The sequence below is a fragment of the Protomyctophum bolini genome (genome assembly GCF_963924005.1).
Source record: "Protomyctophum bolini genome assembly, chromosome: 8".
Lineage (NCBI taxonomy): Eukaryota > Metazoa > Chordata > Actinopteri > Myctophiformes > Myctophidae > Protomyctophum > Protomyctophum bolini.
Genome location: NC_137869.1, coordinates 28,055,216 through 28,196,382, shown reverse-complemented (window position 1 = coordinate 28,196,382; position 141,167 = coordinate 28,055,216). Strand labels below are relative to the sequence as shown.

Genomic DNA, 141,167 nt, shown 5'->3' with positions numbered 1-141,167 from the left:
ACTGGGTGCTCTGAGCTGCAGCGGAGTAGAAAGCTTTCAGGACCTCCTCTGAGACCTTGAATTGACCTTGAACTGTCTGTGTCTCTGAATATGTCCTCCCTCTCCACTGGTTCCCCGCTGAGCGGGAGGGGCGTGTATTATGTCACAGCAATTATTTTAAACCCATACTTGGTTCAGTGTGTCTGAGCATAATGTGAGCATAATGTGATAGTGTTTGTGTATAAAGTAAGAAAATGGGGGGGGGGGGGGGGCAATGTCTCCAGGACTATTTTTGTGCTGTTTTCATTTTTGACTAATGAAGTATTTAATCAATCAATTGAGAGAGAGAGAGAGAGAGAGAGAGAGAGAGAGAGAGAGAGAGAGAGAGAGAGAGCGCGCAGAGGAAGGGGGAGATGTGAGATTGTATTGAATATTCACTTTCATCATATATTGGAGAACAAAAAGAATCATGTGAGCCTCAGCCAAGACATTGTCTGGCTCTCTAAGACAGGAACATAGCTAAAACGAAACAACACATTCTGACATGACTGCAGCTGAGGTAATCCATCAAATGAAAGCTTGTAGCTGTGAACTAGCTGAGGCAGCAAATTAAGATGCGGCTGAAAATCAGTCATGGACATGCGCGCCAATAAGGCTGAGGTTGGCAGAAAGGAGAACAGAGCCGGGGTGGGGGGGGGGGGGTTGTAGGGCATGTGAGATGAAACAAATGAAGACACGGAAAGGTTAAGACCGTGGATGCTCAACTACAAACAGCCTCTCTGCTGCTCTTTGCCAAATCACTGTGTAGCCTGGGTTGGCTTGATGATGCAGTGCAATAACAGATCGTTCAACACAGATTCAGACTAGCCTCTTTAGTGAGTTGTCATCGCCATCATCGCCCCTCTGCTGCTGTCATCCTTTCATCTCAAGGCTTAACCACACATGAACTTGGCTAGACCAGCCAACCAGTAAAGCCCCTATTAATAGGGACAGAACCCAAGAGGGATTCTCCACTCTGTCTGTTCCTCAAATTCCCATTTCCCATAACGAACGCGCGCACATGTGCGCGCGCGCGCGTGCACACACACACACACACACACACACACACACACACACACACACACACACACAGTTGTAGTGACTGTCTGAGAGGACAGTGATTTAATATTTACATACCAGGGATGGCAATATGGCTGTCTGCATAACATCTGCACAGTGCTATTATGAAAGGCTTTAAGCCCTGTAAACTTCAGCTTGTATATCTGCGATAGAGAAAGAAAATTAAAATTAAAAAACTGATTTTGAATATGACGCCATAGGTTGCAAGCGGTTAAATACTTAAAATGCCCAGTAGACTCATTTTTGTCAGCAGTAAATAAAGGTGCACTGGGCACAATTTGAAATGAACGACACATTCAATGAAAGAGACAGAACATTTGAATCCCTGTAATCTAATGGGAACACAAAGTTATGTGGCTGCTTGGTACAAAACAAAGTATGACACATAGGATTGTGTGCAGCAGAAATAATTAAAAATGCAGATTAGATTAAAATGAGCAACAGTCTCCAGAAATCACCTATAATTACTTGTTTCTCCATTTGATATGCAAATTAGGCAACAAATGTATGACAGAATGATTATTTGGCCTGCAGCAGTACAAAAGATGATTAAAGCAAACAAGCTTGACATTCAAGTCAATGAGACTGGCTGCAATTCAGCCTCAGTCTCTCACCACCCACAGTTCCACAACAATAGTTCATTAACACTTCTATAAAGGCCTGCTAGGAATGTGTCCACATATTGTGTGTGTGTGTGTGTGTGTGTGTGTGTGTGTGTGTGTGTGTGTGTGTGTGTGTGTGTGTGTGTGTGTGCGTGTGTGTGTGCGTGTGTGCATGCGTGCGTGCGTGCGTGCACCTACAGTAGCTGGTAACGGAACTAGGCATGCCAATCGACACAAATTATTCCATTAAAAAGTTGGCAAGTGCTGCGAGTGTATGAGAGCTGTGTTTCAAACCCACAACCCACCATGACACGATTTAATTAAGGACTACAGATTTATTGTCACCTACTTAGCGGCGTTGCCTTTTCACCAAGACACCAACATATAAATCCCACTTGATATGTTCCACCCATAACGATTGAGAAACTTTCTCAATCAAACTTTTGAAAATCCTTTCATGTCTGTGCAACGTTTGAGAATCTCGAGCCGTGTCGTTTCCTCCATCTGCTCTGCATCCAACCAAACAGCGTGAACGGTCCAATCACAGAGCTTTAACAATGACGCTGGAACACCTGCGCCCTCTGACACAGTATCGAGACAAATTAATTATGTGTAGTCGCATGTGACTACACAGACTTTCACAAAATGAAATAGAGAATGCTTTAAGCCCAACTCCATTCCTACCACAGACAGATGCTGCTGAGCTTCTCGGCTCGACGAGGGCAGGGAAAAGGAGACAACCCTCTGGGTGGCTGAGTTTTCCTTCTTGCCACACTAATGAGGAGTGTGAAGCCTTTCCAAGGGCTCTGCTGCACACAACATCATGGAACAAGCCTGGATGTCCCAGTGTCCCAGTCCATGTACAGACTAGTGCATGGAACAGTGTGTGTGTGTGTGTGTGTGTGTGTGTGTGTGTGTGTGTGTGCGCGTGTGCGTGTGCGCGCGTGTGTGTGTGTGTGTGTGTGTGTGTGTGTGTGTGTGTGTGTGTGTGTGTGTGTGTGTGTGCGTGCGTATGTGTGAGCGTGCATGCAGGGAGGAGAGGAGCAGGAATGTGTCTAAATTTGCAATGGGTCGCAAAAAGATAATTTGCAAAACGTCCATGCATCACTTCATGTACTTAAATCAGCAGCACATTCCTTCCTCAGTCTCCTACTGCAGAATATCTACACCTTTATTCACTGCAAACACTTATTCAAACCTGAACAAAGAGAGGAGACAGAAAAAAAGAATGAGCTAGAGAGAGAGAGAGAGAAAGAGACAGAGGTGTCCAAACAAACAGCACATATTCAATCACCAGGCAGACGGTAGTGGCTGCCCCCTCTCCTTATCTGTCTGTAATGACAGAAGTGCCTGTAGCCGTCACCCAGAGAAATACACTGGAGGTGATTAATCCACCTCCCCTCCACTGTGTTCATCTAATCCAATCTCAAATCCACCAACTCTGTAGTCTTCAATCTTAACAAATGGACTGCTCCATACACACACACAGAGAGAGAGAGAGAGAGAGAGAGAGAGAGAGAGAGAGAGAGAGAGAGAGAGCGAGAGAGAAATCTCTCAAAAAAACAAGGAGCTATCAGGGTCAACTATTGATAAAGCCCTCAAGGCAGCTGGCAAGGCTTGGTGAGAGAGGAAGAGAGAGAAAGAAGATACATTTAAACCTTTGTGTGTGTGTGTGTGTGTGTGTGTGTGTGTGTGTGTGTGTGTGTGTGTGTGTGTGTGTGTGTGTGTGCGTGCGTGCGTGCGTGCGTGCGTGCGTGCGTGCGTGCGTGCGTTTGAGGAGGGGTAGGTGGAAAATGTGATCACAGTTTAAATTTTAAGCTGTCAGAAGTAAATAAGCAGTATGTTGGCTGGAGGGAGGGCTGGATTAGTGAACCCCACTTTCTACCACCAGGCAGGCAGCTCATTGCCACCATCAAAGAGGTACAGAAAAAGAGATAGAGAACGATAGAATGAGAGCAAAACAGGCTTTAGACTGCTGAAAGGGTTATAGAGCAGGAAGATGAGCTCCGCGAGAAGCAAACGCGTGGGGAAAAAAAATACATTTTTCAAGGCAAACATGCAGAGTGATTAAAAACTCATGAGCTGTGACTGGATTAAGATCGAGAACACAGTGTCTAGTGAGGGCCGTGAACTTCCTCTTCCTCTACCTCGGCTCTCACAACTACAGAGGAGCTCGCTGATTAATAAAGCATCGCATATAGCACCCAGCTTCTGAGTAGTCATTCCCTAGAGCCTCTCGGCTAAGAAGTCCTAAAAAATATGTGTCACAGAGGATTATATGCGAACTCGGTTACAGTGATTAGGAAGAACTGCAGGAAGGTAAGAAATCATACCGGAGCTTAGTGATGAGTGGAGGTTACAGAGAAAGTATGGAGTGCAGAAGGGAACAGGATTTATTGGTGAAGACTGGATAACATTTCCTTCCCATTTCTATTTAATTTGTTTGTTTCTTCCTTTTCAAAATGTCACTGCAGGTCAAGCGTAAGTTACCCGTCACACGCACACACACAAATGCACATACTGTACACACGCAGCTGGAGGGAAAGAGAGAGACCATTGCTCATACAGTCCCCTTGCATGCTCTTTAGTCTTTAGTCTTACGGAGATAAGCAATAAGCATGCAGAACAACCCCCGCCCACTCTAAAGAAAGAAAGAATTACATCAAACTACTCTACGTTTTAAATCAGCTTCGACCCCTCAGCAAGGTTTTCTTCACAAAGCAGAACACAAGCATTTTGTATCCATGTGTTATTCAACTAAATCCACACTGGAATACTGTAGACTGCAATGGCAGCAAACCATTCATTCATTTTAGTAAGACAATCCACACTAGTCACATCACATCCCATACTGTCTCATGTTTGTGAATATTTTAGCCCTCGTCTGTGAACTATCATTGTTGATGAGTGTTCCTAGTGAAATTAAACATCTTCTCTTATGGGGGTCTGCGGGCTAATTAGTGTCAATTTGGGGGTCCTTGACATGAAAAGGTTTGGGAACCACTGCTTTATGCATTGCAAACTATTTGTTTCTAGGCTATAATAGCTGCTGCTGTGTAGTAGAAGAAATATAAAGCAGGGGGAGGCTCGGAGCTGCGTTGCCCATCAAATCTCTCTCTTTTTCTTTTCTTCATTTTTTCCCCTGTTTTTTTTAATCACATGGAGCTCCATACGACAAAAGTCAAAGAACATCACTCCATTCTCGACTCCATACACTGCATAAAAACTAAACAGTAGGTTATGCACAAAGAACAGAGCCTGACTTCCACTTCCAAAATTGCACTACGCAATGATCAGCGTTCGTTGATCACCCTTCAACACACAACCGGCCCCGGGGGTGACAGACACACAATCCCCCTCGCTTGGATCATGTCACGTCAATAAAACACTAACAGTTTGCGATACCATAGTAATTTACTAATGTTCTGTATTTTATCAGCAGACAGAAAAGAAAAGTCATGACATGTCATCATCATCACACGTAGCCTACTGCCCGACCGTCGCAAATCAGGCTGTCACTGCAGTCTGCACGGCGTAAAAGTTTTTCTTTTGCTAACTCTCATTCCATAAGAAAAATATAAAACATATATATACTAAGCTATAGTCTACCTGTCCTGAGTGATGCTGTGTACTTTAACTGTTGGTCCAGCCATACAGAACACAAAAATAGGGAGGTGGATGGATAGGGAGAAAAAGAAACCTTCCATGATAAGACACCGGTTGATCTCACTAGTTACACCTAGAGAACACCATTGAGCACTGGGCTAGCTGATCTGCCGTGGCCCGCTGGCTGAAACAGTGTGGATGTGGAACCTCAATGCCACTCCAATGTTGTCAAAATAACAAACAAACTGCTCCCAGAATGTATTAAATAATTTATGTTTTAGGTTGGTGTCAACCAAACCCATTTAAGTTAAAACGTGTTGCAACTTCTTTTTTCATGGGCATACAATATTACAAGACTGATGCTTTAGTGGAGGCAGTCCAGGGCCTGGCATGTCTTCCCTAAAACGAAATAGAAATAAGTGTCCAATAATAATAATAATAATAAAATAATATTTAACATGGCTATTCACATTGACAAGATCAGATCAGTGAGTCCACTCCACACAATTGCCGCCTACGCCATATGCAGATGGAGGCAGAGGAGAGGGCAGTGGGCGGATTAGACGATGCTGGAGTTATCTTTATATTTTCTCTTCACTGTGGTTTCCACCAGGATTTAACATGGCTAAATCTAAATCATTGTGTATGATACTGCCAGCAGAACCAGAGGGAGACAAATGCAAACCAATTAGATGGACACAAAAGACGACATTCCCCATGATATGCCTTTACTGAATGAAGATTGTTATCATTGGGTGTATATTTCAGCAATTGGATTTTTAAAATTGCTTTAAGGCAAAGTTATGTAGATGAGACTGCCAGTGCGGAGAAGCGATCATGTCATCTCATTGGTCTCTGCCGCTTTGCTGATAACAACCCAGACATCCCATGTGTGTGGTTTTACAGTAGATGAGATGTGTCCTATACAGTAACTGGAGGGCATCCTGGATACATCTTTATATTATGGTAGAGTAGACAGTTTATTTTATTGCATGTGTTTAACAGGCAGCCTCGTTATGTTAAACCCACCGTGCGCGGTCGGAGTTGAGGTGCCCTCAGGATCTTTTTATTATTATTATTTTGTCTCTACCACTGGTAATTCCATTAACACTATACTTTTGCATGTGTTACGGTGCAAAAGTGCACAAACCTGTGACATAGTCACAGGTTTGCGGGGCTTACACTGCGGTTACACACCATTAATGCTGTACATTCAAATGAATTCAAATCATTTGAGATATCATTGCAAAACCAACAGAAGACACACTGTACCACACAGGGCATTTAGGTCATAGACACACACTATTTAGACAATTGTAATTTTTGTATTTATCAGTGTTGTTGAATGTTGACCAACTAATAACTGTGCAACACGTCTGCAGTCTGCCAGTATAGGCTACAAAGCACAGATTGTTCACAACCGCAACAGTGTCAGTGTGCCCAATTGGCACACAGACATGTCATTTTGCAATCTGCTTCAAATGAGCAATATCTATTGTCAATAGTTATAGCTGATTTAGCATGATTAGAAAACTTGGCACAGCAGTTTGGTAGTTCGGTACGGAATAAGCTACTATTTGGCACTTGACGAACCTTATACGCTCTGCCAAGTCATCGACCAACTTCTTGATTATATCATCATCATTTTACCACGGCCAATAGATCTATCCATATAATCTAATAATCTATTCATTATTGTCCCATGAGTTTTTAATTCATTTCAATTTGGAGAATGAGTGCTCGCTCTTGCAATGATGGGATGTAAAATAATATATAGAAACACTGTCCAAATTTTTAAGTAAACAACAAAATATGTCACACTGGCACGTGCATGCAGTTGTGGAAGAAGTAGTCAGATTTCTTACGTAAATTTGGCAAAAATAACACAATGTAGAAATATTCTGTTACAAATAAAATGCATTGAAAATGATCAAATACTTACAACAGTACTGGCATCAAAATATACTAACAGTACCAAAAGTATTGGTACTGTTAGTACCAATACTCTATTGGTACTAGTAACCAATAGTCTATTGTTTGTTTTTTACAGTACTAGTAAATGTACTTAGTTACTTTCCACTACTGCTTGCATTGCAACAAAGCCCATACCCAAAGCCATGGTCAATACACTGTACCACTATTTGGATATGCAGCATATCCAAAATAACCCTGACTGGCTGGTTTGGTCTCATTTGGGTGAGTGTGCCACTGCTTCCTTTTGCTTTAAGCTTGTTAAAGCTCTATCCCAAGCAGGAGAGCCGATTAGGATGGCTAGAGGTAAGCTGAGGACTGCCAATGCTCGTAGTTTACTCAAAATCTCTACAAATATCAGAGAGAGTGAGGGCAGGTGGTAACACAAAGGAGTGAAAGGAGAAAAATCTAAAGTTGAGTTGAGTGGTTATGCAATCACCAAAGGTATTAAAGAGGTTAGGTTTCTTTATTGATTATGATTTACCCAATTGAACTTGGTTATTTGAGTTAAAATTGTGCAGGAAGTGCATGCCAATTGTTTCATTTATGCCGGAGAACTATACATGATTTGGTGTCAGGTAGATGGATTAAGTGGTTACATTTCCGGTGATTTGTTTGACAGCGTGGCGCGGGACCCAAGGTGTGTGTTTGTTAGTTGTATCATTGAATATCTTGAGACAAAGAACTAATTTCCTTTGGTTCAAATGCTGCAGCCAGTGAGGTGTGCTTGATGTATTATTATACAATGTTTAAGGTAAGGAAAACGAGATGCTGCATCTTAAGGGGCTTATCATCTAGTAGTGAAGAAATGTAAAAATAAAAATAAAAGTGAATAATGTTTGTTTATTTATGCTTATTTATGTTTTTTAACAGTTCACCGTTGGATAGTTTGTGCCAGTAAGTGTGCAAAATAAATCCACCAGTGAGAAGGAACTTTGACAGAAGGGAGTGACATGTACAAAATTACTTTGGTTTGGGTGTAAACTATTTTAGGCGACTACAGCACAACATAAAGGATGACGCTTGGTCTCATAATATATCTCCGAGAGGGAAGAGGGAACAATAGACGCAAAAATAGGTATTCCCATTGTACCCTCACACCCCCTTACAGCAGTGTCATTGTTCCCAGATCTCTTATTTTTAGAGCTATCAAATGGCCTCGGCACATCAAGGTGCCAGAGGACTGTTTGATACCCAACAGTTCATGTGTCTGTCTGTGCTTACATTCTAATGCTGCAAAGCCAGTCTGACGCTAGTGCTCTCCCGCACGCACGCACACGCGCACACACACACACACCGCACACGCGCGCACACACACACACACACACACACACACAATGTGGACGCACAGGAGAACGCAGGCTAATACTCTTCATAGAATCTCACAGCTTAAATCAATCACATCAATCACTGTGTCGACCGAAAGGCCATAAATTCTGCTTTGAACGACTGGAGGCATAAAGGCTGCGTGTCCAATAAACAGGAGCTGGCCAGACAAGGTGAGAAGAAATGAAAAGCTATTGAACGCTGACGTCTCAAGACAGTAAATTAACTAAATAAATATGTCATCAAGATGCCAAAGCTGTGAGAAAATATGATTTTCTTTGACCGTAAGGCCATTTTAGTTTTCTTCTGCTGGCAGTCATGGGTGTGAAGCGTCATGTTATACTTTCGTCTCACAGAGACCCTGGTTTAATTTCCTGTTGGCACACCAATCACAAATTCCATCGACAGGCGGGATCGGCCTGAATGAGTGTTGGAGGAGAAGGTTATTGAAACATTAATATAGCACTCCAGTCGATAACGCACACATGCACGTGCACGCACCCACACACACACCAACCACATATACAACAAGACACATACCACCCTATGAAACACACACACACACACACACACACACACACACACACACACACACACACACACACACACACACACACACACACACACACACACCAATTTGCACACATACCATCCCATGTGCTCATTCTTCTCAAAATCATTGCCATTCTTCTCCTCTAAAAAGAATGTCATTGTGTAGTCTGGAGCCATGGTGGAAATTCAGATTTCTAATGTACTGAAACATTCATGGGATGGCTTCAAGCGAACAATAGTAGCCAGGGAGCATCCACATTTAAGCTGCAGTGATTCTCTCTGAAAAGATGACAAATATCAATATTGCCAGTGGGTACATCCAAAAGGTATGTGTACTGTATTGCGAAGTGTTGTCCTCTTTGTGACACAAAGGAATGTAAAAAATGTCTTTGAATATAACCTGGCACATGCTAAGAAAGTGCTGGCCAACGTGGAAATGCAGGGAGGTAATGATGTATACAACTGCAGCAGACAAAGAGAACTACAGATCTCTCAAATCATGCTAAAAACAAGTTTGCCAGCCACAGATCCAGGAGATGTTGAGCACAAATCTGTCACATTTTAGTACAGTATACACCCAGCTATCACACAGCACAACAGCCTCTATTCACATGTAAATAGACAGAAATGCTAGAGCTCCGGTAAAATAGGAAGCGGCAGTATGTGGCACAGTCTCATTCTACTGAAGCCAGCATCTTAACACACCAAATCCCTCATCCTCTGTGCCCTATATTCTTCCAACCAGCACCATCCAAAACTTTGTAAAAATATAAAGATCGGATCGGGAAAGATCGGTAGTCACACTCAGAGGTGAAAGTGTGACTACCGAGGTCTCAAAATCAAAAGATAGGAGCAAAGAAATGTGATCAGGACATCCCTGGCTACAGCCCTTGGTCTTTTCGTTTTATTTTAGTTAACCATAAAAACACTGAAGGGTTAATAACCCTGCAAGATTATTATAGTCAACTAAAACAAAAATAATAAAAACCAGAGTTAAAAAACATTTTAATAACCTGAAATAAAACAAGGTTTAAAATAAAATAAAATATATTTCATACAAGCCTAATATTATAATATAGCCTAACATTTTCTAAAATCTTTTTGAATCTGGCCTGTATTAAACTAAACTAAAATTAGGACTTTTTATGAAATAAAACTTTAACAAAACTAGCAAGCCCACTTTAAAAACGATTTCAAACTTAACTAAAATTGAAAACAAAAAGTCAAAAATAAATAAATTACAAATGCTAAACTATAATAACCTTGTTGCTGCTAGTACAGACACATTCTCTACTATGAAAAAGCAAGTAAAACTACAAGCTAATTGGACAGTTGGCAAATGGAGTGTAATATTCTCTTTGATGCCATTAGGAACAAGAGAGTGAGGGGTTTTGTTGTCTTCTAAAGCTAATGAGTAAAATGAAGCAGAATGCATGGGAAGTGGAATGGAAATAATGATGTGGGAGTTCATGTCAAATTTTCTGCTTTAATAATGGGAGAATCACAAACAATCAAGAGTAATTTTGATAATGAATCTAGAAGCCATTAAACAAGAAAACGGTCATTGTCTGCACTGAACTGACTCCAACATGATTAAGTACAGTATGTTCTTTCCAGGTAATCCAAAGGTACCATACTGAACTGACATTTATTAATTACAACGGGTCATGTACAGGATGCCCTTTTGCAACCGGGCAGAGGCCAGATGGTCTAAGCCTGGATGCTGCTTGCAACTATCAATGGTAAAGCTGACAAATCTAATTATAAATTCTCAACTTTTAAATGTGCCCTAGTAGTTCACTTTTCCCCACTCGCAGTGCACATTTTGTGTTACTCATCTGCAGGAGTTCCCGGTGTAAAGGATATTACAGTTTCCCCTCGTATATTTTATCCCAACAAGAAAACACGACAGAACCCCTACACATGTGCAATAAAGTAAGTTTATTATTATTTAATTTGGCACTTTTGAGAAAGACAAACTGATTATTTTGATGCCATTGGGTTGAAGTTCCAGATGGCATAATTACAGTATATTCAAGATTCAAAGGGGTTTATTTGTCACGTCACTTTGACATGTAGGCGTGACATGCTCCGCAGATTGTGCCAACATTAACAATAAAAGGTATAACGAGATATAATACTGGGCATAAAATATTATACATTTTAAGAAAATACATATTGTAGCTGCAATGGAGAGGTTACAGAACATGGAGTAAGAATAAATTAGCAGCTGGGATATAGGCCTACAGAAGAGGTTCCCAACCACTGGTACTAGACTAGTAGTACTGGTGGTACTTAAGCCCCCCCTCTGGTGGTACACAGAGGAGTCGCCAAAAAAGGAGAAAAAAGACAAAAGTGGAATGAAACATGTACTACAGGTAGTTCAGGTAGTTCTTCTGACCGAGCAATTGGTTGAAATAGGCTATCCAGATGTGCAGAAATGAGCATGACACAACACCTAGCCGTTAATATAAGATTTGAGAACGGATTAATCACATTAGAAATATCAGTTGTGCTGATTAGTGATTAGACTAGAGTTTTGTCAGAGCAGCAGCATTATTGGCTTAGGAATGAAACAAAAATGGCAGGTATACGCACCTGTACTTTAACATCAGTTATTATCGTGGTACTTGGAGAGAGGTGGTACTTCAGTATAAAAAGGTTGGGAACCAATGGCCTACAGAATATGCAGTACAAATAGCATTGCGTAAGAAAAAAAATTGCTATCTCGCACCTCAGCCTAAATCCCTAAAACACCTCCCCAATCGGTTACATTATGCATTAGGGCATTAACCAAACGTGATTTTTGATAGTCGACTCGACTACCATCGATTTATAGTCGATTAGTCGGCGACACACTTTGATCTCACCGCAAAGCGGGACCTATGGGAAGGGCTATAGTTCCAAACATTGGAACTATCCCATTGAGATAGAATGAGCACTTCCGCATTCCATTGTTACAGTGGGAGTCAACGCTAGTGTCGCCACTCTCTTACTAGATTACGCTGAATGCCACTCTGATTGGCCGAAATTAGCTCAGCTGTTTCAAGTCAAAGTTGCAAGTCCACAATGACTCACGGATGGACCCGTTGTGAGCTTGTGAGATCGTTATGATCGTGCGGCATAGCTGTTTGTTTTTAATAATGCCACACACCTGCACTTTTGTTGGATAAGCATGAAGAAACATGAACTCACGGCAAGAGCTACTGTAGTTTGACTGTCACCAAACTGGATAATATTGGGCAGAGTGAGGAGGAACTCCTGCTGTTGTCCGGTACTTTACTGTACCGGACGACACGTCTCCAATCTAACTTGTTGAACAAACTACAGTAATAAACTCACCAATAGTAAAAGTATTTACACACTGTAGTTGTCCCCATTGAGCGTATGAGCCTATGGGCTGTATTTTGCGTGTCTTAAGTACCAGGTCTTATTACCTAACTTGAGTAAATTAAAGACCTGGAGGCGTGATCAATGCCATTTGGCTATTCTGAGTGGCCAAAGAGCATTGATCACGCCTCCAGGTCTTTAGTTTACTCAAGTTAGGTAATAAGACCTGGTACTTAAGACATGCAAAATACAGCCCTATGAGGCATATCGCATATGCATTTCCCAAAGAAAATCTGTCTTGAATGCTGCTAGTGCCACCGCCACTCCGCCGCACCTACACGAGTGAGGGTGACGGCAAAACCCACGTACAGTAGGCTAATATGATATGAAAACAATCAGCCAGGAATGGATTAGTACTGAAGTTGGCGAACTACCAACAAAACAACAGAGCTCACAGCTGCATGTCTGCTGTAGAAAAGCAAAAAAAGAAATCATAAAAAAATCATAAAAATAATTAAAAATAATATTAACGATTACTCGATTTTTGATTTACAGTGTCGACTACCGACTAGTCGAATAATCGATTCTTATGTTAATGCCCTATTATGCATAGGTGTGGTTTGAGGGCGTCAAAATAAAGAAACCAATCACCGTGCCACATGCCATTCTCTTTAAGAGAAGACTGCGCAATCCATTACTCATTATCCTCAATGATATCTTGCCTTACACTATATGGCCCATGGAAGAGCAACACGCGTCGCTGCCTTGGAATACATTTATATTTGATACAGAGGGTTGATTTGTGTGTCCAGTAGCTCCTCTATCTATCAATTCTATCATCCACGATTCCACTCCGCGACCAACACAGTCTCACTCGCAATAAAGCAGGGACTTTGTCATACACCTGTGTGGGCAAGATTACAATTGTAAGGAAAGCGCATCAACACGCCCACGGGCACACCTCCACAAATAAAGGAGCTGGCCGCAATGTTTACGGATAGTGGAAGTTTCTAAACCCGCTAAAGCTAAAAAAAAATGCCTCTGGTGATAAACCTGCCCCATATTTAAATACTGATTGGTTCCTGATTGGTCCTTAACTACTTCAGGGGAGTGAAATCCAATCACGGAGCGGTGCCACGGCCGCCCCATGATAGCTTGAGAGAAAAAAACTGATCACTATCTCGTATTTGTCTTTCAAATCCTTTTCTGTCTGATTAAACAAGGTGGAAGGTTCAAGTTTATTTAATGTCCCAAAGTGCAAATTGGGTTGCAGCATAGACAGTACATCAAACAACAATACAAATAAAAACATAAACAGTACACATAGCAGATACCAAAAGTACAGTAGCCTAAAGTGCACGTTGGCCATAGAAAGTGCGTGTGCAACTGTGCATAGATACGAGACCAATAAAGTGCTCATAAGGTTATCTCTTTGACCTACCCACAGCAGCATTCAATGTGCAAAGACAGACGGGGACAAAGGAATATTTGTGCCTGTTTTTTGTGGCACAGGGGGCTCGCAAGCAAAGGCCTGCTGGGAGGAGTTTGTACTCTCCATTTAATGGGTGAGCAGCATCAGAGCAAATCAATACACAGAGCTTTGTTGAGCACCTGTTTCTTAAAGATATGTTCTAGGCAGCGGCTATTGTATAAATCCTATGGGCACTGCAGTGCGCTCGGACAGACCACATCACCTTCCACAAGGCTTGCCATTTCTGGGAGAAGCTATTCCCATACCAGGCTACTGTCAGGATGCTCTGAGTGGTAGCAGAGTATAAGGATTTTAAGGGACACTTCACCCCTTTTGCAACCAGATCTCATTTTAATGATGTTTGGGAGACAAGAAACACTTTCCTGGGGTTTTTATGTGGGTAATATGTGTTTTTAGACATTTTAGTATTCGTGTCCATGATGTCATGGACACTGGGCTCACTTACTTCCTGGACTACATGTTGTCTCAGTAAGACAGCCCTCCCCCTATCCACAAGGAGGAGCAGTGCACCAAAGCATTACAGTGAGACCAGTGTCCATAACATTTACCATAACATCATTGACACTTTTAAATACTAAAATATTTAAAAACACAGTTAGTTATTACCCACATACATCTGTGTACAGCTAATCTCAGGCACCATTGGCCCAGTCGATGCCACACACACCCTGGATGCCCCACATTTTCCAGAACGGCCTGTTATAGCGCCACCATGAGGCAGAGTTTTGCAAAACACATTTCTTTAAATTACTCGTACACATTTTGTCCATACATCACGTGAATTGGTACACACTATCTCTATAGTCATGTGATCAACACGGATCTGTCTGATTTCTCATATTCCATCCCAATTGGCTAATACTGCTTTTCAAAGTTTGCAGCATGCTCTGCGTTCAAATCATGAACGCAGAGTGCAATTTCTGTGAAATCTTGCATGCACATTGCTACTATAGGCCGAGGAATAAATCGCACCCTTTTCAGACAGATTTTACATGGCTGTAATGCAGCTGGATTTATCGGTCAGAAAAATTTAATATAATTTCAACTGAAAAATATTTCAATACATTATCCTTAACTCTATAGGCTCTCTCTGTGTACTTCATATTCCTCCTGCCTGCTATTCCTTCCAAGATGATGGATGGTGTTGAATATCCACTAGGACAGCTGGTCATTAGCCTAGAGGGTGTGTTTATGTGTACTGTATGTGTACAACATGTGTACGAGTCAGTCTGTCTGCCTGCCTTTCTGTCTTTGTAAAGCCATATTTAAACATTGTCGTACGATGGTGTTGCATGCAAAACAACAACCAAATTAAAAGCTCCGTATGACAGAATGTATGATAGAATGTATTTGAGGCATATGCCATATGTTTACCTCACAGACGAGAGGGCAGAACAAAAGACATGCCGAGATCAGTGAGCTTGTTGTGAGGACTTTTGTAGGTTGACATTACAGTGACATTGTAATGCATCAGATAATAGGCCTAGGGAGCAGGCAACACCTGCTGTCATTCACTCAAGATCATTAAACAATATGGCCATGTCCAAATGGCAGTGACAGTGACAGTATTTGTGAACAATAATTATGAATCCGTCTTAAACTGTGGAAGTACTCGTTTGTACATTGTAGTAGGCACATTATAAAACTCATGGGGCGTAGGGGCCCATTTTCCTTAATTTGGGGATTTAGTATTGTGTGAGAGGTGTGGCCCCGTAAAATTTGCTATCTTGTGCCACAGCCTAAGGGCTCCATTTTCGTCGCCACAGTTACCCGCAACGAAGGCTATGAAGCAATATAGCACTGGGCATAACGGGCAACGGATAAGGGATCTCTTAAAGGCAATGGCATGTGGCACGGTAATTTCAGGGATTTAGACAGGTAACCAAAATACCAACTTTAGTGGGGGAACAAGCCTTCCCCACTGCTAAATCCCCAAATAGTGAATTTAGAATGCCGAAAATGGAGCCCTGTGTCCTCCATTACCCCATACATTATGCATAGGTGTGGTTTGGGCGTTACAATGATTAAAGCAATCACTGTGCCACCTGCCATTGCCTTTAAGAGATCCATTATCCATTTAACATTATGTCCAGATATTTACACTATGGCCCATGGCCATGGAAGAGCAACACACGTTGCTGCCTTGAAATATAGCCTATTTATATTTGATACAGAGGCCGGGTTGTTTTGTGTCCAGTAGCTCCAACACAGCCTCACTCGTGCTGCCGCATGTTTATTACTTGCGGATAAAGCATGGCATAAGATGGAGCCCATGATATCCTAAACCCACTGCTGTCACATAATCACACCGAATGTAAGTTGATTACCTCAACTAATCGCTCTGCATGCCCACCCCCTTACAGAACAATAAGCCCACAACAAAAGCAAAGGATTTACTGCATGAGTCAGGTAGTCTTTGTTCCATTGCACAGCAAGAGCTTTATACGAATGTTATGCCCCTTCCTGTTTTCACTTCACAGTTTAAAGGCAAAGGAAAGCTGTCTACAAAGACTGGGCAGAGTGAGGCTCTTTATTGTTCCCTAAACCAAGTATACCCTTCAAACGCCAAGGCACAGCCCATGGAACCCCAGGAGTGCATCAATCTCTTTAATATGGAGCTCTCACTCTCTCCCTGCAGACAGACACACACACACACATACAGGTACATACAAAATATAGCCAGCTTTTAATTCCTTCCAGTGTGCTCTGAGTCTACTCCAATACGGTGACACCTGCCTCTGTAACTAGAAGGTGAAATGCACCTGAAAAATGGAAGTAAAAAAAGGTCATCACCTTGAATCTTGTTTTTGAGTGGTGCAACCACTCCAAGGAACAGCAATGTCCGTATTAACCTATGTGGCTATGTGTTAACCTATGTGACTATGTATGTGTTAACCTATGTGACTATGAGTACCAGTAGGGGCGCTGTTGTGCCATGAGAGAGAGAGAGAGAGAGAGAGAGGGGAGAGAGAGGAGTTGCACCACTCAGTCTATAAATGGTGCATTTATATAGCGCCTTTATCAAGGCGCTTTACAGAGATTGTGCATTACATTCACCCATTCACACACACATTCATACACCGATGGCGACGGAAACCATGCAAGGCACAAACCAGCACATCAGGAGCAATTAGGGGTTCAGTGTCTTGCTCAAGGACACATCGACAGTAACTCTGGGGGAGCCCGGGTTCGAGCTGGCAACCTTGTGGTTACCAGTGCCACCCAGCCACTCTACCCCTGAGCCACCGCCGCCCCCTCTATCTTTGTGCAAATTGTCCTTTTACAGTTGCAGTGCCAGGGGTCACATAAAGACCTTTGTGAACATATAGTCATAGTCCATTTAAATTTGTCCAGCCGGTCACAGGTTCGAGTCCCGATCCCAACAGCTTGTGTCAGTCCCTATCTCTCTCTCCCCGTCTAACTTCACTCCACTATCAGTAAAGGCATAAAAAGACCAAAAAATAATATTTTAAAAATGATGTTGTCTTATTGGGTTCTATATTCAGTTAATTTGTCCCATTTGTCAATGAATAGTCTCTTGTAATCTCAAAGCATTGAGTTAGGGCCGATTCATACTCCTACTTTAGAGCCGAATAAAAGTCGGTTCGGCGCTGTAGAGCCTACAATGTGACGTCATTTGAGGTTCGGGGGGGGGGGCGGGTACCGTCCTAAAGTCGCCTCTTCGGTGCTACTGACGAGCCGAAATCATTTCGGCACTACAGCGCCGAAACAGCGTTAAAATAGGAGCATGAATCGGCCCTTAGTTTCTCCATTACAAATATCTCTTCCACAATGCTCAGCCACTGCTCATGTCTCAGAGGATCCAAGCCAATCTACATCGACATGTTGTGAGCTTGTAGATTGGCTATTTGAACTTGAGTTGTTCAAAAAAGCAAAAAATGAATTAAAACAATTTGATGACAGTCATAATTACCAGCTGCTGCCTTATAAATTTGTCAATTTATGTTATCTTTTAAACAACAAATTAAAAAAAAACTAATCTTTTCACCATGAGCATGTAAGATGACAACTGAATTCATACAGTGTATATTAGTGGTGGGCATAGATGAATTATTTTAATCTCGATTAATCTCACTGCAATCCTGGAGTAAATCTCAATTAATCTCGATTAAAATGGCTCATTTGAACTCTGCCGAAGGCATTCAAAATACGTGCGCTACCTAAATAATGACCAGAAGTAAGTCCTTGTGAACAGGTTTAGACCAGGAGCACTAATTATGGATACAACTAGCCTATTAATACCTTATATTTCATATTGTGAGTTTGTAGAACTGTTCACAGTCATTATAAGCTACTTTGGACTACTATCTGTAAAGTTTCTTTAAAATATTGGTGGTCCTTGACATGAAAATGCTTGAGAACCACTACTCTAAAACAATATTGGACAATGATGTTTGACAGTCAGCACTATAGTTGCTTATTTTAGATTTATTTTATGACTTGATCTGGCCTATTAACATTTTCATAGACCTGGTTGCTTGTTTCTGTCTCAGTCACGAAATGTGGCAACCCTGGTCAAAGCCGTGTATGTTGTGATCATATTGTGATGCAACAGGCTGCTGCCTGGATATGGAATATGGATATGGCTCCATCGTTGCCTCTTTCTTTTCTAGTAAGTATAACTTTTTGTTGGTGTTGCTGTTTACCGTCTCTCTCACAGACTACACAGGGAGTCAGGGACGAGTGCACTGACTCCGTCTCCGCGCAGTCTCCATGCTCCGCCTCCGTGGGCACATTCGGAAATGCCACACCGGAGCGCACTCGCCTATTAGTTTGCATTGCACAGTGGGCTCAGTGGGCTATTTCCGAACGCGCCCACAGTCACACACACATGTGTGTGCGCACACACACAGCCCGCCTCCTGGCCGCTGCAGACCCAGCTCCCAGACCCAATTTTGAGAATAGATTATAAAAAATGTATCGCACAATAAGAGTCTCGCGTTAACGCAGCACGTTAACACCTATAACGGCGCAGCAGTAATATATAAGCCCCGGGCTGAATTAAAACAGTTGCACTGTGTTTAGAAAAGCCGATTTGCTCGTCCACATATGACGTAAATCCTCCATTCATTGTCAATGGCATTTAATGTTTGTGTTAGGACAAAACAGCCGATTTGCTCGTCTACATATATTTTCCTTTCATTGTCAATAGCATTTAATGTTTGTTTCCACAAAAAGCCGATTTATTCAGACACATATGACGTAAATTCTCCTTTCATTGTAAATGGCAAATGTGACAAGAGTTCAGGACAAAAAAGCGCCCCTCAAAAACAGGATGTGTGAGAGTAAAGAAAAATCACACTTGAGTAAAGTGAGGGGCACCCACTGTGGCTGCCACATAACATCACTGCTTAACGCAAACAATAAAAGTCTATAGACTTGGCTGCCACATGATATCAGGAGTGAGTCTTGTTTTTACGTGGGACATTAATAGTCCATAGACTTGTCATTTCTGAAAGCCAGACGTTGGAGGGGCTAGTACTACTCAAAAATGGCTATTTGATTTTGGTTAGAGCAACAGCTCGTCTCTCTGTGTTCTGAAACAAGGCTCGGATCAGGCTCTTCATCTCTGAACTGGAGAACTCCAAAGCTAAAGGCCCTTTGCCTTCTGCCCACCTGTTGACAATCTCCTGGAGGCTGGCCCTCAGCACGATAACCAGCTCCTTGAAGGTAATCCATTTCTTGACATAAATGAGCACTTCCTCCTGGTATTTCTTGTTCCTGATCTCCTCAGCCAGTGGTATGAAGACCAGGGGACCTTCCTCAATGATGGTTTGACACAGTGTATGGAGGTGCTTTCCATCTTCGGATGAAATATCCTCTAGCATCGTAATTTTAGCGATGACTTCTGAGATGGCAGTGTTGAGGAGACTACCTATAGCTTTACAGTAGATATTGGGAGGTAGGACATCTTGCCACACTGTGCCCAGTTGTTTCAATTGATGAATAACCTGTCTGACTGCCTTGCTGGCTGCTGTGTAATTGCCCTCGTCATCCACATTGGAGAAGTTACGAGCAGTAGATAGTCTCTCTAGGATCTCGGCCTTTTGGACATTGATCTGGGCTAGGAAGCTGTGGGCACCCAGTTTCCGGAAACTGGGTACCATGTAGACAAAGGTGACAACCCCTTCACTGAGTGGATGCAGATGGGGCCTGAACTGATGGCCCAGTGTGAGCAAGTGGTGGGCTAGGTACATGCAGTTGTTGTACTGGATGGCTGCCAGGTAGGGGAACTTGAGGAAGTTTTCTTTATGATATGTTGGAACAATGTCGTAGAACAGCTGGAATATGTTTCTCACTGTGATAAAGAGTTGTGTGGCACAAGGTGGAGAGCTTTCCACAGCTTCACACAGAGTGGTCAGGGCCAACTCCATTATTTGCTGGACAGATTCGCTGATGTAACAGGCAGGCAGACACATGGTTTGGGCTGCCAGTTGCGTATCATTGTCCAGGCTCATCTCATCCTTGGGAGGGATCTTCTCCTTGTTTCTGGTGCCTGAACCTGGATTTGGTAGGTTGGGAAGGGCCAGCTTTGAATCTGGTGTGATTCTGATAGTGTTGTGCATGTTGGAGATCATGAGTTTACGCGCAGCCACAATGACGTCCTTGCACTTCTTGCTGGCATAGTGACAGTTGACATCTCTTGCATACTTAAGCAGTTCTGTGGATTCACCATGCAGGTACTGCATCTCTCTAAGAGACTTCTCAAACTCCTCCGTCTCCTTGATCACCGTATTGTATTTTTCCAACTGGCTGCTGTTGGTAGGGATGGAGTAAAGGAGACACTCGTGGATGATACAGTGGGACACTTCCTCCCAGATCAGATCACCCAAGATTCCTGACAGCTTCTTCTCACTAACTGATACATTTAGCAGGTGTGAGTGTAGTGTTCTGAGCACTATCAGGAGCTTAGTGTAGACTTGCGAAGGACTTGGGTGCTCCATATAGCTTTCCTCTAAACTTTGTACTGACAAGATAGTGCCTTCACCCTGTTGCTCCATTACATTCACCAACAGGGTGGGGTACATTATCAGTGGCTTCAGCATGTTCTTCAACAGAATTTGAGTGAAACGTTTCATCTTGTGATGAAGTACTCCCTGGATTGCAAGAGCTTGAACAAGAGAGCAGAGCAGAGCGGGAGGACTCTGCTCTTCATCCTTACTGCATCCCAGAGTCAGATGTAGCTCTGTCCTCACAAAAGACTTAATTTCCATCGACTCCTGTGAGGATGGAAGTTTCCACATGGCTAATCTCTTCCACTCCTCCCCCATCTGGTAGATGAAATTCTCTCTCTGGACATTTAACTCTGAGATAAGTGATCGCAGCAGGGGAAGTTCTGAACTCTTCTCTTCAAGAGAATCCACATTGCCACTTGCCCTTTCTAACTGTTTGGCTGCTTTCACATAGTTCTTCTCCAATAGGGCTTTGCCAAAATCTTCCATTGCATGGTGAAACTCTTTTAGATGTCCCAGCATTGTGATAATGACAGTGTTTCTCTGCAACTGTTGCTTGAGCTTCTCATACTCAGCCATGTTCACATGGATGTTCTGCAGCACCTCAGTCTCGATGCAATCTTTAAGAACATCAATTTCTTGGGAAACATGATTGACTTGCCCCAAGAGCTCCTCAGCCCCTTGTAGACTAGGAAGGAATTCAGTATATCTCTTGTTTATCATGTCACATATGTCTTCCTTTGTATCCACCACCTTACAAGACAATTTGGTTATTTTAGTGGATAGGTCTTCTTTCTCTATTTTCCCAGAGCTAGTCAGAACTTCTGTAATGAATGACGCCATGTCCTGTCCAAACTATTAGAGAACACAGAACCCCCAAACTGATGGTGTGTCCCCTAACATCTCATTTGTGAAGGTCAATTTATGCTATGCGCGACAAGTGTTGAACGTGTTGACAATAGTGACGTAAAAATGACGAAATGGGTCTTGGAGGACCTTCGCAAAGGGGGTCACATGCCTCTGGAAACAGCAATAGTCACAACTCCCGCTACAGCTTAGACGGGCACCCCCTGTCGACATCTTTAAAGCACAGCTCAAGACCCACCTCTTCACTCTTGTTTTTAGTTGATCTTTTGTGTTCTTATGCTGTGTTCACAGGGGAAGATGAAACGATGCAGACTACCAATGACATGACGTTGCAAAGAGAAAGACGGAATGATGCATGTACTCACTGACATCCTTGTCCTTGCACTTCCTTACACTTCTTGCTGGCATAGTGACAGTTGACATCTCTTGCATACTTAAGCAGTTCTGTGGAGATGACCGACATCATAGTACTGAGGTAATCATCTATAATAGTCCAACATCCACTTTTAGATTAGATGCCATTATTGCGCCCGCCGATCGCAGTTAACTATGATGTCAGTCAGTCACGCCCCATATATGGTCATGCCTCATGACATCACGTGATGTCATCAATATTAAGCACATATATGGATATCCCTGATGTCATCAATATTGGCCAGCAACTCTACATCTCACCTCAAACCCTTAGATCTCCATATATGGAGATCTGACATTCCATATGTTGATCCTTCCACATCCAGCCTTCCTCTTCGATGTCTCCCTTTTGACTGACCTCGTCACCTGTCCATTTAAACTCTAGACGGACCTGCCCCAAAGTTATTAGTGCAGCCGCGCCCGGCAGCCGGCGAAAACCAGTTCTCAACAGGCCTGAAAATTAAGGCCCGGCCCTACGTGGGCCCTTATCAAACCCTATACAATCAAGACACTGCCCCCACTGCCACCCTTAGATTTCCATACTGTATATGGAGCTGACCTGTTCTGACATTCCATATGTTGATCTGACCTCATCAAACTCTGTACACTCAAGACATGGCCAGTACATAGTTAATTCCATTGGCATGGACATTTATATGTCCATGCCAAAGCGCCAGCACTCGCCCAGCAGTCTGCTGTCACCCACACGGATACGTACGTGCATGCGACCTCGCCTGGTTGCATTAGAGGGTAATAAAGCATGTGTGCTTTACTGTAATTAATGACACGCCTGCGTTGATGCAGGAACGAGCCGATAGGCGGGTTCCGTAGGTAGCGCAGAAGTGTGTAAACAATCGCAATTATCTCGGCCATCATCAATGGCTATCGTTATTATCAATAACATCATCCATCGACACAAACCTATTGTCCATTGTAGAACATCAGAGGTAGACAAAGCAGAACATATAACAGAGGTAGAGGCAGCTACAGTAGACCTCTGTACAGTAGGTAGTACAGGAGGTACATGCCTGTATGTACATGAAAGAGGATTGCCTGGTTTATATGTAGCTGCGCATAGGTGTCGCACACCGGAAATAGCAGACCTACAAGTGCTCTTGTTAGGCCGATAGTACAGAGGCTGATGTGGGCAGGGAGCACCAGAGGTAGAATTAGGATCAGGAAATATACCTGTAGTATTTTGACATTTTCCCTTTAACTCAAGATTTATATGATTCCAACCTGTTTAATTGTATTTAATCTAAACTGTCATGGTGCTGCCAGATATTATTATACCTTATTTATAGCTTGTATGTTTAAACTGCCACAAAATGAAAATTTCAGGATTCAAGTGATTCAAAATATTTTAAAGCAACCAGTAGGTGGCAATGGTGTGCAGTATGCACGTTCTCTCCCTTTCCAGACACCATGCCTAGCCACAGTCTTCTCTGGCACTGTCCAGGGTGCTGAACCTCCTCTCCCCACCATTCCACAAAAGGCAGTACATGTATGCAATTTTGCAACAGCACACAACAGCACTGGGTATCAGCTTCTTTCCCCAGCATTTGCTTAGCTGGAATGTCCCACAGATATGTCTGTTAACATAGCAATAACCAATGCAACTCATAATGGCCTGTCAGAGACAGAGAGTAGGAATGAATGTATTTCTGTGCTCACTGCTGAATTCAAAGCAGAATCTTTATTTTATTTCCTGCAGCTTTCTGAGTCAAGGTATGCCTTGGCTCTCTAATCACCCGTCTGGAGATGTGGGTACTGTATATAGCCTTCTATATTTTGCCAAAGTATTTCAAGGTGGACAATGACCGTAAAGGAACAGCTGCCAATACATATTTCTATTGTATCTCATATTGCCAGACCAATAAGACCTGAGGTCGATTCTACAAATGCCTTCTAAATCAATAGTTCTCAACTTTTTCGTGTCAAGAACCCCCAAATTTATATATTTGGCCACGGACGAAAATGTTTTGTGCCAGGGACCCCCAGAAGATGAGACGCGCTGCAAGCTTGTACATCTGCTGTTTTTGAGAACCACTGTTCTAATTCCTAATGTTGTCTGAAAAACCTACAGTATGTTGCTACTGTATATACCTGTATAGCTAAAATATGAAATGACACAGATGCTTTGCCGGTTTTTAATTAGTTAAGGTGATACTTTACTGAACTTTACTGAACAAATGATGGACCAGAACTGTTCACAGACCTCTGTTGCAGTCACAGTAATCTTGCTTCATAATGGTATAACTGGAGGGACAGAGCTATTTACTTTATTTTAACCCTAAAATTCTGAATAACCAACCAAGCAGAAGTAGTTTGGCCACTGTTGACATAATCATAATTATTTTATTGGGCGTTTTTTTAGAATGGAACATTAGGCATTCCGGCACATGCAATAACCTACACCACATTATACAGTATACCTGTATGTGCTCTGCCTTGTGAAATCTATAAAATAAATGTCTAAATTAAATTAAATATTTAATACAATGTTGAATGATACCACTGAGAAAAGCAACATAAATTGGGGGCATAAGAAAATTGGTTTTTTGAGGGGCTCCTATGTCCAGCTTTGAGGGTCTGTGTAAACACAAACATTGAAGACAAAAGTGTGTAAACGCAAATATTGATTAAATACAAAAGTGAGGACGCAAATTGTGATTGGCCAGAATGAGATGATTTATGATGACGTATGATGATAAGAGCGCCCCTCACTTCACACAGGTGTGGCGTAAATTTGTGGCAACAAACATTAAATTCCATTGACAATGAAGGGAAATTTTACGTCATACGTAGCGGCTAACCAATCACATGAATTCAGTTGTTCATGAGATGATGTATAATGGTAAGAGCACCCCTCACTTCACACAGGTGTGATTTTTTATAAAAAGATTAACTTAATTACTTACCATGTTTAATATAATCTCTCATGAAAACTGTATTTTATAGCTGTCTTGAGGTACAGTATGGTGATTAGGATTAAACTTAAAGCAAAATAAAATCTCACAACAAGGTTTTGCATGACCAAGTCCTAATGTGCAGGTACTACCTGTGAGTGGGGAGTCAAAAAACGCTTTGTTTGAAATAGACACTCATGCTTTCCAAGGTGTGATTTGGGCTGGGAGGAGTAGGACTAAGACCCTATACGTCCTCTCTCATTTGTGAAAGGAGCCCCATCACAATAACGCCATTTCCGAAACAATTACACAATGTGTAAAATTATATTTTAGTTATATTTATATTGTTCCTGCTGTTCTACATATGCCAACCAGGTGAAAAAATAACAGATTGAGCCTTAATCTTTGCTTTTATGTGAAATATCCAAGACTATTAAGCAAGATGCTTCTGAACATGTTGCTAGTTTGACCACTTCAAAGGTTCAAATACTCGGATATTGAAATAAGAACCGAAAATAGCCTCTGAGAGGCTCTCTGGGAGTTTGTACTGTATGCTATTTCCGCTGCGCAACATGCTTCCATAGAATACATCAGTCAGGCTTCTATGACTGATGTGATTATCTACTTTGATTCCCAATGGGGTATTCACATCAGCACATCCAAACAGGGTTATAAAAAGAATAGATTAAATAGGCTTCCCTGTTGTTTAATAATGTACAACAATAACACAGCAACAAATGTGCTACATGTTGTTAGCAGCACTAACATATATTGCTACTTGCTAGTGCTCTGTACTAGTATTGCTTTCATACTGTATATGGACTTGTCGGTATCTCCTGCCTTTTTGTGTTCATTTGCCTAGAATACGACACATTTCCACACAGCAGTTCCAAGTGGGCAACGTGTGTGTGTGTGTGTGTGTGTGTGTGTGCGCGCGTGCGTGCGTGCGTGCGTGCGTGCGTGCGTGCGTGCGTGCGTGTGTGTCGTGTGCTGCTGTCGGAATGAGGAAAATGCAGATTGTTTTCTTGACTTTTCCACCAGGCAAAGACAAGATGAGTTATTGGAGAATGTGTAGCTTGTATTGATTGTTTTTCAGTCAGAGGGATTACCAGCACTCACAGAAATGTCCTTCAGACACTTATTTAGTTGGCATGGGGATTACAGAACAATTTCATTTCAGAACAAAGCCTTCTTCAGTGTTATACCATTATGTTACAACGTTAAAACCATGTGCTGGGCTGCTGGCAATCCTTCTGGATAAAAGAAGACCTTGCAGCTGTAATTCACCTTCACTTAAATGTTGCTTTTGTTGAGATAGCATCAGTTATGAATGTCTCTGAACATATGCAGTGTTGCTGCCTGTCCCTCTGTCTATCTGTGTTGCCAGGTCACTCGCATGCATGTCATAACATAGGCAATCCTTCATATTGTACTGTGGAGGGACGGTAGGTATGTGATAATGCATTCACATAAACAGTCATTGACAGATTGGAAAGATATTCAGGGAGTGTCTTCATTGGCAGTGTGCACGAAATGGTTGCAGCAACCTTCATGGATCCAAGACAATGACCTGTAGTACTGATATTGTTCAGCCAGTGGCATTTCCTCTAGCACCGCCATTAGGTCAAAGCTTCTACTTGCACACATGATATCTCAAAGTCTAAAGGGTGGATTGCCATGAAACTTATTGCACTCAGCAAGGATGAAGTTCAAAGTGTCCAAATGTTGCTTAGGTGCTTCCTTCTATAAATTACACAATTTAATCTTTGCTTCAATACCAAAGAAGGAAGGTTGTCTAACAACAAGACCCAGACATTAATGCTGTCACAAAAGTCAGGCCCCAGGAAGCCATCACTTGGCTGCCCATCCCACCTGACCATGCCAGAGAAATCTGACTGTGGATGCAGTTCCACTCGAGTGGACACAGCTGGTGGCCAAGGAGAGGGACACAGAGTAGTTGGAAAAATAGGAGAAGGCACTGAAAGATTGGGGAGAAAGTCTAGATGAGTGGGAGGTGGAAACAAACATCTCACTTACATCATGTACAGTGCATTGGTTGTTTGCCCACCTGCTCATTTGATACATATGGACCTGAACAACACATGAAGCCTGAACCTGAAGCCAAATTAGCCAATAAAGAAATGTGGTTCCCAATGTGAAAGTCAGACAAATGTGTTAATCCACTGAAGGGGATCACAAAATCTATATCCATTATATATGCAAGTGCTGCATACTGCAAGTAAAACCTACAGTAGTGTCAACCAAATCAACATTTTATACACTTCACTGGCATCTGCAGTGGTATGTTACAGAGGCTGTGCAATAGATCTACTGGAGACAGCAGGGAGTTTCTGTACAACAGCTTCAGTGTAAATAAAGTTAGTTTCTCACAAGAGCGTGTACCAGTACCTCCAGTGACTGCTTCTCCTTGCCATCGACGCCCTCCTGTTTGTCCTTGTTTTTAACCGTCAGGACAGAGTAGCACAGCCTTCTTCAGCTCATTGTGTCCAAAGCTGTGAACACTTCCAACACACCACCTGGAAGAGCAGTGTGAAACAGACAACAGCAATTAAAGGAATATTTCAATTAATCAATTACTCATCCACTTTTTGTTTTTGTCACTCACATGCCACACAACATATGGTCATAACATAAAACACTTCTCAGGATTCACATCCATGGTAATGACACTGCTGAAAAATGACGACCTTCAATGATATACACTTACACAGCCTATCAATTGGTAAACCTAGTAAAATATGAATGATGCATTGAAAGTCAGTCAAGTCAAATTCGTAAACATGTTTATCAGCATAGTATGAATGACTGCATTGCATTAAAATGATTACAATATATGCATTGCTCTATCATTCATGTTTCAAACAAGCTAAAAATGTCTGATCTCCCCCATCAGTACTCTCATGATCGTCTCATCTAACAACTTGAAATGTGACGTTTAGCAGTGACTGATCGCTTAATTTTAGAAATGCCATACATGGGTTTTCATTTCTGGAGCAAGAAATGGTTGGATGGCTGATCTCATTTTTTCACTAGCGTATTCTTTTAACGATTAATTGATTACAACTGTAATATATACCCTCAAATGTACAGTAGTTACTGCTAAAAAGGCCAAGAATGATTAATTTGCTGACACATCCCTATTGTATCCTATAGTAAAGGAAAAAGCGTTCTAGTATTTTGTGACGTGAAAACAGCGAGAAGGGCTGGAGCGGTGGCGTAGTTTGCTCTTCACTGCGGCTCGTGACTTCATGTTGTAGTTCGGTGGTCACCCCACCATCGAAAATCCAGACCATGTATGAGCCTTTGGTCTATAGCCTGTAGGCTACCATAATAAATTTGGTATTTACTTGCAAACATAATTGAATTCACATATCAGTAAACTCAAGAGTAAAGCTTGACACCTCATCTCAGTCTGCACTATTCCACTGTTAAGTGGTTGTCATCCACATCTAGTGCTGCCAATGGCTAGGGAACAGTTGGTCGAGCTTTTTTTCCTGACAGATGGCAGGTTCACTACATCTAGCAAGTTTCCACTAGTACTGTGAAGTAGGCCATTGTGTGGACTGTGGGTGCATGCCCCCTTTTGAGGTAGCACCTAGGAAAAGTTGATTAATTTACAGCTGGAATTGCACATGTGATGTCCCATGTCATTTCAGCATCAATGTCTAGCCCAGTCATATGCTAGAGTGACTGAGACCAGGTTCACCTGGAAGGCTAAGTCAAGTCTACACACCATTTCTAGTCTTGTGTAATGGAAACCACCTAGAAATGAGTAGCAAACATGCTTGGGCCATCAGCAAATTGAATAGCATCATGACCGCAACACATTCAAATTGTAGATGGATACATTTTATGTCTAATGGGTAATTAATATCATTGACAGTATAGCACTGAACTAGCCGTTACAGCCATCTAGTGGCAAGGAAGTAAATAGCAAGGCAAAAGAAAGGTAGAAAACTTTATTCTTTATTATTGAAAAATACTAAGTTACATCAATATAAGACATGGCAGAAGCACAACTGTAACAAGACATCAGTTTCATTGGATGGGCCTGACCTCCTGTAAAATACAAAGAAATCCATGTCATTTGAAGTAAATGCATTTGTAAGCCCAAATCGTTCCACCATGCCATGGCTTACCGTTTTGAGGTCTTCAAGCAAGTCGTTTATTTGAGTAGACTCAATGTCACTGTCAGTGGTGTTGCCAGTGGTGTTTTTCGTGTCGTACTCCTCGGACTCTGTCTCCTGGGTGGATGGCTAGGAAGTAGACGGTAGAGAAGAAATGCGTCGTTTTAGCGGCAAGAAAAATAAACGTAACTGTTCAAACCAGGAAAGCAAAGTAATTTTAGAATTGTGTTGGCCAGTCAATTTTTTTTTAAATTCAAAAGTCTTGAAGTATTCAAACTACTGATTTAGAAGGCATTTGTAGAATTGGCCTCGGTCTGAAAAGGTTAAGCACCAACCTCATAGTTGGAGTCTTCCTCCGTCCCTACATCATCAGCCAGAGGCTTCTGAGAGAGGAACTCCACCCATGTATGGTGGTCATGGTCCTGCTCCTCCTCATCCTCCAAGTCATCCTGCTTCCTCTTATTGCCCTTTCCATAAGGTTTGGTAGGAGACACTCCAATTTCTGAAACCAGTCAATTCATTTTCAGCCCATTGGTCCACTTCAGAATATATATATATAAATATAGTTGAAGCCGTTATAAGCAATAATATGTCCACATTTTGAAACACTCCCACAAAATATTTAGTCACTGTGACACATCTAGGGGCCACAATCTGCATTCAAAGATTTTCCTAGAAGCTTTGTCATTGGTCGATTTGCCTGTCTACTTCCTGATTAGTTAGTAATTTCGACTGGGTTTTTGCGACCAATGACAATGCTTCTAGGAACATCTTTGAATGCAGACCCTAGATGTGAGAGACTAAATTATTTTTGTGTGAGTTTCTCATTGCTGGCTGTCTGAAAACCAAAAAAGAAATGACATTATTGTTAGCAGCTGCTCATGGAACCTCTGTACAGAAAGTTATTCAACTTGGTATGGATGTGCATGACAGGCTCACTCAAAATTACTATAGGACATAAAAGGCAGTTAGGCTTTATTGCTACCTAGTCTAGACCAAGTTTTCCTGGGGTTTTGAAACTTAACTCAATAAATGCATAAGCTGCCCCATAATGTAGGGGCTTTTAGTTTTAGACATGCTTCACTATACAACCAAGAGTGATGTCAGTTTTCACAAGAGTTTAGACTATTTGGGGAAAATCACAGGACCTCAGAGGCTCAGTCAGTCAAGATTCTTTTGAAATTTTGCTAATTATTGCTCAAGCCAAATAAATGCCTGACATCAATTAATTAAATTTGCATAAACTCAAGCTGATAACTACACAGCAGGCCCAATATCGTCCTATATTCGATTTCGAATTAAAAGCTGACGGAACAGCTTGAGACAACATCATCCAGTGACCCGTACCTGGAGAAAGAGAGCAGCCGATGCTGCTGGACACCGGGTATCCCAGGGCTCTCTGCATACGGCGGGGCAGAATGGACAGCAGCACGCGGGTGAAGGGGTTCAGACGCTTGCGGCCGGGGAGGCTGTGGCGTCCTGGAGTGCGAGTGTGTATAGGAGAGAATCCGAACAACCGCCACACCCCACGAATACCACGTACCTGTTACCATAAAAATGTTAACTTGTTTTTTTTCTTGGGGGGGTGGACACTGGGCAATTAAATATGTTAAGTCAATAAACTTACCATTAAACTGAAAGGCCAGTACTGTGAGAGGCGATAAAAGTAATTAACTTTGACAGCAACATCTTCCTCCTGCAGAAGAAATAGAGGCCGGTTAAACAGAGGCCAGAAAAGAACCACATGCGTGGTTGTGAAGCAGCCATAAACAAACCAAAATGTTTCTGAATGTAGTCCTTAAACAGGGTAAAAACAAAGTGGCAGATCTCAACGCTCAAATGTAAATTCACCATTTGCCAAACAGGCTTTAGCGAGCAAACGTTGTGCATGGCTAGCGGTTAGCCTGCCAGTTTAGCCAAGTTTAGAAGTTTAGTTTAGTCAGTTTAGTCCTGATGACTGAGCTAGGCTAGCTTGTTGTGGCTTGGGGTTGGAGGAGCAAGCGCCAAGCAACCGCTATTGAAAGTAAACTTAATATGTACATGCCTAGTACGACAAACAAACAATACCTCAGCATGTTCAACTTCGACCTGGTCCTCGACCTCCTGCACGATGGTGTGACTGCTGCTCTCAGATGAGGCCATGCTGCTGCAGTGAGGGAGCTGGTATTGGTAGGAATGGATGGGATGAGACGCACACAGCTGATGACGACGCAGTGAGTGGTGTGTAGCCTACAGGTGGCCGTGGAGCTAATAAGAACACTTTGGAAGCAAACACGTGATCGGTGCTGGCCAATAAACGAGCTCTGCCAATTAACACTACAGGCTGCAGTAAACTAGTAAAAGTTTATTTAGGCTTCAATTTCAAGCATTCAAAGGTAGTATTAGGCTAAGCACTGCAGTACGCTACATTTTCAGAATTCTTCAGAAATAGCAGATGTACAATAGAGAGCTTGTATATATCCACTATTTTTACAAAAAAATGTAATGGGCTTTAACATTTTTATCCCAATAATCCCTTCCTAGAAATGTAGTGGGGTCCGAGTCAAGTTATATCCTAATAAGTAAAGTTAAGTAATCACTAACCAGCTTGCCAAAACCAAAAAACAAATTTACTTAAGTAGGCCTACAGTACTCAAGTAAAGGCTATTCATAGTCTGGATTTTCGGTGGTGAGGTGACCACCGCTCCGGTGGTGAGCTGACCACAGGAGCTGAAATAACGTTGAGCGGTGGTGAGTAAAAACAGAGCCCCTCAAAAATATGAGATCTACAAGCTCATAGCACAAAGTGACACAATATGAGGTTGTATATCTGCTATTTTTTTAATAGCCAACTAATGTCCTACACCAGGGGTTTTCAACATCTGGTCCGTGGACCACTGGTGGTCCATGGAGGTATTGCATGTGGTCCCTGACTATGCTTTTTGAGTGGTGCAACCATAGGGTGCAGCCACTCCAATGCCCAGCTTTGTCCGTCCCTGTGTCCCTATGTATGTTGAGGGTACCAACAGGGAGCTGTTGCACCACTCACTTCAGACAGGTCTGATTTTTAAGGGGCGCTAGCCCCTTCTATATACAGCTTTTGTTCCCACACGTCTCAAGATTTGCCACGGTAAGAGAATTCCGGTCAAATATCCGCTAAAGTTTGTCCCCGCCCGTCTCAAGTTTTGTACAGAAGATCGACAATGTTTTTGTGAGAGACACCATGCAAAACAAAGTATAAATCAGACTTTATAAAAGGGCTTGTCCCCCACACACTGTTTTTCAAAGTCATAAATAAAGTGTTTTCTACACAATAAACTGAGTGTTAATTTAACTCTGAGGGTATACACTCTGACTTCAACTAACAAATCAGGATGTGCTATACCAGAGAAGGAGCCATTCCATTTTATTTAGGAGAGTTTATTCTTTATTGAGAGGGAAATTCAAGAGGGAGACAGAAGCACAGGAGAGACAGTTGAAGCAGAGGTTATAAATGCTACACTATCTTTGGGCATGTTAGTACATTTTCTATATTGTACTGGAGGTTTAAACAAAGCAGAAAAGCCCAGCTAAATCAAAAGAGTGACGCAAAGAGTGACGCAACTACCAAGGTAACTGAGAGGCGCAGGGACCCAGCACATCTCTCTGCTCCTTAGCATATGAACAGGCTCAAGAGAGAAGCCATAATTATACTTAGGCCTACGTACTTCACAGGAGCCCAAATTAGTAAGCACTTCCGCCACATTTACGCATATCTCTGTGTACTGTGGGGCAGAAAAGGAGGGGTTAGGGACACTAAAGAGATATAAAAAGGCCTGTGTTTTTCACTTGTATGAGTCTAATCTAACCCAGATGTACAGAGAGGAAAACAGAATGGACATCAACAGTGCAGTCACACGAACATTCAGCGCTGGATTAATTTGTAACAGCACCAAAACCATCTGTTCCGATGATTTCTCAACAGCACGCAGGCACAGTTGCACAGGGATCCGTGCACTGTTATGGGCAGCTAATAGCGCAAGGTCTTTTGGGAGTTCTCTCGGATCAGAGTCTCAAAGTGGTCGGGACACCATTTTCCCAAATATTCTGACACCGGACAGCATTCCACAGTTCACTATACCAAATCTGTCAGTAAAGACTGGCTTGAAATCCTCTGACATTATCAGAAACAGACAGAGAGTAGAGGATAATTCAGAGAATGAACAGCTAGGGAGTTCAGGGATTAATTTGACTACTTCTGCATTATCTTGCCCTGGGCTATCATCATCATCGTCATCACCTGCCAGCTCAGCTTTGAACTCATCTCTCCTAGACCGCAGAGCTCAGCGGAGCATCTCTGACCCCTCAACGCAGCAGTCTCGCCTTTACAGAGACCATTCCTTCCCATGCCCCTACACAGAGGCCCAGCACTGCTTGGATCCGGACAGCAGAGCTGCCCTCTCCTTGCCACACATGGCCAAAGTCACCACCCCATATGGCTTTGTCACATTGAGCCAGAGCCCTCAAATGGCCAGTGAGGAAACACTGCTCTGCCATGCAGAGCGGCTACGGCGCTCAAACAAGAACAAGGACAATCCTTGCTTTTACAACAAAACCCCAGTGACAAGAAAAGCAGCCATCAACATCAAAGATAACCTGTCCCAAGCAAGACCGGGGCTGTCTAAAGATGATGCTGAATCCAAAACTGGAATAAGAGCATCAGAGGATGACATACAGACACTCAAAGTCAAAGGCACCACTGTATCGTCTTCTTCTTCAACCAAAGCAGCCACTTATGGCAAGGTTAAACAGCGGCTTCATGGGATTATAAGAAAACACTTCATTAGGAGTGGTTGTGGTTCCCCAGCCCTGTGACTGATCTAATCAATCAGGAAGTTTGTGTGAAAGTGATACAGACAGCAATGCTGAGATCAGCCACTCACTACTACAGTTTGCCATTGTTTTGATTATGCACTCCTAATTATAAGAGGCCTAATTGTCAAAGGATACAATATATGTATACAGTAGAATCAGAATCAGAATCAATCTTTATTGTCACATCAGTAGGGTGGGTGAAACAGTGGTTGTGCAGGCTCATCATTGCTGTTAAAAAGGATAGAGAGAAGAGCATAAAGTGCATAATATACCTAATCTGCATGATACATTGTGGGTGCATATAGGTCATGAATGTACATGTATAAATACTAGAATTTCGCCGGCCTTCGGCCGGCGAATCCTAGTTACATTGCAGCGCAATATGGGAAGAAGGAAATTCTCAGTAGTGTGCCCTGCACATATGTAGTAACGGATGGGTTATAAAGTATTAATAATAACAGAAAGTGTTTTTTATTTCTCATAAATACGCAAACATGGTGAAACAACTACAGTCACAGAGAGCAGTGCCAAGGTAGCTGCTGCCTGCTAACGATGCAAACAACAGCCTTGCCTGTCGTGTGTGTGTGTGTGTGTGTGTGTGTGTGTGTGTGTGGGGGGGGGGGGGGATAGCACTAATTTTCGACATTTTACTGTGTCATAAATATTTACATCTGTAGCCTATATTGTGATTACATTTGACCGTACATTTGACTCTTGTGTTATATTCTTGTGAAATATTCAGTAAAGTATTGTGGTGAAATATTCACCCCAAGTTGATAAGATATGCAGAGAATATAATACCAAGAACCCCCAGTTTGAAATGCATTAGGCCACAGACCCCCATTTGATACCATTTGCTCTCTGGGAAAATCAGGGTCCATTTGGTTCCATTTGTATGCTCTTGGAGTATGATGACTGCTAACAGTATTATCATAAAATATGTCTCAGTTTGAAGATTCAAAAAAACATATTTCATATGTGTGAGCTTGTAAAGTAGAACGTTCAACCTAGAGACAGTGTTGCCAAGTCTGATCATTATAAGCTACTTTGGACTTGTTTATCTATTGGTAGTCCTTGACATGGAAATGTTTGAGTTCCACTGCTCTGAAACAACATTAGACAACAAAGTTTGACAGTCAACACTATAATTGATTATTTTAAGACTAATTTCCGGACCATTTCTGATTTACCTACTTTGAACTGGCCTATTAACATTTTTATAGACCTGGTTGCTTGTTTCACTCTCACATCCACGATATGTGGCAACCCTGGTTTGTTTTGGTTTGCGTGTGGATGTTTTTTTGTGTTGCTTTAGCATCTTTATCACAGTAGCTATCAGAGGTTGCAGCAGCTGCTGCTGTCATGAAAACGCAAGTTTCTGTCCCAGAAGCTCACGTTAGGTCTGCGCACACTGTATGTTGCTATGGCAACCTGTCATCAAATGCTGCTAACGTTGTGGTCAGCACTGTTAGCATGTGTGCTATCAGGCAAAAGCTGAGATAGATATAAAACTACTGGCCAAAATGTCATACAAAACACAACAACTAAAATCGGAATGTAATTGTGACCTACAGACCATCATGATTTGCTTGCTGGACCTATAATTAATTTATTTGCATTAAATTGCCACTCGCCCATATAAATAAAAAGCAATAGCCTGCATGTGTGTGTGTGTGTGTGTGTGTATGTGTGTGTGCGCGTGTGCGCAAGACAGACGTGCGTGTGTGTGCAGGCTGAGAGCTGGTGACTGTGATTGACGTGTGAGCTGGATAAATCAGTGAGAGTTGGAAAAAGCGCCCGCAGAGCCAACTCGCAGGCAGTGCCTCAGGCCAGATGCCCGAGAATCGGTACAGGAATCTCTGGGTCACCAGTTTTGGTGTGACACACACGGCTTCCACATTTAGCTTCATACTGGGTGAAAGTGGCGTTCCAAAAATTATTTTTCCCCTCGGAATTCTTATTCACAATGAGATGGAGTTGAGGTGTTTGTGTTTGCTTGCTGGAGCTATAATTAATGTATTTGCATTAAATGTCCACTCGCGCATCGAAGTAAAAAGCAAGATGGCTGCCGATTGCGAGCTGAGAGACGGAGAAAATAGTGACGTGTGAGCCAGGGGCGGGCCTCTGACAACAGCATGAACACAGGGCAGTGTTGCCAGGTTTGCGAATTGTAAGCGAGTTGTAGTGTGTGTAAATAGCGTGGTTGTGGCCTTGTTTCTGCCCGTTTCTGCCCCTGTTGGGGCAACAGAACATGTCGACCAGTTTCTGTCAACCGCTTTTGGTCAGGTGACCAACTCCACAAATGTTAAATTAGATAAAAAGGAGTCCCAATTAACAGTAGGCCTACCAATACAGTGTCTTGTGATGTATGTATGTATTGCATGCAATGTCTAAACAAATAAAATGGCTTAAAAAGAAAAGTGTTTTACAGAACAGTGTTCATTACTTTTTCTATCATGTACTGTACCACATTAACATAACATCTTCAAATCGTTTGTGGGTGTGTGTTTAAGCTCTGATGCAAATGTATCCATTGTTGAGTTATCTATCATATTGGATCATTTTAACCACACTAACACTTGAATTCAATGGCTGAAAAAGAACCCACTTGTCACAGCAGCAGGCATTCCCAATAATATGCTGAATCCTATTCTCTTGGGTACAGAGTAAAAGGTTACTCAATTCTGTTGTTTACACCATCTCAAATTTTCTCTGTATGGATTCAATAGCAAGCACACGTGGTATATGTGCAATGGCATTGATGCAGCCATCAGGCTATAGAAGCAGGGAGACCTAGCATCTTTCCTGGGTCCTTAGCATAATGAAGTGGCAGACTTGAATGATGTTCGCCCACTGCCACCCTGCACCCTTCATATCCCTTTGCTCCTGTGTAGATTACCATCATTATTGTGCTTATGTGAAGTGTAATAAAAACAACAAACATCATCCCTGATGTTTGTTGATCCCTGATACTTTTCAAAGTATTTGGAAAACTGTGCTGACATGTACTGTATGCCTACATGTGAGGACAGGGAGTGAATTTCAATGATTAATAATAATAATTGCTCAATTTTAAATGAAAGATTATATGCTACAATGGATAGCTTGATTTGTAAGCCTAAGATTTTATTGCACAGCACAACAATATGCAGCCTTAAACATCCCTCAGTAATGCCAAATTGCAGCCTTTTGTGATATGGATAATTGGATAGATATTAGCCATATTGTAATTTTGACATTTGCACTTTATGCACTATACTATGGAAATGGAATACCAAGTTCAATGCTTTAAAAGTAAATCTATCCCCAAAACTAGCGTAATTTGTATTATTGACCTATTTAAAAAATATTAGCGCAACTTACGTTCAACTTTGACCTCTCTATCACATGGAACTATTTTTTGGGCTCAGTGATATGGACACAAAAAACAGAAAGAGGTGTCAAAAATGAACGAAAGGTGCACTATATGGTTCTGGAATTAAAATTCTAAAATTACCGATTTCCTCAGACACATACAGTATGATCCGTCCGTCCGTCCGTCTGTCTGTCTGTAATCCATGTAACTCGAGAACGCGTTACACCCCACGACAGGGGGTGCAGTGCCTGGTGTCGAGTCAGTCGGACCCACGGTTGTCCAGAACCGCCCCAAAAAGGCCTCTGCCCGGTTTCTGGAGTCTGGACAGGGCCCCTGCCCAGTGTCCATATATGTAGCTGCACTGTTCTGACATCATTCTGACGTCTGCATAGACTCCATATTTGGGCACGACTGACAAAGAACTCCATATATGGGCTTAAAAGGGCCACAGACATAATATCTGGGTCGGGCATGCATCGTTCCATGTAGGCCAGTGCCCAACAGGCTCCAACGGGCACCGCTCTAGTATGATGTCAATTCTCCATTCATTGTCAATGGCATTAAATGTTTGTGTCAGGACAAAAATAGATTTGCTCGGACACATATGACGTAAATTCTCCATTCATTGTCAATGGCATTTAATGTTTGTGTCAGGACAAGAATCTATACACTATAGCTGAATATAGGAGGGGCTAGCGCCCCTCAAGAATCACACCCTTGTGAAGTGAGGGGCGCTCTTATCATCATACATCATCTCATTCCGGCCAATCACAATTTGCCATACATTTTTGTATTTACACAAACACTCAAAACTTGCCATTCATTGTCAATGGCATTTCATGTTTGTGTTAGGACACGCACATTAAACATTACACGCTAGCACCCCTCAAAAATATAACTGGACTGATAGGCCTACTGAAAAGCAGAGAGACAATAGCCCTTTGCTTAGGGGCTGTGACTCATTCTGAGATGGCACTTGCAGTATAAGGGGCACTTACTCAGAAATATGCTCTCTAGGCAACACGTCAGCATTCATTTCAGAGTGTACATAGAAACAGACAGACCTGCGTAGGAGCCCACTGAAGGTACAACTCATACATTTTCATTATGCCCATTACAGAGTCCAAAATTGGTCAAAGCCGGAAATTACTCACCCTCAAACCGCATATAAACAATGGTACTGTTACTGCAAAGGATATAGATTGTTGAATCGATGCGTAACAGCAGTAAATTATGAACTATTGATACATTTGTGATATCTAAACCATATTTAAACAGGAAAATAAGAAAAAAGAGATAAAAATAGAAGCTCATTAAGATTATGAAGCAGCTACTTTATATACCTGTATATGAATTAACTTGTACATTTTCCTATATAGCATGAAGCCCCCAACAACTATATCAGAAATGCTTCTGAATGCATGTTTCTTGTCACATAACACATATATGAAGAGGGGGAGAGGTGGTGGAGTTGGCTGATTTATAGCAGACAGTTTGAGGGTCCAATGGAGCTAAGAGGTTTTGTCAGAAGCGCTTTTTAATACGATTCATTGGTTAATTTTTTTTAACCAACACACAAAAACCTACAAAAAAAAAAAAGTTAGGTAGTTTCAACTACTTTGCCCAAGCAAATAGAGCAACAAATTGAGGGTAGTGCTATGGTGGCATATGGAGAATATAATGTAGGTCTACTGTAACCAAAGGAAAAAAGGGAAGAAAAAGAAAAACATAACCATGGTAACAGTTTTTACGCAAAACTGCATTTCCTCATTTCGTCAAGTTGAGGAGCAGAGAGAACATATCTGCCCTCAGATAACCAGACACTACTTTTCCGGTACATGCTTTCAAACTCTGCATTTCAAACCTTGACAGAACAAGACACAGAAGGACAGGGAAGGCACAAAGAAACACAGACAGAGTTGAGAAATTGAGAAAAGGTGAAACAGGGCTGTTTCTTTGGTGGTATCCAGTAAAGACACCAGGTTACCTACCAGCTTGACTGATGCAGAGGGACAGTGTGAGTGGACGGTGGTGTACTAGACTTGTTTGATGGAGCCAGGTGCTACAAGTAGAGTGGATGCATCGACTGGCCCACCGGCACTGCCTGTCAAACAGCGCAGGTAAGATCACACTCGTGTGTGTGTGTGTGTGTGTGTGTGTGTGTGTGTGTGTGTGTGTGCGCGCGTGTGTGTGTGTGTGTGTGTGTGTGTGTGTGTGTGTGTGTGTGTGTGTGTGTGTGTGTGTGTGTGTGTGAACTGAAGCTAATGTATGTAAATAGTACTCTTATGACACTATTTAGATTACTTCGTTTAATATTGATAACATAATTTCAATGGACAAACTTACATGATAAAAAAACACAGGCCATAGAAAAATACCTGCTTTGTTTACAGTTAAAATAAAGCACATGATCACTGTACTACGATAACTTGTTTTTCAGTTTCAGTTTCACAATGGATGTTTATCGCCCTTCATACTACAATGGGTATTTTATTTTTTACAATGCAGTAGTGCCCATTTGAAAGATAAACGGAAAGTCTATACTTGAGATGGTTATGCATTGATGGATACTAGTGTATGTGGCCGTGCCGTGGTGAATATGAGTATTTGTCTACACAGGAGTCAACACTCCAGGAGCTCCCGGAGCTCAAGTGTAGACCTGGGGTGTGATCGTGGTGTGTTGAGCCCTCTTGGTCCCCATCACCAAAACAATACGTGCAGTAGGGATGTGTTTATCGGGACCACTGACTGCCATGAGGCCCAGTGCCCCATACACTATGGTAAGTTACACTTGTTTTCAACACTGGGGTGATCGAACAAAATGAAGTAAATAATAATGGCCATATTCTGGCCATGGCTTACACATGCAACCTACTTAATGCTTGGTAACCTAGTTCTAAAAAGTACATAAACTGATATTTAATGTTAAGTGTTATGTAACTGTCATTGGTTGTCCATTCAATAGATTCCCATTTCTCATGAGAACTGAAAGTGAGGAAGTAACACCTACTGAAACCAACTGTTTACTACCTCAGCCGACACAAATTGTGTTTCACATTGGCTATGCTATTTTGTGATAAGAGGACTTTGACCTGTGACGTTCCAATGCAGTGATCATGTGGAAGTGTGAATGTAGATGCATTCTCTCTTCCATTATTCTAAACATTTTGTCCCCAACACATTAGGCATATTGTATATTGTTTATGTTCAGTGTTTTGTGAGTTAATGGTGTGAATCTTGTCTGACACTGAAATGTCCCTGCTGTATTATCCAGACCCTCCTCACCAGGAGAGATATTTCTCTGATGACACCCCACCGCCTGTCCCTAGGAAGAGGATGGCTCGCACCCTTTCCCTCCCCTGTGGCAGCATAACCCCACCATCTCCTCTGCTTCCTATGTCTCCCCTGTCCCCCATATTCTATGGTCACCCTCACAGCTTTGACAATCCCGTCTACATGCTTGCAGCCATCCCTGGTCCTCATGTCCATGACAAGAGAGACCAATTAAAACCAGTCATAAACAGTCTGGTACCGGCACCGTTACTGTCCCTCTCCCAACTGTCCTTTGACACACCTGATGAACATTTTCCATACCTCTTCAGCGGTTTCGGTGATCCAGGGGTGGTCGCTCAGGGAATTCAGCATCGCCACCTACTCTTTCTTAGGAGTATGGCACAGAGATTGGAGGCAGGGATTCTCTTGCGGCGAGAGGCAAATGATATGGATGATTGCACATATCAACCCCAGGACTTCCTACTGTGTGAAGGTTACAAGCCCAAGCAGTTAGGAGATTCACTTTACTATAGCCTGTTTAGTCCCAAGTTTCCAAAGAGGGCACTTAGTGGAAGAGTAAGCTCATCTTCATATTATTATCCATTCTTTTTCTACATAGAAGTATTGTACACAGTCAAATATGAACAGTCAAATCAGTCTATGTGCACACATAGAAGCCAACCAGCTTGTGCAACATACAGTACATTGCTTTAACTGTGTGTGTACACTTTTGATTCTGTTTTTTCATTTTGCATGTGTAGTTAATCTAGTTATGTGGTGGGGGTAAACTACTGTAGGCCACCTGCCATCAAGTCTGTGTGCAGTGCACAGCCCTGGCCTGAATATAGCATCATATACAGTGTGCATTCATAATGTAGGATAATGTATTCTGTTGTCATATAAAGCCTGCAGCTACTAGCAAGCAGAAGCAGCTGCTCGTGTACTGCACACATAGGCAACAGAATCTGACAAGAGACTATCTTAACTTAACATCTCTTAGAAGCTCTCAGATTACCTCAAACCACCCAAACCAACTTCCCCCAAACTGCCATCAGGTGTTGCAATGACACTGCAACAGCAAGGCAGACAGATCTGATTAACTGATATACTGTCAATTACAATTTTGTTTTGGAAATCATTGAATATGGCAGAGTAACAATGTTTACTGGATCATAAATGTATTATTTTTGTTTCATGAAGCACCAATTTAATCTCTCTTTCCAGGTGCACCGATGGACTAAATTGGATCTCATGGCACACAGCAGTCTGCTGTCACATGTCAATCTCCAGGAGGTCATTGTTCAATTCCCACCTGATGATAGTACCCTGAAGAACAAATCGAACACAATACAAAGTCATGATCCAGTGGCGACTCTCCCTTCTCAGTCAGACTGCATTGGTGCAAATCCACCATCTGGGGGCAGCATTAAGTGTAGCAAAAACCACCAGTGTGATTTGTCCACAGTTATGTCTTCACTCCAGCAGGGATACTCGGTGAGTATTGAAAGAGACTTGCCACAAGTCACCCTGGAAGACTTTATTCTGGAGAGCTGGATGCTGCAAAGATCCGAACCTTTGCTCTATGAAAGACAGCTGTGTCTTTTGTTGTTACAGCTCGTGATGGCGCTGCAGCATCTGTGCAGCCATGCAGTCACTTATATTGAGCTCAGGCCCCAAGATATTTTTCTGGTGTGGCCAAAAAGAGAGATCAGGGAACAAACTGATAAAGAAGAAAAGGGCGCGAACGTAGAAAATTCAGAGTTCGGAATCAGCATGACTCAAGCAGAAAAGAGCAGAGTACAAGAAGAAATAGAATGGGAGAAAAGAAAATGGGAAAAACTAAGCGTTCAGATGTTGTGGAGAACATGGGGTTGCCCTCGTGTAGTCTTTGACCATAAGCCTTCTGATCATTTTCAATCTCACCTGCCATCTTCCATAAACACCCAGATTGGAGCTTTGCTTCAGCACTGTCTACAGACCCAAGACAGCTTTACTTCTCTCACACAGGTCTCATCTGTAACCTTTCCAAACACTCCGTATAAAGCAGGATTGCTTGATCTAGTCTCTCGGCTCAAGGATGAGACCAGTGAGCTCCATATAGCAGATACTGTAGTTATCCTTCAGGCCCTTCTCTGGGGCCCCCGCACCGAGCTCTTCAAGTTAAACAGCTCCACAATCACCACTGTGCACAACTGGCTGTTGATTAAACGGGCCTTACTGGTGATGAAACTGGCAGAGAGGGGTCTGATCCAGGATCAGCCACCTCTGCATTGGGAGGACAGCCTCTGCCTGCAATACCTAGCATTTTCTGACTCTGAAACACTGATGAAGGCAATTGGATGGATGGGGTTCAATATCAAGATGGAATGAGTCTATTCCCAATCCAAGTAGGCTACTCCTATTATGAGTACCCCCCCCCCCCCCCATACATACATACACAGCAAAAATCAAGTGAAATTAAGTTCAATCAAGCAGGAACATCACAGGGAGCAAATTCCATTACAATTTGTTTATCTCAGTAGTTTGAAAACGTGTCCCTTTTCAGGCTACCCTACCTAAATAATTCTCCTTTCATCAGAGGTATAGTAGATAGGAAAAGTCACCTAGAGTATATATATATATATATATATATACACATCTTTATTTATGGCTAAGTCGGGTGTCAACTGTCAAGCACCCCTTTGCTGGCATTCCACCCATATAATATATAATAAGCATATTATGCTAGGGTGAGATGGTTCCAATTGGTTCCTAGATTTGACTTGATTGTCAAGTCCATGATCACATCAAAGTAATGTTACATTATGTCTGTTTTTGTATGTTTGTAGTGTTATTAAGCATACCTTGTAAATACTCCATTATGCTTGTTTATAATGCCTCTAGCCCGGTGTATTGTCAGCACTGCCCAAACCGAATAAAAAACGAATAAGCCTACCTTAAGATTTCCTTATGTTTTGTACTTTTCAGTAAGCCATCCAATACATAATTTGTCGGGGTGCGCACGCTTTTCCGACACACCGAAGATCCGAAGCGGGGGGACATGCGATGCGAAAAAGCGATGGTCCGACATGCACTGCTCCCGTGCTTGCGGTTAGGGTTAGGTTAGGATTGAGGTTTCGGATCAATGTCGGAACTAAAGCCTGCACCCAATTTGTCCACGTCTCTACAATAACACACTGCTAAACTTTTTTTTAAGGTGAGCACTTTTATTTAGCACAGTTACAACATGCAGATTTCTGTCAAGTGAATCAAAGCAACAAATCAAACTCCATGCACACATCAAAAAAGAAAAGAAAAAATCAATGAACATGAATCAACTGAAAAGGATGATAGAAACACATCTAATTACATGAATAAGATGAATGTACATTTCTTTGAATCATAAATATTACATCATAGAGATGATCATTGGGGTTTAAGGGAAGGGTGAATAGGAAATCAGCACTATGCATGGAAAGGAATACATTGGTGAGGATGCATTTGCCCAGATTTTATGTGGGTGCTTACATAACATACCTGGCCTATAAAATCTGACACCAGTGCAAATATTGAAACACATAAAATGGTATGCAAAATGAAGCACAAGTAAAAGCAACAATGCTTGTGTAATTGCTCAGGGTAATTTAATCATCATCAGAGGAGTCTCGCTCGATGCTGTAAGCCATGAAGAAAGCATCGGGGCGGGTAGGGACAAGGGGATGTCCCGGTCTCACAATCTCAAAGCCCAGGAAACTGAACGTACGCAGTAGGGATGCTGAGGATGGAAGATATATGGATACATAAATATTAACTGCCTACACATACACCTTAATTTGTGTTCAATTTGATTCATGCTGACCCATGTGGCTGTCTATTAGCTTTAGGATCATCCTGTATTGCCAGTTTGACACCCCTACACTAGTGCATTGTGGCAGATGTTCCAGGAGGCACCCTGTGTACAGCTGTCAAACTATGATTCAGTTCCATATTTGCATGCTAATTGAACCGTAAAGGATAAATCACATTCAATTGTGAAAATTTACATTTGGCACTTCCAATGTTGAAAACAGGTTGCTACATAAATATATTTTTACTTTGTTGACACTGCCATCTATAATTCACAGCGGATTGAAAATAAAAATAAATAGAAGGGCAGGCCTATTCTTTCATGTTGCAATAACGCAGAGATCAGCCAGCTCGACCACAGAGATTAAAACTAAGGAAATAAAAAAGCCCCATGAAGCTTGCCATCTTCAGGGAGAGGCTTGCACGAAGCGAAGGTGCCGTCTACAGCCCAAGTAGGTAACAGTCGGACAATAATGAAACATTTAAATGCGATGTTGACAGACCTACCACTGAGGAGAGTGATTTGAGTTGCATGCTGAAGAAACATAACCTGACGCTGCCAGATCCAAGAAGCTTGCTACACAAATTTGTTTCACAGCTTATTGGGATCTGGGACCTTGGGAGCAAATTCGATGACAGGGCTGTTCCTTTTTTTCAAGATACTTGGTAGATGATTGGATGGGACCGTCTGTCTATCACTGTGTGGGCGTGCAAACACAACCAATCATATTGACGTGTCTATATAGCGTCACATCCGGTTTCGCACATATCCCGCCCTTCGCTCACGCTGATTGGTTTGAACTGGAGCTGTTCGGTGTTAGCTCAATCCCCTGAGCGATCTCAGATGGATGCTGTGTTGAGGAACATGGTTACCCAATACCGCCCCCATATGGCAGAGTCAGGTTAGAAGAAAAATAGACCAGGAGAGGGACAGAGCTGGGTTGTTTTGAAACAATAGATCCGATATTGTGATTCCCCTCGTTTATTGGTAGGGGTGACAGAGGGCTTAAATGCAGGACTAGGCTACTTTGAGAAAAGATTGCTGGTAAAAAAAAATCATATCATTCTGATATTAACAGGAATGTTCTACTGAAAACATTATCTTCTCTATTCAAAGCAGCTCAATTCTGTATGCATTACATCATGTACTGGATCATTGCATTACATCAAAAAGTGTTGATAACGAGGTCAAAACTGGTTGCAGCTTAGATTTTGTGTCTGTAATGGTTTTGATTGAGAAGAACCAAACAAAAGAGCAAACCTCACCTCTATCGTCACGGCTCTTGTGGAAACAGATGAACACATGATCCACTTGCAGCTGCTCTTCGGCAAACTCCAATAGGAGAGCAAAACTGAAGACAAAGAAATAATAGAAGACCAGTAAGCATTAAACGTTGACACAGGACAGATTTACAAATTATCCATAGCCCTCAATGTTTGTTAGCCTGGGATCCAGCCTGATTAGCTGCATTCCACGGATCTGAAATTGTCACTGCGCTACTCAGTCTGGAAAGTCACCTATTCTCCACAGGTAGGTGGGACATATGAAGGCTGAGAGCTGAGGCTTCCGATTGGTCTGTGGTGCAGGTTGAGGAAAAACACCAGTTTGACGTATCAATGCGCACTGCGCAGCGACTGCCCTTGTCCTTCACTAAACTCACCCCACAGCTGTCATTTTTTTTGTACTACTGAATCGTTTACTTTTTACAATAGGTTTTTACTCTCAAGTCTTAAACGGCGCTATTTTTGTCAACAGTGAGAAGCATGGACAGAGTGCCGCTGGCTGTTGATGTATCAGCAACAACGCGGCTAAGTAAATGGTGACGTTATGAAATGTGAGTCAAGCAGCCTCTGTCCAGACTGAGTAGCGAAGTGACATTTTCAGATCCGCGGAACGCAGTGTATCAGGCTGGAACCCAGGCTAGATTGTTTGTAGTCCTGGGACAAATCAGAGGTTCAAGAAATGCATGCTCGTTTACAAAACGGACAAAAGAAAAGTAGTTAGTTATCACTACCAACCAACCTGTCTTTGCTGCCCTCAGGCAAAGCCCCGGGAGGGATTTCAACATAAAGATTCCCACCCTTCAGAGCTGCCCTCCAGACACAATGCTTGCCCTCCAATCGACGAGGCTCAAAGAGCAGGAAACGCACTCGGCCGTTGGGAGGCGGAGGCTCTTCTAGAACCAGTAAATGAGCATCCTACAGGACGGGAGAGTAAACGAACAGAAAAGGTGGTCAGTTTGGTGGTCAGTTTGCAAGAAATTAAGAAAAGCTTAGAATATTTGAATGGCTGAACTTACAGAGTAGAATAGCTTAGCTGAAAGATTGCGATCCCGCTGATCATTCCCTCGCCCACCTGGGATCTTCAGGGGTGGGAGAGGGGCATCAGGAGCACCACAGAGGCCCCGAACCCGGGTTACTGCAGCGAAGAGAGGACCTCATGGGACTTGAGGTACTGGAGGGTGAAACAAACACACACACAAATGGAGCCATTGTTACAGAATGATTCAACTCAAACCTAGAGCACTGAAAAGGGTAAATTACAGCAGAGTACAACCTTTCACGTCACACTTAAGATGTTGATTGACTTGCATCTGAAATTAGTAAAATATTGGCCAATGCTGAGTGAGAATATTCTCTAAAGCAAAACAAACTCAAGGTTGAAGTCCAATAATTTAGTGATCGGATTTGCTCATAAAACTATGCAACACCTTGATTAATGATCAAAAGGAATGCTTGGCTTGGGCACAATGAGTAACTGTAACAGACGAGGCTGGGTGCTTTTTTGTTACACAACAAGAGAACACTAACCGACGATGACTATTGGCTTGTCAGCACTCTCACTAAAAGAAGAAAAAAAAGATGACCTTCATAATTCAGCACACCGTTTACACCTTTTACATAACCTATTCATCCCTCTGGAGTAGGTAACAAGAATGTGTATATCCAGTGTATAACCACAGGCACAAACACCAGCTTACATTACACAACACAATTCACCAAGCTTGCCCAGCCATTTTGATTCAGGGGCCACTGTGTGTTCTAGAGAATTTGCCTGGCTTTCGTGTGTTACTGCACAAGTGCACAAGAACAGGCCTATTCTCAGAGGTCCTATTGGGAACAAATCCCATTAAAACACAGCACCGGAACACACTCTCACAGATGCAGACTTAGGCAAATCCACTGCTGTGCTATATGTGGAGCCAACATGTGAAAACTAGAGGACGGCCATTGTCAATGTCAACCTTATAGTAAAACCCCATCAAGTCTGTATGCAATATCCAAGCTATGGCCCGAGGGTGTCAAGTCAACATAGGTGTGACTGTCATACTCATATTCCATTACATAATGATTGGAATTTAACACTAGCACTACTGTGGGCATGTTCTTCTGAAATCCCATTATCAGATCATTTAACTTGGACTGCCACCCCAATAGCAGCTTTTCAGTGCATTCTGCCAATTCTATTCATGATTTGAATAAATCATTTGAAAGCCAATAGAAAAATCTGTGATATACACAATACATCTCATTTTAACGGGGCAAGTATATAGTATTAGACACCCAGTCCTGATGGTGGCCGTAACTTCCCCATTATGCCGATTTTGACTGAATTGACCGAATCTGGCCGTCGTCATTTCCGGTAAAATGGGTGTCAACATCAGCTACAATTCTGCACTGTGTATCACAGTGATCTGTCCCCGGTCCCATGCGATCGTTGTTTATTTTCATATCCAAGTCAAATTAAGCTCCAATCAAGCCCCAAATATCGCATTTTGAGCAGCTATGCACATAAAGACCGCGTGCGTGAGCGAGCACACGAGGATTTCGGCCGGTTTTAGGTGGACGACATCGGCCGTTAGCAAAAAATGCTTAAAGTTGCTAAATAATTTAAAACAAAGCCCCCGATTATAGGGAATAAAACGACTATGTCAAAACAGTCAACGGTAGTTCAAGGGTTAAAGCTGCCACGCTTAAAAGAAATCCTGCTCTTCTTCTTCCCATTTCACCTGCAAGGCATTCCAACTAACACACCGCAAGCTTTCAATACACTTCTCTATGCTGATCAGAGCATTCTTCAAATCCCCCATACGCACAGTAGGCAGTGATGCACATTCATGCGTGAGAGTGATCTTGGCTGAGACAGCTGCTCTTGTCACATGGGGCATGAGTCTAAAGCTCCTGCTTGCGTAACAGCAGATTTTCCATGTGATTTTCCATAACATATAATGTGAAAATGATTAAAAAAATCAACGGATATCAAAGACTAGGCTATATGCCAAGCCAAATGGAACATTAGTGGAGTGCTTGGGGTGGACTATGGGTCATAATATTATCCTATTCTGGTCTCAATGTAGTTGACAAGTTCAGTTCAGTACAAATACAGACAGTAATTGTATATAACCAGTTTTATGGAGGTGAAAAGGAGTGCTTTGGCATAGTTGAGATTCAACAAACAACTGCAGCAGCCAATGATCCATAACATTAGCCAATTTTACACACACCATGTATGGGCTGCCAGTGCCAGCCTGTCTTTACAGACAATACCATCTCACATCTGCTGTCAATTAATTTATAATAACAAGCAAAGTGGGCACCTGGCTGAGAGACGTCTGTCTACCAAATAGGAAGACCTCAGGTGCCCACTCTGTTTATTTTAATGCAAAGCTTCATTCAGTGTGTTCACTTCACGGCCAATAAATATCAAAAGCAACAACTCACTGAAAAAGATCCTGTCGATTACACAAACGGGAACCTGTTCAAAATGGCTGTGCTGCAATAGAAAATGTCACACCACTACCTCTTTTGCAATAAGAATGGAACATTTCCAAAAACATATGCGCATGGTTGTGAAACTACACAATCTCGATCAATACAGTATTGTCTACAGACATAATAACCAGGTCAAATGATTACAATAATGACAGACAAGGGCACGAAGGGGTTTGTCATTCGACCTACATTTCCTAGGCTGAAACGTTGCTGTTCTCATTAGAGGCTGAACAGCACGTACACAGTGGGCCCTGGGCCAACAAGCTAACTGCCTGGTCATATTTTAACCAAGTAAAGTCCACTGGCTTACAAATGGACTCACTAATAGTTAATATGACACTAAGTCAGATCATGGATCAGCACAATCCGTAGATTATTTTTGTCATCCCACAGATCTCAGCGCTTCATTACCATCTATTTCACAAGGGTACACCAGAGTTAGCTGGTGCAATAAAATAAATCAAAACCATCAAGAGAACTATATTGAGCTTATAAATAGTGTACCACTAGACCAGTCTAGCTTACCAAAATAAATGACAACCCCCAAGTTTGTCCTGTAAATATAATTTTACGGCTCCTAGTCTTGATGATTTCTTGTATAGTATGTCTTTATAATTCTTCATGATTTATTTTTCTCTTTTTGCATTATTGTATAAGTGTACATCTGTACTTTCTGAAAACTGTTAAGTAATCAATCAATAAGGCAGTTTAAAAAAAATAGTTTTGATGCTATGGTTTTCGGCTAATCCATCCATAGAGAGATCCATCATACATCTACGAAATCCAAGGTTTAGGGCATAAATAAGATCAGGATACACCACTGATGTCACCCCGTTAATGCGGAAAGGCTGCAATGGAGACCTTGAACTGCAAAACAAGCGCCACATGACTGACAGGACAGTACATGACGTAATTGGCTATCCTCGGAATCTTTGTCCTATATATTAGGTACATTGAAAATCAAGGGCTTAAAGGGCCTTGCTTTCAATTGCACACACAAAGCACAACGTCTAGATGGCTGGCACTGCTGGCAGCACCATGATCCAACATCACAGAACCACAACGTCTAGATAGTTGCCTGGCAGCAGCAGCACCATGATCCAACATTACAGAACTAGGTTATGGCGTTGGGGCTAATTTACAGTTATTCATTCTTACGACCAAAATCTAAAATACGGAAAAAGAAGAAAAATCAACGCGACCATTTTCAGTTGAAAATGTGTACCGTATTTGTGTGTGTGTCGTGCAACGACGTATAAAAATAATAAATATGAATCTATTCTGTAGTCGGTCCACCTTGGCTAGGCGAGATTAGTGTTGTGCTAACGCTGTTAGCATTAGCTATAATGTGGCTACGCTACATCCTTCACAACATCAGTTGACTCAAGAAGAGAAGCGCTGCCGTCTAATTGCTGGACACTTAAAGCTCAATGGGGTAAATATAAAACATTTATGTCAATTAATAAGGATGGTCAAAGATGTAATCTCGACACTTTATGGCAAACGTAGTCATAAAAACACTCGGGATTGTGTGCAGGTAAATGCTGTTATGTAAGCCAGACACTGTAAACAATGTAATATGGAAATTCTTGTACCAATCCAGGAAATATTCCGCATCGCGTATTTAGAGCTAACAAAAACAACTAGGCCGCTGCTTCGAAGAGATCGTCGCTTACGGCAATTTTACATGACGACATACCTCTCACTTGCGGGGATATTACTGGTTTGGTCAATTACTGGCATCTTGGATATTAAGTGTCTCTCTTTTTCTCTTACAAAACAATGGCTATTCAATATTGTTTGAAGGTTGGATTTAACCATCCGGCCAACGTCCACGCCCGCAGACCTCTCTTGCCTCTCCGTCAAGTGATGGCTTGTGGAGCAGAGCGCAGACTACTGCTTTGACAGAGGGGTGTGTCCTAATGACGGTGACGTAGATATGACGAACATGGTGGTGTCGTCATCAATCAATTAATCAATTTACTATCGTCGCTATTATTTATATCCAGAACAAGTAGCCTACAACTCACATGTTGTAGTATCAATATTGCAATGTAGAAATATACTCTGTTCACTTACTTACACAACTTCGAGACCTGGGCCCTCATCAAACCCTGTACACTCATGGCACTGCCCTCGCTGCCACACTTTGGGTGCGTTCACACGGGCAGATGAAACGATGCAAAGACATGTGAGTTGATTGGAGCAGCTACATGAATCGTTGCACCTTTGCAACGTCATGTCGCTGTCTTTCATTGACAATGAATGGTAGACTGCATCGTTTAATCTGCCCCATGCCATGTGAACACAACATTAGAGCTGACCTGACATTCCATATGTTGATCTGACCCCCCTCCCATGCCAATTAAAGTGCCAGCCCAGCAGTCTGCCATCGCCCTTTGGTGCTGAATGTGAATGTCTTCAGTGTACAGGGTTTGATGAGGTCAGATCAACATATGGAATGTCAGAACAGGTCAGCTTAAATAGAGATTTAAGGGTGGCAGTGGGGGCAGTGTCTTGAGTGTACAGGGTTTAATGAGGGCCCAGGTAGGGCCGGGCCTTCATTTTCAGGCCTGTTGAAAACTCTAGTTTTCGCCGGCTGCCGGGAGGGGCTGCACTAATAACTTTGGGGCAGGTCCGTCTAGAGTTTAAATGGACAGGTCAGTCTAAAGGGAGACATCGAAGAGGAAGGGTGGATGGGGAAGGATCAACATATATAATGTAAGAACAGGTCAGCTCCATATATGGAGATCTAAGGGTTTGACATCAGATGTAGAGTTGCTGGCCAATATTGATGACATCAGGGAACTCCATATATGGGCTTAATATTGATGACATCAGGGATCTCCATACATCAGGGATCTCCCTGATGATGTCACGAGGCCTGGGGTGACCAACCAACCAGGCATTCAATTGAGGCATTCAATTTAGTTTGACTCGGTTCCACAGATAACAGATATTTTGAAAATAGAAGATCTACAAGCTCACAACGCTTGTCGGCAATTTTTTCTAAATTGTCCAAAATAAATCTACATTTTCTAAATGTTTGCCTCTTTATTATTTGACAATTTGGCCAGTGGTTGACCATCTTTTATACTATTGTTTGTAAAACATGTCACAGGATGAGAACCACTGTATTAAATCGTTTTCTTTCTTGTTCCTTCCCCATCTGTCCCTGTCAGTCAAGAAGCAAGGGGATATGAAGCAGTGTGTGTGTGAGAGGGGGATATGAAGCAGTGTGTGTGTGAGACTCCCCCGTTCCCCAGAACAGAGACCACCGCTAGCACAGCCACAGGACAGCACCCACCCTCAGCTCTACCGGAAAACACAACTGTGGACATTCAGTGCAGAAGAGAAATACAGAGATAAGAGTCTTGACTTCACACAGAGGAGTATGTATACTGTACTACTTTAGAATGTATTGTGAGAGCATTGATGTGTTTTCTAGCTCTAGGGGGGGGGGTGCAGATTCCTATTTTAGGCTACGTTATATTGGTCTATGAGTGTCTGACACACATTTTGAAAGAACGATCATGGAAGCTTCACTGGTGTGTTGTGCAGTACTTGTTTACAGACTTCAAAGCAAAGCAAAGCAAGCAACTGTGTTCAGAAATGAAATAACGTAAAATATGCTTTGTCTTAGTGTACAGTATGACCTGATTTTGGATTCTTTTTTAAATGTAGGGCTACATCCTAACCTATAGGAGTTTAAAAAAAAAGGAAAGTCTAGGTCTACACAACCTTCTGAAAGCAACACAAGTAAGTTTGTATATCCTGCATTGAATATTTGATTCAATTTGATCAACATGTAATTACAATGTTGTGTCATTCGCCATGCAGCTAAGGAATCTCTGTCCCATTCTCAGTGTCTTATGAGCGGATTTTGTCCATTGAAAGTTTGAGTGAAGTCCCAAACCCATGGAAGGCGTTTACATTGAACCGTTGCATAGTACTGGCCATGGTCATAGTGCTTGTGAGCACTGGAGTCAATGACTTTAACAGTGAGTATTGAAAACAATCAAGCGGACAGAGAAAACATACCTTTATTTATAACAAGCCTCCCTTCACTCATTTTCAATTTGTTTGTCAGCTGCCCTGGATTCTTTTGTAGACGAGACAGAAGTGGGTGTAAGGTCCTTCTTTGGAAGTATACAAGATGGTTCTACAACACAGGTATCAGTTTTAATTTAATTTAACTTTGTTTTTGGCCTAGGCCGTGGCTCAGCGGTCCAGGCACCTTGACTGGTAATCCAATCTGGCAGTGTGCCGCGGGTTCGACTCCCGATCCCGACGACCTTTGCTGCATGTCACCACCCCCCCATCTCTCTCCTCATTTCCTGTCAGCCTACTGTCTATCCCTCCATAAGAAAATATAAAATAAATGGCAAAAGCCACAAAAATAAATAAATAAATACTAATAATAATTTAGTTTTAGTCATATTTTAGTTATTCCAGACTTTTACTTCTAATAACACAGTACTTCCACATTACACAGTATTGATACTTGTGTAAAAAAAAGGGAGTAATTCCAGCACCACTGCAAATGTTTTTGTAAACCTGGCCTGTGTGTTTTGTTCTTATCTGCCAACAGGGCTCAGCCTCAGTGTGGGATAGTGTTCTGGGTTGGTGGGGATCCGAAGAAGTTGGAGCCATAAGAAGAAGAAAAAGACCTATCGGAGGAGCTAAAGGAATCATGAGACCCAAAAGCAAAGCTTGATTGATTTTAATAGTGCATGTAAGACAAAAGTGAACATTCAGCAGATGGAATTAATCATTCATAACCGACATCAATAACAACAGTGATCGTGTACAGTACAAATAATTGGCTTTCCATTGTGCTTTCGTGTCTAATTGTATCAACACATGAAATCATAGATTTGAGAAATGATGTGTAGATAATGAAGAATGTCTGTTTATTTTTACTTCACTGATCCTAAAGGAAATGTCTAATACAGAAGAATGAGAAGATAGAAGTAATATAGGCTCATATTTAAACACACTGACATTGTATCAAAAATATATATTTCTCTGAATGAATACTTTGTATCCCAACATTCACATATGTCTAGATGTACAGTATATTTATTAGAGCACATTGAACATTTCCGCAATTTCCATTTCCGCAATTTCCTCAATTTCCATTTCCGCAATTTCCGCAATTACCATTTCCGCAATTTCCGCATTTCCGCAATTTCCGCAATTTCCATTTCCACCATTTCCGCAATTTCCGCAATTACAATTTCCGCAATTTCCATTTCCGCAATTTCCGCAATTTCCATTTCCATTTCCAACTATTAATGGCAGCTGGGTTTCATCATTCAAATAAAATAGAATTCTGTCCGTTTAGCTATAAAATTATGTCAGGGAATAGGGATACACAGTATATGTCTTTCATTTGCATTGCATCTCCCCCCCCCCCCCCAAGCTTTTATTTTCGTTCGAGTAATAGTATACAACTCTAATAGTATTACTTATAATAATGTAATTAAAGATAACTTCATTCAGATTTATTTATTTTTATTTCATTTTCCAGATTTCTTTTTCTTCTTTTTTTTAGATTTTCATTGGTGGGCCAGTCATAATGGTCCCGACTCCCGCGGGCCTGATGTGGCCCGCGGGCCTGAGGTTGAGTATCACTGCAGTAGAGACTTGTCTGCCACTAAACATAAATCATAAATTAAAACATTTCAATTAACCACATGGGCATGTCAAAATAGGCAAATATTTGGCATAAATAGGCAAATATTCTGCAAAAATCTATAGCTTCACTACAAGCTGTTAAGCTCACACCTACAAGCACCCTGTGAGATTGTCTATTTTCCTTTGATGTATGTGTAAGTTGTTATGTGGTTGAAATGTATTTGTTGCTGAGAAGCACACGGCAAGGTGAAGAACAAAAAATTACAATAATCAAAAATATAACCCCAGTACTTGAGTGAAAGTATAGCTAGTCCTCCAAATATTACTCAATTATAACTGAAAGCTGAAACAAAGAGGGGAAAATGGCACTCTTCTGGTGAAAAAAGTTAAAAAGCCTTTATTGATGTGGCTAGTTCAAAATAGAATTAGTTAAAAATGGGGATAACCCATGTGTAGGGGCCCGCATGGCCTTCTTCAGGGTATATGAAAGTTGTTCAGTCAATTTTGTACTAAAATACTTAAGAATTGAAAAGTACATTTTAATAATACTTAAGTATATAAAAAGTGCATTTTCTCCGAATATAGTCGATCTACAAGCTCACAAGGACAACTTGTGAGCTTGTAGATCTGCTATTGTCACATGTACTTTTTCCCTTCCTAGAAAAGTCAAAAGCACAGTATGTTTTCTTTTGAATGTTAGTGGAATGTAAGGCATAAGCCTATCCAAAAAATACAAACACTCAAGTAAAGCACAGATACTAGTGAAAGAATAAAGTAGATAAAGAAAAAAGAATCTACCTAAGTACAGTAGCTACTCAAGTAGCCTACATGCTTTTTGTCAATGTCCACCACTACCCATTAGCGACATCCACACTCCTTTGCCACCATGTGAGGCTGAATGCGGATTTCAGAAACCCCGCCCTGGAGCGGGTCCAGGTCAAGAACAGAGAGTTCCTCGTACGCCACAGGGACACAGCACAGCGAGCGCCCCACATCTATTCCAGCGCGGATCTGGGAGTTGAGGAGGGCAGCATGGTTGTTGGTGTTCGGCAGGGGGATGGCACAGACTCCGTGGCAGTTCTTTATGTCGTAGTTATAAGGGGCAACGACAAACTTCTCGAGGATGACGGTCAGGCTGTGCAGTCTGCACAGGTTGGATCTCCCCAGGTCACCCTGGCTCGACCTTGCGGCCCGCATTCCTCTGCCCTCTGCCTCACATAAGCGGACGGCTGTCTGCACAGCCTTCAGCAGAAGAAAAGCACGGTACTGGCTCTCTCCTGGAAGAGTTATCACAGTTAATTGTTAATTAAAATCATGAGTGGTTTTATTTCAGATCCCCCATTGGGATCTCTAGGGGAGTAAAAAGTACAATATTTGCCTCTGAAAGTTTTGAAAAATGGAAATACCGGTACTCAATTACGGTAAAAGTAAGCCGAAATTGTACAGTAAAGGTCCACTTCACCCATTTTGTTTTAATTGTACACAGCCATCCTGGCCTCGACAGCCCAGACATCCACACAGAAAAGTCCTATCAGATTGCATTAAACAACATTAAACAATGTTAAACTCACTTTGCAGGTTGCTTTGCCACTCGATTTGCCACTTGATGTGCCATTCACTTTAAGCATGCGCATACCCTCTATTCATTGAAAATGGGTGAAGTGCTGCTTTAAAGGAGTAGTTCACCCAAAAAACGTTTGTTTTTGTCACATTCCAAAGCCAATAGTTTAATGACTCATTAGACATTTCAGTCATCAAATTATTCGCTTAGTAATGCGACAAAAACAAACTCCATGGATTCAAGGCTTCATGGGGTGTGTAATTGATAGAACTAGTGACAGAAACTCTGTAGCTCACCTGTTGCTGGTCCTTCTGCAGGAAAGCCACTCAGTGCCTTGAGCGTGTGCAGTTTCTGCATGACAACGGGACCCACGTCCTCCTCCTTCATCACCTGTGGCAGACAGTAAAGTACATGTACTTTAGTGCTATTGAGACCAGGGAAGCATCTGTGTCATTTTAGCTGCTATTAAAAAAATAGAAGATATACAATACAAACTCATAGCACGACACAGCATTATGAGCTTGTAGAACTGCTATTTTTTGAAAAATCATGAAAATGTGTCAAATCTTTGAATACTAAATTCTTTGCTTCTGGGGGGTCCCTGGAAGTTTAACCACTTTCATAGATAACATGGGTTTTTCATGACACTGTTTGATTTAGATGACAATAAGGAGAATTGGCCTCCCGTACTTTACTTCAGTATTTGTATTTTTGGATAAACTGCACTACATTTCACAAGACAAATATTGTATACTTATGACTGACTCCATTACATTTCTAGGAAGAGAAAAAGTACATTATGAATTAACCAGTTAAGCCCTATTTTAAAATGTAGTGAAAATGGCTATTACTTTAACTTGAGCACAAATTTGACTGAGTAACTTTCAGTGTTCGTCACCTGCGTTATTTGGTCAATGGCCTCTTTGAGTCGCTGCCTGAGCACCTCGACCAAGGCAGCAGACAGGGCCAGCTCCACACGCTGCACCGCCGTGAGGTCAGAGCCCAGGGTGAAGGAGAAGAGCATGGGGGCTGAGGAGTTGAGAAGCCCTGCGAGGAGTGTCACAATTGCATAATAGTCTAAATTGCAATCATTTGTGATAATCGCCATTATTTTTCTAGAATCATCATAATCGTTTTAATACTTTGTTGTAAAATGTTCATATACATTTTCAAACGTTTTCCAAAAATAGCCAATCTACAAGGTCACAGATCGGCTATTGTTATTTATTTATTTTAATTTAGAAAGTACAACATTATGCAATTTTGGTTTACAAAGCCTAAAAGGCAGACAGATACCGTATGTAATCTTTACACATAGCCTATGTTCCTACAGTATGTTCAATAACCAAAATACAATCAAATTGTTAATCGCAATTCTTTGCACACAAATTAATGGTCAAGTGAAAACATGCCGTGATGGCGACAGGCCCTACCTATGAGGAGGGTCTCGCTGGAGGATAGCCCCAGTCTGAGGGGGGGCAGGGACTGTAAGGTGTCCAGCTTCACGGTGCTGACGTGTGGGGGGGTTCTAGCAGGCAGGGCGTCTGTCAGGAACCTATGCAGCTCACATAGGAAGGAGAACATGTCTGACGAGGCAGGGGTGGACCCTGGAAGGTGGGAAAACCTGCAATAGACAAATAGAAAGCTTTAACCACTTGAACTCCAACATGGAACACAAATATAGCCGCTCTATAAGCTCATACGTTGTGACAAGTTGTGAGCTTGTAGGATGGCTACTTTTGGTGTATAGAGAAAAAAAGTGGTACAGAGCCAACTCAGGTCCAGTGTAGAGGGTTTACGTTAGCTGGCATGGGCAGACTTAATATCACTGTGTGACTATTCCAGACTATTAGTCTGGAACTTTGGTTTGGTTTGTGGAAGATTAATTTCAAAGGGGTGTTTACAAACAGATTCAAACCTCACAGCAAAAAAAATCCCACTTTGAATAGTGCAGGGCTCTGATTTGTCACCCACCAACTCTGCATGGGGTGAGCAAAGTGTAATTCAAACCAAGATGTGCCAGACCAATCTTCCCAGGGAATTTTATCAGGCTATGTTTTAAGTGAATAAGTCAAAGGCTACTTTGTCAAGGCTACTTTGCGCACAGAAAATAGCAGATCTGGCCTGGGCCGTGGGTCAGCGGTCCAGGCAACTTGGCCGGTAGACCAAGTCTGGCAGTGTGTCGCGGGTTCGACTCCCGATCCCGACGGCCCTTACTGCATGTCACTCCCCCATCTCTCTCCCCCATTTCCTGTCAGCCTACTGTCTGTCCCTCTATAAAGAATATAAAATAAATGCGAAAGCCGCAAAAAAAAACATTAAAAAGAAAAAGAAAATAGCAGATCTACAAGCTTACAACACATCACACTGAGATACATTGTGAGCCTGTACGTCAGCTATTTTTGGTACACAACACTGGCACACAACTAAGTATTACTGACCTTCCAAAACATGGCGTGTTGTCAGGAAGTTGAGGAGACACTAAGGAGGATGAGGAGGAGATATCTGCAGTCATTCCTAAAGCGTCTCGAATCTCTGGAAATAATCACATAAGACTTTCTCTTAATTATCTCATGATCATGATTGCATTTTGAAAAAGAATACAAATGAAGTGAATATAATTAGAAGCAATATTCTGTGCACATATTAAGCCTGAAATTTGAATATAATCAGCTATCATATACTAAGTCTTGAACTAATCAACAAAACAAATAAATACAAACTATAAAAACGGCACAAAAATAGAAATGCTATTTTAAGTCAGACCTGTCGTTGGCTGTTCTTGGACGAGCGTCAGTTCATGGTTGCTGTCCCTGTCTGCAGCCCCCTGGGGAACACCCCCCACACTCCTATACAGCAACGATGCCCCCAAGTAGAAAACACACACAAGCAGCATTCTAACTGTTCTCTGTATTTCTGTTCAGTCTGCCTGTCTGGTTAGTTGTATTGGGTCAAGCAAGAGAGGATGGGATTTATAAGTACACTCGCTGCTTAAGTCTCACATCAGCCAACAGTGAAATATCGTGTCCTTGAAGTGCCAGAGCATGGCGCTACTGTGGAACAAGCATATATATGCTCTCTGGTGTGTAACTGTCTGCTAGACTGAGATAGGGGAAAGGAGGGAAAACCAGGCAAACAATACCTGTTTGTTAGTTTGGACACCCACCTTGCCTCTATCAGTAGGCTCAGACAATTATGGTGCTAAAAGGCGTCCTAAAGGGAGGATTCTTGGAGATGAGCAATTCTGGAAGATGACAGATTGGACATGTTTTTGGGTTCTCATAAACCTCCCACTGTCTCCTGTAAAATTAAGCCATTATTCTCCGTGTTGAAGGCCAGGCTTCAGACGTGTCTACTGTTAACAAGTAGCCTATTTCCAGTTTAACCACATGAACACATACTGGCATCCTGGGGGGGGGGCTCTAATCTACAAACTGCTTACAGATTGACTATTTTAGAGGAAGAGATTTACTTGTAGATGGGGGGGGGGGGGGGGGGGGCAGACCCCTGTAGACCCCCCCATAGAGCCCTGTAAGACCCTGGTCAACTAAGTAGCCTCCATAGAGTTTAAGTGGTCAAACTCAGAGTTACAACACACTGTACATGTGTGTGGAACAGTGGATGGACAGATTATGGAACAGGCCAAAGTGGCCAGTTCCCAGGGCAGGGGCCCTTGTCTGGGCTAAAAGGCTGATCATCAATTTACTCAAATGTATACACTGTAGGTTAACGACCAGATATGAGCTCGATCAGCATAGAGAATACAAGTCTCCTCATAGCCGTCTGAAGTATTTTTATTTTTTACATGCAAATATCATGTACTGTACATAATATATTGTAGGTTATATAGGTAAATCCTGTATGATAAAATGTCTACAAGTGCTTCCTTGACCCACACATACCTTACGACTCGAGTAAATTGGGAAATCTCACAGCTGCAGTCTTGTTTTGCAGACAAACCAAGGTCTCTGTTACTCAATGGCAGTGGGTGCCAAGAGATAACGTCAAGGTCCTCCCTTACACAGAATCCCAAATCCCTGAAGAATTACAAGAATAGTCAGTTTTTTAATCAAGTTTAAATGACATCCTGATGATAGTCTGATACATCACGACAGTGTCTTTTGTAGTATTATGTGAATTCTGTTAATGAGCAAATATAGGCGCCTATATTCACAAGATGTGTGAACTATGTTTGGACTAGACCTGGAGTGGACATTAGATCATTGTGTGATCCAGTAATAATCAGAGAGCACATCAGAGCCATTTTTGGTTTAGAGCATAACGATGCTCCAATATGGACAAAATGTGCTACTTGCTTGGATTGCATCCACATTTTTCTCAGGTCAACATTCATAATGTTCAGACAGAAAAGACGGATCACAAATGTTATATGAAACTGTTTTTTTTATTAAATAAAAAGCAGAACAAAACCCATCTCAATTCATTTATCACTAGAACATCTTAAGATAAAAGCACCAACACCAAACAGCAAGAATTTTTCCATGAAAATCCAGGGCCTTTTGGAAAGTAGGTTTGCTGTTATTGCACCTCAAACCTGCCCAGGCTTTAACGATCAGAGATCACTTTACTGTACATAGATCACATTTGTCTTTCCATTGACAGTCGCCCCCACTGAAGGGGATCACAACAAAGGACATAGAACTTCCTTTTCATTGGGACCAAGCCTGGATGCTGAATGTTGTAACCACTCCACAGATTCTCCAGCAGGCTGACATACAGTATAAAGCTTTATAAAGCAAGATTTAGATGCCCGGAGAGGCCGCATGTACTGTATATGACAGTGAGAAATGGTGGAAGGAGACAGATACATCACTAAGGCAATTAGTCAACTCAAAAAGCATAAAGGAACAATTTTGAGGCTAGCTTAAAAAAGATTGTGTGGCTGACCTGGTCCTGAGCTGTAAGGGAAAAAATGACTTTTACCATGCCACTTGATGATAGATACGTTTGTGACATGCAGTAGTTGAAAATATTGTTAAATCATTTTAAGTGATGTTAAGAAGTTCCTGAGTAAGACCTTTGGCAGGATTAATTTCAGAGTAAACCACCTTGACTGCAAAACTCACACCTCACAAACCATGATGGTGAATTTTTCAGCAAATGCAATTAAGGGCTTTTCATACAATTCATGCTTTATGCCAAAGAGTTTGAATATCAGTACCTCATCACTCTGACTAACTCCAAGTGGCTTCAATGAAACAATCAAGTTCTAACATTTAACACTGGTATCAATATTCAGTTGCCAAACCCCAATTCTCACAGATACATATCATGCTGCCTCTCCAGTTATAGGAAGTTGTATCGATTTGACAGGCCATCAGAAAACCACGAGCCAGCTTGTGTTTTAGATTATGAAACCATGCCTCTCTATAGCAGATGAGAGGAAGCATTATTTTATCAATACATGTAGCTGCATTTATCCTTGTTTTAAGTGAAGGAGAGCACTGTACTGTCTGACTAGTAGTAGTAAAACTTTATCGGAATCTTAAGTGTCCATTTAAAGCATACTGTAATATATAACAACTGAAATTGTATCAAACAGCAAGAGTAAGAAAATCAAAACGGTGTTAACAATAACAATTACAAAAGACCCCTCAGTGCTGGTAACAAAAAGGACTGTTGCCTCTCTGGTTAATTTCTAAAATGAGAAAATTGTTCTTTCTTCACTTAAAGAGAAAACAAAGCCGTAGATGAAGAACACATAGTGTTTGCAGAGCTATTCGAGTGTACACGACAGCAATGTGACTATAAAGCTTTAATTAGTCTCATGTGAGACAGAGTCACACGAAACAAACGCAGACAAAACAAGCTTAAGTGGAATCCGGTTACTTATGTTCTGTGATGACAAACTCAAACGTGACAACGGGATACAAGCTTAGCCGAGGTGATCGACCCCAATCAATGCTCACTACACTACACAGTACATTTCCGAGTGTTAATTTAGTGTGTAAACTTCAATTAACACTCAGTAGTTTACCATGTAGTATTCAAACTAAACTACTGGTTAAACATGATCAAAACATTTTCCGTTATGTTTTATACAATATGCTCATACATGGTGGAGCGATTCGATAGAACATATCCAATGAAAGGCAGTGTATACGACATGTTGAATTGTGTTACTGCATGCACACAAATTAGTCTGTAAAACAAAACTCCTGTTATTTTGGGGAGGGGGAAGCACCATTTCTTTCTGCTGTTTGAGGTGGTAGAGAAATCTAAACACCAAAAACATCTGATGTTTTTTGTCCTTGTTGTAAATGCATACAGTATATGTTCCGAGTTCATTTCACCATGAAGTGTGTTTTCACAAGTATATAGGCTTATTTGTATGGATAGACCAAACAATCTCCCCGCCCTCTTCTCCACGGCTTCAAGCCCATCCTGTCTAACAGGTTGGGTGCAAGGGGCACAATGTGAGCACCAAAACATGACCCCTGCAGTCCCAAAAAGAAAGAAATAACACAATCTAGATGTTTCAAATTCACATATACTGTATAGCATATATATATATACTGTATAGCATATATACACACACACACACACACACACACACACACACACACACACACACACACACACACACACACACACACACACACACACACACACTTTTCTTATTTTAAAAACATAAGTCATACAATGGAGGAAATCAAACAAAAACAAATATGTACAATAACAGTGTGTCGTGTTCTTAAAAACAAATCCTGTACTAGTAGCATGGTTTTCAGAGCTGAAGGTTTAAACAACTGATAGAGAAATGCACACACATCCGAGAGGAGAGCGTTGCATCGACTGCGCCAGTTGTTGCAGGACGCGGCTCTGTTCGAACATGTGGTGTCTACAGTTGTACACAAACTGGCAAGAGTATCTTAAATATGAGTAATTGCCAGAAAACAAAATGGCATTAAAACTTGTCCCTGTGTACAAGAAGCACCATATATTCCATTTGGGTTTCATGATTATTCTTTTTTGTAATCAATATAGAATAAATAAGATCAGGCACAGTTCTGAGTCAGACGGATTGTAGCACCATTGTTTTTCAGACTGTGAGTCAAGTACACACACTATTGCATTCTACACTGTCAACACATTTAAGGATTAAAAAATAAAATAAAGGAAAGAATTACCAAAGACAAAAAGGAGACCGCTTAAATATAATAATCTAAAATTATACACAATTATACACTCAGACAATTCACAGTACAAACATTGTATACAAAAATTAATTACAAAATAAAAAAGCAAACTATAAAAAGGTATGACAACAGTCCAGTAGTTTGCTGTGGTTCGAGATTTTTGTATTCCCAGTGTGATGTGTGTGTATGTGTGTGCACGTGTTCAAGTGTGAGCATGTGTTGCACAGCTGCTGCATATAATATTTAGTCCAATATTTTAATTAACTTAATTTTCCAAACTAATGAAAAAAAACAAAAAAAAAACAAGCTCAGCTTAAGAATGGTTTAAACTTTCTGCAAGTTTAAAAATGTTAGGAAACTCTGCTGCAGTCCCATGTCGTAGTGAGAACTATGACTCAGTTGACACTAGGCAGCCAATCGTCTACACCTGTAGTCTGCTCAACAAAAGCTTTGTTATGGAGCCTCCTAGACAACCATACTCACAGGCAGCACAGCCCTGCTATCGTTCACTATCACACTCGGATAGCAATATCTATGTACTGTGGGTGGTGTTTGTTCATGCAAACAGTATGCCACATAGAACATTATCTTATCTAATGAATTTCATTGGGTCTTTCTATTGGGTTATCTGAAAGGACACACATTCTGCTTGCCACTTGCCCTAAAAATCCTTAGCTGTCACAGCAGGGCATGCAGCTCTGCTCATAAATTCACCATATTATATTTTATTGAAAATAAATTAACAGCTACTCTCTGAGAGGAAACGTGAAAAGACAAATTGTATTCAAGTTCATGAAAACAATTCATTTAGCTTTGCTTAGAGGGCAATTATATTTAATTTGGCCTTCAGTTGAATTAGTAATTAAGTACTTTAAACGGCGGTCAATAAACCAGCCAGGATCTTTAGCTACATATTTAACTCTGTCCAACAACAGACTATCCAGTGCGAAGTTACGCGGCGACTTAAGTTCCTGATCTTGTTTGGTATCCAAATTATTTTAATCACACTGAATGATGACAAACAAGTGGGAACATGAGCATGCAGAGGGGCATGGCTGCATGACATCCAAACAGAGTTCAGTGGACTGATCTTTGCGCATGTGCAGGTATGTATGGGCATGGGTGTGATGATGACATCTTAAATAAACAGCACTTGGTACACCCGTGCAGCTCAAATAGGTGGCCTGTCTGTGCTTATACATTACATTACAACACACATTTATTTTCTTTTTTTTAAGCACTAGATGCTATAATGGCCACTGGTATGTTCAGTGACTCGTATAGCTTTATGCCTTCACATAATCACACGTAAGCACGGCCAACACCTATGAATTCTGCTCAGGGGTACCATAGTGGTATGGTATGGTGTGTGTGTGTGTGTGTGTGTGTGTGTGTGTATGTGTGTGTGTGTGTTACAGAGTGATCTCAGTACAGAAACCTGTCTTGGACACGGTTGAGTTGTGCAGACGTTTTGAAGCACCAGTCAGTGAGTAGAGCGACTTGGTCCACACCTGGCCATTTGCATAGGTTATATTACATTGAGGTAGATCTCATCAGTTACCTGTGAACAGATGGCAGAGGGAAACCACAGGAGTCAGAAAAAGAGGCATTCCAGTGGGATTTAGCAAGTCTCTTTCTAATAGGATAGTCACGTCTAAAAAATAAAAATAAAAAAACAAATCTGCCTAAATGAAACATTTATTTTTAAAATATTTTATGAACACATGTCTGAGACTGTGTATGTGTGATACAGTGAGACAGAGTAATTGAGGGAGAAAGATTGAGGGTGATAGAATATACATTTTCAGTGAAATCTGAATAAAATGTTATTAAATGTACTGTATTTACATTGGGAATGGATGTTTAATAACACTCACCACTCTCAGTTGTCTTATCCCAGCTATTATACATTACATGTTTGCCTCGGTTCCACAGATAAATATTGTGAAAATAGCAGATCTTCAAGCTGACAGCTATTTTCACACTATTTTCTTAATCTGACCTGATAAAAGTTGCATCTATAAAAGGTTTTGAAAGTGAAGGCAGTTTGCGGCACTCCACCGTTCTTCTACTATTGGTAGAGAAACTTAAAATGTTGTCCGAATGTTGATGTACCTAAATTAAATTAAATTAAATAAATACATTTTAATTTCACATACATTGCAATTCATGGTTTGTTTTCGTTCTTTATTTGTACTTTAGAAACATGAAAAAGGAACAAACACACGCACACTGTCTTCAAATGCAGTGACCAACTTTTATTCAGGGAAACAACGTTTCGGCGTATGCGGTCTTTATCAGGCTATCTTTATGATTCATCAGGCTATCATAAAGATGGCCTGATGAAGGTCACTTCATCAAGACCTTCATCAAGTTGGTCACTGCATTTGAAGGGTGTTTGTTCCTTTTTCATTTTTGAGCACCGTACCCTCTCCTACGCACCTGTCGCCTGTAGGTGTGCAAAAGCCTTCCTTTTTTGTACTTTAGAAACATAGATTGGGTCCTGAGGAGACAGTGACACTAGATTTCTCTTTTGGGTTCTTAACTGAAAAAGGTTGGGAACCCACAGTGCAAGTATTCACATACCTTGTTCAAACAGGAACAGCAGCTTTGGAAGCACAGGGGGAAAAACAGGTATCCTGTCTCTCTCACTCCCTACCCGTCTCTTTTATACTCTCTCTCCTCCCATCCCCCTTCTCCATCTCCAACAGCCCCCCACCACCCTCCCCACCCCCACCCCCCTCCATGAGTCCTATCTCGGTCGGGGGCCAGGGAGCTGGGTGGTGGTGCAAGCATGCAAGCCCTGAGTCCTCCACAGGCTCGCCCCGCCGCTTCCGGAGCCACTAGCCGGCGGCAGCGGGGGAGGGCGGGGCAGGCGAGGGGAGTAGTGCACTGCGAGGGGACGAGAGGAGGAGCCGGACAAAGAGGAGGACGAGGACGACAGTGAGGCAGTAGCAATGGCAGCAGACAACGAAGCAGAGGAGACAGACGAGGAGGAGGAGATGGAAAGAGCACGGGAGGACTGCACCCTCTGGTGGTGGAGGGATGCATGGGACAGACGAGAGGAGACGAGGGAGTCTGGACGCAAGGAGGGTAAAGGCGAGGCCTCGGAGTGTGTGGCGGGCTGCGCTAGGGAGGAGGGGTTGCTGTGTAAAGGAGGCGGGGTGGGCAGGGAGAGCGTGGGAGGAGAAGGGCTGTGCAGGACCGTCAGGGTACGGCCGTGCTGGGCCTGGGAGTGGGACATGGAGAGCGCGAGGAGGGGGGATGAGGAAGATACGGAGACCAAGCGCATGGTGGCTGACTGGGAGGTGGCGTGCTGCTGGGTTGGGGAGGAAGTGGAGGGAGAGGAGGAGAGGCTGAGCAGCGTGCCGAGACCTCCGGAGGCGGGCAGCCCCACCCCAAACTGATGGGTGGACACTGAGGGAACCACGTGGTGAAATATACCTGAAAGAAATCACACAGCAGAGATGGAAGCATGTGGGGGTGGATAGAGGGGTGTAGAGAGAGAGAGAGAGACACAGAGAGAGAGAGAGATAGAGAGAAGAAATGGCAGACGGAGTAAGAGGGAAGGGGAGAAAGACAGAGGCAGGAACTGAGCCAGGTTGTGCATAGCGCCAAGCCAAGTCTCAAGACAAGCACACCGAAAGCAGGCAAAGCCATTTCACTGTGATGCTAGCAAGGTCCGTTTAGTAGAGCTTTACATATAGACCAAGGCATTTCTTACACCGTTTTTGGACTGGACCATTAATTTAGCATTCTTGACCAGGACATCACAGTGAAATGTCTCTGTGACATATATAACCTCCAACTGATACACCCACAGAAAATGATCAATTCAAGTGCCTCCTGCATAAATACTATTAGAATAATGTGTTTTTTTGTAAATCAATTAGGCAATTATAATGAACAAGACAATTACTGCACTCTCTGCAATTTCTGGATTCTTTCCCATATTTGTGGCAAGCATTAATTCTACGTGACATTTTCCAGGGGTGTTTCCAACTTTAGCTCTCAGGCAGCCAGTCAAGGTCCAAGCAAAGCAGCGAGAGGTCAAGGTCAGTCAGTCAAGCCAAGACATCGGTCAGGTAGACAAGCAGCAGCAGCATTGGACTTCCACTTACCCGAGTTGAACGAATAGCAAGCCAGTTCCCAACGCCTCACTCACTAACCACTCTAACTACTGAAAGCTCTACCGTTAACGTTTGAGAGACAACCATCAACTGACTCTTACCTCCAGCTGCTCCCCCTGCCAGTCCAGCACTGGAGAAGCTCCCCAGGGCAGAGTGTCCGTTGACCATCCGCGAGGCCCCGCTCACCGACGGTGTACCCGGCTGGGCCCCAAACAGGGACTGTAAGACGGAGGCCCCTCCAAGAGGAAACTGAGCCCCCAGGTACTGTCCTACAGTGGCCCCTGTGGCCGAGGAAACAGCCACAGGACTACCCCCAACCTTCCCACTTAGAATGCCCCCTCCACTGCTGACAGCGGCGGAGATGAAGAGGTTCTGGCTGGACAGGCTCTCCCGACTGCCTTTCTGTTTCTGTTGAGGCTGCCGCTGGTCTGGCCCGCTGGTTCCCAGGCCCACCCCGCCTGCCCGTACCCCCATCTCCTGGCTGAGGAAGGGGTTGGTGGTGGTGACATAGACTGTGTTGTCTGCTTCGGTGCCTCTCTTGGCCTGCTGATGATGCTGCTGCTGCTTGTGGTCAGAGTCTGACCCAGACCCCCCCATGCCGAAGGGAGAGCCCCCCTGTCTCAGGTCGGAGTTGGGCTGCTTTGGGTGGTCAGAGATGGGTGAAAAGGTTGACTTCCACTTGCTGTTTGACGATAAAGAGGACGAAGAGGAGGCCTCGCTGCCGGTGCTGTTACCGCTGCTGGTACCTGATTTGCGGCCTGGTAACAGGAGGTGGGGACAAAGGGAGAGCAAGGGTTGTGAGAGAATGTCGTCACATGCTGTAGCAGACACTGCGATCGAATTGCACAATATTAATCAATTCATTTTAAATAAATGGCCAGGCATCACTTCAGTTTCTCACCATCTCCTATTCTCCCAGGACCATCTCTGCTCTCCAAGGATATAGTGGCAATTTTTCTTTCAATTCTAAGGGAAAACCCACGATTATTAACAATAAACAATCGTACTAATAAACTGTGAAATAAGTATATGGCAGAACCACAGGGGCGAAATACGAATAGTCAAACGTCCTCTCTGGACCGTGCATGTATTTACCGTGAGCTGGAGCTGTCCGCAGGATACCCCGAGTCCTCATCGTCTGAGCTAGGGGCCGAGGAGTAGCGGCCACCGCCATTGAGCTCCAGGGGGCGCTCTCTCTTCAGGACCGGAGGCTGATCCATGTCGGGCCCAAAGGGGCTGCGGCTCGACTGCTCCGGGGAGGAGATGGCCGAGATCTCCAGAGGCTGGTTGATGTTGTTCACCTGGCAGGATGAAACACACACCACCTTATGTCTTACCTCAGGCACTTACCGCACTGGACTCTGTGACTAAATATGTACATACGTTTGACATTTATTTAAAAAATGGATAAACTTATGGAAATAATTATGGAGCTTTAACAAAAACAAATTTCATCCACAGTTTTATACCTGTAAAACTGTAATGTTCTAAAAAGGACAAAAATAGCAGATCTACAAGCTCAAAACACGGAGGAAAGCGGCATGTTGTATGGAACTGCTTTTGTGTGACATTGGCTAATTTTCCAGAATCAGAAGGCAAAGCTCTGCGTCTACCGAGCAATCTTCGGTCCTACTCTCACCTATGGTCAGACTCATGAAGAGACTCTTGTGTGACTGAATAGAGTAGAGTCGCTGCTTCTTCGCATTGGATTTAATGCGAAGTAGCTCTCCACTTCATTGATACGCTGATATTGATATGTGTTACTCTTTTAGTTTGACTACCGCAAAGCTGTCGTTGCAGAAATGATCATTTTCTCATTCCATCTAGTGTTCTTCTGGATGTAGACTCTTGCGCCTCCCTGAGTATGTTTAGAATAATGACATCTCCCCATAACCAAATAACCTCAGTAAAATGCAGAACATACATTTATCATTATGCCAATTATTTTTTATGAGCGGCTAAGCGGCTATCCGGTTGACATGAGCCAGTAGCAGGGCATTCATTTACGGAAAACAAAATAAAGTTATAATGGAGATAAGAGGTTTCTGGCCGACAGCAACAAAATTATATCAAATCAAACTTTATTTATATAGCATTTATATATACATCGACCGAGGTCGAACCAAAGTGCTTCACATTACAGAGCATAATAACATACACAGAGGCAAACAGAAAGAAGGGGATAGAATATGGGATTATTTCAATGTGTAAGAGAGGAAAATGTAAAATACAATAAGCAGTACATGGGAACATCGTACATGGGTAGACTTAAATTAAATTGAATTAAAAACGATTAATTTGAGTAAAAATTAGTCTTTAATAGGGATTTGAAAGCCGTCAACGAACGAGCAGAGCGAACATGGAGCGGCAGGGCGTTCCAGAGGTTGGGACCGGCCACGGCGAACGCGTGATCTCCTCTGGTCCTGAAGTGTGTGTCAGGCACAATCAGGAGAGACAGAATAGCCGATCTCAGGGCTCTTGTTGGGACGTATGGAGTGATCAATTCAGCTAAATATGGAGGGGACAGGTCATTTTGGGCTTTAAAAACAAACACTAAAATCTTAAAATCAATTCTGAAGCGGACAGGGAGCCAGTGGAAGGAGGAGAGGACTGGGGTGATATGGTCCCACCTATTTGTGTTGGTGAGGAGGCGGGCGGCATTCTGAACAAGCTGAAGACGCCTAATAGCTGACTGATCGATGCCTGCATAGAGAGCGTTACAGTAATCCAGTCTAGTTGAAATAAAAGCGTGGATGACTCTCTCGAGGTCAGTACGGGGCAGATAGGCCTTTGCCCTAGCTAGAAGCCTAAGATGAAAGAAGCTAGCCTTGACCACAGAGCTAATGTGCTTGTCGAATTTGAGGTTATTGTCAAAGGTGACACAAAGGCTCTTAACTGAAGAATGGATGTTATCACTGAGGGGACCGAGTGGGGTGATGGGTGAGCTAGGGTTATGGTTGAAAATGATGACTTCGGTCTTGCTTTCGTTCAGAGTGAGAAAGTTTGTATTCATCCAAGATTTAATATCAGAGAGGCACTTCAACAGCGGCTGAGCGGGGTCGGTGCTGGTCGTATTTAGCGGTAAGTAGAGCTGAATATCATCTGCATAGAAATGAAATGATAAATTGTGTTGTTTAATGAGTGAGCCGAGTGGGAGCATGTAGAGCAGAAAGAGGATGGGACCAAGGATGGAACCCTGAGGGACGCCACAGGTTAGAAGGGCCACACTGGAGTCAAAGTTGCCTAGTCTAACTTTAAAACAACGGTCGGTAAGATAAGACCTGAACCATGTTAGGGCGGTGCCAGAAATGCCAATCATCAATATATCATCATTCACCATTAAAATGAGTAAAAATAATGTATCTATTGCAGGTGCAAAATTCTATAAATGAGCAACTTACCATGGAGTTGATGTTGAGTGGTGACCCTGAGGAGTGGCCGTTGGAGCTCAGCCCAGAGAAAGATCTCCTTTTGGGGGATCCAGTGGTCGTGAGGTTCCCTGCCGACCCACGCTTCCTCCTCCCTCGCTTCCGTCCCTCCTGGGGGCCGAGGTTGTGAGAGGAGTGCTGCGCTGGGGCCATGTGTGTGGGAGTGTGCTGCGAGACGGGCGAATGGTGGTGGTGGTGGGGGGGGTGGCTTGCGTAGTTGCTATGGTGTCCCTGTTTAGCACTGCCGGTGTGATGGTGGAGCCTCGACGCTCCGGTCGCAACGCCCGACGACGAGGAAGATGAGGACGACGATGAGGAAGAGGAGAAGAAGATGCGCCGTCGGGACTCGCTGTCCTGTGGCTCGGCATCCGATTCGCATCCTTGCCGATCCTGCCCATCTTCTGGAAGAATCCTTGGGGGTCCGTCCGCGTACTGGAGCACGCCCCCGGTGCCGAGTGGCGGGCTGTGGATGGGCCCTCCGCGGCCCATTGGTCCCGTTAGAGGGCCGTTGGTGTGGGGGGGAGGGGAGGAAGAAGCACCATCGTGGTCATCGGGGTGGGAGCCTCCATTCATCAGTCCAGAGTAGCCTAGAGCCCACAAAAAGGTCGGCTATTACGCAAGGCAGTTTATTTGCATAGCACATTTCAACAAGACAATTCAATGTGCTTTCCTTGAAACATTAAAACATTAAGACACAGAGAAAAATAAATATAAAACAAAAATAAGGGTAAAATTACATAATGCTACTTGGGCTGCGGCAAATCTCTGAGCATATCCTTGTATGTGAGGTTGTTCTGGGGAAATGCTTACCATTGGTCTGACCTGTCTGAGACACAGGACTTGGTGTATTCCTCTGTAATAACAATAAACAAAACATTTTTTTTTAACTCATTGTCAAAATAATTTGAATTGTGAAAATAGCAGATCTACAATTGACGCGTTCACCACTTTGGTTCCCCCCTCTTTTGGGTCTTGAGCTAAAATGTCTGCAAACCCCTGTGTTAGAATACAAACTTGGAGAAATGTAGACACCACTGAGGTGATGTATACGCACCAGTCTCTCAACGCGGCTGGGCAGCACCACACTGGCCAGAGGGATGCTGACCGGTAGTTTACTGGGGTGGACAGTGCTCAGGGGGATGCTGATGGGTAGGCTGGTAATGGTGTCACCCTGGGCAGATGGACTCTTCTCTTTACCACCCTGTGCAACCAGAGATGGGATAATGAATGATGATCAATCCATATTTTGTAGCGCTTATCCAAACAAAGTGCTTTATAGAGAAACTGTAAAATGATGGTGTCAAAAGGGCATAGAGAGAGAGGGAGAAATAATGTGTTGTCATTTATTATAATTCATGTGGAAAAAAATATGTACAAGAGTGCACAGGTAAATGTGGAGACAATCAATATGTACCCGGTCAGAATTCCTAAGAGTGTTGTGGACATCGGAGGAGTTTGGAGAGGGGCAGTTCTGTTTGGCTCCTAGGGGAGAGGACACAAATCCCACATCCCCCCTAACACACACACACACACACACACACAAGATCTGCATGTCAGTTTTGTTCATTTAAAATATTTAATTATAAGTCTAGGTTAGGGCGTTGTATCAGTGTTTCAATTGACTTGACATTTTGTACTTTCCTGCTTCATTATGCAAAATAAACCTAGACTGAATTTAACCATAAGCCTCAGCATCCACGGCCTGCGGAAAACCTTTGCAGAAAATAGCTGATCTACAAGCTCCTAACGTGTTGGCAGCTATTTCCAGTGAAGATATTTATTGTGTAGCAAAAACAGAACTGACTTGGGTCAAGGGTACAGGGTTGAAGTGGTTAAATGAAGACATTTGACCTGTAGCATCCTGCTGGACCCATAGCGCCAACTGACCTGTGCGTGGTGAGGCCCAGACCTCTGAAGGGAACACAGCTAGCAGGGTCCTGGTTAAGGTGCCGCCGCAAAGCGATCTTGGCTGGAGAGAACCGGGTATAGTCGGGGAGGGCGTGGGCGAAGCCGAGCTGCCTCTGCCGGGCATCGGGGGCGGAAGCCACAATCTCGTGGTCTGGGGAGATGGGCAGGTACCGTGAAAGGAGTTCTCCCTTGCCGCCGGCCCGGTCAAAACACGCTAAACCGGTGCCGTTGACAGACAGGTCGGGGCTGAGGCCGTTGAGCGACGGTGCAGAGGGCAGGCCGAGCTTGGAGGGGTCAGAGTCTAGGGAAGGGCGTGGCTCCAGGTTCTTCCTGTAGGGGGAGCCGTCACATGGACTATATGACTTGAGCTGAAGCAGCTCCTGCTGCCTCTGACTCTTCTCCAGCTCAACGATGCTGATCTATGAGATGGAAACCAGGGGGCATTGTTACACAACAGAACCAGAGTGGAAATGTCCCTTAAACATGTCGTTTGTAAATAGTTTACATTAGAATTGATCTAAACTTGACCTTGTCTGATGTATTACCATGTCTTTTGTTCCTGCTTAGTCGCTCTGAATTAAGAGCGTCTGCTAAATGCCTAAATTGTCTTTAGATCAGTGGTTAATTTTCTGCAAGTTCTTCTTACTGTGAGGATGGCTTGGCTTGATTGCTATAAATGGCTGTATACTATACATGTTATAGCCAGATACAAAGAATACAGCAAAGACTGATGGAAATTCTTAATAAAGGACATGCAATGGAGTGGGTTTGTGTGTGTGTGGTGTACCATGTACCTGTAGCTCCAGGCAGTGTCTTTGTTTCTCAGAGATCTGTCTACGCAGGGCCTGTTTCTCCTTCAGTAAACTGTCCAGACACAGAGAGCCCCAGTCTAGCTTCAGTTCCTCACATCTAGACTTCAACTGAAGCGCGCGCACACACACACACACACACACACACACACACACACACACTTTTGTTATCTAATTGGCCTCATAGCATGTATATCTACAATCACTGGAAATAGCTAATCACTGCACCTTTATCACATTCAGGGGATTTATCTATAGAAAGGACTGGCTTTATTGACTGCACTGTTCATGGCTATGATAGCACTGCTGTAGTGCCCCATGTATCTGCAATTTAGTTTGTTTTGGTGTGACTATTGTCACGACGGACTCCTGAACAGATTGGATTAATGGTGTGCCTGAGGGCCCTGGTGTGACTATTTGTTTGGTTAGGATTGAAGAAACCGTGTGCTTGTGGCCACCTAATGTGGCCCCTGTGTGACTTACTGTCATGGCAGAACACTGAAGAGTGTGTGTCATGTTTGGTGAGGATTGGAGCGACGGTGTGCCTGTGATATCCAGGGGACCTTGGGGGCCCGCGTGACCCCTGGTGTGGCTATTCTGATGGCAGACCCCTGACCAGTGTTTGGTGTGGATCAAGTTTGCATGTTACGTTTGTGACTTTCTCCAACCCACTGTGTTCAAATACATCGTCATGTAAGAATGTCACGAATCCATAGACCATAGTCCAATCGGGGCTCTGAAGGCACACAGAATGCAGAGAAATGCTTAAAAAGCCTAACCATGTGATTATTAAGTTGATACAGACGTCTCTTGGACATGAGGAGACATTCGGCTACTGTGAATCTGACTGCAGTGATTCTGACCACAGCAGAACGGCAAGTGCATTTTGTAGCATTAAAGGCGGTCAATCATCCGTGGCTCTTTGATTGTTTATTTTGTACACAAAATGCAATGAAACGCCATTGAAATAATTCATCCATGAGTTACAGAGCAGAAGTCGGACTAGGATTTGCCATCATCTCTCCCCCCCATTTAATAAAGGCAGCTAAAAAAAATGATTATATATACACAATATATATATATATATATATGTATAATCTTTGAAATCAAATGACTCTTAGTTTTAGTGAACTTAAGATATGCATGACTCGTGACAATCTCCGCTCTGCTGGCACATTTGACACAGGAATGAAACACCTTCGTATCATTGGGATAAATGTAAAGAAATTCTCAAATAAAAGCTAAACAGGCCGTTTGTAATCGTAGTCTTCCATAGCCCCGGAGAGCTGTCATTGGAATGTATTATTGAATTCTGAATCAATGACGTTTTCCGTCTTTCAGAAATAAAGGGGACAATTGCTGGCCTAGTGTGACTCGTTACAGAGCAGCATGCTTACATATTAAATGACAAGCATGAATACTTTGAGACCCACAGTGCAGCTGTGTGGTCATTCAGCATTATGGCAGTGTTTTGGCATGGTATGGTTACTATGGTATAGGTTTGACCACCTATAGTAGTTTCCTAAAAGTAATATTTGTTACATGTTTCAAAAGCAGGATGGTAAAAGCAGAGACACCCACAAAAATATGCATGTTGCCAAAAACAGTACTTTTGATTGCTTGTTGCAAATAAATCTAGGTCTCTCAAGTTTTTACATTTTCATTTATTAGCAGCTTAGTTTTATTAGTCATGACAGCTTCCAGCATAATGTAACGTTAGTTACGTATGATTATTACGAACACCAACAATATGCTTTGCTTTAATAGACACCAGCCTATTTTGGGATTGGGAGGGGTGTCCGGGTAGAGACTTGGGGTTCAATTCCTCAACGGTGCCTCCGGCTTGGCCGGGCGTTCCAACGAACACAATTGGCCGTGTTTGCGGGTGGGATGCCGGGGTGGGGCGGACACATACAGGTTGGTCAGGGCGCCTGCTCAGCGGGGAGTGGAACTGGGAAGAATAGCGTGTTCCTCTGCACGTCCTCCCGGTGAAACTCCCCACTAGCGGCAGAAAAGTGACTGCCGTCGACGTCATGTGGGAGGAGACAGGTGTCTCCCCCCCCAGGGGGTGTAGACAACCAAGGGACTACACAGGGGAATTGGGAATTCGCATAATGACTGGATTGGGAGAAAAATGGAAAAAATATAATGAACAAAAGAACTACCAAAAACTAAATTATAACATGGGTACATGTAGGCCTATATTCAAATAAAAATTCTAATAATAATAAAGATTGAGAGAACAATCTGCAGCACTTTGATTGTTTATTTTGCTGCTGTTGACAGCGATGAGGTATTATGGTGTTCACTAGACCACAGTGGACAGTCAGACACTGGAGCTAATTTCCCTGAAGATTGCCTTAAATTCCACACAATATTACATTCGCAGGACATGAGTAATCATTTAAGTTGTTAAATCTGTGTGCTCTTTTAGGCTCAATAATAAATTTAGAACAGACTACCGAGGTAAAGGCACATTTTGGACAACGTGTTCTCTCACTGTGTATACATAGACTACAGCTTGGCAACCTGCCTTCGACTTGCACTCACTGAGGCCATCTTTATTATAGCATCGTACATGATCATTTGGATCACTTTCAGAGCCATTTTATGGACGATAGTGACATTGACAGGTAAAAAAAAACCTGTCAGAAGGACATCTGGAGATATACGAGACGTTTATGAATGGCTAACGTTAGCTGCAGGCTCTTAAGTGCTTTATAATCAGTCAGATTATCCATGAACCTTTTGCATGTGTCAAGATTCAGCACAAGCACAGGCTGGAAGGCTCCATCCGCACCTGCACCGTCCCTCTGGGATGCCTCGATGGGTCTATTGGCCACTTACGAGTGACTGTCATACAGGCTGCTTAATAGGACGGACGACTAGGACTAAAAATGGGGCTTTTACAATATGCACATATCAGGACTCTGATTATTTTCTGTCTCCGAGTGACCTCTGAACGGGCTGCAACTTTGGAAAAATACACTGAAGGAATATGTCTGGAATTGGGGCTGGGGTGGACTGCGGGATATTTCTGTTCAACTCTTTCTTTTTAACAAGACATTTGGCCAGTTGGACTGTTAGATGCCCGGTGTGCTTTAAAACCTTTTAGAAGTATACCACAAAATGCTTGTCCACCACTGAGATCAGTTTTCCCTGCTCTGTCTCCCTCATGTTACAAAACCAAACATCTTTACATATGCCCAGTGTTTAATCGCCTGTTAGAGATATTTAATCTCCTGGTATTACAAGATATGATCAATTTAACTTAACTATGTTTACAATTTAGCAGACGCTCTTACTCCAGAGCGACTTGTAAGCGAGAACAACTGGTTTATATAGAACAAGTAGTGAATTCCAAGTACAGTTTTGAGACCGGCAGGTATCGACGCCATTATCATTTGGCTTTGTGCACTATTTAATATCATGCAGGCTTTACACGCTGCTTTAGCTCTGTATTCATTGCCACGTTTAGGCTATAGGCTTTGTCTTGTGTTGTGTGTAAATCCCTGCATGATAATAGCACACTTCCAAACTGTAATGACGTTGATAAACTCATGTATGCTGCATTTGGAATTCACTAAAACGTGTTCTATAAAAATCATTGATGAATTAATGGATTTCGTTTTTTTTATATTATGATAAGTTTAATTGATCATATGTATAGAAAATGTAATAGTGTCTCTTACCAGGCGATTAATGGGGTCTAGGGGGTTCCAGGTGGTCCCAAGCTAAAAGTAGTTAATATAGCATCACAATCATTTTCACTATCCAGTCTTCACCTTCCCAAAAGAATAGCCTACGTCATTTTGTGAGGAAAATTATATTTTTTACTTAAATCAGCTGTTCATGACACTGAACGCCTCTGGTAAAACCGCATATATATCCTTGTTGAAAAGGATCATGCATGAGAAAGACACATCGGCGCAGTGTGTGCTCAGTTAAGAGTCCACATTTTGGAAGCGTTCCCTAGTTGAAACACACTGCAGAGGTGCACAAAATGGCGATAAGGAGCCGAGAAGCACAGAGCTGTAATAGCAGGGTGTGGAACCATAATCACAGAGTTAAGAGGGTTGTGAGGTCTCACCAGCAGCAGGCTGTGGTCTCGCAGCTCAGCCATGTCTCTCTCCAGTTGTTTGGTCTGCTCTTTAAGCTGACGGTTGTGGGCAGAGATCTCCGTCTGAGCCTGTAGCAGGTCCTCCATGGTCAGGGCCTTCACTCCCAGCTGACCGCCACACGGGAAAAAAAACACAAGGTTTTTTCTTTGAGTTTTGTCATGGCTACTTTGGTTCAAATGAAATGCATGATAATACACACATTTTATTTCAATACTCAAGTATTTATTATTTTTGGTGGGATGACAGGAAGAGCAGCAAAGAAAATCAACCCGCCCAGGAATCAGCTGCTCATAGGTAAGCTTGACTATGGTATCCTGACAGAACTAACACTCTGCTCCATGATTGTGACTGTTGACAGGTAGGTACATCTTTACAGTTGTGATATGCAGGAGACAGCAAAAGTCATGGTGCTCACCTCGTCCAGTTTGGTCTGGAAGAGACCTTTGATCTTGTCCTTGTGATTCTGGCACACCGAGTGGAGCTGCTCGGCCTGCCCCGATAGCTCCCTGTGTTTCAGCTGGAGAGGTCCAGGGAAACGGGAACAGAGGAAACGGGAAGGAGAGTGAAGTTGGGGTGGGATGAACAATTTGAGATACATGAGAATACACTCGAGCCAAAGCTGTCAAATAATGTTTTGCCTGCACCTTTATGACTGTATGTCAACCTCAACTATGTGGAAACGTGTGGGTGTGGATTCCCCTAGTGTGGTTGATGCACACACTTTGCACACTGTGTGGCCAGACATAGCCCCAGCACCTCCATCACGTTGGCCAATGACACAGTGGTGGTGGGCAGTGAAAAGAAGGCCTGTTAATCCAAAGGGAAGCACGCACCACACACATCTCAAAAAAGGTGCTGAACAAAAGATACATACAATGAAAACGGAAGGCAGTCCAGTCCGCACACTGTTCCCAGGATACTTCATTTAAAGAGAAACATTTCAAAAATATGTGTGTTATATACAACAGCATACAACACCTATCTGCAGGAGCTGTCAGACCTGTTGCTGTGGTGCCAGGGCAACAGTATCTTCTTGAACATCAGTACAAAGCAAGGAGATGGTTGAGGATTTTTGAATGCAACGGCGATGAGTACCTACACCCCCTTTTGATCAACGGGACACCATTGGAGTTGGAGAGGGTGAAGAAGAGTTATAAGTACCTCGGCCTGCACATCACTGAGCACTTGTCATGGACAATACACAGACAGTCCTCTCCCCTGCCCTCCCTGCAGGACATGTACTCAAGGGGATGCTTGAGTAGAGCGTAGAGTTAAAATATATCTAGATAGCGGACTGTCTCGTCCAACCTATTAATTTCAATCAAAGTTGCTGACCAGCACCCGGAAGTACCTCTACTTTCTGGATTGGCTCCAACGTTGGACCCAACAAAGTAGGCGTACTACTAGTGTTTCAGATGATAGAAGCATGCAAAGTAGCATCCCTGTGGAAGTTTGCCTGCGCTGCCCAAAAGTCACCATAGAAGCTTTCTGAGCTCTGACCTAACCATCAGGTCAAGTGTCTGTAAGCTGTAAATACCCGCTCACCAACACAGCACAAAGGTATTTTTGGATCAGCTGCCTAGCTCAGGATCATTCTAGTTCACCCGATAAAAATGATGGCTACTTGCACTGTAGAGTGCAAATACTGTATATACTTTAGTTGCTACCCTATTCAGCTTGACAACACAACTACATATGCCGTTGTGTTATGTTTGTGATGTTTAGCCTCCATTGTGACCAATTCATTCTCAATGGTGCAACAAAGATTGAATTGGTCTGACAAAATCCTTGCACACTGTGCAACAGACCAAGCAGCGAAATATCAATGATGCCTTGTGGTGAGAATGCGCTGAACATGGGAGTGATCTCTTCCAGGATGACAATGCCCCATGTACAGGTCAGTGGCTCCCCTGTATGCATTCAACAGCACAGCCACGCCATGTGCCATGCTACGCATCCACCAATGCATTCTTACTCCCAAAAAGTCTGCTTTCAGTTCAGAGACATGAAGTTACGAACGTAACACAACCTCATTGAAATCCTATTTCATTGTCAATGAAAGTTTCAATTCGGGGTGCCCGCTGGCCTAGTGGTCCAGGCGCATGCCACATATAGGCTCTGGCCTGACAGCGCGGCTGGTACCGGACGGACCATCCAGGGCGTGGAGGGACTAGGCACTGTGGGTTCTTAGCTTACGCATGTTTCATGATAAATGTTTTTATGTGATGTATTCCCATGCTTTTTTGTCCTTAATGTAAGTCGCTCTGGATTAAGAGCGTCTGCTAAATGCCTAAATTGACTCCTGGCCGGGCACCTCCTGCTCTCACCAGGTGCTTCCAGGACCTGTGCGTTGCACCAGATTCCCAGCACTACAACATCATCTCACTGCACATACTGTACATGTAAAAGCATGTGACAAATAACTTTTAATCTTGAATATGATACATCTGATTTACCTTCTCCTGCTCAAGGAGCTGTTGGAGGCTGGAGCGGTACTGAGGAGTCTTCATGTAGGTCATGAATTGGAGGTACTGAACCTTGATGTTATCTGTGGCCAGAAAATACAAGGAGACAGAGATGGGAAACACACAGAGGGAAGAGAGTCAGGAGAGAATATTTATTTTATTTTATTTCTACCACAGCAGTTCTTCCATTCTTCCATGACAGCTCATCCAGATAGAATGACTAAAGTAAGACTCTAGACAGACAGACACACTGGCATACTTGCTGATATGACACACTGGCACAAAAGTATGGATCATGGATGGATGGTCCAACTTACCCAGCAGTTGTTGCAGGCCAGGGGGTGTAGGGCTCAGCAGTATCTGACCAGAAGAATAGTGCGGGACCTTGGGAGGCACTTGGTAGAAGGGACTCTGAGGTGACCGGTATGCATCTATTTTAGGAAACAAACATATTCCTATTTGGGTCAAATACACAAACAGCTGAATGAAAACGACAACAACATGGCTGTTTCTGTAGCCTGAGAATGAACAGCTTTGTGTATGCGTGTATATTTTAGTTTGCCTCTGACCCTGAGGGGGCGCTGCAGATAGTGTCTTGGCATGCAGCAGCTCCAAAGCGCTCTGGTTCTTCTTGTTCTTTCTCTCGGTGGCGGCCACGACAGCCTTCTTCGGCCGACCACGCTTCTTGTTGTTAAGCTTGCGGCCCTTGGAGAGGAGCCTGGCCCTCCGAGGTTTAGGAGAGGCCTTCACCGCGGTCAACAAGCTCGGACGCTCCTCCTCAACACAGGACTCCTGCTGCTAAGACATTCACACACGCACACAGAAACCAAGGGTCAATTGGACAAAATTACATTTTTAATTAATACAATGTAATTTTGTCCAATCTGTATGGTAGAGTATGTTAAAATAGGGCTGGTTGTATTTTGTCTCCCTGCTCTGCAAAGGTCACGTCTCACCTAGACACAGGATCGGACACAAATCTTTACCTGATGGTCAAATTGGTCATGATTCAATTTATCCCCCAAGCAATCAGGTAGGCTCTATTAGTTCAATGGTAAAAAATGTCAGCACTCGCGCAGTAACCAGGTTCATATCCGGGGTAGAAGATGAGAGTTCAACTTTAACAGCAAGTAGTTTATAGTAAAAACAAGTACCAGGAACAGTGCCCAATCCCCGTTCCATCGTTTCATTATCTGCATTATTAGTAGTAATAGCATAACCGAAATAACAGATAAAATAGCTGTAAAAATGCACGCTGAGAAGCAGCAGATCTTGATGAACCTCCCACTGTCATGGTAAAGGGTAGGGGTGTGTGGTTTTTATTGGTTGTTTAAATAACAAGTGACACTGATAAGTGGTGCTCCTCTCCTTAAGGTTGAACGACTATTCAGATAGTAAGTAGCATAGGAAAATCCAATCAGTGCTCATCCCTTCAATCGGTTATATGTGATACTGTACGATCAATCGGCCCAAGCGTAATGCAGCGCACCTTGGTTTGCTCCTTCGGCTTGGTGGGGGTGGTGCTGTTGCTTTTATTGTCCTTCCGTCTAGCTGCCTCCTGCTCCTCCTGAAACAGCATACATACAGTATATGGATCAAAGTCATGTCATAACAGAATAAGGACAGCAGTTAATTACATTTTATTCATTTATTTTTCAGTGAAAAAAACATGGCTTACCCTGAGTTTAGGATTTCTGAGAGTAGAAAAATAGTTTTCAAGCTGAAAAAGGACAGAACAAGACATGTTACAACATTTTGTTTATTAGACGCCGTCACGCTCTGATAGCAATGTGTGATAACAGAGCAATGCCGAGCCTCCTTTTATATTTTCAATGTTTAGTGAGTCATTATTACAGAGTTAGTTACCAACACCGAATAAGGAATAATTTGATGATTATAATGGCTATTTATTTTCCTCGAATATGAGTGAGGAGCTACTTGAAGTAACAGTAATATTGATCTAGATTTGGTTTTTTGCTCTGTGCATTTTGGATTCATTGAATATTTATGGATGGATGGATATTTAGGCCGATTTGATATAAATATCAAACAAATACAACACATTATGGTTATACTGGCGTTTTTACATGAAGGCCTATCGGCAGCAATATTGTCATATTGCAGTGTCAAGATTATTTACTGTAACATCACTACGCTTATATTTACTATTTCACTTATACTAATGGTTGGGTAGGGCTATTCAGTAGCCGCACTTATATGGAATAGCTTGTGTTAATCCTCGACTTGCCTTCTCTCATGCATTTAATAACATAACTGCAGGAGTATTATATTCTGATAAACCTTTTGCATCAGTGCATGTCAGAAACTGTCCTAGATCTGTGCCTGGTGGAATCCAGAGCTAAGCCATCTTGTTACGTAAGTAGTTACAGACAGACAGCCCCTCTGAGCTGGCTGGTCTTTCCATGGCATAAGCCAATGTGAAGGGGTTTAAATCTACACTGTAAAATACAGCACAGTCTGTTTTGTAAGGCTGTCCCTGAACCTTCAGGGGTTTGAACAATCGCTCGTCATGGTTGGCACTCAAATCTTAATTAATGGGCTTGAATCTTTTTTTTTACGTGAGATCTAGGCGAGAATGCGATATGCATAATAAGAGTACTATTTTCATGTTGCGTTTACAATCATTTGAATGTTCTTAATCTGCATGACATGACAGCAGGAGATCAAAAAAAAATACATTTACCCAAACAGTTGCTGAGATTGAGCAGGCGGGCACGAGAGAGGGGTAGTTTATTTGTGTGTGGAGTCGCTCACAGTCACAGATAGATGGGAAGCGACTGGACATTATAGGCAGGCCTATTATGCTATATATATATTATAAATATTGTGTCACGGAGGCAGCACAGCGCACATGAAGGGTAGAGAGAGAGAGAGCGAGAGAGAGAGAGAGAGAGAGAGCGAGAGAGAGAGAGAGGTGCGCTGGTGTTTTTTTTGTACTCAACTCATCCTTTTATTTTTGTTCTGTTCCACGTTATTGCTGAGAGTGGCGCAAACAGGGAAAAGCAAAAAGGTGGTTAGAACAGAGGATGTCCGTTGCGGGGAAAATAAACTGCTCTGTGGACGGTAAAACTCTCACTTAAGTTCTCACAGAGTTGATTAGGCTACTAATGAATGACAGGTGCGGCCACGTGCCGTGCCTGCGGAGTGTGCTCATGAATATGCTTTGGGAACATGCCTGTGCATTGTCCAGACTCCAGTGCAGTAGGGAACGTTCTCCTCAGACATTCATATCTTCCTAAAGTGTATATAAGCTCTGTATCCGTTTAATTGCGGGAGGATGTGGGATTCACGGGGCCTGCTGATTCTATCTTGACCGCCCGCACCCGCCTGACCGCCCATTGCAGCCCTCTATCGGAGGTTCGGAGCTCGTAGGTTATTTTTTAATTGAATTAGAAACGAATGGTTTGGACGTCCGCTCGAAAATCCCTGCTGAGGTTCGAATCCTAAAAACAGTTCTAGGGTACAGCCTTACTGCATTGTAGAACATTCTCTTTGATTTCACATTTGTCTGACACCAACAAAATAATAATGCAAAAGAAACACCACTTCGAGTGGAGCATCAAAGTCTTCAACGGAAGTCAAGAGAACTAAGAACAGACAGCTGAAAACAATGGAAGAGGAAGACTCACTATGGTGCGGTCTATGGTATGCAGGTAGTAGGAGACTGGCTTTCCTGTCCAGGACACAGAGCCCCTCAGTGGAGACAGCTCCACCACACGCATTATTGTGCCGATGTCTAAAAGACAGAGAGAAAGAGAAAGGTATTGTTTTACAACGCTGAAATGTAAAACGATTTGAGGATTGGTTTAAAAAAAACACTCCCAGGATACATACCGCTCAAGTTTCTTATATTTATTCTAAAATTTTGCGGTGCAAATGGTTTCGAGGACACAATTTTTCCACCTGAAAAAGAAAACACAAAAAAAAAACACTTTTCAATAATATTGTCAATTTTTAACATTGTATACTGGATATGAAGATATGCATTTACTTGGCACTCTACCTGATGCAAATAATGATCAATAACAAGCTCCTATAAATACAATAATCAATAGACCCATTAATCATTCTGTCATGTTTGGTTTGCAACTGGGGGTGGGCAGCAAGAGAGGTTACTTGAGTTGGTCACAAGGCTGCTACGGTCAAAGATCAAGTGCCCCATGTTGACACAGCTGGCATTGGCTATCATCAGCCACTCTCTCTGTTTTAATCTCTAATAAGAACAGCTGAAAAAATAAGCCTTTTAAATAAGTCCAGGCGTCACTCCCAACACCAGCAATACAATACATTTGGGTGTCTCCCACACAGAGCAAATGGTCTGGCTGGTGTTAAAAAGGCCATTAGTTACAACCAGTTAATACTCTTGTCTTCCACACTTTGATCAGTGCGTCACTAAAGTAGAGTTAAATGGCCCACAAATTGGAGTTTCTTCAGTGTAAATCAGGAGATGGAAGTGTAGAGTCCAATTTACCGTCTCTGCAGACAACATTAACAGAAAGCTAAGCTAATCAACAGCATAGCACTCTGGGGGAGATCAGTAATGGATTCCAGTCGTTGCCAAAGAGCAATGTGTTGGTTGGTGTCAAGTTACCAACCTTCCTTCATGTTAGCAAAACGCTCCTTCAGCTGGTGATCCACCTCTGGACCGAAGGCAAAGTTATTTACAAAAATAACACTGGAGGACAGAGAAGGGAGAAGACGGGGGGGAAATTAGGTTGGATTGGGGATGGGGACATTTAAACAGAATGATGTGGGTAAAATGTCTTGCTCTGTGAAAAGTAGGGACAAGTTTTAGCTTTCTGAGATCACATTCTTTTTTTTAAGATATTTTTATTTAGACAAATGCCATACATGTCTTTTTTTCACAGCAAAATAAAATACAATGACAGGATCTTAAAGGAAGGGTAAGTGATATTATTTTGTTAAAATAAGTGTTAAAAAGCTCTATATTGTGATAGTACTCATTACTATAGACCCAAGTTTATTCAGTAACAGGAGTCTTCATGTCTCTCCAGCTTTTTATTTAAAAAGCATTTTCAGGTCGGGATACCAATTTTATCCAATCAGGACAGAGAACGCAGTCAGGATACAGATTAAACAAGTGGAATTGGAAGTGAAGACACAAATAAACGAACAGACAAAATTGGAACTGGAACACTATAAAAAGAAAGCTCACGAATGGCTACTCTCTCCAGATGGCTGAAATGTTGTCACCTACCTGAAATTGTATCTGTTTATTAAAGAGCTGGAGAGATTTAACCTTTTGTTAAGCAAATACTATCACTTACCCTACCTCTAAATAACCTCAGATCACTGTGATCGTATGGCATAGTAGACTTTTTTAGAAGGAAGAAAAGGAAGTATGACAAAAGATAATGCTTATAACTTTTATGCCCATGTATTTTATTAAGAGACATCATTAGCACTGTGGTGTCCAGAGGGAAGGATAAACTACATTTCAATGTTTCTAAATAGTTTCTGGTGACTAGAAAGTCACAGAGACCGCCGCGATTTGACATCCCACGTTTCCCACAATGCTGTATCCCTTTTTTTTGTTTCTCAGATGCTTTCCACCACTGCATAGCCACTGGTTTTCCAGTCCAAGAAGCAACTGTGTCTTTCAGTGTATGTATTTGGGACTTGCTGTGCTACTCCACCTTGTGTTGGCTATCCGTTCTTTCCATTCTTCTGACAAAAAGTCACCCCGCTCCAGCTGAAACAATATTAGGAGCAAGTGAGCTACACTGGTACACAAACACCTGCGTGCTGAGAGAGCACAGCTACTATATTGAACACATGACGCGTGTCCCTATTCTGAGGGCGAACGTTCAGCGGAAATAGCCAATCTACAAGCTTGTAATGTGTCGCAAAGAGATTTAGTGTCGAGAGAAATGCTAGAAAACCTAGTAGGCCTATAGAGCTCTGGAGGACCGCCCATGGTGCCTCCGGCCTGGCCGGGCAATCTCTGTCGCTGCACTAGCCTATTCAGCAGGGAGCAGAACTGATCTGAGAGCAGATCTGTCGCTGCACTAGCCTATTCAGCAGGGAGCAGAACTTATCTGAGAGCAGATCTGTCGCTGCACTAGCCTATTCAGCAGGGAGCAGAACTGATCTGAGAGCAGATCTGTCGCTGCACTAGCCTATTCAGCAGGGAGCAGAACTGAAGGAATAGCATCTTCTACCAGCCTGGTGAATCTTTACATTGTCAGCTGAAATTAAGTAGCTGGGACCATATACATGGAAGGAAATGACAATGACTAAATTCTTGGGAACAAAAAAATAAAAAAGGAAATTAAAAAGCAAACCATATTTCAATTTGTGTAGCAATGTGTTTATTTTAGCCCACATCTCTAGAGGGGCTCATGAATGGTCATTAATCAAGAACGAAAATGGTTGCTCTGGGGGCCTGTAGTCAGCAATATGTTCTTACTTTCCTTTTGAAAGTCTTTTATCCACATGAATCCTAGTATCCCTCCCTATTTAGGGGAGAAAATAGCAGATCTACAAGCTTGCAGATTGGTGAATTGTGGTCTTGGAAGGAGAAAAGGAGAGCTATAAGACAGCAACGGGGGACATCGGTCAACTAAGAGTTGACACTGTCAGGGAACACTGTTAGATCAAACGTACCGTGTACTCTCCGTGCTTCTTCCCATACCATTTCATCCACTTCTTAAACTCTTTATCCATGGACTGAAAGAGAGACAATACTCAACATCAGTCATTTACGAAGAAGGAGAATTTTAGAGTTCACTGAACACAACACAATCTCAAGTGCTTTTGTGTCAGGGATGTTTATTTACCTCTGCATAGGTAGCTGGAATGTCTGCTTTCTCCACACCATAGTAGTGTCTACAGTTGGTTGCTGCAGCGACCTGCAGCACTACCTGCCCCACTCCTGTATGAAAAAAGAGGGGGAAAAATGATTTGTAGGACAAACCTCCTTGGGACAAGACACAGAGACAGACGGCAGGCGGGCTGACAGACAGACATCAAGGCACTGAATTAAAGACTTCAAGGCACTGAATTCATTAAAGTTATTCACTTCCTGAGTCTGGTCAAAAAGCACTGTGCTGCTCACTCATAGCTGGCGATCAAAAAAACTAACCACTGCCAAGGTCCACAAAGGTGTCGTCATCTTTCATCTCCATCTCGTCAATGATCTGAGCCACCAAGTCGAAGGAGGTCTCTCCGTACACTTCCGGGGAGAAGGGTTCATAGTTGTTGAGTTTCTCAGGGTCAGTCACCGAGTGGTTGTACACCTGCTGCAGGATGTGCCTCAGCAGCCCATTGGATGGACGTTTGTTCAGCTTCATTGGCTGCGTGGTCCCCTTCCACTGGAACATGGACAGACATACACATTTGGACATATGCAGATTTGACCTCTTCCAACAGTACAGTAAATCTGTTCACACTTAGACACACACACACAAACACACACACACACACACACACACACACACACACACACACACACACACACACACACACACACACTTAGGAGTGTCACAGTAATGGACTCACCAGTTGGTGGATACTGTCAATGGCTCTGTTGTATTTGTCACAAAGTCTCTGCATACTCTCAAAACTGTGAGAACACACCAAAGTAGGAACATAATTTAACCTTGTGGCAATGTATTGTACAATACTAATTGCAAAGTGACTATTTAATACTTAAAAAAACAAATATATAGAGAAGGGCCAGAACTGCAAACAGTTCAACACATACCACAATGGTATTCATAGCTCAATAAGTATCTCATGTGAACATTTGTATTCCTTTGCATGCTTTTACTTTGAGCTCAAACATCCACAGTTGCAGTAGAAAATCCCACTGCTGAAGGTACAGTACTTGCACCCTTGTCTCACCTCTTGGTGTCATAGTCAATGAGTACGTAGTTTTCCATGGCCAGCTTGAGGTCTGGGATCTCCTCACACACCCACCTACAACATACACATAAAAGCTGTTAAAAAAAAAACATCCAGATGCATACCTACCCCCCACACACACACACACACACACACACACACACACACACACACACACACACACACACACACCTAGAGTGTACAGTATATTCATGGATTAGAGAAGGAAAGCCACATACCGGATGGTCTCGATGATTTCATGAGCAGCATCATGGTGTTTATCCTAGAAACAGAGAGCGACAAACAAACTTTATTTTAATTAGCCAAAATGGGCAGCTTTGTCATGTCCTTTATGTGTACAATCCCATTTGACGTTTAGAACTAGAACTACATAATTGGCAAAGAACATCATTGATTGTGAATGACAATGTATGTGTAATTTACATACAAATGTGAGGGACAATTTTTTTTAAAGGAGCATTCAGTGATTTGGAAAAAACCCCGGTAACCAGATCTATGCACATGCACACGCTCTACAGTTGGGGGACACGCAACAGGCCAACAGCACACACACACCGAGGCCCGCCCCCTCTTGATCATGATTGGTGGAAGGCCCCTCTCTATCCTGATTGGATGAAGGCTGGGCCACCTAGCCAAAAACAAAACCTATGGTTTTTTGACCCCCAGGGGTTAACTGGGGACAGGGACTCCAGGGAGGAACTCCTTATATGGTCAGCACACTCTATAGTATGGAGGATTATCACAACAAAACAAAAAAAGTGATATTTGAATTAAGTGAATATACCTTTAAAGCAAAATGTATCTCTCACACTTGTGCCAGTGATCACCCTCCTTTGTGCCAATTTTGGCACCAGTGCCAAAGGTTGCCTAGCCCTGCTGTAGAGCAAAGTCTTAACCCATTCTGACCGGGCACCCATTTTGGTGTTAGCATCATGTTATGCTTTACCTATTGAAAAATAGCAGATCTACAAGCTCATATCGCGCCACCGAGTGGCGCGATACGAGCTTGTAGGTCTGCTATTTTTGAAAAATTCGAAGAACGACTGACATTTTTAGAATCTGATCTCAGGTCAGAATGGGTTAATCAGACCAGTGTGTGTCCAGTGGAAACCTCGCATGAATCTGATCTCAGGTCAGAATGGGTTAAACAACATCTGACATACTGTATGCAGCAAACAGAAAACAACACTCTATGAAGTGCTGTATAATTATTTTTCACATTCTCTGGGTAGCACAAAGAGGCAGCCAGACAATGTTTCTAGAAAAATACAAATCTCCTGCCAGTGACAACAGGCCAGGTCAACATTCTAGACAGGCTGTATAATACCATCAGATGAGGTCAGTAATGCCCAGCAGTCACCATTAAATGAATTTGTTCAGAACGGCAAGCTGACAAGGCTCGTGTAACACAGGCAACAACAAAAACAGCACTGAGCATTATGTTTGATTCAACTTCTCACTGCTAAACACACAACCCTTCAGTCACTATCAATGGGACATGTTTAATGCAATGTTTAGGCCATCGAGGAACGGCAAGAGACTCTGGATTAGGCATTCTCAATGGGCTCAACTGCCATGGGCTATTTCCAAAGAGCTGTCATTATCTGCAATAATAACAAATAGTATAGACCAGGGGTGCCCACACATTTTTGACTTGAGAGCTACTTTCAAAATGACAAGATCTACCTACCGAAAAAAGAACATTATACCATTGCTGAAAATAGTTTAAATATGGAATAGCGGCGCTGGTGTTACATACAAGTCAAATGCACTTGGAACAGAGAAATGGAATAGTTAGGTAGTATTTTGTATTTAATCTGTAACGCTACTGATGTTTGTGCACAGCAACACTCTTGAAAACAAAGTATTGCTTTGTGGGTTTGAGCTGACCTTTTTGATCAATGAATCAAGTCACCTTAATTCAAGTGGCAAGATGCCAAATAAATATATTTTTTAGGGGCATGTCATGTAATCTACCTGCACAGCCCTTGTGATCTACTGGTATCACAATCTACCTTTTGGGCACCCCTGGTATAGACAGACATAGCATCTACCTGACCAGATTCATACAACAATTCAACTAGAGAGGGGGGGATCCTTGGAACACGGCCAGGCTGGGTGGACAACCCAGGGCTGTGTCAGTTACAGGTTGCAGCGGGAAGGATGCTGACAGAAGTCCTTATGTGAAAGTGCTTTTGGAGGTAGGTCTACATACCATCTGCTCTACAGAGAACTGTCAACATGTGATTGGGAATCACATGTTGACAGAGTGACAGAGTGGTCAAAGTTGAACGAAAGTTGGTCTATAATGGTAGATATAGGTCAACAATACGAATTACGCTAGTTTTGTAGATTGGTTTGTTTTTAATGTGTGGCCCCCAGTGACCCTGGAATCGACTTGATATTCCCCCAAACAGGAGCAGCACTCCTCGGCCAGTCATTTAATACCTTTGCAACTGCGATATTTATGGTAAGCATTTCATACAGCTTCATGTCCAAAAATTCGAACCAACCCTTTAAGCGTAAATGGGCTCTGGGGGCGGATGCTTGCAAGTGAGGGCAAGCTTCCGCATTGGTGCCAAGGAACGTAATATTAAAAATGAAGGGACACGAGTCATGTGACTGGACGCCGCTATGACACTCCATATAACTCTATGGGCTCCAATGAATTCAGCCTTTGTCAGCCTTCTGATTGGTCCCTGACTGACTAACCAGCAGGCTCTTTCTGCCTTGTTCCACCTTGTTTAGAACACCTTGTGCTAGAACATTTTTGGAAAAAACTAAAAACAAACATGATAATTACCCAGTCACCATGCTGCACCTGCTGTGATGTTCCTTTTTACTGACACCATAACAATTGAGTGCACTGAATATCAATACGAAGCAACTGAAATAACAAATAACACCTTATTTCAATGGTAGTGGATGGAGAGAAGGGATTTTTGTCAACCACAAAACGTCAACCAATGGGTGCGAAGAGAGGCACAATCACAGGCAGGACTTGACAAAGGGTGAATTGCAGCTGCAAATGAGGCATCTACCTTTCTATGTCTATGGTTGTGTCATTATCTTGAAGTGGTCTTTTATAGCACCACCATGAAGCCAATTAAACAACATGTGAGGTGAAGGGTTCTTTCTTGACTGTGCATATCAAGTTTCATGCAAGTTGGTCCAGCGTTGTGACCAAGATTAGCTATACACAGACACGACGTACAGGGGCAAACATTTACCGTAATCTCTTCCTAGTCGTCTGCCCTTAATATGATGACATTCGGTCACTGAAACGGCTTACAAAAGGACCAGCACTATCCTAGAACAGCTAGACAGTCATAGATCCCTCAGGTTTCTCTTTATCTGTCAGGCTAATTTTCATTTACATGCGAGACAGCTATCTATAGTTGCTCATGGTAGCTGGAGATGCTAAACCGTGGCCACTCCCTGGGAGACACAGCAGGGCTCTGGTCACACCCAGAGCAGAGCCTGTTGCCCGAGATGACCCACTGACACACTTTCAGGCAGCACACTGCCAAGGACAGCCTTTCTCAATGGGGGAAAGAAAAGCAGGAGATAAGATGAATAAGAAAGGGATATGGGTATTGGGTAGAAGGGTTTTTTGAAGCGGAGGGAGAAATTGAAACGGAGATGTTTGAAGCCCTGCACCACACCGACCACAGCTAAGAGCTCACTGACATCTTCCCGCTCAATATCGCGTGCCACTATGTCATACACTATGTCATACAGGTGCTCATAGTCACCTTGTGAACATTAACAAGCCAATGTAGTTTGACTCTTGGCAAAGTGAGTGAGTTACTACTGTACTGTGAAGGGTAAATGCTGTACAGGTAGGTGTGTGTACTGTACAGTAGCTAGTTGGTGGCAACAAATACTGTTTTTCTGAGTAGAGGGTGCGGTACGGTCTACCGGTGTGCGTGGGAGTGTGTGTGCACGAGTGTGAGTGAAAATGTTTCAGTTCATGGTGAGACTACGGGATGTTGAGGGGGCGGGGAGACTCGTTCATGCCTCTCACACAAAGACACCACACAGCAACACCGAAGACGTGCTGCTGCTAAAAATAAACACAGTCTGAGTGTGCGAGTGTGAGAGAGGGACGGAAACAGAAAGCGTATAGAGACTCTCTCCACTCCCCTGAACTGTGGGCAGGACTGATGTGTTCATGCCGTCATCTCTGTGGCGTGACAGACGAGTGAGTGTAGGAGAATGACTTAAACCCCTCTACTACGCTGCTACGCAATCCTCCATCAGCCCACAAGAACATAATGACTAAAGCCCCCCCCCCCACCCCCCTGCACTGCACATGGAGACGGGGCAGGTTAACTAACTTGCATCATAAGTTGCATCATCAGACAGTGTAGAAAAACACATTCCTCGAAAGTCATGATACGTTTCTTTTGCACTGCTTTTGCTGTCAAAAGGGATGTAATGGTACGACAGTTCACAGTACAGTATCTTTTATAGCAAAAGGCCGATGCACACCCCTGAAGGCTGGTGACGGGTGCGTAAGGGGAATAGTATAGAGCATATTAAAAAGGGTATCTTTGAAAAACAAAGAAAAGGTCACGCACACTGTCAGACACTTGCCAAAATGTTGCTCTTTATTAGGTCGACGTTTGGGTCGATTGGACCTTCATCAGGACTGTCCTGATGAAGGTCCAATCGACCCAAACGTCAGACACTTTTGGCAAGTGTCTGACAGTGTGCGGGACCTTTTCTTTGTTTTTCAAAGATACCCTTTTTAACAGTACAGTATCTGAAATACCGCAGCATATACTATTTGACAGTATTCACCCCTCCCCCTTTCAATTGAATGTGTAAGGTTAGAAAGATATTGCTTTATTGAACTGGCATGTGTGTGCATACCTGTGTGTGTCTGTATTTAACTTAAGGCTGGGCAATTTGGGGCAATATATTATATTTGATGTCATAATATGAGACTAGATATTGTCTGGGACGGGTACGACAATCGTATTATTGATATATGGCATACGTCTTGTTTTTCATCGTTTTAATCACTTAAGCCTTATTCTATACTATCAAACGTGGCATATCTTAACGTATACCTTTAACATCCCTACATCAGAGTCGAAGATGCTGTTGAGACAAGAGAACAACTGTTCGATAAATGTACTGCCCAGCTATTTGCTAGTTGAGATTTGGGGCAAGTTGCCGGTCAGAAGGCAGTGAGGTGTTGAGATGTGCCGTGCCTGTGCATGCACACATTGCACAGTGCCACAGACATTATGTAGAAATGCCTTGACGTCATGCCCATCCGTTTCACCATGACAGATAAGACATTAGGGATGGGTGTTTGCTAGTGCTGCCGTAATTGTCCCAAAATTGGATTCGGATATTCGTTTTAAAAACCCACGTGGATTCGAGCAATTCGACCCATTCGGATTTCGAATTTAATTCGAGCCAATCGGATTTTTTAATAATTATATTTACACCAATACAACCTGAGACATAACATTTAAGATCGCATTGCTGGCGCAACTCTCTCTCTCCGCGCATTGGTGCGCAAAACTGAGATGGAACGGAACGCATACATTCTCCCTTCTCCAGTAAAACATTTTTCTTAAATGAGCAATCCTACCACACAGCCTTATCAAAACGAGGCACGGAGGCAGTGTTAATTCTGCTGCATTATTATTATCTGTGGACTGTGCGTCTGCTGCCGAGTGCCGACGTTATGAAACTTTTTAGCTGGATAGCGCCTGCGCTCCGCTGTTATGCTCAAATGAGTGACCCTAAAGAATTCTGAGGCAACACGGCTGGAGACGAGGCAGCCAATCAGAACTGCGCTGCGCTGCGCTGTATAGTCTGTGTTTAGGAAATGATTTATTCTTCAATGTATGCCGTTGTCGGCGTGTCGCGTGGCAAATATAACTAATCTACAAGCTCACAAGTCACAACGCTTACCCATGGCACCGAAAACTAATAATAATAATAAATAAAAAAATATTTTTTATTATTATTTTTAATTCGAACCTTAATTTTATATATTCGGTTATTAATTATTTTTTTTGATTCGAATCTATATTCGGATATAGAATATTCGTTGGCAGCACTAGTGTTTGCCAATTGTTTTGTAAAGATGGGCGTGTTTCCGCCACAGTTATCCGTGATTAACTAACCATAGCACAGTGTGTGTGTAGTGTCATATTTAGCACTCGCCTTTCGACCGCAAGGTCGTGAGTTTGAACCCGGGCACCGACAACTCGGCATATGAGGAGAACAGCTTGATGTGGTGCAGTAGGTACTGGGAGCTGATGGTAGATGTTGGGCTCCACCTCAGCAATCCATCTCTAGCACATTGAAACGGGGATAGACTCCTGCACCCTGGCCGATATACAGTAGACAATAAGCCTCTCTGACTTACTTACAATTCAGTTAAATCTAGTCTGAGAAATGCAGATGATCACTTTGGTAAAGACAATCATGCATGCTACACTGCTCAATATTATAAATTAACTGACATAATTTATAACCAACCACTCCTATAGACAGCTGTGTGTGTGTGTGTGTGTGTGTGTGTGTGTGTGTGTGTGTGTGTGTGTGTGTGTGTGTGTGTGTGTGTGTGTACTGTGTGTGTGTGTGTTTCCGAGCACGGAAGTAGCATATTGTTGTCACCACCAAGTTAGTGTCACTGTTGCAGCCTAACACACAGACAGAGGCCAGGAAGGAGAGCTTGAACAGTACAGTACAGTACAGTACAGTACTACTCACTTCAGATGAGTCTGATTTTCATTTTCATTTTAAAGGTGTAATGAAATTCACACTTCTAGACCAAATAAATTGTTTAATTACTTCCTGAAAAGTGAAAACGAAAGTGTGCTGCGTGATGACGTGTCGAGGCCCACATCAATAAAAGCCAATAAAAATGAAGCTCACCAGTTTGATTCCCATTGCTTCATTGTCCTCCAACACAGCTGGTTTTGATTAATAGGTTTTATAGGTTGTGTATACGGTAGGTTAGAAATAATCCCTTTGCTCCACGTCTCTGTCACTTTGTTTACAAACGACTGCACACCTTTAAGAATTTCATGCAAACTATTCTAAACGGTGAACGCTCTTTCATCACAAATAAACAGGTTGTATAAGGCTAGCTGTTGTATAATACATTAAAAACACTGACTATACTAAACCAGTCCTCCTGTGCATACTGCATACAATGCTAACAATTGTTTTCAATTCAATTCAATTCAATTCAATTCAATTCAATTCAAAGGGCTTTTCACACCATTGCTTAACACTGACACTTCAAAAGACATGATTGATACTAAGGGCTGTATTTTGCGTGTCTTAAGTACCAGGTCTTATTCCCTAACTTGAGTAAACTAAAGACCTGGAGGCGTGGTCAATGCTCTTTGGCCACTCAGAATAGCCAAATGGCATTGACCACGCCTCCAGGTCTTTAGTTTACTCAAGTTAGGGAATAAGACCTTGTACTTAAGACACGCAAAATACAGCCCTAAATGTTTTACTACAGTGATGGTGTGTAAATATGAATGACAGACCAGAGTCACACACCATACTTAATCAAGCGGTCTTTAAAAGGCATAGCATGGAGTCGTAGATAGTACCCCACACCCAGAACCAGATGAACAAAGAACAGCACAGCAGAAGAGCTAGTCTTCATATGGAAGCATTTACAGATGATTTAGATTTGCAGCTGCGCAGAAGTGTGTGGGGTGTGTGTGTGTGTGTGTGTGTGTATATTCTTTGTTTTAGTGGTTCTTGGTCCTGGACATTGACTTGAAGTAGGACTCGGAGCAGGCATACAATCTGTACACAAACAATCATGGTGTTGTGTTCTCCACATACAGACAACAGTGTGTTTACTCAGTGGGTGCGATAAGAAATCTGCCCACTCCGTAGGACTGGAAAATCTGTAGCAGTGGTTTGCAGTTCAACAAAAAAACACTGATATGACAGCAAGAATGCAAAACCACCATCATATTATTTGTTAAACACGCAGCAACAGAGAGATTTAATTTTAAACCCTATATACTTAGTTGACCGGGATCCCCCGGGGCACTATACTTGGTCCGCTTATATTTTCATTTTCCCTCTACACCAAAACTATTTGCTGAAAATAGCTGATCTACAAGCTCACAACATGTAATCACAATGCAGGTCACAATGGCAGGGAGCTTGTAGATTTAGCTGAATGTTGTTCTCCCACAGATTCAGAATATTAGGGACACTAGAGTTCATGTGGTAGCTGGCTGCGTCTCACATCCTCTGTGGCTTCAATCCCTGCAGAGCCAGCCATATGGACAGGAGATGAGAGAGAAGCGCGAGGAGGAGCGTTTGCCTGGGCAGCCTTTCCCTTTGAACCCCGGAGGAGCAAGCACTCCACATGAACAGTTTCCATATTGCAGAGCTCTGAATGCATGCCTTTCCCAAAATAAGGTCCGTCAGCTGGTTCTAATTCAGCACAAGTCTAGTCCCTGTATAGCTATAGGATGTAGGCCAGTGGTATATTACATTCCAAACTTGGCTCTCCCTACAGTCCAAACATTAGGAAGTGGTTCTGGTCTCTAGATTGCATGGGTAATGGGCTTCTCTTCCTTGAGGGAGGGGCCTCAGAATGCAAGTCTTCTTATCTGTCTCCAGCCTACTAGTGTAAAGGGAGGGTCAGTCAGACAGTCAGTCAGCCAAGGACAAGCGAGAGGCTGATTGCATCAACTGCGGTAATGCTGCTAACTGTTAGCTGAGAAAATGGTTTCGTTTTCCATTGGGAGCAAACAGCAGTCTAGTGCTAGAGTAGGCACAGAGTTATGTTATGAATGAGGCAACAGACGGAAGACCCCACATTAAGAAAAACTGCATTTTCTCACCACTAGCTGGAAGCTGTCTTGCCCACAATCACAGAAAAATACGAGTCTGCGCTGAAACTCACTAAATAGTAAATACCACCAAAGGAACCGCAGAGCCTTTTTGTTACTTTCAGATGGTATTACTACTACAAAGAATCACCCGCTGGCAATTGCATTGACAGCATGTAACTAACTGTCTATCCCCTCTGGTATGGTATTCCATACATAATGAGAGCAATCTGCCTCAGAACATACAGTACATGATTGCAATAGCTAGGCATTTCTATCCCACATCAAAGCAGGGGTTCACTGGATGCACAGTTCAGTCTACCCACACAAAACTGGCCTGCTGTGATCAGAAAGATACTAGGGAATGGGGATGAAAAAGGAAGCATTCATGGAATGCTCTAAAAAGACTCAACACAGTTTTCATTCAGTGAAGCTGACATGCATGCAATGAACCAACTTCAAGGGCCACAAGAACAGTTCAACCAACTTCGCTTTTTAAACATACTCAACCAGTGTTAAAATACTAATTGTGTTTAATCCTCCCGTAGTAGTTTAGCTAGCTGGTCTTTTACTCTTTTCCAAACATATTTGTGGGTACCATGTGATGGTTCAGACTTAAATGACATGGTTATATTTTTATTTGTGCAAAACATTGCATGCAACGACTCCAATACATTCCTACATTCATAATATATCACCAGAACAAAATGTCTAACGGTCTCCAAATCACATTTAGACATTGGCAAGCAGCAACTACCGTAACTAAGCAGAATCTTGTTGCGAAAATGAGTCAAACAAAAAACACCATGGCGTGTGTCACTCACAGGACATCCCCGAGCTCCTCTTCCAGTAGTGACATAATTCGGTATAATGTCATCGTTAATACATTCGGTGATATTTCATCATTGTACAGAGCCTTCAGACTGCATGACAGTGAGCATCTGTGCACGAGTGTGTGCAGACTGTAAACAATAGCTACAAAGTCCAGACAACCACACAGGCAACAACAACAGCTAAGGGTATGTGGCGATTCTGGTGAAGCTTTAAATGTCCGGTCAGTCATCGTGACCAACAGACATAGACATCTTGCAGACCCACACTGTCTGTGTCACCACATCCCGACCCGTATGACCTGCCCGACGACCATGCAGACGTGCTGCTGCCATGGGTCTTAGGCTAGCTACTGTTAGCAGCAATGAGCTAACACAAAAGGTAAAACACAGCCCAAACTCTGAAGTCGTTCACGCTATTAACTTGCTGTGCAAATACTTACGTATATTGGCAGCGGCCACGGGTAGCCTGCGGGTTCGGCTCCAACCGGCGATTTTAGCTTGAGCTCAAGCTTTTCTCCCATTCTACTACACTTTGCTGGAGGCTCGCTTAGCTCCGCTAGCTAAGTCTCCGTTAGCCAACTAGGTTAGCGACCGACCGAGCTGCTACCTTGACATTTTGTAAGAAAGAGGGGAAAAAACCTTTGAAACGTCAAGAAAACCCCAGACCGACGTCGATACTCGTCATCCGGTAAATATGTACACTATATAGTCAAGTATATATGTCTGACTTAATTTTATATACGGATAAAAATGCCTGATCATGTCGACTGGTAATAACAACTCGGCCATATCACCGCCATCTTGCCCGGCGTGAATAAATATGACAAGGGTGGCCACTAGCAAAGAGTAGAGTCTAGAGCCCATAGGCCCAAAGGACGTTTTCGTCGCACTGCAATTGGCTAGCTGGTTGTCTAGCAACCGCAGACAGTAAAACTTTGCTGCCTGAGCCTTATGGTATTCTATTGCAATTTGCACCACCTCTATATGTGTTTCAACTTTCCACAGTCCACACACAATAGCTGATAGATAATATTCGCTTAAAAAATATATATATAAAAATAAAATAAAAGTATAAACATTAAAACCAGACCAACCCTCCATCCTTCCCGGCTATGGGGTGTGATCACTGCGCGCACCACACTGGTGCAGACAGCCTGCTAGAATTGGGTTAACTAACTGGTCATAATTACATAATGACCCATATAATTTTGTCGTTAAAATTATGTTTTTTTTTTCTTCTCACACACACACACACACACACACACACACACACACACACACACACACACACGCGCACACACACACACACACACACACACACACACACACACACACACACACACACACACAGTAATATAATATAATCAACTCTGTCTGCTTCTGCAACTTCCCTGTACAGGATCTCCTCACTGGTCAACAAAAACACCTTGAAGACCCTAACATGAGCCCTTGTACAAGGTTTCTTCGAATATGCATGCACCTCTTGCCCGTGGTACCACAGCACCTCAAAGACCCTTAAAGGGTGGGAAGCAGGGAAATTTACTTTAAAAAATAATGATGCATAGGATCTATCAAGACCATTGATAGCTTTATAAACAAGTAAAATACATTTAAATCCTAAAAACAACCAGGAGCCAATGTACTGAGGCTAAAACTCGAGTAATATGTTCTCTCATCTAGTTTTAGTTAAAATTCTGGGTGCCGCATTTTGTACACGTTGTAGTCTGTCAATTGTTTTCTTTGGCAGGCCAGAAAAAAGTGCACTGCAGTAGTTGAGAGAAAACAAAGGCGCGGATCAATGTTTTTGCATCGTCTAATACAGCTCTAATTCACGCAATGTTTCAAGATGAAAGAAGGCAGTCTTGGTAACATGATTAATGTGTGTATCAGAATCGATAATAAACCCCAGGTTCTTAATCTTTATATAATATGCCTATATATAATGTGAATGAAAACAATTAATCTCTTTGAACTTGAATGTGTACAGTTGCTGTACATCAACCCATGAGACTAGCTGCATAGTCTTGTGTTATAGATGCCAACAGGCATAAAATTAAGGCCCGGCCCTACCTGGGCCCTCATCAAACCCTGTACACTCAAGACACTGCCCCCGCGGCCACCCTTAGATCTCCATATATGGAGTTGACCTGTTGTGACATTCCATATGTTGATCTGACCTCATCAAAATCGGTACACTCAAGACACGCTCCATATATGGCTAGTGCACGCGACCTCGCCCTTTACGCTTCTCGCCCACAGGCGTCTTACTGGTACTTATTTGTATACTTATGTTAGTCAGACTAATGAATTCTGACAATTATTAAATCTATTAGGTTTGTATATTCATTGATAATTTATTTTAAAAAAAACTCCCTTCGACGATTATTCAATGAATCAATAAAGTAATTAATTGAATAATCACAGGAAATAGTTGTAGATTCTAGATTTAGTTTCAGAATCATTCCCAAATGAAAGACATCCCATGTAATGGAAATACAGAGGGGAGGGGAGCCTTCTATCTTTGCTGTGATAGTAAACATGTCCAGAGTAGCCAGTGTGTAGTATGCTGTATGCTGTATGTTTAGGGGAGAGCCAGGAGGAGAGAGGGAGGAGATGGCATGTTGCCACAGTGAACTCACTGACACCCCCCAAGCTCTCTGGTAGTCGAGCTGAGGCCAACATCGGGACTGCAGCCAACAGGAGGATAGCAAGGCTGTAAAACTAGGCCAGGCCAACTGGAACACGGTTATGTGGATTCTGAGATCTTTCACGGTGTGTCACTGCTGCAGGCTTGTCCTCACTGTCGCCTTGCTGCACGTGTGCTATGCCAAGGCCCTTTTTTGGATGCACATTTCAGTACAGACCACATGCAAGCTTCAGCAAACAAACAATGCACATTCCTGTGAGATAATGAAAGGCCAGACAACTGAAATTAGCTATATATATATATATATATATATCTACATAGTGCAGTAGGTATGATCGCATCATGCACATCCTCATTTGATCATGTAACGGATTCCTGAGGACGGATTCCTGAGGACATTATGAATTACCCAAAACAATGCAACGCAGAAGACCCAACGGTGCACTACAGGATATTTCTGTTCAAGTCGATAGCACTAAGGCAATGCTGCCATCTACAGGAGACCAACCTTACTGCATGCCATCGTGACAAAATATATATAATATAACATGTAAATGGACAATCAAACCTACAAAAAAGATTGGCATTTAGACCATTTGTAGAGTTTGGGGTACGGTGTACCCGTGGATATCCACACGAGCCGTCTTCACTTTTCGAAAAGCGTGGCTATCTCGCCCCACAGCGTGGATATCTCGCCCCATGTTTATTTTACCTTATTTCTCATTAGAACATTTAGTTAGACAAAATAGTGTCCTTTAAATTGCCTTGTGAAAGACTAGAAGCAGTGCAGGATATCTACACTGAATTTAAGATGGTCTGATGCTAAACAGTTGGCAGTAAATCAAATGACTTATAGCCTACTCATTTTTGGTAGATTGTTCTTGGCAGCTTCCATACACAACCCATGTTGAATTCTTCCACAAAATAATAATGTACTATATAGCAATATACAATATTTCCAAGCATGAAAGGAGACCACAGTCAAACAGCACGCTACAACATGAATGCAATAAAATAATTAAGAACAACAACTGGTTCAGAATTTCACAAAGGAGGATTTTAAAGAAGTTTATTGAAATAAAGATCAATTTCAGTCCCAGTCCCTTATGGTTTCAAAAAGCGTGCTTTGGGTTTTAGCGCCAACATCACGGATGACTCTTCTCCAAAGCCGTCTTTGCTTATACAGCAGCATGTTTATAATCAGAGAGAAAACCTATACAACAGGTAATTTGGCACAATCAACTCATTCCTGTTCCTGTGCTGGCATATCAATGCTTTCCAACAATTTGCTCCATATGCAGGCGAAATGTTGACCACCTTTACTGATGATTTGATTCAAAATGGATATTTTACCACAGCAGAGCTGTAATACAGTAATTGTATCAGAATGTCTTATAGAAAACAACTTTACAATGAGAACAGTGAAAACTAGCTCATTCTTTTAAAGGGTTGCAGCAGGCTACCAGGCAATGCTGAAAGTTGATTCAGGTTGCAAAACATTCACATTCTCTCCCACCCCTCCCCTCCCCTCCCGCCCTGACATCATGTTTCCAGATCCACCAGTCTAGAGACCCAGTAGTATTCAGCATGGTGTTGTTGGAACTCTGAGCATTGGCCATGTGTAGTGTTTGCATTTTTAAAGTTGATGACAAAGCTGAAAACTAGCCAAATGTATGCTCCTTTATATGATGCCGATGGTGTCAGGGGCGAAATGGCCAATCTACAAACTCAAGTGTCACATCCGCGACACACTGTGAGCTTGGTGATCGGCCATTTCTAGCACAGGACAGTCATACCAGGAGGCATACATCAGGTTTTAAGATGACATTTAAACATCTAGGCCCAGTCAAGCAGATCCCTATTTTGAGTGAGAGACCTCTCACGAGTAATCGATCACTCTCAGAACAAAGTTTGAACGATCTGAATGAAGTCCGAATGAAGCTTCATGTGGGATTGATCATTTAAAAATAAAATATATTTTAAATGAGAGAATACAGTGAAAACAGGTTATGTTTCTTTGCCAGCGCCTTCACAGAGCATTTTGTTTCATCCAACTTGGTATGCACTTTGGTATACATGCTGGCCAGAGCTATGTTTTAATGGATGTTACTTCAGTTGGACTATAGGCCTTTGCTTGGATTTGTATGTCCTTGGGCAGTTGTTTCAAGTAAAGATACAAATACTGGTCATTATAACACATTCATAAGCATGCACTCTGATGGACAAAGAGAAAAGTTTCATTTGGACAAAAAACCCAGGTAACAGCAAGATTAGCAGGAAAAGTGCTGATTTTTCATATTCACATAAAAAAGGCCAATGTAAGAAATGCATTTGTCGACTAAACCAAACTCAACTCTGTTATTTTTCAAAGGAAATTCCGTTACAGCCATGTTATTTTACCCCCCCCCACCCTCACCCCCACACACACACACTTTTAAAATCTTCGGACAGGTTTTAAAACTTGAATGCATTTCCAGAAAGCTTCTCAGAGAGAGCGGTGCTGATCCAAGACCAATGGATTTGTTCATCCTTATGAAACATCCGGTATCATGTTCTACAGATATAAAGGCAAAAATCATCACGGATAAGCTTTCCTTCGCTGAGAGGCCTTTAAAAAAGGGAGCCCTGCAGTAGGACCACCAGGCAGGCACAGACTGTTGGTAGAGTCATCCGCTCCAGACTGGAGAATTGATTGAGGGCGGCTTCACCCTAACAGTCGTCTTAATGACCATCAAGTAGGTGATGAGATAAAACACAAATTATTTAATTTGTTTTTTCCTGGATGTTTTGTTATATACACTGTAAACAAAATAAAAAACATGAGTAAGGTTACAATGATAACTTTGGGCGCCAGATGTGTGGTTTAACCCAGACATTTTTTTGCACATTCTTAAGTGGAGAAGGGGAGGCTTTTGGATGATGTCCGCATCATCTTACAATTAAAGGATTTCCTTAACTGTGATGCTGAAGAGTCGAGTCAGCAATTAAATATAAAAAGAAAATTATTATCGCTACGAACATAAAAAAACTAAACTGGATTGTAATGTTAGCCAACAAAGGCTAGGTATAATCCTACATTACATCCTAATTGATAAAAGCAAGGACCCTTGATGTAACCATTTAATAGACACGCATCACAACTTGTCAAGACTTAATGAGGGGACTGTGTTTCACAGCTGCAGTCAAGCTATATTTTGAATGAAAATAACATGAGCCAAGAGCAGCTCTTACACATTCCCCCTTGTTAAGACATCTGCACATCATTTAAGGACAGTCACAGCACACACACCTGTGCCTAACGGTGTACATTTTGTTGCGTTGTCTTCATTCAATCGATAGGTATATTGTTATTTCATTAAAAGGGGGAGAAAAAACAAGGAACAAACTGACTGCAGCAGATACAGAACTTGATGGCCAAGGCAGCTTTTGAATGAAATACTGGCTGATGTTCAAGACAAGACGCAGAGACAAAAAACAAAACAATACACTGCTTTGTCATACTGATATTGAGGAGTGTAAAATTCTAAACAGACTCATTACTCCTACAAGTGTCAAAATAAATTAAAAAGGGAAATGAAAAACCCATAGTAAAATAGGTTCAGCATCAGAACCTTCCATTTCAATATATGGGGAAAATAATTGTTCTATGTAATTCCTGTTCCTGTGTACTCAAAACAAGCTATTTGCATTTGGCATACAGTCTGCAGACTCATCTCAATGTCCATTTCCTTTCAGACTAAAGCCAAAGATTATTAGGAGATCTCCAAAAGAATGTGGTTTCCCCCTTGTGAGATGAGGGTTCATAAGACTGAGGGGTGGGTAAAGGGACTTGCCACACAGGACCTTTCTCATGATGCAGTGTAGCTACACAGAGGGACATGATGCAGTGTAGCTACACAGACTAGAGAGACATGGCCAAACCAGCCAGTCTTCTCCTCCAAAAAAGGACAAGACAAAAAAACCCCAAAAGGATTGAGAGAAGAAAAAAAGAGGAAAAGATCATATGGTCTGCTTTGTCCTCACTAGTGCTTTTGGCCCCAATGAGGGGAAATACTCCCTTCATGGCATCTTTCATAAGTACTTTTTAGAGCAAGCGGAATCCAGAGTTTTCCTTTCTCTGCCTGGTTTCCAGAGAGAACAGGGAAACAGTCTAAACTAGTGCCAGTTTTGAAGTTGCTGTTGATCATACTCAGCTATAAGTTTCTTTATATGTGCCAGTTTGTTGTGTAGATATTCACAGCGATTCTTCTCTTGGCTATAGTTTGGATTAGTCTGCAAAGTAGAGAGGAAGCACACACAGCATTAGAAAGAGACAGACGGTATACCGGTCGGTATACCGATTGTATAAATGGTATACCATGGTATAAATATCACAATCATCTGAGCAAGAAGTGTCTGAATCTTACCTTTTTTATCTTATGATACTCTTGGAGTATCTGATTGTGGATTGTCTGTTGAAAAAGATAAGATAAAAGTGTGAAGGATATCAACTTAAGCCATTTTTGGCAGGAACCCCTATTGAAAAATAGCAGATCTACAAGCTCATAGCACGCCACAGAGTAGCGTGCTACGAGCTTGTAGGTCTGCGATTTTTGAAAAATAGAAGAACGACTGGCAGAAAACTGTCGGGATGTAGAAGACATTTTTAGAATCCGAGTACAATAACTGGCACAGTAAGGCCTGGGTAGTCGAGTGATACTCAATAACAGGGACAGGAAAAGAGCTATAAAACGATACTTGTAAAAGGGATGATGTACAACACCCAGTGCACCCATTCAATGGGCTATACGTACAGTACGTACCTTATACTTGTCTGTGCCTTGCGGGAGCTGTTTGAGCTCGGTGTCCAGCACGGTGAACTGCCGTGTGATCCCCTCTATCCGGGCATGCAGGCCACGGTACTCACTGTACTCAGCGTTGAAGTCATTTTTGTAACTTTGACGCTGCTCCGGGGAGCCAATCACCATGTACTTCCTATGCAGGAGAGAGAGAAGAAGACAGTCATTGCAAAGATTTTTTGTTTTTTTTCAAAACATTGGATTTTTCATGCATTTAAGCTGTAGCACTTACTTGAAATAGTCTGCCGTCTCGGCCGATGACGAAGGAACACTGGTGTCATTGAACAGTCCATTCAGCTCTGAAACCAAGAGCAAGGTCACGAAATAATAGGCATTAATTTATTTTTATTTTATTAATATAAGCATCAATACATATCATTGTCTCTCCACAACTTTAGCCATACAGTATGACACACATAATCGTAGAACATTTTTCTTAAAATTAGTTTGTATTTGTTTCAATGTTCTCCAAAGTCATGAATAATTGAATCAGTGTAGGCTAAGATCATTGGATAGTTAATACTAAGGCATGTTTGGAGATCAGCCATAAATTATTATTTTCTGCAGGAACTATTTTCAGATTGGCGTTTCAAATCAAATGCAGGTTTTAAAATGCATTATACTGTAATAAAAGTGTTTGGATATAAAATGCAGATATTTAACTGTGTTGGAAATATTTGTCTCAAATTTCAAGTATCTGCAAAATGATTACAAACCACGTTATGGTTTGGAAAATGGTTGCTATTCTGCCAAAATGTCAAGTATTACATAAAATGGGCTTAATACCAGTATGTTCTTTTAAAGATCTTTTATAATTTGTCTTGATGGAGAGAGACAAAAAAGCAATAGCACAGTGGCATTCTGTGCACATTCTGATAACACAAACTGATAACATACACTGATAACAATTTGATGTACATGAGTGAGTCTTTTTGAGTTACACATGTTGAACAGCAGAGGTCTCTAGTGTACAAATGGGTCACATACACATTACTGCTCAAACTGGTGACTACCTGGTGTCCAGCAAGGTATATGAAATGGAGGTAATGTCACCAACATCATTTTCGCTATCACGCAATTCCAGAGTGGCAGACTCGTCGCACCATGGGAGCCAAACTGCACCCGGAAGTTGGGCAGAATGCACTGGAGTCAATGAGAGCTCAGTGACCAGCTTATGAACTACACAAACAATATTTCTGAATGACTCAGATCTTTTGTTAAGTAATCGCTTCTGGCAAAAAACAGAAGATATTTAAAACATTATTGTCTGCTGTGTTACTCGATGTGTACACTGTAATTTTATAGAGGTATCTAAAAAGCAAAAAGTACGTTTCTGAACGTGCCAAGTATCGCGAGACTGTCCACCGTTTCCTGTCTGACAGCCAAATCTCGCGATACCCCCGGAACAGAAATGATACCTGCTGCCGTTTAAATCCTCAAATAAAATGATTTACTGCACTCGAAAAGCAAGTGATTAGAAAACAAACTGTGATGTCTTCTTTTATATGCCTGAACCGATTATACTGGTGTGCGCTCCTACCTTTCCATTTGTTTTATGAACCGATTATATGACACAAGTCTCAATAAATAATGTTTGTTATGAGCTAGTCAAGCTTGCTCCATTTACTGCTTTGTATTCATGTAACTTCCGGTGCGAGATTTGGCTCCCATGAAAGTGTCATGGCGCAGCACAGCCACGTGACCATGTCACTTCCTTCTCTAATCTTCCTTGGTGTCCCACCAGTCACACCAGTAATTCCTTCCTCTAGTCTACAGTATATTGATGTCTGGAATCTTGTATCAGGTAAAGTGGGAGTCATGACAGCCGCTGTCCAATGCATGGTTATATTTATAATAATACGAAATTAAGTAGATGGTGCGTGTGTATGTCTCACCTGTGCTTCTGTGTGGAATACTGCTACTCTTCAGACCCTCAGGGCTAGAGCTAATCTCACAGGTTCGCTTTGGCTCAGGCACATGTTCCTCGCTCCCCTTCCTCTCCTTTTCTTTCTCCTTCTCTCTCTCCCGCTCCCTCGCCTTGGTCTTGTCTTTGTGTTTTTTCGATTTCTTCTTGGACTTGCCGTGCAGGGACGGCAGACTCTTGTCCCGGGATCCATCCAGGCCTGTGTGTCCCGGGGATGAGGATGCGAGCACGGGCACGGCGAGCGGCGCGGGCCCCGGGAGGACGGAGGGTGGCTGGCCAAGCCTCTCGGACACGGCCGCCTCCTGGCTCTCACAGTCTCGGCCGTTATGGTTGGAGTCGTTACTGACGTCCGACAGCGGTTCGAAGGGACGAGGGATGTCCAGCAAGGGGAGCAGCGGGGCACTGGACACTGCGCTACTGTCCGCTATGGACGTGCCCGTTGCGGCCGCCGTCGACCCAGCCTGCGAGCCGCCTGCCTCTCTGCCGTTGGAAGAGCTGAGCTTTCCATTGACTGGTGCTGCGGCTGCGTTGCTGGCGAGGTGTGATATTCTGGGCTTCTTTTTGTCAAGTGGGTCGATGAAACCTGCAGCGGGCCGTTTCTGGCAGAGGAAAGATAAGGACAGTGATTTTATAAGCTGGCCCTCAAACAGGGGTTCAGTGTGAACTGGCTTCATCTTGAGTGAGGGAGATTTTCTTTTTCTAAACATACAGTACAAAACCAAGACCCGAGGCCGATTCTACAAATGCCTTCTAAACCAGTAGTTCCCAAATTTGTCGTGCCATGGAGAGACACACACACACACACACACACACACACACACACACAGTATATAGCCAAATGTCACGGTTTTAATGGGTTAACATGACCAAGGAACCAACTTGAAGTCTCAATACTCCCTTAAAAAGTGGAAAGAGACGTGGAGGGACTACTGTATAAGCTGTCAGCTGGAAAGGGGGGTGGTGAGAGGAGAGGAGAGAGAGAGAGAGAGAAGAGAGGATGTGTAGTCTCAGCACAGAATCGATGATGACCATGCCCTTTCAGCACAATACCGGGGATTCTATTACAGACAGGCTATGTTTGACCTGGCTTATTGTAATGACTTTGGGTGCGGCTAACCAATCACTGTATGGTTTCTGGTTTGCCGTCTGTCTTAACAGGATGATTTAAGACTCTCAAAAAACTACAGGGGACTAGAGCACTGACCCGCACAGTTCCTTAACCAGTGTACTTTGGCAGCGGAGCTCCCAGGAGACAACACTCGCCTATGCTGATGAACTGTCCACAGGTACGACTAACCATCTGTGGTACTTGTTTTAAACCAATTTTGCTAGGAAAGTGCCTGGGGGCAGTGTTTGTGTCTGCAAATACAGACTGAGGAAGGGAGGGAGGAAGGAAGGAAGGAATGGAAGGGACATTAGGTGTCTGAGGTGAGAACCCCCTTAGAGATAGGAGCTAATAATAAACAAGAGCAACTCATTCCTTCTTCCTAATGGGACTGAAAATTGGGGAACTCTTTTTAGGACTGGCCTGAGATGAAGAGGCGCAGAAGCAATAATATAGAATGAAAGTGGATTAAGAGGGCAGAGGGAGTTGTTACTCAATGAAAGTGACAATTTCAACTAAATACGACACACGACAACCTGGGGAGAGCAACGGACTTAACTCATGCTTCCTTCATGCCTGAGTGTCCAAGTTGCTCCTTTACAGCTGACAGGGGGGGAGTTTCCCTGGTTGGACGTAGCGTGTGGAAGGAACACGTTATTCCAACCAGTTCCTTTCCCCTCCATCAGACGCCCTGGCTGGCAGGGGGAGGCAGTTTAGAGACCAGGATTACTGCATGTTTTTGTGAGGGTACCTACCCTAGGGGACACGGGGAGAACATGCAAACTCCACACAGAAAGGCCCTTTCGCCAACCCCGCCTTCGGGTATGGGCACTGATGACGCGGAGGAGGAAACACGCCGCCAGCACCCACAGCGCCCCGAGCGGGAATCGAACCCAGGAGCTTCTAGCTGTGAGGCGACAGCACTACCAACTGTGCCACCGTGCCCCACACACTCTCTTTATAGGGAGTGACAGATGATGTACAGCAGAAGAAGAATGCTCACCTGGGATGGAGAACTGCTGGGCAGCTCTTTGGGTGGGCTCACTGGGTTCTCTGGTGGAGGGGTGCTCTGAGGTTGACACAGTTTCCTGAGAGAGAAAAAACACACACCACAAATATAAGTGAGAGGGTCTGTATCGGCATGTAAAATAAATACCCAGTAAATACAAATTTACTCTCTCCCCCTTTCTCTTGTTCACTTGATCTCTCGCTCTCTAGCACGCTCTTTTACATGCAAACACATGTATTGTTACAATCCGCGAAATGGGTTTGTGCAATCATAAATACATGGAGGTACCCGCTCAATTGGGGAACAGGCCAAAAGGCACACATGGGGGTCTGCACACACGGTAGCTACCATAATTGATTAAGGTGTCCAACACAAAGAGTGACATTTCGAGTCCATACACTTCATCAGACTAAACAAGAACAGAGAGACACCATCTTAAATAAATCTATGCAGGTCAAGTGATCATGACCTGCTGAAAACAGACCGGCAATTCCTTTGCACAATAATGCCCCCTCATTCCATGCCCATACCCATTATACAGAACAGCGGGTAGAATAAGAGCGCAAAATTCCCATCTTGAACAGGCTGTACAAAAGGGGCAAAGGATTTATTATAATATCAAGTAAATCATGCTTTCATCTAAGAACAATGTGAGAGGTTGTCGCAGCCATGAGTGACAAGAGTAAAATTGGAATCGAGGGAATTTACTTAACATTTTGCCTGAAAACACTCTTGAATTCCCAGGGAAAGGCTTGAGAAGTTACGAAGAAGTTATAACCCAGTAACAGCCTCAAAAGACCAGTCTGTTCTAGAACATCCAAGACTTTGAGATCAGAGGAATTTCTCTCCACACAATTTAGTGGCACTATCAGCAGCATGGCTCATGACCTTGTATCACATTTTGTTCTTTCCACAGTTCAAAATGTTGTTCTGATGTATTATGATGATTATGATGCGCACAGTTTAACCGATTAGTAGAGAGTTCTCTGACTAATCTGTCATACAAAAGCTACACGTAAACACACCTTATAAAATCTTTGAACATTCATGTTCAAAGATTCACAACACATTATGAAAAAACACCTCTGCAAACGCAGATTAAGGAAACCTAAGGAACAGCCACCCACTAAGAAATAGCCTTCTGGGCTGCTTTATGTTTTATATAATCACTAACCATTAGGATTAGTGTCACAGAAATGAAGCCAATGCCTTCAGTACTTTTATATACGGTAGTCTATTTAATTGATATGGTTCTTTAAGGTTACAGTCCTGAAACGTCTCACCACCAAACACTGTAGCACTACAACAAGAAGCTGCAGATGAACACACAATAAGACGGTTTGATCAAGTCATGGCTCATGGGCATTTTGCTTATTTGGTATGGCTTAAATGGACATGAGGACTATGGCGTCTTTAGAGTCACCACAGTGCATTGTCAGTGGGATACAGCAAGACTTGTTAATGCCCCACCCCTAGTTCAGTGGGGTTGGGGAGCTGGGGTACAGAAAGACAAGTTCAATGGAGAGATGGGCAGCCTGCCTGACAGGCAGTAGGACTTGGGGAGGTAGTGGTTCAGTCAACAAGACAGCCACCAAGAACACCAGGCTGGCAGACAGACAGGCAGGCAATCAGCTCGTCAAGTCAGGAGCAATGGGCATGCTAGCAGGCACACAAAATCACAGATACAGCTGGACCTTGGACCACTGCCATCTCACACATGGATCAGCATGTGCTAGAACACTGTTGCATCACAGGCAGCAGACTGACTGCTGCAGCTCAAACTCAGAAGAGGAGGAGGGAGAGGGTCAGTTGGGAGGCTATGGATTGAGTCAGCTGATAAACTAACCGCAAGGCTCAAAGTGCAGAAGAGAGACTGAAATAAATATAAAAATAAAACGTGCATGTTCAAACGCACGTTCACACAAATAGGAGGCATGCATGTGTGCAATCATTAGTACACTGGCATGCACACATACTTTTCCAGAATGCAATACATTATGAGCCGTCTTGGTAAACCAAAAGTAAGCACTGAGAATTAATGCCTGGTCTATATATAGCTAGCTGGGGAGCTGGCGTTTCCTTACTGCCCCAGATCTTGAGAAACCAGATTTTACCACTGGGAGGAAGGCCAGCAGTGCATGCTGTCAACAAAGAGAACACTTAGTCCACATTCAGTGGAGCAAACAGAACGTGTCATGAAGACTGCAGAGCCACCTGTCATTCTACCAGATAGAAACAAGTCATTTGCAGAGGAAGAAAATCTGTCCTAAGTATTACATTACCATGGTTGAGTAATACCTATATGTCATGACGGCAGGGATGGTGGTGTGTTGCAGTCACGTAAATACATATCATAACCCCAGATGACTACTTAAAACAGAGCCTTTAATAGGATGTTCCAAAGGGTAAGTTGCTCAGTGCATGCAAGTCATTCCTTTCCATTCCATTCAGAAAAGAAAACAAAAGATAGATCTCTCTTTAAAAGTGTTACCAGCTGCCACAACTCGCATTCCATAGCCAACACTGCGCTCCACACTCTCTCGAATAGAAGATCAGCAATACACAACGCTATCATCAGTGATAATAGCTTTAACACAGAACAACATCTATGCATTCTTATTATGCAAGCAGCTTACCACCTGAAGCTATAGAGCTTCATGTGGAGCCGGTAATGTGTACGCATATCTAAGAAAGTAGCCTTTAGAACCATGTGGCCCAGAGGTCAAGGAGCCCATCTCCTGTTCACAAGTCCACCCCCTGGACCCCTGGACAGTATGTCACAGGGACTTGCCCCAGTCCAAACCTCCATGCTGAATGCCAAGCAGGGGGGCATCGCAATTTTTATAGTTTTTGGTATGTCTTGGATGGGGACTGAACCCCCGACCTTCCAACCTTGGATACTTTAACCACAAGACCACCGAGCTGGTATGCTGGGTATGTGTATCATAAACTGTTACTCAACGGTTACTCAACAAACCCAGGAACTATTTAGGAATGAATCCAAGAAAATGCCATAGAACCCGTATCAAAAGAAAAAACAAAACGCTCCCAATTATGTTCTTTATTGCACTGTGCTGTGATGTTTCAGGCTTCAAAGTCTGAATCATCATGAGTGTGTTTTCTTTTGTTTAGTTGTTTTTAGAACAGATTTTCGCAATTCAAGGGTTCGGATGTTGATGATACGAGTTCATAGAACTCGTATCAGACATTTCTTGCACCAACATCTCTCATGAACAGAAACATGTGATGAATGGAATGCCATCCGTGTCTACGTCACAGGACATCTCCTCACATACCGAACAAGGATTCTCTTGAGAAGCTGCTGGTCTCCCTCGGTGTAGCCTGGCCAGTCCTTCTGAATATCCTTAAACAAAGAGTCCTTCAATGTGAAGGTGTTGTCTCGTGCACTCAGGATAGCCACCTGGAACATCAGAAACACAATAACACTTAACGGGTCGTCCCAGAGTGGGCCAGTATATGCTTTTCCTTTAAATGTTCTCCCAATTTAGTTGTTGCCAATTCCTCCATGTAGTCTCTGTCACTGCTGGTGTTGGAGAGGGTGTAGAGTAGACAATCATGTGTTTCCTCCGTTATATGTGCCATGGCTTACCTATTGAGAGTGACAGAGCTACACCCAACTTCCCACCTGTGAACACATCCAATTGAGTTTATTGGAACAAAAGGCCGGAAAAACCTTACCCCTTTACCACCCCATATGCTTTTTAATTCCCTACCAATGACCCATTTTGACGCATGTATTTTGAAGGCCCACACTGCCCAAGTATGTATTCTGATGTGGTTTGTGTTTTTAGCTTTGCGAATATGCAGCGGCGGCTCTATGATAGTCAACAGTAGTGCACATTAATATTCTGTGACTACTTAAAAGGTACGGAAATACAAAAAAAGTGAGTGGCAATTTAGGCATTTCTAACTCGGCGCCGGGATCGCATTTTGTTGTGTTTGTGTTCTATAAGCGCTCATAGCTTTCCGGTTGCGGTGCGATAATAAAACAGGTAAAAAAACGAAACGAAATCAAGTGAAAATTCCGCTGGCTATGGGAACGCAGTTTTTAGAATCGTAATATCTCGGATTCTTATATTTGGCTCAAAACAAGCTTGATTTACACCTCATTTCTCAGTCTAAACGATGGTTACAAAATGTATGTTTTGGGTGAATTAAATAACAAGTACGGAACCCGTTACATAGCTCTAAATCACTTTCTGGGTCTCGGTTACAGAGTGAAACCGCTTTCAAACTAAGAGTCTCGCCGTATTAAATTACCCTTTTCAGACACCAGATGGGGGTGTCGGCAGTAAATGAGTTAATCTGGCAGTGAATGAGTTCAGACATTAAATTCAGGATAATGGGATAAGGGGAAACGTCTGTGTTAGGGGTTATGGCCACTTTCGCTCACAGAAAACAATCAGTTTTTGGGGGGCGTGAGTGACAGAAGAGTGTGAGTGACACCTGTTGCAGATGGCTGTCCAGCTGATTCTTGTCCGTCTGTGAGAGGCCTTCTTTCTGCAGTCTGACGATGAGCTCAGGCTTCCTGTATGGCTTGAGGGCCAGCACGTGTGTGAGGCGCTCTCGGAGTGGCCTCTGTTGCTGCACGCCGCTCTTTTTGAGCGTGCTGCTGGAGATGATGACCGGCCGGGACGTCCTCCTTGACGGGGCGATGTCCGAGAGGCCGGGAGCCGGTTTCCGGATTTGAACCTTCTTCCCTGGTGTTCAGAAATGAACCCATTTAGGACTGAGACCAGATTCTACAAATGTCTTCTAAATCCTGACAGATTTCTGGAAAAACCTATGTTTCTATATCAGTGGTTCCTAAACTATTTCATGTCAAGGACCCCAGAAATTATATGCAATTGGCTGCCGACCCTCATCTCAAAATATGTTGTTCCAGGGACCTCCCACTCCCAGAAGCAAAGATATGAGCTAAAAATGTTTGCTGTGAAAGAATATTATATTCAAAGATTCGCTAAAGCGACAGATGCGTTCCCGTCCTAAATGGGTTAAGTAATGTTAATATGTTTAATGTTATGTTAACATTGCCTGGTGGGGGCTGGGAAAATCTGCACATGAGGTAAATGTGCCAAACAATCTTTAAAGTGTGAGAACAGAACACTGTAGCACTAAACAAGAAGCTGCAGATGAACACACAATAAGAAGACGGTTTGATCAAGGTATGGCTTAAATGGCAAATGCTGCGGTCTTTAGAGTCACCACAGTGCACTACAGAACAGGTATTTGCAGAATTGGCCTCAGGGTAAAAATACAAAAAAAAAAAAATATTGAGATATGAGGTTTCTGGCCGGCAGATTCACTAAACCGTTTGCACCTATATTTGGGGTTTAAAGGAATTGTCCAAACTTCCCAATTCTAATGACACACAGCAAGCCTTGGTCCCATGTAAGTCTGCATCCGAGCAGACTTGAAAAAGAGCCGGCCCTCCTCAAAATTCAGACAAAAAAAGATGAATGAATCAGACTACCAACTTGGAAAGTTTGGAAAATTCCATTACACCCAAAAATATGGGTGTAAACAGCTTAGTGAATCGGGCCCAGTCATATTTTTAGCCCGGCCCACAGCGAGAGACACACAAACCATCTGGGTACAGACAGCCAAAGTGGTATTAACGCACACAGGGCCCTATTTTGCATTATGGCTTATGGCTTAATACCTGGTGGCTTGGCCAATGCCGTTTAGCCACTCAAAACAGGCAAATAGCATTAGCCACACCTCCAGGTCTTAAGTTAAGTCATAAGACCTGGTACTTAACCCTAGAACACTAAACTTAACTTTTGTCAAACCAGCACTAAACCCGGATATCGTTGCTGTCGGGAGGAAACCTCCCAAAATCAAGCCCTTTTAGATTTATTTTGCATAAATCAGTGCTATTGAACACCCTTTACGCCTGTGTTGTGAAAGTAATAAAAACGCTTTGGACAAAACCTCGTAACTACATTGGACGCTGAAACTGTCGAGCCGATTGGATAGTCTGAATGGGAATCTCTTACCCTAAGGTAGAGTTTAGTCATATTTATTTTCTCTTCTTGTCCTCATGTCCCTTTGTTTCTAACCTCCCTTTAATGTCCATTTTACACAGAGTAAATCTAATCATCAGCTATGTAGAAGATGAAATAGAATTACATTAATCTTTTGGTTTTCATCCATGCATAATATTCACTGTATGTGGGTGAGTGAGTGAATGAATGTGAGGCCGTCTGGTTTCCTGAGGGACCGACACATGATTATGTGGTCCTGTCCGTGCCAGGAGAGCACGGTGCCTTCTTACCTACATATCTTCCCCCAGGTTTGATGACGATGGCACCCCTGCTGCGTGTCTCCTCCTCAACCAGGGCCATGCTTTGCCTGGCCTTCTGGTAGGAGTCATCTGTGGCACACACTGTGATCTTGTCCTGGATCCCGGCCAGGCAGTCCAGCTGAATGCCGCCCTCACTAGGAGAATACAGACAGTGTTGACAGCAAAAGAGTGAGGTAGACTAGACTGAATGATAATAGCAGACAGCTTTAGAGAAACAAGACTGTTTTTACAGGATTTTCAGGATAGGAGGTCACAGGTCAAAAGCTGTCTTTTCATATACTTATTTTTAGATATTGCTTTCTCAATGAGCCCAGGATGGAGCATTGGCAAATTCAAACTTCTAATTTGTCATAATCCACTAATGACAAACACCCTAGGGCAATGCCACTATTATTGTTTTTTTATCAACTGTGGATTCCCACATCCCGAAATGACCGAATCACTGACCCCAGTCCTCCCCCTTTGATTCCCCTCCGCTTTGATGAGGGTTTGGCACCCAATGAGACGGCGCTGGCAGTCATCCTGCGTAGCTGAGCTCCGTCATTGGGTTTACATTGGAATTAGGGGGCCGATTAGGGTCCAGACAGAGATGTGAATGAACTCCAACTGACCCTATTATTAGACATATTTTGGGGACAAGTGTTAGGAGACTTGACCTTTGCAGATGCAGAGGTAAACTCCTCTGTCTCACGTCTTCCTAGCCCTCCATTTCAGCACAGACGGCGGTCCGATACATTTAACCGTGTCAGCGTTTTGTCTCATGGTAAAATCGGAATCCGGTGGGGCAGAAAGTGGGCAGAAAGTGCTTTAGCTACCGAGCTCAACCTCTCCATTTACTGGCTGCCAGCTGGAGCCAAAGTCCCCAGACTGTTCACCGGGAATGTCTCTTCTCACATCCTAACTATGACTATGAGGCCTACATTCCAACAATTCCTCAGTAAGCAAGCACACTGTGCTACATATGCTACAATGTCTCAACATTACTCACGGAAAACAAAAGACTAGTAAGGTCATGACCCCTTGATACAATCAACAGGAACCGGAGAGTGTGCAGAGAGCATAGATATAGAAACCTAGATACCCCATTCGCCGCTGCAGTTCGGAGCGAGCTGCACCGCGCCATATTTGGGGAGGCACGCTGCCACTCGAAGTGACTACTGGCCAATCACAGCGAGTCTTTATAAATGTTTGTCGACTACATTTTATCCCTGACGAAAACTAAATCAAAACTAAATCAAGGACTAAAACTTAACTAAATAATAAATATATTGACAATTTCGTCAACAATTAAAAACTAGACTGAAATGTTTAGGGAGAAGAAATCCAGTTGAACTCGGGTGTTGCGATCTGAAACTAGCCGATCTACAAGCTCACTATGTTTTTGAGCTTGTAGAACAGAGCAGGAAATGTAAAATCTGCCATTACGACGCCATCAAGGCCCACTAACATCGACTAAAACTACACTCTGTCGAGGTGCCAACTGCCAACTTGTGTAATTGGCACACACACACACACACACACAAGAAATGAACACTGCTCACCTGGTTATGTACTGCTGAATGCAGTCGAAGCTGCCCTGGGGGTTGTCTCTACCCACATTGGACAGGTAGAACGTAAAGGTTCGCAGCTCATTGGGACTTTCCGACCGTGGTATTGAGATTTTCTGTTGAGAGATAAAAACAGAGGGGGGACATAAGAAGGAAGAAGGAAATATAATGATGGCATATGCATTTACACCACCACAGGGAGTGCAGTGCATTTACACCACCACAGGGAGTGCAGTGCATTTACACCACCACAGGGAGTGCAGTGCATTTACACCACCACAGGGAGTGCAGTGCATTTACACCACCACAGGGAGTGCAGTGTCCGGTGTAGAGTCCGTCAATTGCCGGTTTTCCAGAACCAGCACAAAAGCCTCTCCGGATCCGGACAATTGATCACCCCTAGATCTCCATATGGAGCTGGCCTGTTCTGACATCACAGTAGTGTTCCGACACCTGCATACTCCATATTTGGGCATAAATGGGATACAAACTAGCATTTCCAACTTGCATTGTTCTAAGTAGGCCAGTGCCCAACTGGCACCGCTCTAGTATGCTAAATATGCCTACCGGTAATATGCTATATTATAAGGTGCTATATATGCCATATTAAAAACGGAACTTTGAATTTACTCCATGGTGTCTACTGCCAAACAAACGTTACTTTACTGCTGACTCTACATGTCTTGATCACTTGCGCTCTCATTAAGTCAGATTCACATCAAAGTGTAATATCAAACTCCATCTGTAATGTAATAACAAAGTTTGTCTATGTCTTAACAAATTGTTTTCACTATCACAGAAGTACCAATGTCATCTTGTACTCTAATCCAAATATTGCAAACTAATGTTGACAATAGAGAGAACTAAGATTATAAACCACCAAATCAAATTACAAGCAGACATATAGATACAAGAAATTCACTTACAGAATCCACAAATCTGAAATTAGAAACAGGCATAGTATATGGACCCCATAGAGATGTTTCTGCTTTCTTTCATAAAGTTGTAGATGCACTGCTATCCAACTTCTCAAATTCTACATCATAATAATTGGAAATGACTTCAATACAGTTGCACTGGCACTCTACAGAAACAGCAAAGCAGTACATGAGAAATATACGATACATCCCGATTCCTGATATTAAAACACATCTCCGTAAGGGAGTGGTTGTACCACTCAAAAACAGGAACCAAAAAAGCACTCTCGTTGTGTCCTTTTAGGATTCTTGTTTTATTTTTCGTTTTCCCCCAGCAGGCAACAAACAGATAGATGGACGTTTCGGCCGTGTGGCCTTCTTCAACTCCAAATCTATTTAGAGTTGAAGAAGGCTCTCGCTTTCTTCTTTAAAATATGCATATACTCGGACATCATTTTTAACACAACCATCGTACAACGAATACATTACAAGGTAATCAATAGAGCACATACAGTATCACCTAGGACAAGATGTATAAGATTCATATAAGATGAGATTCAGAAGCCCCGCCAACACATCGCTCTGCTCAGCCAACTCAAGGTTTTTGGCAATAAGTCATTAACAGAATGTCTCTTATGAGCAGTCACATTCAACCATCCATACCTTCTCGACCTGCGTAGGAGGTTCGCTTGGAACTCCACTCCAATATTTTGTTTGACTTAGTTGATATTCATACTAGATCAACCAGAGCTTCCCTTTATGGCTTATTTGTCAATATTTATGTGAATATTAAGGTCTAAAACCTGCTAGCAACAGATGGCAACTTAGTACATCCGTCCAAGACATTACACCCACAGAATGCTAATATCATGCAGCAATAAAGCGATGTAATTCTTATTTGGAATCAGGTAGATTTTTCTGAGTTTCCACAATGCAAATAAAAGCATCAAGCTGTCCTGTATGCATGCATGAGACAAACTATATAGTTGGGATACATGGTAAAGATGTGTTTCACACTTTGTATAGTTTAATCTAGTGTAAAAGGCCTTGCTATAATGTTACAGAAAACTTTGGAATTTTAAAATTCAAAAACTTTAAATCATAGACATTTGTTTCCCCAGTGTTTACTGGCGTCTACCGGTACTTGTTGTAACAATCACAGCCTTTACAGGGCTCTCCTTCTTGGCATCAGCAGCACTGGAAACTCCACAGAAATCAGCAAGCTAGAATCTTATCTACTTTTGCCTAGCTCTAGCTTATCTCCGATTGCACTCCCCTGACACCACCAATACCCTTATGGACAGCCAGGAGTTCTGCAGTATTTCAGAAGAATCATACACAGCCAGCCCACATAATTACAGTTCTACCACATCACAGGTGTCGCTTGAGAAAATGAAGGGAGTGGATACTACCCACTGCCATTCAGAGCCGGTACCATAGGCTGCAAATAATTATTGAGGGTCGCTAGCCTCTCCTATAAACAGCTATAGTGTTTAATGTTTGTGTTGTCTGAACAAACTAAAAATGCCATTGACAATGAATGGATAATTTACGTCATATGTGTCTGAGCAAATCGGCAAGGTATATCGGTGGGAACCCTTGGCCAATAAGGGACCACCATTCTTGATGATGATGCACGATGATTAGAGGGCCCCTCACTTCACACGGGTGTGATATTATGAATTAAGCACAACCGGGCTTCATACTGTGGGACAGCTGTTGTGCTGCAAGAGTTAACATTTTGGTGCAGTGAAAAACAGTATCAGTGTCTTCCTTAAGTGTACTATTTTGCTGATGAGATAGTGAGATACCGGATGAAACAGAAAATCATAGATTATTAGAATACAAATACAACTTAAAAATATATAATAAATCACTTAGGTCAAGCACAAGCACTGGGTGCGAGGCAAGCAGGACCCATCTCAAGACAGTAAATAAAGGCCGGTAAAGGGGCTGGTTGGGGGGCGGTAGGCTACCGTCTGCTCTGGTTTCCCTGACCTGAATTCAGAATGCCTCTCTCAGCCCAAGACTTGTGGATCACTCTCTCTGACCTGGGTTCACAAAGGGTTGATAGAGTTACTGGCGAGATGCTGTTCAGGAGCCTGAGCCCAGGTCTCCTCGACTATCTCATTCCACCATGACCCGCGAGGCAAAACCTATAAACCCAGATGAGAGGCTGGCCCTGTGACACACCGCTCTTTCCTGCCCAGTGCCCACTGTGACTGACACGCTGAGAGGCTCAGCTCTGTTTACCCAAGGTACCAACATGTGTGAAGCCTGCAGGTGGCCAACTATAAATAAACACAGTGTCCCCTGGTGCTCTCTCTCCCTCTCTCCCTCTCTCTCTCTCTCTCTCTAGCACACGCGCTCTACGCTATGTGAGACGCTCTGCTCCAGTAGAACATAATGCTCCAGGCCTCAGCTGCAGTCATACATACATGCAGCTCAGAATCAACATGACATTTCAGTCATTTGACCCAGCGTTCCCATCTAGCGTGACTTACAAATACATACAAGATAAGAGGGGCGATATTCCAATGTGCATACAGTGCACAGGATTTACCACCATCCGAGCAAATACACAGTATGACTGGTGAAAAAGTGTTTTTTTAATGCACATAACATCAGTATCAGTTGATTTTTAAACCACTTTCAAACTGGCATCCCTAATTTGGTCACTATGACCATAATACACCATTTTCAAATGGTGGTCCGTGGACCACTGGTGGTTTGTGGAGGTATTGCATGTGGTCCCTGATTATGCATTCACCAATGTAGGAAAAGTGTGAGGATTGTTTTTGGCAATGCTTGTGTTTACACAGACACCAAAAGCCGGTCATAGGATCCGCCTATGACTAACTAATGTTAGCCCATATCCTCACCAAACACAACAGTTCAGGTTCATACTTTGTCGGGTGGTGGTCCCTGTTTCACAATCAGTTGAAAACCATTCATATACAGTGTAGAGTTCTCTATGAGTCAGACAACCATATGGAGTTTCCACTGCAGCTACACCCAAATATGCTATGTGTCATGCTGACTGTGACAGCATCGGACTCAAACAAATCAAGGATCCATATACATTTGGGAACAAGTAACTTGGAACTCCAGTCTTTGGGGTTACTAATATGAGTCAGATACGCATTGTCTAGAACCGATCTGACACACACACTCTCACTATGTGAGGCTTCTAGCGTGAGATGTGTTAACAAACAGCAACGGTAGTGGCCAATGTAGTGTGCCCCATAAAGGCATCACTGGAAAATGATGGTGTGACTGTGACTGTAGTCACTGTACAGACCAACATGAGGACAATACAAATCATGATACAGCAGCTGGACCATTTGTAATGTAGGAGCAGCAAATCCTACATCCTCTGCCATTTCTGTTGCACTACGGAGTGGTTTAAGTGCACACAATAACGCTGGTCAATTGTATTGCCGTTTTATTCATTTGAGAGGGGGGGGGCGAAGAGAGAGAGAGAGAGAGAGAGAGAGAGACAGAGAGAGAGAGAGAGAGAGAGAGAGACAGAGAGAGAGACAGAGACAGAGACACAGAGACAGAGAGAGAGAGACACAGAGAGAGAGACACAGAGAGAGACAGAGACAGAGAGACACAGAGAGAGACAGAGACAGAGAGACACAGAGAGACACAGAGAGAGACACAGAGAGAGACACACAGAGAGAGACACAGAGACAGAGACAGAGACACAGAGACAGAGAGAGAGAGACACAGAGAGAGACAGAGACAGAGAGACACAGAGAGAGACAGAGACAGAGAGACACAGAGAGACACAGAGAGAGACACAGAGAGAGACACACAGAGAGAGACACAGAGACAGAGACAGAGACAGAGAGACAGACAGACAGACAGACAGACAGACAGACAGACAGACAGACAGACAGACAGACAGACAGACAGACAGACAGACAGACAGACAGACAGACAGACAGACAGAGAGAGAGATATTCACAGGCAGATGAAGCAACAGAGGCACAGGGCAGTGCCAGTGACTCAGTCGACTGGCTGACTCACTTTGAAGAGGATGGTGAGAGTCAGAGGGGGGCTGGTCTGTGGGCTCAGACCATGTTTACCAGCAGGTTGTAGAGTGTTGACATCACTCAGTGTGGCGTGTCACCTTGTTCTTATTCACAACTACACTCACTGTGTCACTTTGTACTTATTCAGACAAATAGACAAATAGTACAGTCCGTTTGAAGAGAAAATGTATGCTCAATGTTCAAATGTAGCTCAGGAATCGACCCGAGCTAATTAGTAGTGAGCCGTTTTCATGATGATGAATCATTATTTCTGTAGATTTTGATCAAATTGCCCTTCCTTGCTATTCTGCAGCAAGGGCTGGAGTGATTATAGCTAAAATACAGTGGGGAAAAGCCCTGAGAGCTTATTGAATAAAATTTTGCATCAACTGAAAAATGTTCTATTTTTGTCAGTTTAGAGTTCGAAGATGTGACAAGAAGATGTGACAAGACGGCTCATCTCCAACATGACGGATGTAGTTCAACCAAGCAAAGAGCAGAGAGAGAGAGAGAGAGATGAGGTTTTATATTCATTAACTTCTATTTGTCATGTTGAGCTCAGAGAGGAGCATCACAGCACCATGAGAACTTTAACAAAAGTAGCATGATGGAAACAGGAATTTTGTTGAACCCATTTTGGGCAGGAACCCCTTTTGGTGTTAAAACATTTATAATTTAGCTATTGAAAAATAGCAGATCTACAAGCTCAAAGCGCGCCACCGAGTGGCGCGCTACGAGCTTGTAGGTCTGCTATTTTGGAAAAAATCGTAGAGACAGACCAGACAGAAAAGGTAGAACAGACCGGATCATACCCCAAGGCTTCAATTCAGCTAAAAGGTCCTGCTGGGAAAATGCAAAGAGGGCCCTCCAAGCAGCAGACTGTTCTGTCCCTATGACTCCACAAGGCTGTCTACGCTGAGACGTCACGCCAAAGTACTGTTAACCAAACCACTGTCTCCCCTATGTAAAAGGACAAAAATAATCTCCCACATAAAAATGTGTGACACTTGGTAGAGGCAGGGACGTGCGTGGCACACTGGCACAGTGTCTGACTCTGTCTGAACAGGTACTGTACTGTATGTATCCAAGTTTTTTGAGGGCAACATTTATCCTTCCTGCAGCTGTTGTGAAGAAAGAAACAGGCTAAATGAACAGCAGTAAAAGAAAAAAAAGACGGCAGTCTTCTGAGCAGAGGTAGTTAAATCAGATGACAAAAAACTAAACAAAAAACAGAAGGGACCAGGCTGCACTGCCCCCGCTCCACTTATACACAACCCTCATTATGACAAATTCTCCAAGTGGACTCTAACAGGCTGTCCAACACGGCCCTGCTTGGCTGTGCTCAGAGCCCTCCTCATCCCCTCATTCTGCATGGTATCCTACAAACAATGCTTCTTTTCAAGCCCATGGCCGGGGGAGAGGACTAGGGCACTCGCCACAGCTCCTCTAGTCCCCTCTGTAAACGCCATAGTTAATGAAACATGAAGAGAGGGAGAGGAACAGAGAGAAAGAGTGAGAGACTCAATATTTGAACACTAGCAGCTCATTAGTAAAACCACAGAATTGCCGTGTGGGGGTGTATTCGGGTTGAACAGTACCAGACAAATGCAGTGGGCAAAATGTATAGAGCACCGAAGTCCTGACGTCACTGTCAGTAGAGGGCGCCAGTCCACAGGTTCGTGTACTTTGTTTTACTTTTTATCTTTATATAAGAACTGTGTTTGAAAAAAAAAAAACATCCCAGCCTTTTCACTCATATGGATATGAAGCATCTACTGAAGGATATGAAGCATCTATTGAAGGTGGAAATGTACAAATATACCCAAAGAGTAACACAATAAGCACTAGAAACGAGTCAAACAACCCAGAGACTACATTTCCCGGTCAGCAACTGACATGTTAATTACGATTTTTTTATTGATATTTAATGTTTCGTGGTTACTACGAGTCGAGTCACTGCCAGCTGAGTTTACGTCAACGAGGAATCTCAGGAACGCAATGTGTTGACAGCTGGGCGTGACGTATATTAGCAGCGACATTGCTTTCATACCCTTGTAGTTTCAAGGCTTTTGCGGCCACATTAATTCCATTTTCTCCAGAAACTGGCTGTATCAAATATGAATGGACATCATAAACGACGCACAGTCACCCCCCTGACAGAAAGGCCAGGATGATCGGTTTATTTTTCAAACACAGTTCTTATATAGGTTATGGGTTCTGAAGCGACCTAAAATCCCCCTATGGGGCCTTCAATGCAAATAAAAAAATCACACCGTGTGAAGTGAGTGGTGCAACTCTGTGTGGGGGTCCCCGGGGGGTCCCCGGAAGTTCCAGACCCACAGGATCCCGGCCAGGGTGTCGCCCCATGTCCGAAACGGTAGAGAAATGACCCATGTGGGGGTCCCACCCAGCCAGCCACCCACCCACACACACACACACACACACAGCTCCGTAAGGGAGTGGTTGCACCACTCAAATACATGAAATGTGGACTGGCGCCCTATATAAAAAAAAGAAAAGCTTTCATCATCAGGTAGGCCTATCCTGTGAGTTTCCCACCATTTGGCAGCTTAGCTATGATCACCTAAGGGAGATTTACATTAGGAATTTCCTTTGAATTCAACGGCATTCTTTTGTTTGACAGGATGCAAGGAAAATAAATTGATGCGTTTGTTGGGTGTTAAGGCTGCTTGCCTTAAGGTGCTTGGATGCTGTCCCATTATCCTGCGTATAGACTTGTTCCGATGGCAATGGAATCGAATTGTATATCACTGAATCATAACTGTATATCACGGATTGAATGGAAGTGCCGATTGGCTTTTCCTATACAGAAATAAAGCAGATATTTATAACCCATAATCAGAACTAAGATGTTATGAATATACTAAATCTGCAGTCCCTACTGTGTATTTCCCTAAATACTAAGAGCAGCATTTCCTCCATGGCGGGAGCAACGAGGGCAGATACATTGACTAAATTCACTTTTTCATAGATCTGACACTGCTCTGTGCTCCATACAAGTAGTCAAGTTATGGATGTTGTGAATTGTGACAATAAAGATAAGACGATAATGTTAAACACTACGTGACACATACAGTCCAGTCAGTTTAGACTTTTAAAATGGAGCTGTTGTTTGAATAAATATAATTGATCGTTTTAATGTTTCACCGTTTGGCTTCTGGGTAAAACCCATAATATTCCTAAATACAAGGTTACGTTTTACTTTGGCAATTAGTCCATGCTGGCATTGATTTCACTGACCTCTGTGCTGTGATGCAACTCCCCCGTAAAAGATTATTTACTCAAATAATGGTCTCTCAATAACAGATCAGCTCTAAATCTCATATAAATCTCTCCATCTCTGCAAGCTGCATGTCCAACTGCGTCTCAAAACACATGCTTGCCCATCCACAACCCCTATTACCATAATTTCGCTAACACTTGAGCATGGTAAATCTTTACACTTTACAGTACTGTATATGATATATACCCCTCTTACTCTGAACTAAAAAGCTTGCTTCAGTCAATACAATGTAATGTATTATTAAACGCTTCAAACAACCAGTAAGAATAGCAGCCTTTCCACCATCTGATCGCTTTTTAAGCCGTCTTTTTAATGGGACACAGTGCATTCCCACTACTAGACCTGTACGTGCCCGTCGTGTGGGGTTGCCATGGCAATCAATTGGCTGAGGCAGAGGCTGGAAATTGCACAGGTGAGGGGATTTAGGCTGATTAGGCCCACTGGCAGAGCCTCACCAGAGCCTTTTGTGGTGGTTCTGGAGAACCGACTCGATACCGGGCACTGCACGAAAGGTTCTTGAGTTACATGCATTACAACCGTGCACACACGCACACAGAGACATGGCACATTTATAGTAGGATGATGCACATCAAATAAACATTAGTCAGTAAATGCAGAAGAAATTATAATAATTAAAGGCATGTATTTTCTTTCACAGTCATCCGGCTATGAAGTTATTAGACTAATCCAATCACACATAAGGTTTATAAACCTGAGAGCGGTCCCAAGAGAACACAAGGCCATATCTGGTATCAAGTATAGTCTACACATGAAGTGCAAAAAGGAAAAGCATAATCATTGGCGAGTTTGCCACTATGCAGAAGAAACAAGACTGCAGTGTACTGCACTGCACCTTTCTTGATATTATCTAAAAATAAATTATCAGACGGATAGCAAAAGAAAATGCATCAGTGTGCCTGGAGAACACACCTTCCATGGGACTACGTACTGTAGTCCCATGGAAGGTGTGTCCCATGTTAACACCCAACAAGTCCAACTGGGTGACGTGACGCTCCAACTAAAATGAGAGAATTGGGAATTGACACGCTGCAAATATATAGTAGTAAAGTAGTAAGCAGGGCAGGCGTAGTCCTGGCTCTGCCAGTACTTTAGCATGCTGCTGCCAAGAGGGCAGCAGGGCTCAAAACTCACTTTTAGCAATTGGTAGCACTGGTGCTACCAATTTCAAAATGAAGGAGCACCAGAAAAAAATTAGGAGCACCCATAAACCTTTAAGGAACACCAATATGTAATCTATTTCTTACATTCATAAAAATAATACAACCCACCACTACACAATATGCTAGAGCCAGAATATAATATGTATCTTCAAAGAGACTGAGGTATACTATTTATATTATATCTTTAGGTTGCACAGATTAAAATTCTGACGCATTTGTGACCAAAATGGTGGCAATTTTGAGCCCTGCAGGCTCAAATGAGTGTCAAATGAGTGGAGAAACAAGTGTACAACAAAGCATGGAATGCATACAATGTTGTTCTACACAACATAAAAACCTTACAAGAAATGTCATTTCAATGCCACGCCTAGAGTGTGTTGTACACTGCAGTATGAGTGACTTGTACAGGCTGATACTGCAGTAAATGACAGATCTTAGATCTCTGCCATGCCTGTGTTTCTTAGACAGGACAATGTCTGCCAACATTCAGAGATGTAGATTCTGCATGCAGACACAGGGAGGAGGGGGGGGTCAAACTAATTTCAGGTTGCAGACTCGATTGGTCAAAATGAAAATGTTTGTCTGTGCGTGCGGGTACGAAAGCTTCCATCGCTGAAAGGCACAAATGCTGTCAATAGTATTTGGTCAGTGGCACACTGGCACATTTATATAGCGCCTTTATCCAATACGCTTTGCAATGTACATTACATTCACAATTTCACATACACCGACAGCACCGGCAACCATGCAAGGCATGCATGGGAGCAGTTTAGAGTACTTTTCAGTACACTTCGACATGCACCAGGGTTTGAACCGGTAACCATCTCTTTCCCAATCAGTGGCCTCTTAAGTCAGGGCCTTTAGGCAATTCTATGGTGAGCATCTTATCTATGCATCCTATGTCAGTGAGCATTTATTTGCATGGTGCTTTTAATATTATAATCAGAAGCCTAATGGTCTACACATTTCCTGAAACAATGTGTTCATTGGCTCACAGCACTATTGATTTTGTACCAAAGAATAATTTCAGATGATAAAATGATTAATGCCCATATTCTGCCCCACTAAGGATAGGGAGGGCCTGTTCATGACGTCATAATTTTAATAATTATTATTTTCTTTTTTCAGTGTGTATTATCGGACTTGAGCATGAACAGCATACAGCACAGCCAAGTAGAAAAATAAACGGGTGCAGTACTTAGTTTAGACAGTTTTTGGTTTAGACTAGTCATTGGTTAGACCAGTCATTAGTCCTACAACTACAACCTATCACAAACCCTCACCATAAACCTAACCTCCCACGGGGCAGCACACCTAAACCTAACCGTAACCCATGTCTAACCAATGACTAGTCTAAACTAAGTATGCACCCCAAATAAACAAAAGCAGATTAAACAATTTTACTTTGTCTTGAAATGACTGTGTAAGGTATAACTGGGAGGCAGCATATGCTATACGTTCTTATAGAGAAGGCAATATATGAGACTAATACGTTTAGTTTCCAGAAAGGTCTCAGATTTCCTCCTTCAGTACACGGCACTCAGGGGTGAGACGATAGAAGTGGGGCGCTCGTGGATGCGGTAGGTGGTTACCTGCTTCTTGAATTGTTTTTGATACACAATGGCAGCTTTGCCAGTGGGGCAGCATCAAGGGGAGAGAAAGCTGCTGACACACATAACTGGATGTGAATATAAACCAATATATATATGTGCTAGGCCAAGTGGGGAGACAGACTTTTCACCTGTGTGTATTCTTCTGTCAGCTGCTATTATCGCTAACTATTACAAATATACCAACCAGCATCACATTTCCTGTGCATGCTGTAAGGCCAATTCATTAAATATATATATATTTGGAAGTGGAGCTACGTGGCTGGAACTGAGCTGACCAAGCAACTAGTAGGCAGTAGGCACCTCAGAAATACAATATTTCAGTATACATAGTTATCTAGTGAGACGGAGAAGAGAACTGTGTGAGGACTGAGGAGGAGACTTGTGGAGAATATTGTTAAGCAGGTGTAAGAGTATTTATCGTTTTTTTATCTTTACACTTTTCATTGGATATTCATGGCTCCTGCATCATACACGACAGAATCTGAGTGAGTTTATACAAATTGCAATTAAGTGTGAAAACTGTCGGGGCAGAACAGCAGGGACCACCCCAAAAGATTTGCAGCATGCACACTGGGAACATCGCAATCCCTCCACCCTTGATCTAGTCAAGACCTAGCTCGTTATGTGCATGTAAAATAAAATATATATTTTTTAATATACATGTTTTAGCTACACTTGTGGTGGAGTAATATTAAGTCACATTGGGTGACATTTATAAATATCACTACACTACGCTAAGGCCACGGCTCCACCAGGTGTGTTGCGTCACAACGTCAAGTTGACGGCCAGCCGGCTCCATTGCGGGCTTTTGGAAAACGGTGTGTCAGCGACATTCATAGATTTATTATGGGTAAAAGTATCTACAATTTCTGCTATGTGGAAAAGGCATTGCTAGACATAAATTGAAACAATAGAAGTTACTGGTAGGATTGTTGGGACATCTATAGCCACCATTGTGTTGTGAATCACGTGAATGAATAGCCAATATTAGAAAGGCACGTAAGCCTACGCAAAACGGGTCGGCGGTCATTATCGAGAAATAAACCCCTGACAGCTAGGATGTCTAAAACACAGAGACGAAGTCGAGGTGTTCATCCTGAAGGAATTTTATTTCTCGATAGGCCCAATAACCGCCGATCCGTTTATTATCCTTCTTATTACATAAATTAATACATTTATCCAAAACAAAACAACAAAACGAGGCATTTCCTCACAGCAATGAAAGTATTCCATAAGTGTTGTGCTGACCATCAACACGGTCGCCTCCAAAAACAAGTTAGTGTTGATTAAATCATACTATAATTAAGCCAATGTCTGTCTGAATGAATGTGTGTCTGTGTGTCACTGTAACTTCCGTAGCTCCTCACTGCCTGCACCAATCGCTCCCACTTTTCACACAGGCATTGACCATAATAATATAATAATATGGAGGTCTTAACGAAGCCCTTTTTCCAATTTAACATGCGGGGGGGGGGGGGGCAATATCTCACAACGGGTTAGGGCTAGTAGAATCAATTTTCGATAACTGCATCGTCTAGTTCTCACTTCGAATGTTTTCAAAAACATTCTTGAGAGCAAAGTTTAGATGTAAATCACATTGTGTGTGATGCCAATCAGAATCAAGTATTCAACCAAGATGTATACATTTAATTATACAATGCAATTGCTTTTAATCATATTTTATACATGACTGGACCGTCGCCGGCGGTGTGACGGCTTCAAAGAATTAAATTAACTGGGGCAAATTTTGAGGTTAGACGCCGTCTACGGCTATAGTTTATAGTTTGACACCACTGGGTTAGAATGTAAAGCAATTATGGATTAGGATGCAACCTAACAGTCCCCTGTTAAACCTTGTGTGTCTGTCCACAGTCCACACTCCACATCAGAAGGAACTCCCAATGTTCATATTTGGACTCTTTTGCATAGGTGTCTATTTGAATAGGTGTCGGTTTCCATGCTGACATACATATGGCCAGTGGTGAAACAGAAAATCCCCCCCATTAGTGTTGAGTCAATTTGAAAGAACCACAACTAGGTTTGTTTTTGTTCTCCGCATTTGACCCATCTCTTGGAGCGGTGAGCCGCAGCGTGCACTGCGCTCTGGAATCATTAGTCGATTCCTGTTAGGCCTATATCCACACCACAACAAACAGGCCTATATCCACACCACAAGAAACAAAATAGGAAATCTTAGATACATTATTCCTAAAAGAATGTAAATTTTTGTTACCCAAACAAATATTTAGATCAAGCTTATAACTAGTTTGGCAGTTTAAATAGACGATTCTGCTTGTCCACTGTCTGATGCAAACAATCGCTATACTTAAATATAAGCAGAGAAACCAACTAGAAGTACCCCGTCCCCTTGGTTGAGACGATACACAATACAAATTGTTTAGATGTGAGCTCCTTACAGAAGTGGACAAGCAGCGCCCTGCCACGTGCGTGCATGCCCTGTGCGTGCGCATGTGAGCACTCCACTCTGTCTGGTAGGATATCTCCAGGCCAGTAGAGCTGTGTGTCCTCTTCCAGATCTGTGCAGATGTAATTGCAGTCACGGACATGGCTGCCAGAACGAGAGGAAATCTAATCCGGTCAGTGGTCGCTGCAGCAGATAAAAACTAGTAGGACTCACTTGCAGTGAGTCAGTGCTTGTAATGCTGCTGGTCTGCCAGGCTTAAGGCCTATACGTCTGTTTGTGCACACATGCGCACGAGTCCGCGTGCGTGCGACGTGTGTGTACCGTATGTTAATATAAATATATATCTTATTATATTAAAGTTGGCTTAAGGGAGGACCGGCCAGCAGGCCACGTCATCACACTCATGTCACTATGACTCAGCCATTGTGACACGAGAGGCTTGTCTAACCTTATGTGTCGTAACAGAGAGAGGTTACTCTGTTTGCACCGTTATTTATTGAATGACATTTGCACAGCATTGACACTTTAGATTTTTGCACAGCACTTTAATTTTGTGTAATATTAAGTGTGATGTGTGTAATATTGTTGAGTTTGAAATGCTTAACAGTACTGCGTGTGTGTCAGTAGATTGGGCTGGACCATAGTCATAAGGGGGTTTGGATGTGCTTTTGCTATTTATTTTGCTATTTATGTTGTAGTATAGTGTGGAAATGGATAAAGATTCATTATTGTTCTTAAGAGTGTGATATGATCATATGGCTTCATGTATTTATTGTATGTTAATTTATGCATGTTTTAGAGTTTGAATATACCCCTTTCCTGTGAATGGAGCAGTCCAAGCTTGGTATAAAAGCCTGCAGGTTGTTATATGGGGAGAAGGGTGGAAGGCTGGACACCAACATGCCAATGTACTAATGTAGAATCAATTTCCCCCACAGCAAGCAACCCAGTGGCAGTGGCACCCAGGTCCCGCCATATTGTTGCGATTTACGCTGAGGAAGGCCTCCGGATGGAAACGGCCGTATGTTGCTTGCTGCGGGGGGGAATTGAAAAATAAACAAGAATCCTATTGGATATAACGTGAGTGCCGGTATTCATTTCTATGGACTGTATCTACCTGAACCATGCAACCGTCACTCTATTACTTTGAACTACTCAACTGAGTGCTTGTTTCTCCTCCTTTCTTCAAGAACTCTATACCATGCCTCTGTACTGCTTCCAGGCCACAGAGTATAATAAGAAGGATAGAGACTGAACCGGCGCGATAGCCCACACACACACACCGGTTGCACGGTGCAGATAGCAGACCTAGAAGCTCACAATGAGTGTAGATCTGATAATTCTAGCACTGCCCCTACCTACTTGCGATTGGCTGTATTCAGGAAGGGGGGGGCCACCCGTGCTCAATCACACTGGTCGTCACACCAAGGCAGAACTGTCAATCAAAGAGTCTACTGGCTAATCACAGCATGCCCTCGTCGGACGTCGAGTGAAACTATACATTTCTCTTTGGGAACTCCAGATCATGAAGATGCAGTAGTCTACATTGACAATCTTCAATGGTAAGAATCTACCATAAAACGATGACTTCCACACAAGTGTAATCAGGGAGGGTAACCAGTGATGCGGAAACATTGTAGGACATTTGCGTGTCATTGTAACAAGTGTCTTGTGTCGGGCGCGAGACACAGGTCCATTTGGTCACATATTATCCGTTAAAATAAAGGGGGTATAACAAGTGATATTTTTCCATGAAACAAACAAACTTAACTGTGTACTATTAACAAGACCGATGTGTGTCTGTGTAAAAGTTAATGACCGCGCACTGCACAGTGCACAAGCAGACAGGCACGGGCATCGTTGGGTATGGAGCTGACCAAAGCATCATTCACTGCTAGTTCCCACAAAGCCCTTTCAGACAAGAGTCAAATTCCAATACCCAAAATCTCAGCCACGTCACTCCAGCATGGTGGTGATAAGGTGAAATTGGTGACCTGCTGAAATATGTGACAATCGTGTAGTAAGTAGACAATCACATGTCAGCGTCCAAATGTAAATTGTTTCAGTTTGTTTACTAGCAGAGTACAACCAAGCAGCATTTAGGCCACGTAATTAAAGACTTCCGTGTAAGTTGTGTGAAGTCTACAAAATGATCACATATTTTGGCAGGTCACCAATTTCACCGTAACACTGCCATGCTGGAGTGATCGAGTGTGTGAGATAGTAGCCAAGATTTTGGTTATTGGAATTTGGCTAAAGATGGAGTGTCGTGTCACCAGCACGACTGAGCAGGGAGGGACACAGAGAATCTTGGGTCATTTGGGTAACGGTACTCATTTGCATTTTGGTCTAATAAAGTATTCAATCAATCAAATAGCTCTACACAACAACATTTTCAAATTGAAAGCATTTCTTCTCACTCATTTCTCATGATTTCTAATCTACTTTGCGTCAATGACACTCTGCTGACAAAGAGAAGGCGACAGACAGAAAACAATGACCTTACCCCTTGGTTTCCAGTAAATCGAATCAACGGCTGTGACGACAGGCCCTGGAAGAGAAAAATAAGACCATTACTATTTTATTTACACAAAGATATTTGAACACTTTGTTTGGATTGACAAAATGCCATGGAAATGATTCTTGCTTAGCCCTTGGCTAAACTACTTTAAAACAACAACAGATATGCATAAAAGCAGTAGTTTACCTGCTCAAGCTTCAGTTATGATTTGTGCAGAGACTAAAACCACAGCATATTATTTCTCTAGGTTTATATCTTAGCTTATGTGTGCATTACTGTAGTTTATGACTTTACAATGGGTCAAATCAATCCACCCAGCATCTCTTTTTCTCATGGGAAAGCAGACACGCTCCTTTTACTGTGCCTAATATTGTTACAATAAGAACAGTCAGACAAGAGGAAAACCACAGGGTAAATCATATCACATAGCAATTACTACACTATAGGTACACAGGACCCATAAGGGTAACTTTTACAATTTTCCTAGATGAATTTGTCTTGTACCTCTTTAATATTGAAAGCCTAGCAAGGAATATCTGAAATTTACATTAGCGTAACTCAAAGTCTGCAGAGATCGATTGCCTTATTTTAGAGCTCCCATGATACAGTTGGAGCGGCCAAGACCACTGCTAAGATCCATTGCTCCACCAAGATAGGTTGGTCTCCCTTTCAGATCCATGACCCTTGCCTTCCTTTCACCCATTAAATTATCGCCTACATAGTGCTATGGGACAGAAATGCAAAGAAACCAATAAGTTGTCTTCCCAGCATGGGCCAGTTATCACATTACCTACTCCTGTATAGGCTGGCACAGAGCAAGACAGAAGACAGACTCTGTATAAATCCGTAGAAAAACAGTTACTGGGCACTGGGCAGTAAATGTGTGTGTTGGTGCACAGCCATCCAACCCAAAACGTGGCACTCGCAGTGCTGACATTTTTAAAATATTTTTAGCCGTTAGTAGCTCCCAGATGAGGCTCACATACTGCAAGTCTGGCCGACTTGTGAGGGACCACAGAACAATACGGTCAATAGGAATACGGCCAACTCTCTGTGGTCTCTGCATGGTCATGGCATGGGGCAAGGCCTCAAAGCATGGACCTTTTTATTTCGGTTAAGGAATTCCATTTTCTGACACAGAACAGCACTGACAAATTGCTAATGTGCAGGTGGTAAACGGGTATACTAAATAGGTCAGAATATCCACAGAAATAAGATATCATCCAAGTAAATAAATATTATTCACATCATCCTCATCGAGTCAACATAACACTGCTTCTCATTTGCTTGTCAACTACCGGTATAAACAAATATGTTTGTGTGTGTGTGTGTGTGTGTGTGTGTGTGTGTGTGTGTGTGTGTGTGTGTGTGTGTGTGTGTGTGTGTGTGTGTGTGTGTGTGTGTGTGTGAGACATATATGCTGTGCCTGGTGCACCTATATGAAAACATTAAAGCTCTATCATGTCATTATTTTTAACTGTATACAATACTTTTGTCCAATCTGTATGGCTTTTTAATGAAGAAATAAAAAAATCCTAAATGGAAAAAAGTCATTGAGGAAAGTAAAATACAGCTACCCTCAGTCCTCACGCATTAGAAGGCCAATGTCAGTCACCAGAACCAGGGGTAAGAAAACTTCAATATTGTTAAAGTGTAGACTAGAGTGAAGTTACAATGGGTAGAGGGTCTGCTAATGTATGCTAAAATGAATGTAAATTGTCAAATAATTAAATAAATATTGAACTAAGCAACTTAAAAAATGTCTGTGGTGCATACAAAAGCCAGAGTGGTAACATTACCACAGTATTTTAAAGTGGGGAGATTTTTTTTTTAAAAGTTAACTGCATCTACTGTGTGAGAGCAAAGCAAACAACTCAAAATATTACATACTGTAATGGAACAGAATCAATTCTATGTCCATTTTCAGGCTGTATCAATCAATAGCTAAACTTGAAAAGGTGCAAGAGAGATACGGTAATTAGTTGGCAGTAGGTTTGTCCATGCATGCACACTCTGTCCAGCCAAAACGACCAATGGATATGTCTAGACAACTTAACTATATCATTAAGTGTTTCCTCTTAGGGCTGCAACTACACAGTATAATATACAACTAGAATACAATAAAACTCCACACAGAAAGGCCCTTTTGCCAACCCCACCCAGGGCATGGGAGCTAATGACGAGAGAACACACACCCCAGCGCCCAGTGGGCGGGAATCGAACCCGGGAACTTCTAGCCGACAGCGGTAATGACTACACCACTGTGCTCCCCGGTACACATGATCTTTATAGACATGTGATCAAGACAGTTCTCACAGAATCTTTAGATTTTAATCTGGTTGGCTAAGATTTACATCAAAGGTTTGCAGATGTGGCCCGTTTTTAACAAAATGCCTCAAATCATGCAGCAACGCATGCAGCGTCTTTGTGCTGTTTTTCCATTGTGATGTGTGTGTGTGTGTGTGTGTGTGTGTGTGTGTGTGTGTGAGAATACACTTTGAATATGAATATCTAAGATTACTAGTCATTTAAGGTGCATGTATTTATATCTGCAGTATATTCCCAGCACAATCTGACAGATTAAGCAGTTGCTATAAACCAATGTGATTGCAAAAGCCTGTGAGGCTGTGGTTGTGGACTTTCACAAAATGCACCACAGGTCAAGTCAAAACAAAACAATGTGGTGGTGTCAAACTCTAAAGGCTGTGGTTTTGATGATATACTGAGTGACAGTAAGCAGCAGCTTTATTAGGCACTATATAAAGAAGATCATACTAGACTACAGTGAAAGGCAAAAGAGGAAGTCTTTTCTTCCTTGTTGATGCGTCAGGAAGTCAGGCGTGAACAAGAATCTGATGATAAAGGTCAGGGTAGATGAAGCATAAATAAAACACAAGGTACAGTAAATGGCAAGTGGACTGCATTTACAGTATATACTATAGCAGTTTTATATTCATCAGTTGCACCTTACATTTAGCAGGTCTGTCTATGTGTATGTCAGGTTCATTTGTAGACCTGCTGGCATCCTAATAGCGTCACTGTGTATAGATTGTAGTTGTACAGATTATAAATGTTCTGATATTATACGGTTTAGACTGACAATAGGTTATTCTTGGTTTACCTATGATCCTAGATTACTAGTGCTATGCATTTGATGTATTGCCTTGCGTTTTCCTTGATTACTGTAAATCGCTCTGGATTAGGAGCGTCGGCTAAATGCCTAAATTGTAAATTATATGTGGGTGCAAGTAAATTATATGCTGGTGCACCTATATGAAACCGTTAAAGCTCTATAATATAGTGTGTGTGTGTGTGTGTGTGTGTGTGTGTGTGTGTGTGTGTGTGTGTGTGTGTGTGTGTGTGTGTGTGTGTGTGTGTGTGTACAAATATTTTGTCCGTGTGTGAATACAATTATTTTGTCCAATTTGTATGGTGAGTAGTCTGCTGTGTTAATACAATATAACTTGGTCTTTAAATACCATAAAACCACCATTACCCTTCTCATGTTAAGCACCCCTAAAGGGCGTGCGTGCACACACCAGTTTGGGAACCCCTGTTCTAAAGCATTCATATGGATTTTTACAACCCAAACTTAGGTTTTCACATCACCACTCACTGACAACTGGTTTGACACAGGGTACACAAACAAGATGTGTGATGTCAATCAAAGCCTCATCAAAGACTAGCATAAAAACCTGGTGTGAACAAAAATGCATATATTATCTTTACTCGGCCTCTGATTGGACAACAGACCAATGTAGGACAGCCATGTTGGCCTGTTGTCAAATCAGAGGTTGCACTCACTCAGTAAGTGCATTCAGTGAGCACTTCGGAGTCTGGACCGTGACCAGTGAGCGCTCACTGAAACCAGTTTTCAGTGACTGCTGTTCTGAAACTCTGCTGGTGGTGGTAACAATCCATGTGAATGCTTTATAAACAAGAGCAAGCAGCCACTAGGGTTTATCAAAAACACATTAACACAAAACTGGCAAGAGTGGGTCTTTAATACCAAGACAGACACCCAGCACTGAAAGAGATACCTTTAAACCCACCAATGATTCTCCTTTCAGACCACAACATTGGCGTGATACAGGAGGCCTAGAGGCCAGACCAAATAATAATCAATCTTAAGTCAATGTTGATTGCCTATTCTCTTTTACTGACTCACACTTGAAAGACAGATGGTCAATTATTTCTGTACTTATTTTGCCAGGATCTTCTTATGACCCCCCGGGATCCTTGGCACAGTTTTGAAGTATTGACACTACGGTACACACAAATGTGTGAGACCACTTCATGTAGTCATTCATGCATTTCTAAACTGTCCAGTCATTTAGTCGGACTACAGAAAACTAATTCATGGTTGGTATTTCTGGTGGAATTCTGTCAAAGGGAATCATTTAAATGTTACATGTATTCAACTAAACCCATTTACAGTATGAGATTGTCTGTGTGTGAAGCTGGGTGGTTTTAGATGGGAGGGTTACATCCAGAAAGTAGCCAAACCTAGCTCGTTTTTCATCTGGCAGACAGAGTTGAATACGGTAATGGGAAATGAAGAGTGACATAGAGCAAGCTCAATGAATGAGACAAACCTTGGCAGTTTCCCATTTGACTGACTAGATGGTCAGGAATGTGGAAACAAACGACCAACATTCATAAAAGCATGGTAGACATCACAGTTTTAACCACTACAACTGAGGCTACCATCTTTGTTGCTCCTCTCAAGTATAAACTGCTCTCTGCTGAGATGAGATCCTAATCAAGACACTGCCCCTCTGCCCTGGCTAACGTGATGTTGGGTGTACATGAATTCGAAGAGACAAGACAATTTAGGATTCATTAGACAACTCTTCACCTTATCAAAAAACCATTTCAAAACATTGTTGAGACAGCAAACTATAGTTTCATTTGTGTAAACGATACCAAAGTCAGGCCAGCTAGATTTACTTAGAAATGAACTCTGAACTCTCCTAGCCTATCGAGCCACACCAGCCCTTTCATGGAGCACTGTGCTCTAGTCTACCGGCTGCAATGTAAAACAGCACCGAATTTAGCTCTCCCACCCTGTGCTGTGCCCTCCCCTTCCCCCAACCCACCCAGCCCTGCTAACATAGTGCAACACTCAGCCTGTTCATTTGAATGGGCTGCTGACATGTCACTATTCTCTGGGACCTGAGCCCAGAATGTTCCACAGAGCTTGCTAACCTTAGGGACAGAGTGTGGCTCCCTACCATGGCTCGGTGACAAGGCCATGGACGTTCATACACACACAACCACAGAATGGGGACCAGCTGGAACGTGGCAGCGATGTGAAAAAGCAGCCAATTGGCAAATGTGAACCGATGGTTATAGTCTTGAACTGAAGCAATATTTAGGCCTATAAGAACTTCAGACTCCCAATTTTTGAGGGCTATGTTCAGCTTTGAGGGTCTGTGTAAACACACACATTGAAGGCAAAAGTGTGTAAACACTCATTGATGACAAAAGTGAGGACGCAAATTATGATTGGCCAGAATGAGATGTATGATAAGAGCTCCCCTCACTTCACACAGGTGTGATTTTAAGAATAACCTACAGTATACACTGTTATTTCATATACATATATGTGCGAGTTAACTGCATCTTTATCCAAGCATAGTCTCCATACACAGATGACAGGATGCTACATTGCAACAGTGACAAGCGTGCCAATTTAGTTACATGGCGGGAGTTTGTTGATAGAAGATGGGGTTTACTGCTGCCTGCTGCTCAATGCATAACTGTGCAATGCATGCATACACGCAGGAATAGTTATAGGGCCGAATTAAAATGACAGAACTGAAATTGTCAGGTGCTTTGTTGTATCACCGTCATGTGAGGAGGAGGTGTTCCAGGGTTGGAGGAAGCATTTCAGATCATGGCATATCAAGGACTGAACTTAGACTGGGGCCGTGCTCTCTCGACATTTGCAATAACAGGTGTGTGCGCATATGTGTTTTACACCAGCCTGATCTGATACAAAAAGTTTACAATTTTACATTTCACAAACTTTTTGTGTAAAAGTGATCGGCCGATTTTCACTCTTTACCCGATCTGGATAAACCGAGGAAGGACAGCGTGAACTGGAGCCGATATTATTACAGTGATTTTAACTCACTTATTATCAGAACTAAGTATATACTCGTATAAAAGGCTGTATAATTTGCACACTTCTGTTCCCTTGCAGAGTATGTGAAAGTGATGACTAGATGGGCCTTGGTAGCAGCCCTGGAGAGATGTGAAAGTGATGACTAGATGGGCCATGGTAGCAGCCCTGGAGAGATAAGAGTCAAAGCAAAGTAAGGCAAAAGGCTGGACTATATGTAACTTTCCTGTGCCTGGATTTGAACCCAGGTCTCCTGAGCAAGTGCTGAGATATTTACCACTGAGCTATTGCCTGCTTGCTTGCTCTATGGAGTGTGGACATATTTTATGTCATGTCAAACCATGAACAGGGTAATGTCAAAGGTCATGTCCAACCTAAACACAGGATCTAAATATCTCAATAGATTAGCATGCGTGTATTAACTGTACTCTACAATACAGATTGGACAAATATCAATATCATCAAAATAAATAACATAATATAGCTTTAAAGAAATGTAACAGAAGCTGTAGGCCCCTGAATTGTACTGTGACCAGTGGTGTCATGGTGATTCTTTTCCCCCGGTACCACGGACAGTCACGCGCATGCACAAGCGCGTGCATGTGCGCATCGCGGCATGCACACAGAACAGCTGCATAGCCTAAGCCTATTGTTAAATACTGTATGAGCGTTTTAGACAAAAAACACAAAAGTAGACTTAAAATAGTCAGACAAACATCTTTACTGCACACTAGCGAAACTAAAAAGTTTCTTGATGGAGGAGAACACCACACAGCAGCAGTAGCCTACTGGAGCCATAGACTACTGCTGTAAGTGTGCTCAGGTATAAACAGTTAAAGCTGTCATGCAAAGTAGTATCCATTTGAATTCGGCACGGTACACGACACAGTAAAATAGGGGGTGAAAATAGGGGGGTGGGGGGGGGGGGGCAGTAAACCTAGACCACTGGATACTTGGTGCGTCTTCTCTTGAATCTAGTGGGACACGTTCTAGCGTGCACGCACGTGCACCGTTCCGTCCCTATGCGTGCACGTCACAACAATTACTGGTACCACGGCGTGGTACTGTGTTCTACGAGCATAACACCACTGACTGTGACCATCTTTCATTTAGCAATGAAACTATGCAGCCCGTTCAGAAAGGTGTCAACAATCACACATGCTCAAGCAGGACATTGTTTTCTTTGTCAATTTGTTCGTGTGGGAAAACAAAAGCCATTGTGAGTGGTGACTGGTGACACGCGATTATTAGTAGCCTACCTTAATGGGTCTGTGAAATTTGTTCCAAGACTCGATTGGTTCAGAGATTATAGAATAGAATGACTGACCCGAACCGAGAAAGACCTGTGAAATTGTTACCGAGATCTGAGTAGAGCTGTCAGAAAACAATGACTCAGTAGGCTAATGACTGCCAGGTACACAAAATCTTCTCTAAACAATTGATGACACATATTAGTTTGATCAAATGTCAATAAAAACCAA

The 141,167-nt window shown here is 42.7% G+C and overlaps 8 protein-coding genes and 1 long non-coding RNA gene across 12 annotated transcripts in view; 2 read left to right on the top strand and 7 right to left on the bottom strand.

The window, feature by feature from the left end:
• Positions 1-19,493: 19,493 nt before the first annotated feature.
• On the bottom strand, positions 19,494-21,794 carry LOC308320103 (centromere/kinetochore protein zw10 homolog; the record flags this gene model as incomplete). The annotated part of the gene is made up of 1 exon (XM_080770422.1): positions 19,494-21,794. One exon carries the CDS (start codon positions 21,792-21,794, stop codon positions 19,494-19,496), a length of 2,301 nt encoding a protein of 766 aa, XP_080626548.1.
• A 7,374-nt stretch (positions 21,795-29,168) lies between these two features.
• Positions 29,169-31,445, bottom strand: org (oogenesis-related gene). Its single transcript, XM_080769379.1, has 6 exons — positions 31,357-31,445; positions 30,917-30,985; positions 30,637-30,832; positions 29,625-29,791; positions 29,302-29,418; positions 29,169-29,221 (listed from the first exon to the last, which is right to left on the bottom strand). Exons 1-6 carry the CDS (start codon positions 31,429-31,431, stop codon positions 29,201-29,203), a joined length of 645 nt encoding a protein of 214 aa, XP_080625505.1. The 5' UTR covers positions 31,432-31,445; the 3' UTR covers positions 29,169-29,200.
• Positions 31,446-39,365: 7,920 nt separating this feature from the next.
• On the top strand, positions 39,366-43,709 carry LOC308319628 (inactive tyrosine-protein kinase PEAK1). Its single transcript, XM_080769733.1, has 4 exons — positions 39,366-39,597; positions 40,097-40,257; positions 40,752-41,326; positions 41,975-43,709. The coding sequence occupies exons 1-4, from the start codon at positions 39,527-39,529 to the stop codon at positions 43,118-43,120; spliced, it is 1,953 nt and encodes a 650-aa protein (XP_080625859.1). The 5' UTR covers positions 39,366-39,526; the 3' UTR covers positions 43,121-43,709.
• Positions 43,710-43,935: 226 nt separating this feature from the next.
• oaz1a (ornithine decarboxylase antizyme 1a) lies at positions 43,936-51,236 on the bottom strand. The gene is given in 6 exon segments (XM_080769337.1): positions 43,936-44,504; positions 45,842-45,927; positions 46,599-46,774; positions 46,876-46,962; positions 46,964-47,030; positions 51,048-51,236. Coding segments are annotated over 6 exon segments (669 nt in total). The 5' UTR covers positions 51,170-51,236; the 3' UTR covers positions 43,936-44,373.
• A 1,319-nt stretch (positions 51,237-52,555) lies between these two features.
• On the top strand, positions 52,556-54,236 carry LOC308319414. 2 transcript variants are annotated; one of them, XR_013964467.1, is made up of 5 exons: positions 52,556-52,740; positions 53,033-53,107; positions 53,215-53,349; positions 53,439-53,521; positions 53,940-54,236. It is a non-coding gene; the product is annotated as an uncharacterized lncRNA (long non-coding RNA). The 2 variants fall into 2 exon arrangements; XR_013964466.1 differs by lacking the exon at positions 53,033-53,107.
• A 1,310-nt stretch (positions 54,237-55,546) lies between these two features.
• Positions 55,547-59,505, bottom strand: amh (anti-Mullerian hormone). The gene is made up of 6 exons (XM_080770208.1): positions 59,316-59,505; positions 58,991-59,084; positions 57,983-58,173; positions 57,448-57,596; positions 56,846-56,939; positions 55,547-56,265 (listed from the first exon to the last, which is right to left on the bottom strand). Exons 1-6 carry the CDS (start codon positions 59,443-59,445, stop codon positions 55,847-55,849), a joined length of 1,077 nt encoding a protein of 358 aa, XP_080626334.1. The 5' UTR covers positions 59,446-59,505; the 3' UTR covers positions 55,547-55,846.
• Positions 59,506-60,941: 1,436 nt separating this feature from the next.
• Positions 60,942-98,959, bottom strand: dot1l (DOT1-like histone H3K79 methyltransferase). 3 transcript variants are annotated; one of them, XM_080770837.1, is made up of 28 exons: positions 98,601-98,959; positions 88,697-88,740; positions 88,458-88,532; positions 88,113-88,176; positions 87,697-87,925; positions 87,392-87,486; positions 87,219-87,281; positions 86,249-86,304; positions 85,187-85,266; positions 84,426-84,494; positions 84,221-84,327; positions 82,249-82,290; positions 82,060-82,137; positions 81,140-81,368; positions 80,888-81,001; positions 80,562-80,653; positions 78,521-78,622; positions 78,075-78,212; positions 73,970-74,095; positions 73,155-73,594; positions 72,682-72,781; positions 72,322-72,468; positions 72,078-72,120; positions 71,241-71,854; positions 68,935-69,140; positions 68,741-68,805; positions 67,941-68,597; positions 60,942-65,270 (listed from the first exon to the last, which is right to left on the bottom strand). In XM_080770837.1, the coding sequence occupies exons 1-28, from the start codon at positions 98,679-98,681 to the stop codon at positions 65,263-65,265; spliced, it is 4,164 nt and encodes a 1,387-aa protein (XP_080626963.1). In that variant the 5' UTR covers positions 98,682-98,959; the 3' UTR covers positions 60,942-65,262. The 3 variants fall into 3 exon arrangements, with proteins under 3 accessions (XP_080626963.1, XP_080626964.1, XP_080626965.1); XM_080770838.1 differs by having other exon boundaries at positions 81,140-81,365; XM_080770839.1 differs by lacking the exons at positions 60,942-65,270; positions 68,741-68,805 and having other exon boundaries at positions 68,423-68,597.
• Positions 66,462-67,319, bottom strand: LOC308319506 (uncharacterized protein; the record flags this gene model as incomplete). Its single annotated transcript, XM_080769611.1, has 2 exons — positions 66,462-67,153; positions 67,265-67,319. The coding sequence occupies 2 exons, from the start codon at positions 67,317-67,319 to the stop codon at positions 66,462-66,464; spliced, it is 747 nt and encodes a 248-aa protein (XP_080625737.1).
• A 2,890-nt stretch (positions 98,960-101,849) lies between the features above and the next one.
• ell (elongation factor RNA polymerase II) overlaps positions 101,850-141,167 on the bottom strand; it is a 46,032-nt gene continuing 6,714 nt past the window's right edge. Inside the window, exons 2-12 of the mRNA XM_080769790.1 lie at positions 133,545-133,589; positions 117,553-117,674; positions 115,982-116,145; positions 114,151-114,404; positions 112,980-113,104; positions 109,678-109,762; positions 107,541-108,168; positions 105,878-105,944; positions 105,610-105,781; positions 105,214-105,258; positions 101,850-105,079 (exon numbers count right to left, since the gene is read on the bottom strand). Coding sequence (XP_080625916.1) covers positions 104,963-105,079; positions 105,214-105,258; positions 105,610-105,781; positions 105,878-105,944; positions 107,541-108,168; positions 109,678-109,762; positions 112,980-113,104; positions 114,151-114,404; positions 115,982-116,145; positions 117,553-117,674; positions 133,545-133,589 — 1,824 coding nt within the window. The 3' untranslated portion in view covers positions 101,850-104,962. The remainder of the gene's footprint in view (positions 105,080-105,213; positions 105,259-105,609; positions 105,782-105,877; positions 105,945-107,540; positions 108,169-109,677; positions 109,763-112,979; positions 113,105-114,150; positions 114,405-115,981; positions 116,146-117,552; positions 117,675-133,544; positions 133,590-141,167) is intronic.

Excerpts from the sequence above, each read along its gene's own strand:
- org (XM_080769379.1), bottom strand. The coding sequence starts at position 31,431 with ATGGCCTCATCTGAGAGCAGCAGTCACACCATCGTGCAGGAGGTCGAG. Across the intron at positions 30,986-31,356 it reads TCGAAGTTGAACATGCTGAG|GAGGAAGATGTTGCTGTCAA; the intron begins GTATTGTTTGTT and ends TTTCTTCTGCAG. Across the intron at positions 29,222-29,301 it reads TGCTTGAAGACCTCAAAACG|GAGGTCAGGCCCATCCAATG; the intron begins GTAAGCCATGGC and ends TGTATTTTACAG.
- LOC308319628 (XM_080769733.1), top strand. The coding sequence starts at position 39,527 with ATGGAGCCAGGTGCTACAAGTAGAGTGGATGCATCGACTGGCCCACCG. Across the intron at positions 39,598-40,096 it reads CTGCCTGTCAAACAGCGCAG|GAGTCAACACTCCAGGAGCT; the intron begins GTAAGATCACAC and ends TTGTCTACACAG. Across the intron at positions 41,327-41,974 it reads AGAGGGCACTTAGTGGAAGA|GTGCACCGATGGACTAAATT; the intron begins GTAAGCTCATCT and ends CTCTCTTTCCAG.
- amh (XM_080770208.1), bottom strand. The coding sequence starts at position 59,445 with ATGCTGCTTGTGTGTGTTTTCTACTTGGGGGCATCGTTGCTGTATAGG. Across the intron at positions 56,940-57,447 it reads CCATTGACCAAATAACGCAG|GTGATGAAGGAGGAGGACGT; the intron begins GTGACGAACACT and ends TGTCTGCCACAG. Across the intron at positions 56,266-56,845 it reads TGCAGAAGGACCAGCAACAG|GAGAGAGCCAGTACCGTGCT; the intron begins GTGAGCTACAGA and ends TAACTCTTCCAG.
- dot1l (XM_080770837.1), bottom strand. The coding sequence starts at position 98,681 with ATGGGAGAAAAGCTTGAGCTCAAGCTAAAATCGCCGGTTGGAGCCGAA. Across the intron at positions 88,533-88,696 it reads GAAATCATCGAGACCATCCG|GTGGGTGTGTGAGGAGATCC; the intron begins GTATGTGGCTTT and ends TGTATGTTGTAG. Across the intron at positions 80,654-80,887 it reads TGGCCTGCAACAACTGCTGG|ATAACATCAAGGTTCAGTAC; the intron begins GTAAGTTGGACC and ends TTCTGGCCACAG.